Source organism: Barbus barbus, assembly GCF_936440315.1.
Source record: "Barbus barbus genome assembly, chromosome: 36".
NCBI classification, from domain to species: Eukaryota; Metazoa; Chordata; class Actinopteri; order Cypriniformes; family Cyprinidae; genus Barbus; species Barbus barbus.
In genome coordinates, this window is record NC_136714.1 from 11,266,719 (window position 1) to 11,410,897 (window position 144,179).

Genomic DNA, 144,179 nt, shown 5'->3' on the forward strand with positions numbered 1-144,179 from the left:
GACACATTCGTACATTTTTATAGCAAATATATGATTATAAGAAAGTAGATGTAGAAACTGTAGCATTAAACTCTTAGTGTCAAGACATTGCACAACTAAATGAGCTGCAAAACTGTCAACCCTTTTATTTTTAAAGGCCTATCTACCACAACATTATAATTACTAATTTAACTTGATATGGCACAATGCACCACTTCAACAGACATTTTTGTCTGATGGAATGTGTAAAATATATATTGACATTTCATATAGCTCTGAAATCACTTTTTGTTAGGCTATTTAGGTCCTGTCAGTTAGGCCATAAACACTATAGCTTGGTTTAATTATTTATTTATTTTCTAAAGAAAGCATTCAGCAATCTACAAATAAGCAGTGAAATCTCAGCAAGGGTCAGTTTATGAACTATCACCACTGTGCCTTGTGCAGGACCCTAACCCCAAGTTACTCCAAGTAAGGCACATTAGTCCTGGAGTACTGTTTTGTACTGTGTACTGTTCGTTCATTTACAGTTGAATAAATTAAAACGTCTGAGGGACTACAACTTGCGCTATTTATTACCCATGGTTCCCCACAGTCATCTTACAAGTTAGAAAGATGTTTGTGGCTTCCTCTGTGTGCGCACAGAACAGCAGATGTCGCCCTTAGTGAAGTTGTAGCTGCGCTCGTTTGCAGATCCACAGGTTTAGCCTTCGTTTAGTACAGGATTTAGGTTATTTTACGTATCGTTCCTAACCGGTTAAAGTCTAATATTGATATTTATCGTCTCCTTTTAAACATTTCGTGCGTGCCAAGTGTCTACAAATGCTTTACCATCTAATGCACATATTTTGCGTTTGATGCAGTCTTCTGCTACATTCGTGATGTTCCTTCATTTCATTTGTTAAAAATGTTCTCATTCATCCAGGCATCAGCAATGCAACGGATACCAGACGTAGCCTATATGGATTTGATTTAGTGTGATTTAGTGATTTAGTAATGGAATGAGACGCAAAACTCATTCAAAGCTCATTCATTCGCACTGTTAGCCATCGCGCTCAAAGCAGTACAAACCTCTGCGGTGCTCTAATGATTTACAGGGAGATTTGAGGCGGGCGCTACCCTTCACCATACATTTTGGTGGGTTTTTTTCTTTTTTTTTTTTTTTTTTTTTTTTAATTCGATGAGAATTGGCCATGGGAGAGATCATGGATTGACCATTTTTCTCGGGGAGTCGGAGACTAAAGACGCACACGCCGGCGCATGGGCGTTCGTTTCAGCACCCCAGCCTTGAATCTGCAGTTTGTGCGGGGAATCTTGCCCTGATAGATCGCGGTGGCGGATAGAGACGGGGCACGAGGGATACGGCAACAGCGTTTTGTCGCTACGAAAGTGGATTCTTACAACGTTTGTGCTGAGGGGATATCGAAAGTAGCCCTAATAGTTTACTGCAGCATTTCACATTCGACTACAGTGAAGATACACAGCAGCCAGTGGCGAGTGGGGCGCGCTCACCACGGCAATTTCGGGGCAAAGATTGACTGGCGGCGTCTTGCAGATACCTGCTCGTGTCTTCGGAGGAGGCAGCGTCCACGACTTTCCCTGCATTTTACGATGCGCTTCGGAAGAATGTAGTTGAGGGATCTGTATTAACCCAGCAACATTACGCCGTTTCCGGTTCCCAGCTGGTGTTTCCCGATTGCAAATCTATCGGAAAATAGCAGCGGATCCCGATGGCATGGACACTTACGCAAGGTCTTCCGCGCCACCGTGCTACTGGAGCCTATTCGCAGTCTCTTCAGCCTTCAACCCAGCTCCACCGCCATCGCCCCGCAGCTCTGCCGCAACGCGACCACCGACCATCGAGCCAAAGCAGGCGGCATGAGGAGGCTTGATTCGGTACACTTATCCATGCTGCTCATCGGGGTCTCCTTCGCCTGCTACTCCCCGAGTCTGAATTCCCTGCAGGACCAGGCTTACAGATCCGCCGTGGTGATTGAGGGCAAGGTGCAGTCCGCACCTCAGAACGTCTCAGCGGAGCCGTACAGTGTGAATGTCAAAGTCCTGGACGTGTGGCCGCGAAACAGCGGGGGTCTGGAGCGGGAGCAGCTCGTCACCGTGGGGGAATTTGGCTCGGAGGCTCCGTGCGCTAAAGTGAAGAAAAATCACAAGTATATTTTTTTCATGGACCCAACTGATGAACCCTTGGTTTTTAAAGCGTCGTTTGCGCCCTTAGATACAAGTGGGAAAAACCTGAAAAAAGATGTTGGGAGGATCTTGTGTGAAGACTGCGGTAAGTTTATGCCCACAAAATGCTTGTGCAGAGGCTTGCAAATTGACATTGGCCGTCGGCTTCGGTTGTATGCTTATGTGTGGTGCGGATGACATCCAAATGTTTGGTGTAAGTAACAGATGGGGGCTTGTGGGGGCGTCTCTGCAGCAATATTTGGGCAGGAATAAAACGCTTAAAGGTTTTTCGTGGTATCGTCAGACATATGCACAGACATGTGCTTAGGCACACGCGCGCTCGCTGCTCATTTGTTGGATACCAAATTCTTTCCTTCAAGACAATTGTAATAAACTAGCAGTGTTCATGGCGGAGCCATCAGACAGGGCCCACAGCTTGTATGTTCGGATATGAAAAGGTAAAGAAGGTCAGAATGACTCCGAATATCTTCTACTGTGGCCGTCAGGACCTAAAGCTCATTGCTCTCTTGGGAATTGAAAGTTGCTGGTCTGCGCTTGTGTCATGGGCCTTCAGAAAAACTGCACTGGGAGTGGAGCCTTTAAAACTCCACTCAGGACGCGGGGAATATCTTCCAGCCTACAGTTATGTGTCACCTGTTTGCAGGCAGCATTATTATGACCTTTGTATAATAAGAAACTCGATTGATCCCATCGTTTTGTTCATGACGGCATGTTCTTCGAAAGCACATTTGAACCTTCAGTTATTGGCTACTTTTGATTCAAAGCGGCAACTCAAATCCCACTCTCACAATTGCAAAGAAAAAATGACAATGCATCTTTTTCTTAGTGTTGTGATATAAATAGAAGTTGGTACCATTCTGTCAGTGAATGAGTTTCAGGTCACCGTGTTGTCCACAGGCCTACTGTCAGAGGGCTTCTACTTGTAACGCGTTTAGATTGTCGCTGTCCAGGGTGCTGTACCGTCCTCTGCTCCTCTGAAGAGTACGCGAGAAACACCTAGTCTAAAAAATGTGAACGTAAATATGCCATGTTTATGTAACTAGTGTATAAGTTTATATTTTTCCTTTCCAAGAGTAACTTTTATAGTAGATACTTTGCTACTTAGTATCCCAGTGCAAGTAGCCTATAGCTATTGTTAACAATTCGAAAATTGTTGTCTATGGTAACTAAAATACCAACTGTTCACTTCCAAATATGTATTCCAATTGTTGCTGATATCTATCTATCTATTATGATATCAGTTTTATTATGAATTTTTCATAGGTACTAATGCACCTACTAGTAGCTACTTATTATATACTAATGACTATTCCATTTTTTATTGGTGTTGGTAAGATTTTTAAATTATTTTTTTTTTAATAAGATTTCTATTTTGAATATGTACTTTATAGTTAAATGTAAAATATATAGACCTAAAATGAACTTTAACTAAGGTCTTTTTACACACCTTTTTAAGGCAGTGTCTGCTAAAAAATTTAGCGTAAAAGTGCAAAACTGCATGAAAGCCAGACTAAATTGTGCCTGCTCAGACCTGCGTCAGCTCTTAGTTTCAGAATATACAGTTGTTATTGCTGTGTAAAAACATTCATGCCACCTCTGAGCAGCATTAAACAGTCTGTGTTAAGACACTTAAATGTCACTTTAGAGGCACTTCTGTGCTGCCTATGCAGTGTAAATTTGGCACTAGAGAGCTAATGAATCTAACATCTCTCATTAATTGGCGCTAGTATATAATATGCACAAAAAAAGCACCTTTTAAGGCATCTGACCTACCTCAAGCCTAATGTCAAAGCATACAGTTGTATTTGCTGTGTAAATGCATTCATGCAACCTCTGAGCAGCATTAAACAGTCTGGGTTAAGACACCTAAATGCCACATCAGAAGCACTTCTGTGCCACCTTTGCAGTGTAAAATTGGTTTCTGAATGATTATGTTTGCTCAGACCCACCTCAACCCTTAATATCAAAATATACTGTTGTAATTGCTATGTAAATGCATTTATGCTATGCAGTATTAAACAGTCTGGGTAAAGACACCTAAATGCCACATCAGAAGTGCTTCTGTGCCACCTTTGCAGTGTAAATTTGGCACTAGAGTGCTAATGAGTCTAAATGAAAGATCATTTCATTTAGAAATCTAAAACGTAAAAAAAAAAAAAAAAAAAAAAAAATGATTCTAAAAAAAAAAAGCTTTTTAGGTATCTTTACACAGTTAAGGCTGCTCTGTGCCTCCTCAAAATTCTGTGTAAAGACTTAATGCTGCTTAAAGCTAGACTAAATTAAGCCTGTTCTAACCCACCTCAGGCCCTAGTGTCAAAGCATACATTTGTATTTGCTGTGTAAATTCATTCATGCCACCTCTGAGCAGCATTAAACAGTCTGTGTAAAGACACCTTAATGTCACTTCAGAAGCGCTTCTTTTGCAGTGTAAATTTGGTTATCGAATGGATGCTAGAATTTATTGCAATAGATTAGAATGAGTACTAGTAACAACTGAAATGATTTGAAAGTGTATAGCTGAAAAATTGAGTGCTATGAAGATAGCAAGGTGCAAGAAATAAAAGAGTTAAAGAGTCTAATAAAATGTTGACCGTAAAATATTACTTTACTTTGTAGTAATTTAATGTAATGTAAACACTAGTAAGTAGTTTTGAGGATTCGATGTTAAAATACTTGCTACAGTATGCTAGTACATGCAGCTTATGAAAACATAGTGTAGCAGACAAAGGCCTTGAATCAGAACTATCGTTTAAATTTTTCTAATCTCATCAATAAATTGGAAATCTTGTACCATGTCTTCTTTTCAAAGATCAACGAGTGCTCGCTAGATGACTTTGCAGTTTCTTCTCTCAAGTGAATCTAACCTCTGCATTGAACTAACTTGTGTGATGCAACAAAATTATTTGCACCATTTGCTTTGCGATGAGACTGCAGTCTACCATTCACTTACAGAAACTTTTTCTGTTCCACGTGATGCTTCAACATACATGTTTGATGTGAAAGAAGTCTGTTATGAATTCAGGTGGTCACTGCGAAAGATAACAGTCCCGATCGGACCTCCACTGGCATGACTGTATGTCTCTCTGGATAGAGTACGATTTAAACAGGAAGGCACAAGCTTTTCAAATATGTCAGGTCTGACGGGTTTTGAAGATAAAAATATGTTTCTTCTTCTGTCCCTAATGGCTCAACCTAGATTGAAATCCTTCTAAATGCAGGTATTTTGAAAAACAATTTCCCCACATTTTTTTGTAGAGGGAGAGCTACATATTACCCATGAGGAGTGACAGGTGAGTGTGCGGTCGTGTGTTTCTCCTCCAAAATGTGTTTTGCAGTAGATCTTTTGTTAATTATGATTTAGAAACGATCACAGGGAAGTTTGTAGTATTTGATGCTCCTCTTCATGTGTGATCCTGATTTTCCCTTCCCCCTGTGTGGAGGTCACAGCTGCATCGAGGTGGCAGTCCAGAATATGCCGTTGGCTCAATATCATTGATCCGAAAGAGCTCTCGGGCAAAACTGCATGACACGGGACAAAAATAACAGCTGTTGATTGACATGCACAGAGGGAAGGACTTATTTCGTAGATGCATATGTCATTTTTAATAACTATGTAAGGTCAAATCTAAAACGTGAAGGATTTTGGGCAAGACCAGACACAGAGATCCTGTCATAACAAAATCCCTGACTGTGGATGCCTGACTGCCATGGAAAATTTACCTCAGTAAAATAGTGCATGATTCAAAAGGCTGTAGCAAGAGAACTGCCTGAGGAGATTTAGTAATGATTGGCCACTTATCTCAGCTACAAACTGTATTCGGCCTTGAGAAGTAAATTGGTGACTGCCGTCTTACTGCTGGACACTCATGGTGGGTTGTCATCTGGGGTAATGGCCATGTTAAAACACTAGTTTTATAAACGTGGTCATATTTAGGATACTAAAGCGGGATTATGCACTCTCTCCAGCATGGCCCACTTTTCCATAGCTCCAAGAAAAGAAAATCTCTCTCTGCAGTTCGCCCACACATATTCCCTTCAGACAAACAGGCCTTAGCTCAGAATGTGTTTCAAGAGCTGGACACAAGCAATCGGTGAAAACCAGCCATTTGTGTTGCATTCGGATTGCAAAATTAACCAATATTGATATGGTTAAGTAGGAAATTGTTAGGAAACGGCTGAAATGCAATGCAGTATCATCTTGCCTTAAAGGGAAAGTTAATCTAAATAATGAAAAGTCTGTCATCATTTAATATTTTTGTGTTTTTTGATCCATACAGTGGAAGTCAGTGGGATCTGATTAGGTTTTGGTCCCCACAGACTTTCATTGTATGGGCAAAGACAATTGAAACACTCTTTAAATTATCTTCTTTCTTTAGTGTTCTTAAAGGGATAGTTCACCCAAAAATGAAAAGCCTGTTATTATTTAATATCTTGGTGTTTTGGTCCCCACTGATTTTCATTGTATGGACAAAGAGACATTATTTAAAATAGCATTGTTTGGTTTCTTAAAGGGATAGTTCACACAAAAATGAAACTTCTAAATATATTTTGAAGATAGTTGGTTGCCAAACAGTTTTGGTCACCACTGATTTTCATTTCTCAAATATATATTATATTGCATTATCCCCAGTGAAAAATAAACAAACTAAAATGTATTTGAAATACATTTATTTCATGCTAAGTATACTACAAATACATTTATGTACTTAATAAAAATACCCTGCAGGTGTACTTTTAGTATACTAAACTGGCATACTTAAAGTCTGCTAAACTGGAACAACTAATTTACATTTACATTTATTCATTTAGCTGACGCTTTTATCCAAAGCGACTTACAATTGCTATATATGTCAGAGGTCGCACGCCTCTGGAGCAACTAGGGGTTAAGTGTCTTGCTCAGGGACACATTGGTGTCTCACAGTGGATTCAAACCCGGGTCTCTCACACCAACGGCATGTGTCTTATCCACTGCGCCATCACCACCCGTAATTTTGTACTTAATGCACTTTAATTAATTGTGCGGAAGATAATTGTGCTAAAGATATACTGGAGTATATTTGGTTGTGGAAGTATATTAAAGCGGAACTATTGCAAGTATACTTCAGGTAAAATGTAAATATCTTGCTTTTAAAGTCAGATATTATTCAAACATCCTACAATTCTCTTCAGTAGTGACATTAAACACATTTTAGGCTTAATATTATGAAATGAGCATTGTGCACAAGTAAAAATAATAAATAAAGTTTAAATATAACTTATATATCAGCAAGTCTTGAGCAATACATCAGTAAGTATGTTAATAGATTTTAACTATACTTAGCATGAAATTATTTTAAATAAATTACATCCCACAGAAGAAAGAGTCATACAGTTTGGGGTTTCGTAAATGGTGTCAAAATTTTCAAAAATCTGTTTTTTCACATTAAGAATTTCTTCCTGGGTTTATGTCTTTTATTTAAAACATGTGCCATGATTTATATCACAAGACTTCATGTTACCATGTACAGTCTCTTTTTTAAAGCTAGTCTCTGCTGGATAGCTTGTCCCCTGAGAGTCAGGTTTTGTTTTCCTTCAAGCACAATTAGAACCATTTCAGGTCTGGGATCATGCAATATTAGCCGCAGTTGCATTTTTAATTTTTTTAGGCAAGCTGTTTATAAAGTAGGTTTACTTTCCTTGGTAGAATACATTTAATTCATAATAGCAGTTACGTTTTTTCAACATCAGTTTACAGCAGCTGAATAGCCTGTCCGTGTGCATGCCTGTACACCAGCTGTTGAATGACTGCTGTGAGTGACTCTCAGGTGAAAGCAGTGTGGATCGACTGAAGGTGGAATACCGAAGATGGGCTTCCCATCGATCCTGGTCATGCATGATGGTGAATGTTTGTGTAGGTTGCTCTGCATCCTCCCTCTTGAGATAGATTCATACACTGTGGCCCTCTTCATCGCAGTTGTGCGGAGCAAGGGGCTGACAGGAGACGTATGAAGCAGGCCTCCAGTGTGTCAGCTGTACTCTGGGATACGTGTTGTTACCTAGACTTAATTACTGCATGATAATCGCTTCAACTCTCAGTTCGGCTCTTTGTATCTGTGTATTTCAGCAGTTTGCTTAAATGTTGGCACCTTTAGCTGGTAGGAAACCAGATTATTCTTATGCAGGATATGTACCATTGCTTGATTTATATCGCAAAGAGTATCTCTCTGATTATATAATTTACAGAGTATCATTTTAAAAATGATACTCTGTATAATTTACAGAGTATCATTTTTAAAATTTATTTTATTTTTTATTTGACTCCTATCTGCTTGAAAACTCTTGTGGATAAGGGATCATTTTTTGCATAGTTTCATGGCCCTGGAAACCCCTGCTGGTAAATATTTTGCAATTGCACTTTTGAGGCAAACAGCATCATTCTCCATTGATGGGTGTTCAAAAGAAAACCTGTTCAGACTAAAGACATTTTAAAAATGTTATGGAATTTTTTTTAAAAATCACTATTTAAAAACATTCAAATTTTATTTTATTTTACCAAGACTCTAAAAGTCACCATGAAATCAAATTGACAATACTAATTTTGATTTTATTATATTTTTGGAGTGTTGCAGTGTTTATTATAAATTATCCATCTAAGCTCAATATCATAAAAAAAGCAAAAAACAACAAAACACAACAAATAAAGTCGCAATCTTTTTTTGTTGTTGCACCGAATCAAGTTATTTCTTTCTCTCTTTTTTGCCCTCAAGAAGCCATTTCACTCTGATATACGTCATAATATAAAAGAAAAATCGGATGGAATTTCAGTTTTATGCTGACTTTAAAAGTGAGAAAGTAATATATTTTTTTGCTGTCTGCTGCCTTTGACATTACAGCTTATGGAAAGTTGCTAAAGAAGAGATTGTGATGGTACACGTTCCTGCAGTATCACCAGCCAATCAGTATAATCATTATGTAATTTTCCTGCAGCTTCAGAGTCATTAGTCACATGGCGTTTTTGCTCAGATGATTGATTTAAAACAATCTGGCAGCAGAACGGAGCCTTCATGAGCAAAGATGGCAGTCATGTATTTCCGTGGAGTCCTGCACCAGCCAAGCAAGTGCCAATGAACAGGAATGCTAACAATTAGTTTTCCCCAGATATTACAGAGTCAGACTTCCTTGCTTGAGTGCTACTGAGACAACCAATTACCTAGAATGGACTCAGTGTATAGCGCAAGAGCAATCTTGACTGTTTGGCCCGTGTGCATTCTGTCTGTTTTCCTTTTCAACCTTTTGCCAGCTCCTGTCTCCTCATAAAGCCCCCATGAGCACTCTCATTCCTTCTCCCTCTGCTTCAGTAATAATCCACCTTCTGTCTTCTCAAGCTGTAAGTGTCTCACAATGTGATATCAACATCCACACCGAACAGTAGACAGATCAGAGCTTCCCTATTTAGTGAACAAACACACTAACTACAGAAGGCTTTAGTTCTCTGTGAATCAGTTATGTATTGCATGGTCTGAATGGAGTTTACATTTACATACAGTGGCTCCAAAAATTATTGCAGCAGTTAAGCATGCATAGTTCAAATGAAAATTCTGTCATTATTTACCCTCAAGTTGTTCCAAATCTGTGCGACTGTCTTTGTTGTGTGAAACACAAAAGAAGATATTTTGAAGAATGTTGGTGACCAAACAGCTACTTGTAGATATTATGGAAGTCAGTGGCTTGATTTGGTTACCACCATTTTTCAAAATATCTTGTTTAACAGATATACAACAATTTTCATTTTTGGGGGTGGACTATCCCTATTCAGACACTTAAAATGTCTGAATGCCATTACATTATATAACTGAATTACTCAGTTATTTGGTATTTGTTTACCTTTTCAGACTTTCAGAAGTTTCGGGTCATTAAGAAAATTGGGTAACACAAAAAAACACAAAATTATTTATTTTATTCATCACAAGTGTTAAAGACGTTTGCATTATAACAAAAAAAAAAATATATATATATATATAAAGGCTGCAGAAAAATCAGAATAATCAGCAAAGGAATAAATGACATGTTATGATATATTCAAAACAGTTATTTTAAATTGTAATAATATTTAATTGTTATATTCAATTGGATGTATAATATTTAATTACAATGATTGTTATAATATTAATGTTTTACTCTATAATAAATACATGCAGCCCTGTTCTTACAGACTCCAAACTTTTGTAGTGTATGTTATAGTGTAGTGTTTTAATAGTGTATATAAATTATTATTTAAAAATACTAGATTTTTTCTTTAAGTGTGGCTGTAGTGTTTAAATAGCTTTGAGGATACTTTAACTCTAAATGGATTATGTTTAAATATATTAGGATAGCAAAAGTGAAGAGGTAATTACTCCCTGAATGAATAATAATTACTGAATGCGAATTATTTCTACTGTAGACTTTAGTTCTTGTATTTGTGTTTGCTCTGGTTGTCAAATCCCTAAACATTAGTTTCAAACATTTTTTGTAAGTAGTTATGCATGCTGTGAAAGTTTGAATGTTTCCTTTTTAATCAATTCACATTCAGAGTGGATGCTCTAGATTTCTAAAATTGCAGTCATTTTTCTCCAGTAATGCAAGTAGCGCATCATTTTGCTGAAAATGCTGACTTGCACGAGGGATGACTCTCTGCGTTCCTTACACACGAAGGTGATCATTTCTGGCTTTTGTCACATTATCTGTGACAAAAGTGACCTTGCTGGGTTACAGTAGTGGTAGAGCTGTCCATCATGTGATAAATTTAAAGGGCTCTGAAAATAGGCCCAAAGGGATTGGATTGTCTGCAGAGTGTTACGAAGGGAAAGAGGCGGCAGAGACAAGCCTGCGTAATACCTTGTAATTGACAAGCTGTAAATCTGAGTAAGGGTGTTTTAGGCTCCAGCTGTAAAGGCAGTTGAGTGTGAGCTGTGTGTTTTTATTGGAACTCAATGTACTGGTGCACTGTGACCATTTGAGAGAGAAACTGTACACCATTTATGAGAACATGTTCTGCAAATTACTGTTAAGAACATAGTGCATGCTTCTTTACCCATATGGGTAATAAATACAGGCACGATCTCATTTGTGGGTACAGCAAAATATCGGGAATCAGGTGTTGGATGAGTGTGTTGAGCATTTTACATTCTCTAAGAAGTTGTTATGTGTAAAGGAATATTCAAACGAAAATAAATGATTTACTGGACCTTACAATATTCAAATCCTGCAAGGAAAAAAAATAAAACTTTCTTTCTATCTATCCTTGTTATTCTATATGTGACCCTGGACCATAAAACCAGTCATTAGTAGCACTTAAAAAATAAAATAAAAAAATAGACGCTGTCGTGGCCTAATAGTTAGAGAGTTGGACTTGTAACCTGAAGGTTGTGGGTTTGAGTCTCAGGGCCGGCAGGGATTGTAGGTGGGGGGAGTGAATAATCAACACTCTCTCCAACCTCAATACCACAACTGAGGTGAGACCCTTGAGCAAGGCACCGAACCCCCAACTGCTCCCTGGGTGCTGCAGCATTGGCTGCCCACTGCTCCGGGTGTGTGTTCACTAATGTGTGTACACTTGGATGGGTTAAATGCAGAGCACAAATTCAGAGTATGGGTCACCATACTTGGCCACACACCACTTCCCTTTCCCTTCCCCTATATTTGTAGCAATAGCCAGGTCAAAATTAGCAATTTTTTTTTTATGCCAAAAATCATTAGGGTATTAAATAAAGATCATGTTCCATGAAGATATTTTGTAAATTTCCTATCATAACTATATCAAAACTTAATTTTTGATTAGTAATATGCATTGCTAAGAACTTAATTTGGACAACGTTAAAGGCGATTTTCTCAATATTTAGATTTTTTTTGCACCCTCCGATTCCAGATCCTCAAATAGTTGAATCTCAGCCAAATATTGTCCTATCCTAATAAACCATGCATCAATGGAAAGCTTATTTATTCAGCTCAGGTGATGTATAAATCTCAATTTTGAAAAAAATTTACCCTTATGACTAGTTTTGTGGTCCTGGTTCACATAATTGAAGTAGTTATGTGAAGTAGAATAGATTTTTTCTCACTGTTTGTGTCTTTTTGGCTCTCTGGGATTTTTCCACAGAAGAAGGCATCACATTCACCACTTAGAGGCAGTATATGAACAGGATTCTGACAGCCCCAAAATATTACAAACAGGCCCAAGAGTTTGCACCCTGCAGACGCAGTGTGACTATGGTGTTACTCTTGTCAGGTTTGACATTAACACTCTGAGTAATCGTGGCTAATCACCAATGTTTAAACTGCTCTAATGCACAAATGAATCTTGCGCCTCATTGTCTTGCCACAGAGAATAACATTTAAACTCCTCTGAAATATTTGGCATGTGTCATATGTGAAAAGGCACGTCTGTAAGTCATTAGGGGTCCAAGTAGTGAAGCTGCTGGAACCCTGTACTGTTTGCTCTGAATCTCTTCTTCATTATTTCTTATAAACCGCAGAGACTCCTGCCCTGGGGTAAGATGGTCCCATTTCCCACCCAATACTAATCAATTGCATGTCAGGCAATTGTTCTGGCAATAGTTGATGCTATAATATACAAACAGCCTGCATTTACTGTTACAATATGAAGCGACTCTTTTCTGTTTTAGTATATTTTAAAATTTAACTTATTCCTGTAATGGCAAAGCTGTCTTCAGTGTCACATGATCCTTCAGAAAACATTACAGAAAACAGTTGCTTAGTATTATAAAAACAGTGATCATTTATTTTCAGGATTTTTTGATGAATAGAACATCTATTTGAAATAGCTTTTGATCAATTTAATGCATTCTTAATGCATGTAGTATGGATTTTCATATTTGGATTTTATTAAATTTTCTTGTTTTCATACTCCTACGATAGGTCAGTCATCAATTCTGTTAGAGACACACCTGACAAAAAATCTTCGTAACAATTTTCATTTATCAGATATGAGGTAATCTATTTTCAGGCGTGGCTTATAATGACTAATTGACCTATAAATTGTGAATCAAAGTGATGTTGAAATTTGCCACCAACACAACTGTATCCACAGGAACTATTCTTGTGAATTGTGGTTATTTAATCTAATTTTTCCATTTGTTCAGACTTGACTGTTGCTTGTGGTAATATTAGCGCTTGGCTTTATTATTGTAAATGCTTGTTTAGATTCATTTGGCTTAATCAGTTAAGCTAGCAGGTTGATGACGGAAAGAGACTGCAGTTAGCAGTTACTTATCCGCAGCTGGTATGAAAACTGATATCTCTATTAGAGGAAGCAGCGATCATCGGAGGTGATCTGGCAAATATTAGTTTTAACTGAACTTGTGGCCCCTTTTTTTCACGAGAGCTTCACAGGGAAAATAAACTGAGGGGCTACTTGAATGTTTAGCTGGGAGTATTTGGGTGGAGGGGTGTCAGGAGTAGACATTTTTGTGTTAGTCTTTGCTGTTTGCTATTAAAATGTTTTCTGTTGCCTTCTAAAAAATGCAAAATGGAATCAGTTCAAGAATGAAACTTTCTGCCTATAGAATTACATTGGCATTCACTTTTGGATAAAACTAATCCTCTTGGAAAGCATCTCTAGTATCACTGCACGCATAGCCAGCAGTGTGACATGAAAGCTGTCTATTCCTCAAAGCATTATTTAGTCATTTCCCACTGTGTTGCAATGTTTCTTTCCTTATTTTCTCTTATGGGAAATTCCCTCTTTTATCCCTTATATTGGATTGATTATTCTTTGGAAATGTAGACATGCTTGTTTATGCCTGTGATGATCGTTAGCATTATTCTAGAGGTGACATTTGTTCTTAAGTGTAGACTAAACCCAGCTGTCCATCTACTCTGCTGTTTATTGGACTAAATGCAAACTGGGCTCTCAGATCAGGGTCCCATATGTTCAAGTACTCATTCTCTCCATGTCATCTTCACTAAAAGTAATGTTTGCTTGATCCCTGCCTCAAGCGCATTTTCCTCTGTAGTAAAAAATTTATGTAGTGCACATGTAATGTAGGCGCACATGTGACAGGGGAAGGATGTCGTGACAGGTGAAGCAGTCACTCAGGTTTCATGCTGTGTGAGGACGGATCTTTTTTTTTTATCTAGTAATTTATATATATATTTTAAATGTTTACATAAACATATTTTATTTTCATAGACATTGTCAAAAATGTCAGGCTAATGCAACTCATTAAAGGAATCAAATTCTTGAAAAGAAAACCTTAAGTACTTTGGAATAATCTCCTACTATTATTATTATTTCTTTATAAAATATTTTACCAAAGCTGATTCACTGGTTAGTAATATTTGTCTGCAAAATCATGTGGTATGACTTTCATAAAGAAACATGAAGAAAAAACTGATATGTTAGACACAAGCAAACCCTTATGATTGTGTGTTATGGTCAATTGTATTATAAAATATCAGAAATATCATAGCTCAACGTTTTTATGAGAAGACAAGGTTAGTTTAATGTTGTAAAATGTAATGTGGTGCAACTCCCTCAAGAATATAATGATATTTATGAATTAATCAAAAATGTTTTTTTTTCCCATAAAATGTATATGAGAAAAAGAACTAAAAGTGTACGTGTATGGGTTTATGGAAAATTTGTTATTTTAGGATATACTATTATGCTTTTTAATATTTTGAATTAGCTTTTATTTTTGTATTTTCCATTTTCATTATATTTTTAGTTACAATTGTAGTAATTTATTTATTTTTTTATTAGTTATTGTTTTTTAAAATGTCCATATACTGTAGTTTTTATTCATATTCATTTCAGCTTTACTTTACGTTTAGTTATTTTAATACATCAAGTTAAACTAAATGAAAATGAGAAATGCTTTTGCAGTGACATAAGTTTTTGAAATATTTTATTTCATTTTAGTCAATGTGTATTTCATTTCAAGTAACTTTTTTTTTTAATGCTTTTAGTTAACTATAATAGTTAACCTTTTCTTTATCATGGTCACTCTTTAATGTCATTGACCCTGGCTCTCTTTTCTGATCTGAGGGAGAAGAACTTTCAGTATGGTTTTTCTCCTCTGTCATTATCCAAACAGAGCCTTACAATAAGGCCCAGTAGATTACAGCCTTGATGGCAAGGTGAAAAAGGAGTGGTGACATAGAAGGAGAGGAGTGTATGAGATGTAAATAAGAAAGAAAGAGAGAGGGAGAGATAGTTGAATGAAAAGATTTTCCCCTCTGCTTTCCGATGAAGCTGCTCGTCAACTATTCATCAGGAAGTTGCTGCGCTTTCCCACTGTGTACAATCCTGCCACTCAGTACTCACGCGTAGTGTGTGGCTAAAGGACACCCGGGAGGTGACCTCCTGCTACACCTGTGCCTCTTCCATCCCTGGACTACTCTGCACAAGTCTGCGGGACACTGCAGCATCTGTAGCCTGATCAGCAAATGTCTTAACTTGTCATTTCCAGAGGCCTATTAATACGATGCGTCGGTTGCTAAAGACACGGGCTGTGTTTCTGTAAACAATTCCTTTGAATAGCTGGTGATTGAAAAGCTCTTATTGTGTTGCATGCAAACTATTAGGAACATTTGTATGCTTTTGCATAATGTAGTGCGCATCTTCTTACATTCAACATTCAATAATCATAGCATCAGTCATAAAGTTGGACAGGAATATTTCACTGATATTTACATTACATATGTCCTGTTTTGTGGACACCATGGTGCAGTAGTTAACATGTGGGTTGTGTTGTTGTATCTTATTGCATTACGAGTGCCCACATTCTCCACCAGCAAAATTCAAAAAAATCCTATTACTTTTTATTTCCAAGTTTGATCTTTCAGGTCACCCTGAAGCAACCTAGGCCAAGTCCAGAGACAAATTTACTCATCAGCAGAACATAACTCTGTATTAGGGCTGGGTATCGAGTTCGATACTTTTTAGGCACCGACCGAATTGCCTCGATACCACAGAGTATCGAAAAACATCTTGTCGTTCGGTACCAAATTTCGATACCTAAGGGGTTAATCTCATCTCACCGTCAGTGAGCCAATAATCCTGCAGCACTAGGTGTGTTTGACTAGAAACGGCGACGTGCTGATTGATCAGTGTTTGACCTCCGCAAGAGCATTTCGAAAGCGCACGGAGCAGTCCGCTCTTTATATCGCGCGGTTTGTTAACTAACGTTACACACAGACTGAAGCGCGCGTGATGCTCGCGGTGATTTCAGCGTCTGCCGTCTCACTAAATGAGGACATAAACACATGAACAACATCTCCAGACCTGCTCTGAGAGTCACTTCATGAGCATTTTACCGTTTGATTCGAGGAAAACTAGCGTCATATCATATACACACAGAACTGTAAAGGTATTCCAGGCAACCCATCAAAATAAAAGTTCGGTTTAACTCGGAAGACACTGCGGCAGAAATAAATTAATATTGTTCAGCAGACAGTACATACTGCTACTACTAGGCTACTATTAAAATTATTAAAACTTTATTTTTTTTTTTTGTAATGATCACACAACAGTTATTCCATGTTTTCATTTTAATAGTAACCCCCCTCTGTTTGCTAAAATAAATAAACTTTGATTTTCAATAATTTAAAGATAAATTAAATTAATGTTTTATGTCTTCATTTGAAAACCAGATACAGAACACAGAATTTGGAAAAAAAAAAAAAAACATTTCATTAGGCTATTTTAAGAATAAATTTAAATAAACTTAGCTGTTTTTATGCATTCAAATAATTAGACATACTACACCAGAATTTAATAACAATAAAACATGTGGTGAAAGAAAATAAAACACCCACTTATGAAAGTGGATGAAGATTTTCAATTTCTTGAAGTCTTTAACAACCTAGAAATGATGATTCTGTCTGAGCTTTGTGTTTTAAAATGAACACGCACTAATGTAAAAGTCTACGCTACAAAATGTCACTACAACAAATTCCTTGTATGTGTAAACATACTTGGCCAATAAAGCTCATTCTGATGTAAACGTAGCCTAACAGATGGTTAAACTGAAAACAATTTGAACTTTATTAAAATTATTTATTTATTGTGTTGGATATATTTTGTTCCTTTGTGCAGTGGCTCAGGAGATGAGGCTTTGAGTCTGTATAAATATCAACAAGCTAAAAAAATATTTTTTTAAGATAATGTAATCTTATTAATGGTATCGAAAAAAGTATCGTTCAGTAACCGGTATCGAACTCAAGGTATCGGTATCGGTATCGATATCGAAAATTTTTGAACGATACCCAGCCCTACTCTGTATCATATGAAGGTTCAAATAATTATTAGACCCCCCACCCATTAGTTTTTATGCCCCTTTCATTGTTGTGTTGCTACTTTTTTCAGCACTGTCAGATAAGAATCAAAGTCAGTCTTCATCCTATGCTCCTCTTTCCATATTTCACATGTGACAGAGACGTGATTATTTTATCAACGCCTTATGATTTAGCTGAAACTAAGTTCGAAACCATAGTGTAGTCTCAGTTCATTCATTCATTGAAGTGGATGCTAGATTTGGTAATATTTATGATGAATATTTGTCACATATTTTCACAGAAATAAAAATATGTTATTTGGAAATAGTTGAGGCAACAGGTGACTGCAGCTTAAAATAAACTTTTTGTCTTATCACTCTGGAACAAAAGATGTCTATACTTCAAACATCTTAAGACAACGATATTTGGATCCACAGATTTCAAGATCCATGTTGAAAAAACGTCAGCAGCTTCCCTCATAGAAAGAGTCATCCCTGAGGTTTGTACCTGCAAACTTTGGGTTACCGGTTCAGTAATCATTTGCTCATAAAACTGAGCCTATGTAACCAATAGCTCCATAGCATGTTGTATTGTGTTTAAAGCAGAACACTGCATTCTATAAAGAAGACAGTGCCTGTGACAGGAACTTGACAAAATGAAAAGCTGGAAAATAAAAGAGCACGGGAAGGGCGTCTGTGTGTTTGTGTGCGGAGTCCCGATTGTTGAAAAGAGGGTCTGCCGACACTCCCGTTGCGAGCTTTGCGCTCCACTCGAGGGACGTGTCCGGCCATGTTGCTGCACACTCCATGCACATCGACTACCAGTGTTTGCCTCCTCAGGTATGTCGTAGGAGTGGATTGATGTGTGTCTTAACATGAAAGGGCTTAAAAAAAATGAATAGTTGGTTTTTGCTTGTGTTAAGAGGTGGACAGAGAAGGATTTTGCTGTGTGTGTTATGGGGCAGTTAGCTGTCCATAAGGAGAAAGTTTGATGAATGCAGGGACCTGTATGTGATTGAAACCAGATCAGAGCACCATTTATCCATTTATCAGGCCTCATTCATCTAAAGCCCAGCCCATGCAATGACACATTTCACATTACAGAAAAAGTAGAAGCTGTACAGTAAGATACAATGATCAGAAAGTTTGTTTGGAAAAGCTTTTATTTGAAATGATGATGAATTGTTGCCTTTGATATCATTATGCAGATGAAATGACTTTTGTAATGCATTGCATCTGATAAGTTTGCATCAACTTGCAGGAACACAGGCTTAAAATGAATTTAATTGTTTTGATGTTGTGTTCCCATCTGGCTTCCTCTTCCTTCCTTTTTTTTTTTTTTTTTGCTTTTGTAGACAGAGGCGGACAGTAGTGAATTATTTTTACTCTGCTTTAAAAGTACTTTTCAAGTGTCTTTACTTTATCAGAGTGTTTTTCTTTAGAAAACTTTTACTTCACAACATTCCAAAGCATAATATTGTACTTTTTACTGCACTACGTTTCAGATTAAATATAATTTAATACTTAATTACATTAGAAATCTAGTACCTTCTTACTATTACTCAAGTAACAGTAATTCAAAATTTACTTGAGTACAAGAAAGTACTACATTTTTATTGCTCTTAAGTATTAAAGGTAAATTTATGTATTTATGAAATGTAGTGCAGTAAAAAGTATGACATTATGCTTTGGAACGTAGTGAAGTAAGAATTTTCCAAAGAAAAACACTCTGATAAAGTACAGATACTTTTTAAATTTACTTGAGCAAAGTAAAATACTTCACTACTATCCACCTGTGTTTTTTTAGAGAGACTTTTCAGTATAGTTAAGGAATTTGTGAGGAGATCTTTGCATGGTAAACTCTATGACCTGACAGGGGGGAAAACCCAACAAAGTTGCTAACTTTCTACAATTATTTTTACTAATGTAATAAAAAAATCAAAATCAATTCTTATTTGAATCTGAATATTAATATTATTTGAATCTGAATATATATATATTTTTTTATCATTTTCATCACTTTAAGGATGTTTTTTCAATTTTTTTGACAATTTTTTTGTGCCAGACATTTAAAATAAATAAATAAATAAACTCGGGTATCAGCCTTTTGTTTTTGCTATATAAAGATCACTTTAAAACTTTCCCTCATGCATTTATAATTTGGTGCTACTGTTTAAAACGACTTCCAGTTTTAAACTATGAAAATCCATCATAATAATATAAATTAAAGGGATTATTTTATGTTTATGATGTATTTTTACAGTATATGCAGTTGGATATTTTTAGTAGACAAAAGTGAGTTTGAAAATTGTGCTCTAAGAGAATATAGAGCCAAACATGCCTATAGCTGACAGTATCATTGTAGAAACTTGAAGTAACAATAAGTATACTGTAGAAGGCTACCCTGGTAGTTTGGTGGAAACTATGGTTGCCATGGCAATTTTTCATAAGGGCCTGCCAGGTCACAGGGTTTGCCATGTGATAATCTCTTCAGCGACGTGTTTGTAGAATCTGTTGTTTATGTGGAATAATGAATCTAGTTATTATGAGAGCTTTGGGAGGAAATGTGACATGGATGCTTTTCCTTCCACACTAGTCACAGCATGTCAACAACACTCACATTCCCTAGTTGTTTTTATCATTTGTTGTTTTGGCTCTGTAGCTCTCATTTCAGCTCTTTCACTTTTTTTTTCATATTCTTAGTCTATTCTTTTGCACCCTTTTCTTCCACAAACTCAGGATTTCTGCGGTGAGAGTCACCTGTGTGCCACTGCGCGGAGCAAGAGGTGAACCCGATGCGGTTGGCTGGACCGGTTCCCAGAACAAGTTGTCATCGGATAGGTTGCCAGGAAGAAAGTAGATGCATGCAGGATGATTGCCTTCTCTCTTTGTTTCGAGATGCTCTCTGGTATTATTGATGTTTGGAAAGCGGTTTCTCTCTCTAACTCAATGCTAGATTTATCTGAAGTGAAAAAAAACATTCCAGTGATTGAAACAGACTTCGATTGAGATATTGCCTCTGTATTGATTTACCTCCAGTTGTAGATCTTGAGCACTGGCTTGAGTATCTGGTTGTACATGTTCAGAGTGTCAGCGGAGATACAGCTTACCGTAAGTCTTGCTTTCATTCCTGTCTTATATTAATCTCTGGCCATGCTGTTGATGTCATGTTGAGTGGCCCAGACTCTGGAGTTCAGGTCTATCTTCCCAGGAAAACACACTCTTTCCGTCTGGTCTCTCTCATTTTGTTGTTGAAAGATAGTTAGCACTGCAAAAATCATTTTCTTAATCAGTATTTTTGTCTCTTATTCCAGTACAAATATCTAAACATTCTTAAACAAGATACGTTTATTGACAGAACGTTGCATAAGAATTTTTAAGGAATTTATCCTTTTTCTTTTCTTAACTGATTGTAAAACATTTTGCTTCTGGGTTAAGCATAAATTAAATTTTACATTATTTATTTAAGTTAATGCATAAAAATAAGTAAAAACAAACAAACAAACAAACTCTGCTGTCAGAGTAAGAAAAATAAACTTTTCTCTATTTCTTGTAAAAAAAATTTATAGATTTTTTAGTGAATTTTCTCTGTTATTTCATAATTTTAATAATTTTATTTTATTTTTTTGCATTGAGTGGAGAGTGCGTAAACAAAAAAACTTGGTGTGCAAAATCATTTAAACACAGTAATGGCCCTGCAATTTGTACTTTGTGAATTCAACATGTATGTGTGTCCATATTTTGCTATTTTTTTTATTCTCTGGATGCTGTGGAATGCAAATCCTCTCCCCCGCATGGTCCAAGGTCAGGGACATGGTGCAAGGGAGCGTTAGGACTGAACGCTCCATATTCCGCAAACAAAACTGCTCTGCACACAACCTCTATTGGCCCAGCATTCCCAAACCTTCCCTCGCAGACTGTCATATTTCCATGAATTATGTTTTTTCATCTTTTCTAGGCCGCAGCTCAGTTTTGCCTGGGCATCAGCTTTTATCCAGAGCTTGGTATGTTGTACATCTTTTCAATGTTCAATTAAATTTTCTCTCGCATTTTTATTTATTTATTTATTTCCCATCACATAACTTATTCTGCCTAGACAGCAAAGAATAGCCAGTTCAAGATGGTGACAGAGTCTGAATGAGACTTTTGCTGTCGTTGGAACAGCAGGTTTCGTATCAGTGACCGGGCCGTCTGCCTGTCGCACTGAGACGGCCCAGTTGTGCTCCAGGTTTCCTGTAATCCCCCCTCCCCCCCAAATGAGCATGAAGGGGCCGTCCTGCCACTCGTAGCCGGGGGCCACACACTTGATCTCTTACCAGCTCTCCCCTCAAAATTATCTGAGGCCCCTCTGAAAGAAAAACTCATGCCGCTGGTTTTCGACCAGCAGAGTCATCGACCCCAGAGGACGCTCGCCACTAGCACAGCTCTGTGTTTTTCAGGAAGGCCCTGCTACACTGGAAGAGAAATTGAGAGATAAACCGGGCCCGTGATAAGACGCAGCTCTTCTCATAGAAGCGAAAACAGAAATGCAAATGACTGGTGTGTGTTGGGGGGATGCGTTTTTTTGGTGAGCATAGGGCCTTTTGGCTTCCTCACTGTGACATGTTTGTGCTCTGCTCCAAGTACATTCTCCAGATAAAGGACGAGCTGAGAGCGCGCAAGGAATTTGATTTGATTCGAAGAATGCGGAGCGGACATGTGTGGCTTTGTGTGTGGAGGGGTATTGATAAGAGCTGGGCCCTTTCCCATGAGCCTCCGTTTGTTCTCTCTTTCCTATCAAATGTCACTACACCAGTTGCCTATTTTACAAACTAGACCAGATGAGGCCAAAAAAGTGCATGCGTGAATGCGTGTTTACATTCTGCCAAAAGGGCATGTATATATTTGTGGCAATTGACTGGTGTTTGGCTGGTTGCGCGTTAGCCCGTTTCTGAATGCTGAACAGCATGCGTATGTGTTTGTGTTAACGCTGCAACGGCAATGTGGGCGCTTGTTTGCTAAACTGCGTGAGAGTGTGTGGGAGTGTGTTTGTCTGTTCTACTGAAACCGAGAGAGCGAAAGAGAGCAAAAACATGGATGGAGTAGATCTCTCTCTGACACTATCTCAAAAACAATCTGTCGCACATTCCGGTGAGACTTTAATGTATGATCCGGAGACTGCGGTATATCTGAGTGCCACTTGTTGAATAGCAGACTTCAATAACGGGGTGGAGACAAAAGCCTACCGCATAACACCGCTGTTTTATGGAGGCAGAGGTTTGTGTGTTTACCTTTCAGAATGTTGCCCTTTCATCCTTGTAGAGTAATTGCACTCGTCAGTCCTGTTTGATCGTCACTGAGAAAACAGGACATGATGATCTGCACAAAAGGTTGTTTGGTGGATTTCGTCAGGTTTAGTAAACTTCAGCTGAATTTGCCGTACTTATGACATCATAGGAAAGCAATGTATAGTCATTCTAGCTGGCTTATTGGTGATTAATGAGATTGCTGATATAATATGCGGCGGGAACGCTAGAAATAATAATAGGATATATAGAAGAAAGAGAAATATGTAGTACAGACCTAGAAAAGTTAATGTGTTAGCATACTGTAGATATAGCTCAGATAATTTAGTTTGAATGCACCCTGTCTTGGCAAATCCAAGCATGGTTTCAGATATTGTTCAAGGTATAGTTCAAATATGAAATGGAACTGTCAAAAATGACCCCCAAAAGACGATTGTGTCATAATTTACTGATCCACTTTTTACTGCCATGCCACTTTTTCTGTCATGCGCCTTATGCCACTTTATCGATCTAATTCTTATTTTTTTCTACAATATCCTCATTTGTATAATTGTATAGTTGTATGTACATATGTTTAAACTGTATTTATCTGTATCTGAATGTGTTTAATGTTAACTGTATGCACCAAGGGTCTGAGAGTAATGCAATTTCAATTCTCTGTATGTATGTACTGTACATGTGGAAGAATTGACAATAAAGCTGACTTGACTTGACTTGACTTGACTTACTGACCTGGAGAATTTTCTTGCTTTTGTGGAACTCAAAAGAATGTTTTAAATGATTTTGTACATACAGTACATGCATACTGTCACCTCTGGCTTGCTTAGTTGGGGACAATTCTTTTCCAGCGATATCGTCGACCTGATTGCAATATTTTCTTTTTTCATTTTACACTATTGACACACTATTTCCTTTTTTTTGGGATATTGTGCAGTTGCTTTGACACAATTTACATTGTTAAAAGCGCTATATAAATAAAGGTGACTTGACTTGACTACAGTGAAAGAATAAATAAAAACATTGAACATTTCCCTTGAACTCTTCATTAAAAACACTAGAGTAGAAGCATGTTAGATTACCAGGGTCTTTTCCGAAAAGCAGGAGACTTTTGGTCTCTACTTGATATAGTAATTATGTAGGAGACAGAAGATATTAAAGAGATTTATGTTTTTTCTTACTTACAGTTTGTCGTTAATGCACAAATGGAAACAAAGCACTGAGGGATAGGAATAAACCTTGAAGTTGATTAAGCAAACTCAACATTTCTTTTATTTAAAAATTCCAATGAACCAAAAAAAAATATCTCCCAACCGCAGTGTTGTTTTTCAGATGCATCGGATGAAATAAGAAACTACCCTGCTTAAGGTATACTGAGGACTATGATCTCGATCATCCCTGATAATATAAATGGGATGAGCCATGCTATTATGACATCCATCTGTGAGGATCTTGGATTAGGCAAGTAAACCTTAACACAAGATGTGCAACTGGTTGTCTTGTCTTTGACTTCATTCCATTTGGCTTTACCTGTGCTTGTTTGTTCTATCATAGCTCTTAGCAGACATGTGAATGCCTCTGTGATCCGATGCACCTCAGTTAGCGTAAGCTGCAAAAAGGCATCTCGCAGCACTTGCCAGGGCTAAATTGTACCCTATTGGCTGCCGTGTTGCTATGCGTGCTACTATATGTCCTGTCCTTTCCTGGTGAAATGAATCTTTGATACTTTGAGCACTCATCATGGATACGCTGTGATGCGGATGCATCTCAACCCGCGTTTCTGCCATCCTTTCATTCATAAATCATTCAAACAATGGCTGGATTGATTTGCCGTTGCAGTGTGTGGAAGGAAGGGTATACAGTAGGGGCAGGTCTGTGATTGACAGCTGCGTGATGGTACAACCTGACAGCTTGGAAAGTGAGTTTGCAGTTGGAACGTGACTCTGCCTGTGAAGCATGCTCTCTCTCACTGCTGCCTATTTCTCTCTGCAGTATTTCCCTGTGGATTGAGCAGAGGCTACCTCATGGACGTCTCTGTTTTCATGTGGTGCAACGTGTCTCTCTCTCTCTCTCTATCTCCTGCCTTGTTCTGAATGGTTTCCATGGTGATAGCTGTGCACAGCAGAAACTGTGCAGGGCTGAATTCACACCATCTCACCATTAACAACCTGAACGTACACGCATGCACACAGGGGGCAAGGTTCTTTACATGCTTGCACACTCATCCCGCTCGTAGTCAAGCATATGCTGGTTGCCTGTAAACTATTTCTTCCTCAGTCTCTGTAGCACGCAATGCTCACACTCACTCTGCCTTTTCATTCACACATCTTATTGTTTGTGGTCACAAACACAGATGGATGTTTACTACAACACACATGGAAGTGCGGTTAGAAGTTTAATGGCTCATCTGCCTGAGATTTGACCACTGCAGTGGTGCAACAGGGTCCTCCTGACTTTGATTGGTCAAGCTTTTGTGAGCGCCTCGAGACATCCCGTCTGATGGGGCGGATGTCTCGGACCCCACACTCTGCCTTTTCGCAGATGAGGGCACTTGGAACCACAGATCCTTCCTTTACCATTACGGATGTGTGTGATTTCTTTCAGAGATATACCTTCAAAGAGATTAAGATTCGACCCTTTTCCGACCCTTAAGGAGCTCTGCATTAGAAACATGCCCTGCTCCCAGGCACGGGACCTGGGCACCCTGATCGTTCACAGATGATCTACCTACAGACTGGTTCAAGCTGTCCTCAAAATTTAAGTTGGGGGACAGACATGGGCCTGATTGTTCACATCTGCATCCAATGATTTTGTACCCAGGTCTCATTTAGAATCAGCACGTCCCCATGGATAACGATCCCAACGGTTCTACCCATTGAGGCACGACCAAACGCAACTGTTGGCCATTTGAGCAGCTTGTGGAAATCAACAATGCATCTGTTTTCTTCACTTTATCCTTGCCTCTGCAGTGCCTCTCCACCTCACGGCTGACCTTGCTTCACCTCTCAGTCAAGTCAACAAGCGAGTGTTAAACGCAGGGATCTACATCCCCTTACCTCCCACTCAGATCCACCATCTCCCCACACACACACACCATGCCCTAGGAGAAACACGCAGATCTAAACAACCAGATGGGTGTTTAAAACCATTAGGTCTCCAAAGATAAACTCACCAAGCTCGTGAAATGTCAGCAGTGTCTCGAGGCGGTGCATATGTGTGATGGTGTGCAGGTACAGCGGGAGGCTGGTAGATGGGGAGGTGGGCTACACTTATCTGCTGTGATCTTTAAGGAAGTTAAGAGGGAGTGCAGCAAATTGCATAGATGGGGCCTGGTGAGGGTATGGGAGTGGGAGAGATCCAGTAGAGTCCAATCCAGGACTTTTAAGGGGGTGGCTTCACGTTCTCTTTATTTACTCTTAATGTCAGGCATCCCCACCCACCCAATCAGAGCAGCGAACGCCTGGGGGAAACTGATGTTGAGAAACAGCAGATGCAATTTAATGGATGAAAAGAGCAACACTTCAGAGCCAGGAGAGGGAAAAGGATGGGAAGAGACCTAAAGATAGGGTGGCCGTATGTGCTATTTATACGGGACACGTCCTGGTCAGGATTTTTTTATTGCCTAAAACATTCAAAGTAGTTTGACCAATAAGTGAAGTGAAGTGAAGTGACATTCAGCCAAGTATTGGGACCCATACTCGGAATTCGTGCTCTGCATTTAACCCATCCAAAGTGCACACACACAGTAGTGAACACACACACACCGTGAACACACACCCGGAGCAGTGGGCAGCCATTTTATGCAGCGGCGCCCGGGGAGCAGTTGGGGGTTCGGTGCCTTGCTCAAGGACACCTCAGTCGTGGTATTGAGGGTGGAGAGAGCGCTGGACATTCACTCCCCCCACCTACAATTCCTGCCGGCCGGAGACTCGAACCCGCAACCTTCAGATTACAAGTCCGACTCTCTAACCATTAGGCCACGACTTCCCCTGTATAACATCCAGGTATTGTATATAATCGACCAATCGTGGCACATGAGAAGGTGAAGAGAACGATCAAAGCAATGCAAATGTGCGCAAGCGTTTGTTCATTCTTCTGACTTGAAGCCGGTGCTGTGCACCGATCATTGTATGACACAAATGTACAACGAGATCGATTCAAAATCATAAGGAGCCACCTGCTCTGCTCTGCTCTCTATAGCTCTTGTGAATGTCATACAAAGATCGATCCGCAAAGTGCAAACAGCAAACATCTGGATAATTTAGGCAATACAGAAATCCTGGCAAGGATGCGTCCCGTAAAAATGGCCCGTATGGTCACCCTACCTACAGAGAGAATAGAAGTGAGAAAGCACGACAGTGCCCCATTTTTGAGTATTGTCTTCTAAATCTATTGTTTTTGTTTGAATGGCTGTCATTACGGCGAGCAACCCCTCCATGTCACACCACAGTCTATAATTTCACCTTGAGCTGGAGGGCTTCGTGCTTCTTGCCAGGTGGATGGTTCAAAGCAAAAATAAAGCAGAACAAGTAACTGATACACCCAATTTTTTTCTCTTTCTTCTCCTTTTGTTCCGCAACTCCTTGTAACAGCATATTGCAACATAGCACTGGTGGTATTGTATCCCATGATGTCAGCCCCGCCCACCAGAAATGCTCAATACCTGTGTAGTAAATGTAACGCATTCACTTCTGCAGTATGGTAGGGCAAATTTAACACAGGAGCCTTACTGCATTTCAAGGAGGAAATAATCTTTTAAGGGAGTTCCCCTCTGAATGAACAGCAACTGTATTCGGATACCTGTAGATCTTAGTTCTGCATGTGTATGTATAAGCATAGGTGCCAGAGAGCACAGGTCGGGTGACGAGTCCCATCACGTCTGGCAACGAGGGGATGGTGACCCCTTACCGTTGACAGATTCACTCACCACAAAGAGCTGTCATGAGGGAAACACTTCCACACACACACACACACTGTTTTTGCCTACAACATGGCGCTTTGATCTTCTCTAAATTGGAGGTTACACTGCATGTGTGTTGAGACATGCTAGTTCCCGCCTGGTCTCACACACACACACACACACACACTCACTCCCACCAGGTATAAATGATGACATGGCTCCAAGGAGGTTAGAGTCACTAGAGGCCCTGTGGCGAGGTCTCGATACCACAGCAAGTTTTGTGACTCACCTCGTATGGCACGTAATCGTCTTCTTCGTCCGTTATGCTTTCAATTTCGTCACCATCTTTCTAACGTTCTAGTTTCTTCCAATCCTGCATGGGTTCTGGCATAACCGCCAACCGTTTACCTTGTATTGATGAAATGTTACTCTGTGGTGGAGACGGAATTTAGAAATGCCTCTATTTTTGGGATCGAGGTGCTGGTTCCTTGATATATATATATATTTTTTTTAGATGACAGGATTACGTTGTTGCATTATTATGAGGAGAGGTTTGTTTACAGAACGACATCATGTCAGACAGATTTTGGTCTTGGTGTATCTTGCTCGATGAAAATGGTGATACAAAGTTGTTTGGAGGAAACCCTTATGAAGACACTTTTGATACTGTATCTCACGGCTCTTATCTGAGCTTTGGTGCCTTGCTTAGAGGCACAACAATACGACATTCAATTATACGGATTTGAACCCGTAACACTGTTGCCACCAGCATTAATGTTATCTGGGCTTAGTGCTCACCCTTTGATTGAAGTGAAACATGTGACAGTCTTCTAAAATATTAATTCTTTAAGTGTATCGTCATTGTTTGTTATTTCAAAATTGAATTCCATATGGGCCTTGACATGACATAACCTGTATGCTACAAAGCTCATAATTCAAAGGAAACTTATCAGCGTTAGTCATAAGGGATAAGAGACAGTGAAATGAATTGTGCTGTATGTGTAGCTTGTTTGCTGCATATTGTAGACTTCAGCCATATTCTTCTACCCTCTTTCATTCCAATGCTGATGTCATGTAAACGTCAGTTGAATTGTTTTTCCAGTTTAATTCCTATTCCTTCATAATCATATTTTTTTTTGGAGGGGGAAAGAAGATGGAAGTAGAGTGATGTTGACACTGTGTTTTATTTATGATGGCCTCTGATATTTTCAACTCAAGAATCATGTGACTGGATTCCAGCCAACCAGTGCCCCAAGCTTTTGGATGGACCCTTGTCTGTGTGGGGCTGCTAGATTTATTCCCATTGTAACATCTTGTGCTTTCTTTCTTTCTTTCTTTCTTTCTTTCTTTCTTTCTTTCTTTCTTTCTTTCTTTCTTTCTTTCTTTCTTTCTTTCTTTCTTTCTTTCTTTCTTTCTTTCATATTTCGTCTTTCTTTCTTTCTTTCTTTCTTTCTTTCTTTCTTTCTTTCTCTCTCATATCCTTCATATATCATGTCTTTCTTTCTTTCTTTCTTTCTTTCTTTCTTTCTTTCTTTCTTTCTTTCTTTCTCATATCTTTCATATTTCGTCTTTCTTTCTTTCTTTCTTTCTTTCTTATATCCTTCATATTTCATTTCTGGGATGGGAAAGCAGAGGGGGACATTGGGGAGTATAAAAGTAAAGGGAGAGAAAAGTAGGATTGTTTTGTGTCATGTTGCACATGCATAATTTTCTGATATCAAACGTTTTGGAATAATGGTATTTTGATATTTTTCTGGACGTGTCACTGAATTCTTTTGGCTGAGTGAATGGTTTTTGTCTCCAATGGTGTTAGAGCAGTGTGTGGGGGAGAGATCAGCCAGGGGTCAGCTTTACAGATCAGCTGAGGCTCCTGTTGCCCTGAGAATGCGGGAGAGAGGTGGAAAGGGACAAGGTGAGCCAGGAAGGCCTGAGCACTGCGTTGTCTCCAAGTACCAGCTCCAGGGACTGGAAGACACTGAACGATCTGAAAGATCCAGACAGGGAATGGTTAATTGCTTGACAGCAATGGGAAATGCCTCCCTTTGCTCCCTCCCTTTCTTCCCCTCCCCTCCCCTTCTCTCTCTCCCTATCTCTCTTTTCCACTGTCTTTGCTACTCTACTTTTTTTCTCTCTCTCACCATGCTGCAAGTAGGTGTTTCCTGTGTGATGTGAGAGAGTGAGTGTATATAGGTGCCCAAACGCTCTGAGAAGTTCAGAGTCTCAAGTGCGCCAGTCACACTCCCCATAGGACTACTTGTATTTTATTTCCATTGTGGATTTACATTTTTCTCTCTTGTTTTGGTACTGACACAATGTCAGAGGGTAAGAAGAGGGAACGGAATGGGAAAAAAAGAGGAGGAAAGAAAGGACGCAAGGAGAGCAAAGATCCCACAGAAGGTAAATAGAAAACGTACTTAAGGTGTGTGTGTGTCTGTGGCAGGAGGGGGTTCTGGGGTGTGAGACATGTGAAAGAATTTATTTTCCTGTCTTGTCAAAGCTTGCTGCATATGTTTGCCACACATGTGGACCTCCTAAAGCAGTCAACGTGTAGCAGCATATCTAGCCTTTGTAGCGTAGGTACACAATTGTTGCATTAATGTGTGTTTTGCGTGCAAGCCAGATCCCCATCCAGTTTGGTGTGCTACCTAAAGTCCTTGATAAACTCCTTCTCCAGTTTCTTATGTCACAAGCAGTAACGGCTTTTCCCAGCACTCTCACCTACGCCACTCACCTGATTTCTGCATATTGTCGCCTAATGACCTGCATTGTTGCTGAGATTCAGACAAATTGTGGGCTGCCTCCCATAGGCTCTCGTTCCTCAAGTGCTTTTAAAGGACTTGTTCATATTTCTGTGCCGGTGTTAGCTCTCTACTCTTCTGCAAGTGGCTGCCACACTGTTTCTCAATTGGATTGCACTTCAGGGAGATGGTTGTTGCTGTGAAACCTTTCAAACGTCATGGCTTAGATTTTCTTGAATGGGGGCTGAAGAGCTGAAGTTCATTCTCTTTCACTCTACACTGCTGCAAGTCATGGCTTGTCACTGCAGCTTGACCCTGAGGTCGAGGAGGGAGACACAGCGGGAAAGAGGCAAATCCCTTGTTGGCTGGTCACATACCCCACTACACTAGTTTATGATGGGATGATTCTCCATTCTCATAGAAGACTCCCATCTTTCCCCTATTCCCAGGAGCATAATACCCCTTCCAAATGACATGTGCCTCAAAGATTTTTTTGAGTAAAATGTCTTTAAGTTGCATGTTGTAAAAAAGTTTTTGTTTAAAACAAATTATATGAAATGTATTCAGTCCATGCAAATTTGCTCTAAACATCACATTTCTATAATTAGCCCATGCTCAAAACACTTACTATTTTCCAGCGCAACTACTAGAGGAGCTATTAGAAATAGTCAAAGCTGCTCTTTTGAATCCAACCAATGTGCATAAATATTAGTTTTGTCAGATCAGTTTAAAAAAAAATTAGATGGTATATTAGGTTGGGATTTGAACCTGAGTTTCCTTGCATGCTAAACAACAGTTATATACCACAACACTAGCACATCCTGACCTATGTGAGGGACTACTAAGCATTTGTTTTATTAATTTGAGGTAAAGAACTGCTACAGTCCAAATGCCTAGTCCATTCAGAGATACATCTCCTTGGTATGAAACTCTTCAATTACATTAGCGGGTGAAGACAAGGAGGTATATTATTGTGCTGTCTTTCTATCTCCCATACCTCCCCTCCCCCCACCTCTCATTCATTTACAGACATGTCTGAGTCTTTCAGCGTTCGATCTCTTGAGGGTGATGTTTTATACCCTGTGTGCCCCGAGGCTTGATTTGAGCTTTCAAGCTTTTATGTGGTCCTTGTTTCCGTCATTTAACATGCTTGACCTCCCAATACTAACACAGGTGTAATTTAACACAGTGTGCTTATAATTGTTTAAGACATAACATTGTATAGACTGTGGTTTTGTTACCTGTCTGCGGTCACAGATATACGTCAAAGTGTGTGATGTGGTACAGAAGAACAGTTTCTTATAGCGATACTAATCACCTGTGCTGTGTCTACGGAAACAAAGCGCAGCTGTGAATAAAAAAAAGTGCCTCATGAGAGAGAAGACATTTGTGTTAACCCTTTGTGTAGTTGTGCTACTCAGGTTTAGTTTACACTACACCTTCTTGCTAAATTTAACCGGGGTCCTGATTTATCTCAGTTCTGATTTTGAAATGCCATGAAAGAAAAGCGGGAATCATGAGTGACTTAACAAAGTGCTTACTGAATCTCAGAATACGCAGTAGGCAATTCTGAGAAATGGCATGCTTTACACTGTGATCTATATAAAAACAACCAAAAGGATTTCAAACTATATACACATTTATGAAGTGACTGATTGTGTTAACATGCGGCTATATTTGGCATACGTGCAACGGAACCGATTGCCAAGACCACACATGCATATGGCTTTCTGTCATTGTGTCTGAGTGATAAACCACATTTTTAGTTTATACACAAGAATATCTGGAAATTGTTCAATGTTTCTGCATATGTCGACACAGATATCCTGCTCAGTTTTGTGATTGTGAGCTTTACATAACAGTTGGTTTTATTTAGTCTTCTGAAAAACTGTGGCTAGATAGGTACTGTTGAGACCTGAACATGTTCCACATTTTCTCTTCAGGTCTCTTCGGATTTTCTGTTATAATTTTGAAGTTGGACTTATCTTGTTTATAGGAGGAAGCGGAAACTATAAAAGGGGTTTTATGTGATGAATCATATATTTACATATGGTACTTATTTTGGATATTATAACTGTGGTGAATCGTATCTGATCAGCAACATACGGGTGACATGTTGGCCGTGGCTGTTCATGATGGTTGAATCACACATCTTGTCAAGCCTCAAGAGAGAGCACAGCATCTCCTCAGGCTACGGATATTTACTGTTCCTCAAAAACAGGCTTTGCTATCCATAACAATGCATCCGTGTGAATCTTGTGTGTGGGTGAGAGTACAACATGCTACTTGTACAAAAGGTATATCCACATGTGAGGAAATATACTGGACATCTTAGGCATTCCCATGACAGACAGTTTTGCATTGTTTATTTTTGTACCACTTTTAGCATTCAGAACTGTTTCTGTTTCTATAATGGATGAGGATGTTAAAGTGTTTTAGGATCATGTGTGGCACAAAAGAAGGAGCACCTTCTTTAACCAAGTTGTAAAGTAAGCATGCTGTCAACATTTTTTTTAGATTTGAGGGACATAGTCAGTCTATCTTGTCACTTTTTTTTTTTTGTGCGGTATTTCAGTGCATATACAATTTTGTTCAATAACCTTTTAAATGCATTGTATTAATATCAACTAACTGCATTGACATTTCAGTAGAAACAGTATTTTTTATGTAAATTTGGTTTAGTATAGATTACTCCTTATCAGTTTTGGGGGTAACACATTACAAGTAACTTGAATTTTGTAATCAGATTACTTTTTTCAAGTAGCTATTTAAGTAACATTACTTTTTAATTTACAAGAAAAATATCGGAGTCACTTTTTCAAATAAGCAACACCAGTTACTTTGTTTTCCTATTTATTGACTGACATTTCTCCTGTCCCGATATTGAGAGAAATCGGGAGTGAGTGCGGAGGCGTTTTAATGCACTGTGTAAACATGATGGTTACTGTAGCTCTAGATTAAATGTGAACATGCATTTACTCATCTCACTTGCACCAAAACATATTCTCTAATTCTCAAAACTAATAAAAAACAGTGAAATGCAAACTCAGAAAACGACGCAAACGTGCAATGATTAAATATTAAATAACACAAATACCTTTTAAAGTACTTAATCGCAATTTATTAACCAATGTTTTTGCTGCTGACCTTCGATGATCCAATTCAACAATACGAATAAGTAAAAATTACCTTAGTTAAACATAGCTTTTGTTGAATTCACATCACATGCGTTTGATTGCTGAAGTAAGAGTGTTAAACTGCAGCATTTAAAAAAGGGCTTTTTTATGTCCTTCACTCATTTCACTTTTGGTGTGAAAGCACTTTTTACATTTGCCAAAAATATAACTTTTTTATATTAAAACAAAAAAGTAAGCCCAGCCCAGGTGAGAAAAAGTAATGCAAAAGTAATGTAACACATCACTTTCCATAAAAAGTAACTAAGTAATGCAATTAGTTACTTTTTAGGGTGTAACAGAACATTGTAATGCATTACTTTTAAAAGTAACTTTCCCTAGCACTGATCCTTATACACCAAACTCTATGTATTTAGTACAGGAATGCTCTAAACTATTTGTTTAGTGTAATAAATGTAAAACTATTACTGCCCACAGAAAGCAAATGGGAAATACAATTTTATTACTATGTACTTTGATGATTTTGGCAGCAGAATATTAAATGTTGATCAAATGATGGAGAACAGATATGATTGTGCTGTCTGCATTTCAAAGCACATATTCATATATGTGGATCAGTTGTGCAGGAATGCAGTACAGTATCGGTAAAGTATGCCAAATTGTGGTGGTTTGCTGCATCCTCCACAGCGGAAAAGACCTTGTGCCATGCATTATATGCTCACCAATGAATTTTTGCATAACATATTTGCATAATTCCTTGAGTGAAGCAGGTGCTTAAACAACAGACAATGCTTGCAGTTCCTTCTTAGTGAATTCTCTCAGAATATTTATTCAGTATTTATCCAGCGATTAATTTTGCATTGTCATATAAAAGGAAAAATAAGCAGCCAAATTCCATTGCACTAGCATATTTCTCATTTGTGAAATATGTCTTGATGTATCAGGTTCTATGGGGCTGTTTTATTCCAAGAACATGCTTACTCAATTGCAGTTGAGGTTGCAACTCTAATTCAAAAGCGGTTTCATAATGTTATGCAAACCTGTTTTGATATTATTTAATGAACTCACTTTGCCAAACAAAATTGATTTTTAATTTTAAGCTTATGCATAATTAGGTATAAGTATGAATGTTATTTTGAAACTGAAATCAACTGCAATAAAAAGACTTGTTAAACTTAGTATTATTGTTAAAATTAATAACAATAATGATAATAATTATAATAGCAACAACAAAATTCACTATCAAATTATCCAGTATAACACAAGTTATATTTGTTGTGCTGATTTTCTTAATGTTTAATCAGGTTTTTATCAGGAACTCTTTTTTGTAAAACATAGCTGGAAAATCAATATTCTGCTAAAATAAAGCTAAAAACTGTCCAAAAAAATCCAGTGAATTGTTTTTTGAATCAAGAACACACACATGCCACACACCCGTGTGTAAAACATAAACCTTCAGCACAATGTTGCACCTTACTCTGACAGCTATTGCGTGAGGAATTTTCTTGGAATACTGAAACTATGTATCCAAACAAGATATATGTCATAACACGAAAGTGAAAATAAACGCTTGGTTAGTTAGAAACAGCGGGAAGGTGAAAGAACTGCGATTTGTGCCATGGCTTGATAGCAAAGATTGTGCGATTTATACCTTTTTCCATAATCCTTCCCTTTCTCCTAACCACAGAATGATTTCGGCAGCTTAAACTGAGCTTTGGCACTGTCCCTCAGGTTATGCATTTCCAAGCCATTTCTGAATTACAGGCAGGGCCACCGAGACAGTGTCATGCGTCTTGTAAAAGTGTGACAGTTGTGTTAAAGCTCTGATGAAACACGCTACCTGAGGGGTGGTATAGAGAAATAATCTACATGCTCAGGAAGCGCAAACAAACATTCCCGCCAGAGTAGCAGAAGCATTGCTGTTAAATAAGCCATAAACTCTAAGACTAATGGTTTTCAATCTCTGCTGGTTATTATTCAGGCTGTGTAGTGCTTTATTCTTTCTCAAATTGAGACATGATAATGCTTGATGTATCACACACATGTGGCTTTAGTTATGACTTAGTTATTTAAGTGTGATTTGACAGTTTTCAGCACCTAGTTTAATTAACCCCATACTTCTGTTTGAACTTCTTTATGAGTCTGAATAGTCTAGAATGACTCTGTCATGAAGTATGACTGTATAAAGCTCAGAGTATTACTCTGGAGTCGGGAAAACATGAAGCGTGCAAATCAGACACCCCACCCTTCTTATCTTAACACGGGCAAGTATCACCCTGCATGTACAAAAGCAGCTCGGAACAAGATGCCTCATGTCAGTCATTCTCCACAGAACCATCACATACATGTGCTTAATTGCGAACTTCTCGACCCCCGATTCGGCCCCAATGCACCCAACTTAGGCGTTATGCACAAGTATGCATCTGTCACTTGCTCTTTCTTCAATAAAGTCGCAGTAACGGACATTGAGCAGCGTGTAATGCGAAACACACACTTACTCGGCAAAACACAGTCAATCCAAAGGCATGCTGAGAAATGATGCAGGTGCCCTCAGTTTAGGGTGAGAAAAAGTTACATTGTGGACTGAAAAAAGGCCTTTACTTACTCATCCAGATTCTAGACAGATAATAAAATTGGTTTAGTTCTCATAGAGGCTCAGACAACAAAGTTTTCAGTTAGTTTTTTCTTGTGACTTTCTGTTGAGTATCATGAAATCAAATTCCAATTACTTTTTATTTTTTTATCAGTCAGTGTTGATGTTTGTTTTTTTATTAAACATCTTTAACTTTTCTGTTTAATTAAAAGAAAACGGTGCTTATTGAATTCAAGAGGTTTTCGGGCAATTAATGTGTACGGTTTCATTCAGCACAAATATACAGGGAGATTACAGTGTCTTTAAATATTTGTACAAAGAATCGCGTTGCTGGCGCACTGTATCCCATCAGTCTAATGGCCTCTGAGGGGTAACGACAGCAGTGAGCATTAAATAGTATGGAGCAGAACCACATCGGACACTTGGCGGTTTTCTGAGAGAATGCGCATCACTAGAGGCTGTCATGGGAAACCTGAGACGTTATTCGACTGACAGTACAATCCAAACATTGTGCCAGAGACTGTCATGTTACTTCGAGCTACGCAACATCAGAACAGACTGCATCATTCAGCCATGAAAGCAAACGTTCAGATAAAACAGCTGCCTTTACTGGGACGGGGAAGTGGGACAGTAGTTCCAAAATTAGGATGACTGTTGATTATTTTAGCAACCTCTGTCAAGAATCTAATTGATGTTAATGCTTGTGTATTCTCATCTGTTTATTTTTTTATGCTTGCCATCTTTTGCAATAATAGCTTAAGGCTTTATTTGGGTATTGATCATGTGCGTTGTCAAGTAATGAAGAGGTAGCCACTGTAAAAGTGTAAGTGCCTCCATGGATTCGCTTTGGGAAGGCCCAAAGAGTTACACGACTCCTGCCCCAGCCTTGGGACAGCATGCGCCCTTCTCTCATCCAGGACAGTAGGGTACTGCCAAACAGCATCGCCCAGTTCTGCCCTTCGGATGTGGAACCGCAACTCTTTGAAGCCTTGTGATTGCTGTCTGAGTCTGTATTAATCTCATAATGCATTTCCTGAGTGACTATGCATGGCAGCGTCTGGGCATGTGGCGGCCCACATGTAGTAACTTCACCTCCTTTCAGCGCTCTTGTCCTCCATTTTGTTGGTGTTTTGGCTGTTGTCTGAGATTGACTGTCTCTTTAGGATTTATGAAGTCATCAATTGCCGTTCTTGCATAATTTGAAAATATGTGTTAAAGACAAGCTAAGTCTCTCTGCTTTCTTCTTGAACATTCGTGTTTTGACGACATGCTTTTTCAAAACGTATTTAGTTAAGGCCATTATCTCATTCTAGAAGATTGATTGAAGAAGATTAAAGTCTCTGAATGGATTTTGTAGTAATAATTCTTTATAGTAAGTTTAGCTAATTAATCAATTATAAGAAGAAGTCACCAAATCATGATTAATAACAATCCTAATTTCTAGGCTTTCCTTGAATAGTGAGACAAATACTGTTGATTTGAAACAAAGTAGTTAAAGTAGTTACTAAAGAGGTCAGTATATTTTTATATTTATAACTAATTGTTTTTTAATTAGAGCAGTAGCCTATTTTGGCACAAAACAATGCTTGAACAATCAAATAAACAACTACAAACTAGAATATACACTATAAAAATGAGTTGAAAACAACATCAGCTAAATATTCTGCTTTTTGTGTGAATCATTTTTAAAACCGAACTGAACAAACCAATTGAGAATAATGAATCAGACATTCAAATACTGTACATGCATGGGAGAGAAAGCCGTTTAGCACAAACTGATTCAGTAGAAGGAATCCAGCATACCAACACTTCATATCAGAGGGATAACCGTTTTTGCACGAGGTAATTCCCTTGAATGAATCATACATTTTACAGAAAGGACCGCTTAGTATAAACCGGACCGAACAGAGCCGTTAAGCCTGAACCGATTCATTTGAATCAGATTTGAATCAGACATATTAACACTTTGACACAGAGAACCACTTATTATGAACCAATTCGCTAAAATGAATCAGACATTCTAATGCTTCATGGCAGTGAGAGAGACGTTTAGCGCAAACTGATACACTTGATTGAATCAGACATATAAACCCGCCGACTGCTTAGTATAAGCCGATTCACTGAAAATGAATCTGACTTTCGAACGCTAAACATGAGAAAGGACCATTTAGAGGAGTGCATTTGATTATTTCCTCAGCTTGTGCGCAATACAACATGACATTTAAAAAATATATGTGTAGCGGCTTGTCTAGTACCACTGACACTTTAATGGAAAAAGCTAACTCGTTACTCGCAACTTGAAAACCTTGAAAACAATGTAAGTTAAAGAGAGAGTTCACCTCAAAATTTAAATTCTGAAAAGAGTTTTGAAGAATTTTGATAACCAAACAGGTTACTGTAGCCATTGAGTATTTAAAAAAAAAAGAATTCTCGATACTATGGAAGTCAATGGCTACCGTCTTCTGTTTGGGTAACAACATTCTCCTCAAGTTAGTATTGTCGCTAGTTAGTTACACCTAACACTGCCTGGGAATCCTGGTGCTATTTTAGCATGATTACATTCATTGTCAAGTCCATGAAAGTGAAGATAAAATGTATTAAAAAAAAAGTATAAAATGCAGGTTTTTAAGTGTTGTAAATGTGCTGCATTGATCCCTGAGAGCAGAAAAAGCTCAGCGCTGGATTGAAAGAAAGAGAGAACTGCCTCACACTGCCAGTGTCTCTGCTGACATCATCTGGCCAGCTAAGAGACTTTTCTGGATTTTTCTCTCTCTGCGTCCCTCCCTTATTTTCTGCTCCATCACTGCATCAACCCTACTACATGTTGATGATAAAAAAGAAGTACTATAACACAATATTCTTTCTTTCTTTCTGTTGTTCAGCTGCTCCTCCCTCACTGAAGCGCATGAAAAATCCTGTGTTGGTGGACGAAGGAAGCAGGCTGATTGTGAGGTGTGAGGCCTCCGGCAACCCCACCCCGCAGTACAAGTGGTACAAAGATGGCGCTGAACTGAAGAAGAGCAAAGAGATCAAAATTTCCAGGAACGGCAAGTGAGTCAGCACGTCCACTAGCACACACCAGCAGAACACAACCTCCAGTTCTAGACATTTATCAGACGTTCTAAGTGTAGATCGTGACCTTCACATAAGTCAAGCGCTTTATCCTTATGGGCAGCCTGCTAAAGACTGCCTGTGCCCTTGTAATTAAAGGGAAGTGTTTCAGCATGCTTGTCTATTATATTGTTAATAACACGATTAACGAAATAGGTCACCAAAAATGAAAACTCTGTTGAAAACAGTGTTATTAGTTTAAAATGATCTCAGCCGGTTTAAGTTGGTCTCCCTCATCTGATGGGAAAGCTGGTTTACCAACCTGTGGTTCCAAAGATTCTCTAAAATCTAATTACTTAAAGGAATAGTTCACCCAAAAATGAAAGTTTTATCATCATTTACTCACACTCATGTCATTCCAAACCTGTATGAGTTTCTTTCTTATGTTGAACATTAAAGAAGGTATTTTGAAGAATGCTGGTAATCAAACAAGCGATGGTCCCCATTGACTTCCATAGTATTTATTTTTCTACTATGGAAGTCAATGGGGACCAACAACTGTTTGGCTCTTCAAAATATCTTCTTTTGCGTTCAACATAAGAAAGACATTTATACTGGTTTGGAACAACATGAGGGTGAGTAAATGATGATAGAATTTTCATTTTTGGGTGAAATTATTCCTTTAAGCTTATGTTGTTACAATAGCATATTATATAGTTTTCCACACGTCTTCATACAGCTCTTTGAAAGTCAGTTCTAAGTAACACATGCATCAAAGATTGAATCAAGCCTGCATTCGGGAACCCAAAGATTTGTAATAAATAGTGAATAAAATGGTGGTCTGTTCCTCACACAAAGCTTTCATATGACTTCAAAAGAATGAAACATATCAACAAATTCATATGGAGTATACTTTTAATGATTCTTTATGGTACGTTTCTGTCTTTTTGTGGAGTTTGACAGGCATGGTCACTATAAGCTGTCATATAGAAAGAGCTGTGTGAAGATTCTTCAAAAAATATCTACTTTTTGAGTTCCATAAAAATTATATAGGTATGGAACAATATTGAAGTGAGTAAATTGCCTTTAAAATTATCTTCTACAGTAAAGATGATATTAAGAAAGGAGGTAAAGGGGGTAAAGGAGCTTTTTGTCTAATTTCACTGATTCATTGGTAAATGTTATTCACCAAAAAGAACCATTTTTGGAAGCAATGTGAAGCTCACTGGGATTCTCAGAGTGTCATATGTCTCTGTTTTATCTCTGTTTAAAGACTTGTACTGAGCTCTAATTTATACAGAGGGTTTCTCTGGAGAGTTTCTCCTTCTTACATTTTTATAGTGGAATCCTTAACTCTTTCTCCTGTTTCTGTCTGTCTTCTTCTTGAAGGAAAACTTCCAAAGTTCAGATCAGCAGTGCAAAGATGGAGGATTCTGGGAATTATACATGTGTGGCAGAGAATATTCTGGGGAAGGACAATGGCACCAGTACAGTGCACATACAAAGCAGTGAGTGAAAACTTTTCTTTAAAGTCATTGATCAGCAGCAAGGAAGACACGATGGGCTGCCAAATATATACATTCTTTTTTTGCTGACAAATGTATTGTGGTGCGAGATGAAGACGTGAACAAGATCACAACATGGACAAAATACTCAAAAACAAGTGTGTGTTTGTCAGACATTTCTGTAAGTGCATAGACGGGTGCTCTTCCAAGTTGAGATTACTCCAGGTATTTCACCACTGATAGAAAATCTAAGCTGGGATCTGGGTTTTAGAACATGGAAACTAGTTTCTAGCTGGTCTAAAATGGTTATTAGCTGGTTTGTAGCTGTATCATGTTCTCAAAACCAGCTTGACCACCTTAAACTGGAGTAAACAGCTGGTATCTGATTTGTGGCTGATGGAAGATGGTCTACTAGCTTAAGACTAGCTCAGGTTTAAAATTTATTAGATAAAAACCAACTACTATGGTCAAGAATGTGTTCCGAAACTCAATTAAGATGGATTTACTTCCTTTTTTTTTACGTTGTGCATTTTTGTAGTTGCGTGTGGAGGTTTAGAGCAGCAGGAAGTTTGGGAGAGGTGCGTGCATATGTGTGTTTGTGTATGTTTCACTCTGATTGTTTGTCGGCATGTCAGGCGCCCCAGAACAAGTTCTCACAGTGTCACGGCAGCCAGCTTGCATGCACACACACACACACAGGTACGAGGAAGGTGGAGGCAAGGCCAAGCCAATCGGAGGTGGTGTGGCCCCAGGCTCGGGGAGGGGCCTGCCCCCAATACAGTCCTCATAAAGTGAAAAAAAAGAGCGTGCAACATAGATCAACAACCTGAATGAGGCCACCACCAATGAAGCGCTCAAGTGCTCAGGGGAGAAACATAAATCTAACAGCTTAGGAAATACATTCAACTGATTGTATGATACGCTGTTTTCTCTGCCTCCTACCTTCTGACGGCGCAAAAAAGGGCGATTCTAGGATTTCACTCTCAGGGGGGATCGGGCCCCACCTGAGCAGGACCTGATGTGACTCAGAGGAATATTTTTTGCTTAAGTCTGAGAGGTCACAAGTTCAACTCTTGCTGTGGAACCCTTTTTCTGTCTCAGAGTACAGTGATAATTGTGAGATAAAGTTAAAAATAATATATATAAAGTCTCATAAGTTGCAGTTATGAGAAATAAAATCTTAACTGTGATATAATGCTGAATCACGAGACATAAAACCACGTTGTGAGATATAAATTCACAATTACGAGAAGCAAAGTTCCAATTGTGAAATATAAAGGCACAATAATGAGAGATATTGTTATGAGATTTGTTATGGGTAACACTTTACAATAAGATCCCATTAGTAAGTTAAAGCATAAACTAAAAATGATACAGTATTTATAAATGTTTGTTAACGTTAATTAATAAAAATACTGTTCATTGTTAGTTCATGTAAGCTCAATTCCATTCCATAATAACAGATACAGAGTTTGATAATGTATTAGTACATATTGAAATTGTCATTAAGATTAATAAATACATTAGAAGTATTTTTCCTTAGTTCATGTTAACTATGTATATTATGAGATTAAGTCACATTGGTATAAAGTTGACATTATGAGAAACGGTGTTGCAAATGCGAGATAAAATGCCAGAAGTTGAGATAAAACGTTGAATAGCAATTATGATATTTAAGGTCACATTGTGAGATATAAAATGTTAGTTATAAGAAACAAGTGTTGCAATTGTTGAATGGTGAGATATAAAGCTGGATTGCAAAACATAAAGCCATTTTGTGAGAAATAAAGTCGCAATTACGAGTAACAAAGTTAAAATTGCGAGATGTAATGTTACATTGTTACTTTTCATGTCACAATTAACAGTCATAGTCGACTCACATTGTGACTTTTTAAGTATCTACTGTGAGGTGACTCACATTTTTTAATCAGTATTTTTGGTCATTTCATTGGAATCCAGAATGTTTGGAAAAGATATTCGGCTCTAGTAATTTCTATGGTGCAAATTATGGGAAGTGCTTGTACTGTTTGCATGATGCTCGTGTTGAGGAGAACACAGGCTTTTAATTTATGCCAGTCGCTGACGAGATTGATTTCTTCCCGAGGTCCTTAGTTGGGGGCCTGCGGCAGCTGTACGCACCAGTGCTATCTGTGAATCTGCCTGAGAAGAACGAGAGATGGAGAGGTCGATAAGGAAAAGAAGCATTGGGTCGGGGAGGCGTTGTAAGAGAAGGAAACAGAGGGAAATGGAGGGACGGATGGAGGGAGAGCAGAAGACAGAGCGATAAAGAGGAGGAGAGCCAGATGCTTTGCAGAGGCAGCTTTATCAAACCCATTTCGTAATGCAGTTGTAGATCGTCGGCTCTGTCCAGGCACTCGGCCAATCGCGTGCTACCTCTCACCCCGCCGGCCAATCAGATCGCTGGCTGATTTTTGTCACTGCTGCACTGGAGGTATGACACAGGAAATTAATCTTTCTCTTCATAAAGGCTGTTTTTCATCACACACCTCCCTTTTAAACAACTCCAGTAAACACACACATGCATATTTTGGCTCTTCCAGCAGAACGTTTAACAAGATAAGTGAACTGAGTAATTGGACTCATTAATTATAGCTGATCAGGGCTGAAGTTATGGCTGTTCAGGGGAGGTGAGCCGAGGGTGTCCAGAGACCCAGTGACCTTGGGACTACAATTAATGAAGACAAACAACAGACGATTTCTGAGCCCACCCCCTTCCCCGGGGGGCCTGCTTCGTCTGTCTGCGCAGCAGGCCCATGATAGCCGTCTCTCAGATCAACACTACAGCCCTGTCACCCTTCACTGCCTGCTGCTCCCGTGTGTTTGTGTACGTGTCCGTGTTGAAGGTGACTCTGGTTTATCAAAGCATTGGGGTGTCACAGGTCACCAGTCAGGTGAAGCGAGACATGAAAAGGTTAGAAGGTTATGTTGTGGACGAATACTTAGTGGAAAAACAATCAGCCTGTGCAGACAGCAGCATTAGTGTTACAAATGTGCTGTCGCACCAAAACATCCTCAGGCCCTGCGCTATTATCTTATCCCATATTAAACAATAGCATGTAGATTAATGTTCATAAGCTAAGCATGCAAACCTCTTCATTTTCGTAACAATTTGACCATCAAATGGCTTTCACAACTCATTTTATTTGCATAATCTATTTTAGAAATGAAACAGGATATCAAATAAGCAAAATGTAGGGTGGGATTTGTAGGTAAATGATGTATTATTAATAATAATCATTATGGATTAATAATAAAATAATTTAGATAATAATTAATATGTATATTATATTATTGTTATGTTACTCTTTGGTATTAATAATAATAATATTAAATATTATTATAATAATTACTGATACTGGTTTTAAAATATGTAAACGTGCAAAGTATTACAACAACAAAAACAACAACAACATTAATAATAATAATAATAATAATAATTGTATATACTTTTATTGTTATATAAATATTATGTAACTTAAAAATATAATATAATGTAATTTAATTTCTACTAATAATGAGATGATAATTTATTTATAAATTATAATTAATAAATAATTTTGGTACTGTTTGTAAAATATGTAACATTGCAACAAGTGATACAACAACAATGACAACAATAGCAACAAAAACAACAAAAATAATAATAATAACAGTTATGAAATGATAATGTTAATGAAAACATTATTAATATCCATTATGCATATTATGTTTTTATTGTTGTAGTCTAAGGATCATGTAGTCATTATTGTGCCAAAAAGCAAAAAAAAAAAAAAAAAATCAGTTTTCCCACAACTAAGCTTACTGTATGCATTAACAAATTATCAGTATCATATTGTTTATAAAATACTGCTAAATTAATAAATCTAAATGTAAAATATAATAGAGTCCAGTTTCACTTTATATAAAATTTTCTATGTTAGGGAAGTTTTAAGATCATAATCTTTTGGGTCATCATGTATTTATAACAGGTTTAAAATGCTGCTCTTGCAGAACCAACAAACCGTAAACATACTGTAAGTGCTTTAGGATTTCAGAATCACATATTTTGAAATGGGATTCTCTGTTATTCCAGAACTCCAAGCCAGAGACGAGTCGAGGTGATACCTCTCTTAGATCTCCTCTGTACTGACTGCCAGATCGTGAATTCTCGGGCTGCAGCCCATTTGAAGAGGGTTTGATGTGGTCTTCGTGCTTCAGCACACACACACAGTGCTTGTTTCTCGGGCTGTGCGTGTGTCACATCTGTAGAAAAGTTCACAACTGGGACTACATTTGCATAATACCTCGGGCAGTTGCACACATGGATCATATTTTCAATGTTGACCCCTTGGTCCTGATTGGATCAAATGAAAACAGAGCGATATTCAATTGCACACAATCAGATCATATTCAGTCTTGTCAGAACCAAAGATATCTTTTTCAGTGGAAAAATAGGATGATGTGAAATCCAGCCTGTGGTCGTACAGATACAGGGATATTCCTGCCACAGATGGCTCAAGTATTTCTGTCCATCACATAAAAATCACATCCCTAGGGGGCGCTGCTTACAGCCGCAGAGTGAACGAGTGGGACATAGGGAAAGCGTGAGGTGAGAGGAATGTGTTTGATGGAAAACGCAGCTGGGCGGCCGTTTGTTCCAAACTCATCAGTCATGCTGAGGCCCACCAGCAGCAATCTCTCTCTCCCCTTTTCTCTCAGCCGCTTTCCCGCTCTCACAAACCACTGTGAAGCTCCTCACAAAACTTTACACACACAACACCTGCCTCTGTGATGAAAGCCAATCCATTTCTGCTTAACTTGACTAATATAAACCATCGCTTATCTTTAATGTCGGATTTTAACTGGGGATAACCACGTAGACCCCTCTGATTCAGGTCCACCATTTCTTTCCCTCCTTCTTGTCTCTTTCTATATCTGTTGCAAAAAACAGGCTCTTCGTTTTTCTCCGACAGCCCAAACACCAAGATTAACTGAGTTTAAAGGATGCTAGAAATCTTTTTGGGACATTGGCAGTGATTGTGCTAGAATGTCAAGTGCCTGTAAGGGAACTGAAGACATTGATCGGTGCGGGTGAGCTGGTACGATCGGTGTCGGCACTCAATCAGGGAGATTCATGGCAAGAGAACTGTATTTACAGTCCAACAGGAACAACTGGTGACAGCAGCCCTAATTCAGCACAAATAGGGAGGCTTTACATAACACATCAACAAACAAAAGACTGCCAAGAGGCCAAATAGCTCTGTTGTTTTGATTTCCACAATATATCTTTATGGAGACTGCTGAGTTCAGGTGGGTGGGTGGGTGGGCGCCTGGGCGGCTGTCTGTGTGTGTGTGTGTGTGTGTGTGAGCGAATCTCACGAAACCTGTCTAGGAATATGTCCTGGTCATATTTTAATACGAAATGTGAAATAAATAGGAAATTATATTTTTGCTTAGGGATTTACTGTTGAATAATTCTGGGAAGTAACAGTAAGCTGATCATTAGTTTCATTTCTGATTTATGACTTTAAGCCATAATATAAAACACATGTAGAATTGAATTTAGGCATCACAACATTATTTCAAGATGTGTGTGTTATCTATACATACATATATATTAAAAAATCTGTTAATAAAATGACTTCATAATATTGAGGATTCCTGATTTTGCCTGTAAAAAATGTAGCAAATTTTTATATTTATTTTTGCATTTTGAAATTATTTTATGATATTTCTGCGTATACCCCATTTAGTATTTCTACCGTATTATAATTTTTGGAACACTTTTTTCTTGTGGTGTCCTTGTTACACGTTACATCTACTCACAATAGTAATAACAATAGATTGTGCATAATTACAATCAATTTACCCTAACCCAAACCCTAATCCTGACTCTAACCCTGTAGTTAATACTACAATATTGTTAATTAATATTGCTCAGTACTTTATTGTATAATTGCACTGTAACAAGGGCACCTTCAAATAAAGTGTACCAAAATTGTTTTTTTTTACTTTTTTTGAACTGAATCATTTTACTGCATGACAAGCATTTTGGAGAAATCTATTTTGAATAATTATTGTCTTAATTATTAAAATAATAGAGAGAAGCTTCATTTAGTGTAATTTTATTAATGTACTCTAAAATAATTTAATTCAATAAGTTATTTTTGGGTAAAATGTGAGATTTATTAATTCATCTGCAAGAATATTATCAAATATCCAAGATTGGGGGCTACGTTTATAACCTTTAATTTAATTAGTAGGACTTATGTATCCCCCTTTAATTCCATGTGTGTACTGTAGGTGAGGTTTGTATGTGCCAGGGAGCATGTATCGGATTATGAAGCATTGACCATTAGGAGCCGTGTGTGACCTTTGTCTCGGGGGTCAGATTCTTCAGGCCCATGCGCTGTTTGATGCACTTTCTCTGGTCACATAAGGAATACATATATTTCCCATTCCTGCTTGCTTCTTGTAAAGGTGCTGCCCTTTGTAGTCGTCTACCACAGCTGTCCCTCCCTCTCCCCCCATGCCACATGTTGCTGGTGGTCTTGCCCACAGTATTCATTACTTCATTAAGTGTGTTTGGGTGGGGAGAGTCCCTCTGTTTTCCCCATCAGACCGGATGCTGGTATATATGTGGGTGTGTGAATGTGTGCTCCAGCGGGGCAGATTTGCTGCAGCTGGCTGTGACCATCAGAGCTGTGGGCTGTAGGCTGGTGCTGCTGTTTCTGGGTGGGGTCATCCCGGATCTGAAACCTCACATCTAGCGATTTGCTTTCTTGTCTGCCAGCTCGCCGCAAGGACCGTAATGCTGCAATTTCACACCCGGTAGTGTGCGAGGGCGGCCTTGTGTTAGTCCTGACAACTGGCCTTGAGGTATGTGTGTGTGCAGGGCAGTTTGAGATTTCGTACCGGACACTTTAGCCCTATGAGTGCTTGCAGAGGAAGTGCGAGCCGGGAGATATCGAGCAGGATTGGGACGAGCCTCCGATGGACCCAGATGTCTATCCGCTGCCTGTTCTTCTGGTGTCCCTTTGTCAGGGGCAGAGTGTTGGGCTCGTGTCGGAGACCGGAGTGGAGCGTTTCCCTCCACCGCAGCCGACACCACGTCGCCCTCCGAGGCCCTGCTGTAGGGGTGCGTGTGGAGGAAGAGCCCTGCTCCTCGTTCCCGCTTTGTTGCTCCTGCTTCTGGGACTCGGAACCTGTTTGCTGCTGCTCCGCCGGGCTCTGGTTCAAGGAGCCGGCCGCAGCAGGGAACCGGACTGGCTGGATCTCCTCAGGGGAGAGGATGAGGAGGAGGGGCTTGGCTCGAATGATGCTTTGTGGATGCACAGCACCCCTGTGTCATCCTTCCAATGGTTCCCTGAGTCTCTACCCACACTTGCCCCAGGCACGACCTCTTCAGAGCCTACCTCCAGCCCAACGAGCACCCTTGCCCTCACGTCGCCCAGCAGCGCCCCAGCCCCTCTGGGTAAGTGCCCCGAGTCTTGCTTGTTTACACACGCGTCCTGTTGTGCAATCGCGAGCAATAGCACTCTTTGATTCCTCAGAGTCATCTGTGAAATGATTGAGGAGGACAAGACCAGGCACATCAGCTATGCGGCAGGAAGCAGGCAATAAAGGAGAAAAATAAAGACGTGCTAATGAAAAGGAAAAAATACAGGACAGAGTTCACTCTAGGCTTCTTTTATTTTTGCTATTATTCTTTCTTCTTGCTGTTATGCTGGACTGAGGTTAAAGAGTACCCTCAATGATGTTTTCTGAACCTTCGTGACTCTTTCATTGGTTTTTTTTTAGCATTATGATAAGAATCGTAGAGTTTCTTTGAATGAAACACATTTTAGATTTGGCCTTCTGCCTAAACAGTGAATGGAAAGACTTCGACACATGATTCATGTTTTCCCGTAAGCTTCCTTTGAACTTACAAGTATGTAATATGCAAATTGTGTATTTAATTGTCTTACCTGCTTACAGAAGAGTCTGTTGCTTTGATTTTATTCTATGAACTGGATTTTTTTCCCCCACCGACTGGTCCAATGTTACTTTTTACAAGGGTTTAAATAAACAAATACCGGATCACTATAGCAATCATGCTTCAGGGAAAGCTCTGTTTCCTAACAGGCTTGCCTTTTGTTGCTGGTGTGCATCGTCGTTAATGCAAACATGAAGAGTCTCAAGTCTGCACTGAAGGTCTTAGAGAGATAATAGATTATACAGGGCCCTTAAAGCACTGAATAATGCACCCACACCACAGCTGTATTCTACATTCACTGCACATATGTATTTGTTTTACTACACATTTCTACAAGAACACACTTGAAAGGGAATTATATAAAATAGCACATAGGATTATATGTTACCTATAGGGATTATATGTTAGTTTGTGTGGACCTTAATATAAAATAGCTGCACTCTTGCTAAACATACATTCTATTTTTATTTATTTATTTATTTATTTATTTATCTTTTGAAAATAAGGGGAATTCTCTAACTTGTCTTTGGCATTTAATTTTACTTTTTGAAAATTTTTGTGAATTTGTGCTGTTGCTCTTGAGCACGCAAACATGCATACTTGCCTACAGATAAAACAACATCAGCTCCACAGTTTTCACAGCCAGTCCGCGACACAATCAAAACACCACTGATATCTGAACTCTGGTGCCCTTCAGTGCACCAAAGCTGTTGCTACAAAACTGATAGTGCGATCACAGTTTTTTCTTTGCTTGCTCAGGGCCATACGATTTTGTTTAGAGGCTTTTAATAAATGCAGCGGCGAACATATAAATGTGAAATTGAGAAGACCTCTCTGAAAGGCTTTGGCAAACCCTTTAAACAAAAGGGATGCACATAATGGTTTCGCATAATGGAAAGCATTCAAAAGCTGTAAGATTGCATGCTGTATAAATTGACCTCTTGTGCAGTGATGGGATTCTGCTCCCAGCTGTAACAAGAGACATCTCCATCTTGAGGGGGGTGAGACAGTGTGCTGGCACAGGGGGTTGACCATGGCTTCACTATCATGATCTCTCAAGCATCATTTGTCAGCTGCTGGAGCATTTTGAACTCTTTCTTTGGCTCTCAAGCTACCACAGGGCGTACCAGAAATGTGGATGTAATTTGAACTAGCGGATATTATTTGTTTTCACCCCTCAAATGGCCCAAATGTTCTATTGAGTTGTTTTTGTTTGGGGTCTCAGAAACCCGAGTGATTAATGTGTAAAATAAGAGTAATTTTGTAATTCATTTTGTAAACTATTATTTATTTTCTCTTTAAATTATTTTAATATGATCAAGACCCATTTTACATATTTTTTGTGTTGCTTTATTGCACATATAGCAGATTTTATAGCACATGCACTTCTCAGGAATGCAATTTATCCATTTGAAAAAATAGACAGAATCTCGGAGACCTCCAGAATACTGTAGATATAGTTACATTTGATGCATGATATCATGTTGAATTATGTTTATATTCAGATCAACAAAATTTGGAAATTTGGTCATAAACCTGATATTCCACTGTTACATTTTTCCAGCTATTAAGAGACCATAAACAGAGAATGAGGGTTAAGCCTCCAATTAATAGAAAGGCAACAAGATGCCGCAACCACATGTCAGACGTCCCTGCACTTATGAAATTACTAATTTGGACTTCACGAATGTGTCTCCAGAAGAAAAAAATAAAAGACACTCAGCACAGGGACCTCTTTTTTCATTTTTTATGACTTTCCTAGAACCCTTTGGAGAGTGCAGAAAGATAGACATGTTTATGAAGCCTTCCAGATGGCCCCGTTTTGCCCCCACCCAGGCCGTCTTTTCAGTTCCTTGGCCATGAAGGAGTAATCAAACTCAGGGCTAAGCTCGCAGGTCAAACCCTTGGGTTTTCAGGCAGGAGAAAGTGACCTCTCATGAGAGCTGTAGTGAAAGTTGCTTAGTGCGTGCCATTAAGAACTCAAAGAACTTGGCCTTTAGCATGTCAGGATAGAAATGCAACCTGGCTAGTGAGCATGAGGCTTGGAAAGTGACCTGGCACTGTAGCTGAATGTAAAAAAATGGTGAGTGTGAAGCTGGATAAACAGCAATTGTCAAGGACTGATCATTTAGCGTGAACTAGATCATGGCTAGCCTAAGTCTGGTTTAGTTTAGCAACAACACTCCAAAGAAACCGACTTTATATTTAGTAGCTCTTTTCTACTTATTTTCGCAGGATTTATTACCATGCTGAAAAATGCTGGTTGGCTGGTCTTAGGGTGCTTTCACATCTGTAGTTCGGTTTATTTGGTCCGGACCAAAGGCAAAAAGTTATACATTGTAGCTATTTTTAGCCGTTTTGGTTCCTTTTCACACCACACTGTTTGCTTTGGTCCGAACCAGCTGAAACGAACCAAAATGCAGTCATGTGACAACATCCGCTTCACTTGTTGGCTAGATGTGTCTTTGAACGCATTCCCTAAACTGCTTTTCGATTGGTCAGAAAGAGCGTGCGGGAAAATTCCAAGGCAGGAGTAAAACGCAGCAGACAGCACACTGCTATTTTGAGGCTCCGCACCTCCTCACAACCCCAAGTTTGTCAGCGACCTGCCATGCTAAACTGCAAACTGTCAACGAATACTTCCTCATCCTATAATGCACAGCGCAGCTGACTACGGCAGCTGGTTTAGTCCAAAATGCGCAGTTCTTTTTGCGGTTGGGTCTGTTTAAGGTCGGATTGCTTTCTCACCACAAATGAACCGCTCCAGGGTTCGTTTGAAAGCGTACTGAGACCACCTCTTCAAGGAGGTCTCGGTACACTTGTTTGGTCCGCCTTTGGTGCGCACCCGAGTGCGATTGCTGCACTCTCACCTGCCCAAACGAACCGCATCAAGAGGGAAAACGAACTCTAGTGCGATTCAACCGAACTAAATGAGGCAGGTGAGAAAACACCCTTAGTTGGTTTAAGCTTGTAAAGCTAATCTCCTATTCTGACTAAGCTGGCTTTAGCTGGTTATTTAGCTGATCTCCCAGTCTAACCAGCTAAGACCAGCTAAACCACCAAAAGAACATCCAAACCCCTCTAAAATCAGCCTGCTAAACCAGCTATGACCAGGCTTGAAGACTAGCCAAGTCTTAAACTATTGTTAGTGTGTTTTTTTGCTTTTATTTGTAGTAAAACCATGGTTAATTTTTAATAAAGGATTGTGTGCATTTGGTTTATACAAAGCAGTCAAGGTTTTGCTAGTTAGCATTTGCATTTAGCAGCATTATTAGCTAGTTATTAGCTAAATTCATTTTTTGCATTCACATCCATTTAGAAGTTTTATTTTATTTACATTTATGCAATTGACAGAAGCTTGTATCCACAGCATGTTTATGTATATATTGTATTTAATATTATTATTATTTATTTAATTTTTTTATTACATGAAATGTTTTTTTTTTGTAGTCAGTAGTTATGACTGTTTGCGTTTGTGTGATGCCAGTTTTCCTGTAGCTCCATCGTGATTGGTCACATGAAATTTGCAGCTCAAGTGATTGGCTCTGCTTCACACTTTCCCCACTCCACCTCATCTTCCTGGCACATGCTGCCTCAGCAGGTATTTGTTGAGTTTTCCCAGATCTCCAGCTGATGGGAGCCTCATAAACATGAGGGAATATTGTAGAGGCGTGTAGCTGTCAGAGCTCAATTACTGAAGGAGGGAGATTTTTGAAGTGTATCACTAGACCAGAGGCATAAACATGACGGACATCGGCAGAATTACCCCACAGGCTGCTGACACGCAAGTCTTCCTGCAGCTTTGGAAGAAAAGCTCTTTTTAATCTGACTGTCAGAGAGCTCTTGGAAACTTTCCATTCGGAAAAGTCCAAATTTATGTAATGCATAAAACCAGGAAGAAATTTAAATGAATAGCATACAGCTGTCCAATTTCAGCAAGTTTTGCATGCGCCGGAACGCTTGCTTGCTTTTGCATCATGCACGTCGAAATTCATGAAGTGAATATCATCTTAATATAACCCGCTTGTGCACCTGGAGCTCTAGGGGAGTGTGCACATATTTTAAAGGCCGAGCTGGATGTTCGAGCCTCTGGATGTGGTCTTTATGAGGCTCTGAAGGCAGCTCTCACAGGAAAGCTGATTTAATGTCTACGGGCTCCATCTTTCCATCCAAGGTAGCTGAGTCTTGTTTAGCGCGCTGTGTCATTAGTGCTCTAGTGGGGTAAACAGGCGCTGAGACGTGCTAAAATTCTCAGCGGAGGTGCGGAACGGTGGTGGCATGGAACGTGCGCCTCCCAGCAACTGACTGGATCCTGGCCAGCCTGTATCCATGTTGTTGAAAGGAGTGTTATTATAGTTGTATATTACTGTTGTTTCCTCTCTTCCACTTGAATGGCACACAACTGAGTGAGTTTCGAAACATAAACATTTGAAAATGTTGCAGGACGGCTGATTTATTATTTTATTTTTTTTTAATTTGGTATTCAGATCTGTGTTATCTAAACCGAAAAAAAAAAATCCTTGTGTTTGGGGGCCGGACTGTCTGTTTTTTTCGGCCAGTGGTAGACTTGTTCAGGACACCTGTCTGAAAACAGTCAATATTGTTACAGTTCTGTTGAGCAGAAATGATACATTTTGAATGGCAAAACTTAAAAATCATAAATAAATAAAATTAACTTAAAAAAGCATGAATTTTATAACAAAGATGTCAGCATTTGAGGACACTTACTGTGAGAAACATCTATAATTAAAAACTAGTAGATAAACTTAGCTGAGTAAACATAGGCAATAATCAAATGTGACCCTGGACCACAAAACGAGTCATAAGAGTCAATTTTGGGAAATTTAGTTTTTTTTTCTTAATTTTGTGAAATTGAGATATGGTTTGTTTGGATAGGACAATATTTGGCCGAGATACAACTAATCAGGAAAAATCAGGAATCTGAGAGTGCAAAAAAAAAATCTAAATATTGAGAAAATTGTCTTTAAAGTTGTCCAAATTAAGTCCTTAGCAATACATATTACTTAATTATATAAGTAATATGTAATAATTAAAAAGCAAGTTTTGATATATTTACGTAGGAAATGTACAAAATATCTTCATGGAACATATTGAAAACAGTCAATATTGTTACATTTCTGTCTATTAATGGTAGTAGTGTAGAAATTGCACATTTTGAAAGTCAAAACTTAAAAATAATAAATATATAAAATTAAGCGAAAAAAGCATGCATTTTATAACAAAGATGTCAGCGTTCGAGGACAGGTCTTCAAAAAAAAAAAAAAAACTTTTATTAGATAAACTTGTTGGCTGAGTAAAGAGAGCCCACAACCAGATGTTACTGATTTTCCACACCTCTGCTATATTCACTTCAGCAAACTTGCATGAGATGTTCAGTAAAATCACTTGACCAATGGCATGTGTTTGGGGGTGGGATTGACTGGGGGCAGCAGACATGTTCTGGAAACCTGTTTGAAAACAGTCAATTTTCTTACAATTCTGTTTAATGAAGCTAGTGGTAAGAAAACAAAAAAAGTAAATATAAATATATAAAATAAATGAATGAATGCAAAGAAGTAATGGGAGAGTTAAAAAAAATTGTATAACAAAGACGTCAACATTTGAGGACAAACTGTAAATAAAAACAAGTGAATAAACTTAGCTCAGTAAACAACTGACGTACACTTATGTTAAGCAAGACCACCACAAGCAAATGTTACTGATTTTCCACACTGCCTGCTGTATTCACTTCAACAAACTCTCACGGGATGTTCTGTAAGCTGTCTAGGGTTCCAGAGCCACACAATATGATTATTACTTATACATAAATACACAACCTGACTAGACATGCACTTTCATGAACATGAAATCAACAAGAAAATTCAGAAACTCTCTGCCCCTGAAATCCAAACCTTAACGGTGCTCTGATTTCACTCCTGTGATTTGATGTGGTAACATTAGTACCTCTAGATCAGGGCTATTCAATTGGCGGCCCGAGGGCCCAATCCGGCCCACCAATCATCTTCATCCGCTCGAGGAAAAGTACGCAGGTTGTACATTCGCCTTGAATTGTTCTTGCACTAATTAGTTTGTCCACAAGGTGGCAACACTGGCCCGGGCCAGCCAAAAAGAAAAGGGAGAGACACATTAACAACAATCTACCGTAGACCACAACGTCAATAGATGGCAGCGTTCACAAGCGCTTATGTGAGGGAATTATGAGATATCCACAATTCTAACGTTAGTTTAAACAAGTTTAAAGACAGTGTTATCGGTCATAACTTCTGGCGAGAAAAGGCGCCAACACTGGACGAAGATTTTTATCAAAGCAGGAAGTATAGTTTGAAAATCCGCGTGTTTGGCTGTACTCATAAACTGAGCCGCTTCAGACAAGCGCGCTAGCGCTTCAATGGACAAAGCCACACACAATGATGTAAAAATACGTGGTTTTTAACGCGAGTTACCTTATAAACACAGTCTTAAATTAGTTATAAAATCCTAAATGACCATAAAGAGTTGGGAGAAAGTTGGATGTCACATCTTCGTCATGTGCATCATTGTAGCTCGAATAAAGAACAATCAATATTGCTTATGCATACAATTTATAGTTCATGTGAAGATTGTTATAAGTTCACTTATAAAAAAAAAATATTTTTCAAAGACTATTAAATGTTAAAAATAGTATCATAACATTTCAATTATACTGTAATATTAAATAGCTATAATTAATGGCTAAAATTAAAGGGAACAAATGGCTTTAATAGAGAATTTTTTTTTACAAATTAATTACAGAAACAAATATAAAATGTTAAAAGTAAAAATTAATTCAATGACAGACAGCACTAATGTTAACCTTTTATAGATGTTACTGTTGGTAATATTAGTTCATTTTACTGCTGAATATGCATTTAAAATTAATTTCCAAATTTATAGGCCCCCCCAGAAAAAGATTGGGACGGCCCTCCTTGGCCCCCTTCAAATGTTCAATTCTATAATCCGGCCCTCAAATGAAGTTAATTGAATAGCCCTGTTTGATATCAGGGAGGGCCATGATACGCATAGAGTGCACTTCCACATCTGCTAACGTTTCTCTTTTCTTGGACTGACTACAGCTGGGTGTTCAACACGTATATGTGTGGGGTTGCCGGTGTCCTTCGATGAGCTGTCTTGGTTGCAAATCTGCAGCTCTGGACTGCGAGATTTTTTTCATTTGCAGAGAGAAAGACAAGAAGAACAAGATGGCAGATTTTGTTCTCAGCTGAATTTCTAGCCTATGTTGTTTGAGGCCTGAGGCTACGCTTAAGAATGTTGCCTTCAAAGTTTCATTTTCACACTTTTATTTCCATTCAAAATCAGACACTCTTCAATCATGTCTGAATGCAAAGATGTGGGTGGGGGGAATTTATCCATTTATCCATTACATTTGTGTTCTTTAAGATACTGATTCTTTAAGATCTTGCAATAGTCCCTTTTTTTAATGAAATGCTTATTTTTATTTTGCAAGGATGCTATAAATTGATCAAAAGTAACAGTACAAACTTTTACATTGTTAGAAAAAAATATCAAATTTTCGAAAAAAAAGAAAAAAGAAAAAAATAGTTGTTCTTTTGAACTTTCAATTCATCAAAGAATTCTGGAAAAATGTACCATGATTTCCACAAAAACACAGCTATTTTCAACTGTGATAATAATAGTAAACATTTCCCGAGCACCAAATCAGCATAATTAGTCTGATTTCTGAAGGATCATGTGACACTGAAGACTGTTGTAAAGACGCTGAAAATTCTGCTTTGCCATAACAGGAATAAATTAAAAACAGAAAACCATTTCTGTTATTTCAAATTGTAATAATATCTCACAATATTATTTCTTACTGTATTTGTTTGTACTCTATCATTCTGAATTTTGCCTCATGTATTCATGAATACTATATAAGAAGCATTATTTCTCATGGAATAAAAGAGAAGTCTGACACTGAATTGAAGTTCTGCCATTCACAATCTAATTTCAACCTAAAAAAGGAAGTTTTGGGATTATGTGAAATTTGCACAAAGAAATGCTATGTTTAGCCAACTGATTCAACACACATAACTGACATGTTCATGTAATCTCTCAGAAGAATAAACGTCTGGTTGGTGGTCTGCAGTGGAGGGTTTCAAACATGAATCCAGACTCGAGTAAAACAAATATTCCTGGATGTTTTCAACCTTAGATTGATGTACCATATGTGTGGCATGCTGTCAGTTACCTCAGACCATAATTTCAACTTGTCCCTCAGTGTGTATAAATGAATACGAAATGCAGTTACATTAAATATAACTGTAAAGGGAATAGTCAGTGGGATCAGAATGGCACATAGGAGATCTATAGTCTGTAGAGAAATATCTCTTTTTTAAAAGAAGTCTCTTATTCTCACCAAGGCCGCATATATTTGATCAAAAATACAGTTAAAAAACATTCATATTGTGAAATATTATTACAATTTAAGATAACTTTTTTCTATTTTAAAATATTTTAAAATATAAGTTATACCTGTAATATCAAAGCTGAGTTTTCAGCATCAATACTCAGTCTTCATTGTCTAATGATCCTTCAGAAAACGTAATATGCTGATTTTCTGCTCAAGAAACTGTAAAATTGTAAACAGTTGCGCTGCTTAATATTTTTTGTGATACCTTTTTTGATGAATAGAAAAAAAAATGTATGTGAAAAATCTTTTGTGTCTTTACTATCACTTTTGATCAATTTATTGCACCCTGGCTGATTGGGGCATAAATTGACCCTTTATATATACAGTAATATGTTTCTTGAGGAAAAAGCTACTTTTGAATGGCTCTCAGTGGAGCAAGATGGGGTTTTTTGTTTTGTTTTTTGCTCCCTAATGGTGTAGTAACAGCATCTGCCAGCAGGGGCGAATTGAGTCACGCTAACCAGCAAATCTAACAACATTAGTTTGGATATCACAATATTTCTTTAATTACATAAATAACGGTTGGCTTGATGTGGTGAAGCGATGCCGTAAAAATTGCTGGAGGAGACACATGTGTCTTTTTCGTTGTGATTAGCGAGATTAAATAAGCATGTTCCTTCTAAACATTTGCTTTGAACGCCATTTCAGCATGACAAAGATGATCCACTGTGCGGTGTTAAACAGAAACCATTGCATGTTTGAAAAAGTATCAATTGGATGGTGATGACATGAGTGTTTGTAGACATGTTGAGTTTAACAGCAGTGAGAAACAGCATAGGTATGTGCATAATGTGTCTGCGGGAAGCAATTTGCCCTGTCAATCTTCACGTTTCTGCTTTTGATTACAAATTCAATAAACACATTCATACGCCCCATTCTACACCCCTTGAACTGGTACCAAAGGTAAACAAACTGTAATGTGATTTCGCCATTTTCTCCAGGCCTCTCATTTTTTCCCAAAACATGTTGAATGTTGCTCCGATAATGCGGCAGGATTACAGATCCATTCCAGACCTGTGACTAAGAGGGAGCAGGTGGTGTGTGTGTGTGGGGGGGGGGGGAATATTTATCTTTGCCTATCGAACATCTCGAACCTCATCTGAGCAGCAAAGATGTACGGAGAGATTTGCGATGAAAACCAAGGAGTCGTTGTTCTAGTGAATGACTGTTATTGTAGGGAATGGGACATGAGCTGAAATGTGATAAATTATCAGTAACATGTAATGAATGTTATCTGAGAAGCTGGCATCTGTGTTTTCGGTTTTTGCGCAACCACGTGGCTCTTCTCTTTATTGTTTACTAAGCACTCACTGAAAGCTCTTTTGTATTTTGGGTGGCTTGCTGATGTCTTAAGATGTTTTTGTCTTTGTTTCCTGCAGTAACCACAACGTTAGCTCCGGGTTCAGGCCACGCCAGAAGATGCAACGAGTCAGAGAAGGCATACTGCGTGAATGGCGGCGACTGTTACTACATACATGGTATAAATCGGCTATCCTGCAAGTGAGTTTCTCTCCTGAGCCTTTTCTCTCATGTCAATCTGTTTATACTCCTGGTGGATCACATTGTTCTTTGCCTTTTCTCTCTCTTTCTCAGTCACAGACTCTTGTTGATTACACCAATCACAACTTTATTTAAATCAAAGGGATTCTTCATATCGCTCTTTCTTAAACTATGGACATTTTTAGGTCCTGTGCACATGGGGGGGGGGGGGGGGGGGGGGGGGGGTAAATGAAAAATAATAATAAAAAAGCTGTTCAACAGTGTATATATATATTAATCAAGGATTTTTTAAAAATTTTATTTTATTTTTGAACCAATAAATTAATAATACAACTTTGGAATAAAAAAGGCTGGCTTCTTCATCTAGCTAATTTCAGAGTCAGCATTTTACAGACTCTAAATAAACTCGATAATAATTTCATACTTGCATATTTTAACAAAATTACAGCTTGGAGATTATATACTATAAAAAAAAAATCAGTTTGTAAGCAAAATTGTTGGTTGTGGTAGAAATTATAGCACCAAAAATGGCTGTATATCATTTATTTGCTTGTAATTATTATTATTATTTTTTTTTTTTTCAAAATAAGTGTTGTGGAGTGTTTTTTTTTTCTTAGTTTATAAGATTTAAGATTTAATTTTTGTATGTATGTGTACGTATATAATATGTAAAAGATGGAAAGTCAAGGGTAAAACAATTGGAATTACACATTAAAATGAATGAAATTATATAATATATATAAAATTAAATATTGAAATTATTACAAAAGGCAGTACAAATAAAAGATGAATGCATAGTTTTTTATATGACCATCATATATAAAAAAAAAAAAAAAAAATTTCAAATCTGTTCATTTTAATAAAAATCAACCCACTGGGACATAATTATGCTCATAATTAAAGAAACAGCAGTATATTCAATGATGTTCTTCTACAATTTGCCTTCTTTCTGTTCTTCATAATGTTTCTAACTGAGAGATTAAGAACTGCACGCTAAGTGAAGTAAGAATCCCTAGTTCTTGGAGTTCCTTGTCTCTTTCCAGCAACGACCAAATGGTATCCATGAAGTCACCCATCCTTTTCTACTTAAACTCTCTCTCTCTTTCTCTCCATCTTTCACTCTATCTTCGGGCGAGTCCCTCTTGTGTCAGGGCACAGCGGCTTGACTCACTGGTGCAGATGTTGATGAGTGTGATATGACTGTGATGTGCTTGGGGAATTGAGAAAAACAGGCCTCTCGTCCTGCTCCGGTGGCCCACGTTTAGCGTGCTGGAGCGATGTGCATCAAACCATTGTGAAATGCCATGTCATGCTGGTTTAGTGCTGGAACAAATATTTACGAGAGTCAGAGGCCTCCCACAAGGTAAATAAGTCCGTTTGCTTACATTTCAATCACAGGGGAAAAGGATACCGATTTACACAGAGGCTTTTAAATCAGGGATGCTCAGGACGTCTTGTTATGGGCCGAAAAAAACATTTTCGCCCGCATTATCAAAACAAGACCAAGCTGATTAAGTAGCTGCGAAGGGCGAGATAACAAACAAGGATGCACATGGAAACAAGTTTGTGTTTGTGCGTTATATGGAGCTATTTATGCGACGGGGTCTTATAGCAATGAACTGTAAGGTACTGGTTTCCTCTTCTTTTAAAAAAAAAAAACTATTTCAAACCGCATGTTGTGCCATGTTATGAGTGATATTTCCAGTGCAGCTGCACGGTCTGTTCGTCTGCGCATCCGCGTCCCTGGAATCTTGCACAGTAAGCAAACGGGCAGGACACAACTGCAACAGTCATTCAATAAGTTGTGTACAAATTGGAAGGAGCAATAACTCAATTTCTGCAGCTAATTCACTCATGGGTGAGGCACAGGTCCAGAAAAGTTGGATAATGCAGTCAAGGCCCTCTGGGAATTGTTGCCCCAAAGCTATCTCATTCAGTATAGGCCAGACTTCCATAGGAATTACTCACCAGCTGAACAAGTCCAGCCATACAAGCTACCGCATATTTATGCCTGCCTCATTTTCTTTTAAAATACAAAGTTCCACACACACATATGGAGTGAGGAAAGAGGTAATGAATGACCCAGGCCATAATTATTTTCTTGCTGGGATGATGATGGTGGGGCCGGTTATTTTACGGCCTGCCAAGTTACAGCAGCTCCACATCGACACCCCTGTCATGTTTACATAAGACCGCGACAGATGACAAAACTGAGGAGGAGAGAGAAATGCCAGAGGAGATTCATGGCCCGCCGCTGAGGGGGCCCCTGACTGGTATCTGGCGCTGCTTTTTCACGGCCCCCGACACCTTCTTGTGCTGAACATCAAGGACAAGTTCTGATCTCAAGACTGTAGGTTATTGAGTTTAGTGGTTCATTTACTATAATAACCTCTTCTCTTGAACAGTACATATTTGTAATTAACTACTATTATTAATCTACTATTAACCTAGAACATTAGCTAAAATTAAACAAATCATTTTTTTTTTTTTTTTGGCCTGTCCTGCCTCGGAGGTCAACTTTTCACTTAGCAATTAAAATCATACAACAGTCTTTTAATTTTAATATAATATGTTGAACTGATGTTCAGTTTATTGTGGAAAAAGCTGTTTTAATTATTAACCAATTTTATTGAACAGATACATTTACCTGTGGAATATAAAAAAATACATTCTTTAAAATATTTAAAGGGGTCGTCGGATACCATTTTCCACAAGTTGATATGATTCTTTAGGGTCTTGTTAAAATTTGTCAATGGTGGTGTAAAACAACACCCTTTTTACCTCGTCAAAATCAGCTCTGTTTTCAGCAAGCCATTTTAGTCCATGTTCCTTTAAATGCTAATGAACTCTGCTCACCCCACCCCTCTTTTCCGTGGCATAATGCACAGTTCTCATGATACTGTTTACTTTAGCCGCATTTAGCAGCGGAACTTACTAACGTTATTATTCCTATGTTATTAGGAAAGGCAATTTGCAAAGATTCATAAAAGAACCTTATACTCACTTCTTCTGTTGGTGAGGCTGGATCACGAATGATTCGCGCGAACATAAATGCATTTAGGTAGATCTGGGGGCGCATTTCCTTCAAAAACAAAAGTAATCCACTGCATCTTCAGCAGCTCAGATGTCGGGAGTAAATGACGACTGCTATGTTCATTATTACACCCAACAACAAAACACCTCAATCGCTTAGGAGCCATTCTTGTCTACATCAGATCCGGCGTCGAAACAATGGCGGACTGATGACAGCTCACTCAGGGCGGGTCTAAGTTAAAACGCTAGTGTCAAAATACAATCGTGGGAGGGCCTGGGTCTGTGTGACGTCACACAGACAGGCATCTGAGATCAGCTTGATTTGAGAAAGGGGAAATGATTTAACGAGTTTTAAAAAAAAAACACTGGGTGAATCTTTATCATTATAGGGTGGTTGTGTACACACACTGCCAACACACATTTAAGTTCAAACAACTTGTCAAAAAGTTCATGTCGCATCAGATGACCCCTTTAATAATTTGAATAATGTTTTAGTCTATTTCTACTGCACAACAATAAAGCAAGTAAATCATCTGTTTATATTTTACATTTTAACAAAACAAAAAACAATTGTTGACTGCATTCATCAAGCTCCAACTTTAATCCTACCAGTTTTTGTAAGAAAAAAACAGCAACAGCTATTTTTCTTTAATTAAATTAAAGTATAAGTTTATCACTAATCACAATTAGCTAGTTCTGTTCTGAATTTGTAACCTTGTTCCCCATTCTAGCATAGCTTTTACAACAATATTTATTTGATTAAATGTTATTAATTGTGCATTTAATGTATATTACTAGAAAACTACAAAATCTGGGTTTAAAACTGTATTTTACATGTCAGAGGGCTGCAAAAATGCCAAACCTCATATAAAACGGACAGAAAATAAAACTGCTGATAAAATATTTAGCTTGACCTCCTGAGGTTGACGATCAACAACCTAAGTGCCTCCTTTCACTGACCATTTGTTGAAAAAACGAAAACTTCCATTTCTAAGCGCTTCAGGCACTTTTGTGTACTCCGTTCGTGGAAAGCGCCATTAAACTTACCAAATATTAGTGCATGAAAACAGCTGGTTCGAAAGTGTTTTTTTTTTTTTTTTTCATAGCAGCAGAACTTTTTCTTCAGACCAGATGCATCCTTCATTATGCAACACAATGAAGATCAAGAGAATGCACTTTATTTCCATGAGAATGTCATTTAGGTATGACGTGTGTGTGCTGGATAAATTCTACATTCTTTGATTGATTCGGACAGATTCACAAGCTGCATAGAAGTGATGCAAAGCCTTCTGGGTCAGAATGGACTCTTCAGCCTCTCAGTTTACAGAGTTACAGTGACCTGATCAAGGGCACAGGACTTCACATGACTTATGGCAGCTTTACACTACAGCCTCACAGTAAAGCATTAAATAATTGACTAAATGGTTATATAAAGAGAATAGATTAGCAGAATGACAAACCATGAAGGTTCAGCAAATATAGTACAAATGCATTTCAGCCTTTTGAGGATCTGGGTTAATATTCGTGTGTGATTTGCCAGTGGTGCTGGTTAGAGACTGATGTGTGTTTTAAACAGGATTAGATGTTATAATAGCAGACTGAGAGAGCTATTTTTAGAGGGGGGGGGGGGGGGGGGGGGTGTTGTGTGTGTTTGCAGTGCTTTCTATTACACAGTGTATTGCATTGTAATGCGAATGGCTGTTGTTGACCTTTCTGTCTGTCTCTTAAAAATTGCATCTATTGGTTTAATAGAACATTTTTGACTGAACATTTACTGTATATAATGTGCGAAACATTGTTTAAAAAAGTTTTTTCTAGTGAAAATGTTCCTTAAAACAAGATTAATGTACTTGAGAAGCTAAATTGTAACAGTATGTGTATTCAAATAATATATTGTTATAATATTTTGAATGAAGTGTATTTTTTCCTCAACCCATTAGCAAATTGTTCTTTATACTTAAACCAAGAACTGTATACCAGTGGTGTTAAACATGATTCAAGATATATTATGTTATTATTAGCGCTGGGGAAAAATTAATCGCAATTAATTGCATCCAAAATAGTTTTTATTTGCATAGTGTGTGTGTGTGTGTGCGTGTGTGTGTGCTGTGTATATTTATTATGTATATATAAATAGACACACATTCATGCATATATTTAAGAAAATTATGTTTATATTTTAAATATATTTATATATAATATAAATTATATTTTCTAAATATATACTGTATGTGTTTGTATTTTTATATATATATATATATATATATATATATACATAATAAATATACACAGTATACACATATATTATGTAAACAAAAACTTTCATTTTGGATGTGATTAATCGCAATTAATCATTTGACAGCACTAATATAAATATATTTAATATATAAATATAACATATTATTCTTAAATATATACATGCATGTGTTATTTATATATACAGTACACACACATATATTTCGTGCAGAAAAACTTTTATTTTGGATACGATTAATCGCGATTAATCATTGCCCAGCACTACTTATTATTTTACGTAATTTTGCTTCTCGAGTAACTTCATCTTGTATCATGGAATTAAAAATATATACATATGCTTGTCTGCAAAGATAGTCATATATTTTCTGGTTGTTTCTGCACTGGCTCGTTGCCATGTTGAATCTACCCAGTGTGGTAATGGTTCAGCTTCAGTGCATGTGCTGTGTTGTGCGATATACGGTTTGGCCACCTGGAGCTGGATTCTTGGAAGTGGTATCTGTGTTCCTGATGTCTAGGCTTGTTTGGAATATCATAATGTTTATCTTCTTCAGGTTTACTTCTACAGCCCAGTTCTGGCAAAAATTTGCTCTTTCTGTTTCTCTCTCACCGCCTTTGTAGATTTTCATTAAAATCTATCGGCTCCTGTTGCCAGTGAGAGAGAGAGACAGGGAAAGAGAGGGAATGAAAAATGCATGTCCAGAGCTGAGGAGGATGCATTCGGGGGTTGGGAAGGGGGAAAGACTGGAGGAAACAGACAGCGTATGAAGAAAAGAGAATAATGTAAAGATGAAATAAGAAATAAAGCAACTGGAAGAATGGAGTAGGTGTCTATGACTGTAAATATTAATAGATAATTAATAGACCAGTCAAAAGATTGGATACATCACATTTTTATTATACACTTTTTATTTATGATTAATTATGACTTTATTGCTTGAAGAATACAAAATTGGGTATAGTGGTTTATAGTGGTGTTACTTTCAAGTTTCACATTTTGAAAAATGGAAAATCTCTTTATGAAATGAATAGAAAATAAAACCCATCATATTATATTTAGTTTGACCTCCTGAGGTTGATGATCATGAAATTTGGATACACCTACTTTATTATTATTATTATTAGTAGTAGTAGTAGTAGTAGTAATGGCTTTATTATTGTTCTAAAATGTGTAAAATAACAAAAAATAAATTAACCATTATAAAGCCATTATTAATCATGAATACATATAAATATATTAATAACAAGTATCCATAAGTAATAAAGTCAGTGCATCCTGTGATGCTTTTTAATCTTTGAAAATTAATATAATAATATATTATTAATAATAAATAATTTTAATAATAAAGCCAGTTCATGCTGGGATGATTTTTAAAATGTTATATATATATATAGTTTTTGTGAGAAAGTTTAGCTATTTGTCTTTCATGATTTATTTATTTATTATTGATATTAAAGAAAATAATTATATTTTAATTATAAGCAAAATAATAATAAAGTCAATGCATTTTGTGATGCTTTTTAAACGTTTGAAAATTAATATAATAATATGTTATTAATATTATTCATATAAATAGTAAAGTCAGTTAATCCTGGAATGTGTTTTAGATGTTTGACAATTAATATAATAATGTACAGTATCATTAATAATAATTCATATAAATAGTAAAGCCAGTTCATCCTGAGAACCATTTCATTTATTTATTTATTTATTTTGTTAATAAATATAAAATCACAGTTTATTTAAGGTGTTTTGAAGATTAAAAAAAAGTCACACTTTTTGATTGATACATTAACTCATCGACAAACCTGAAAATATCACAATATTACCACATTTCTTCAAGGTAAAGACACAAGGACAAGTCTGAAACCGTACGCTTTAGGCAAACAATGAACATAGACAGACATAACAGGATCTGTTCTTCATTTGGAGAAAGGAATGAATGAAGTTGAGGAGTTGAAACCCCAGAGGTCCTCTCCTGAGAGAGACACGTGTGTGCACACGTCGCTTCGTCCCTGTGGCGCTCTCCAGCAGGAGAACATTGTTTCCATGACCTCTGACCCCCTCAGCAGCATACATGTTACTCAAAGCATGTCTGCGCTCCGGTGCACCCCAGCTTGCGTTCCCCTAAAGACTACAACAGCTTGCAGTCTCCCATCATCCCTATGTAGTTAACATTGGCGTGTATTATGTTAACAGGCTGTGACACGGCTCTGTAGCAGCACAGTGAAGAGGTTACGGCCTGAACCTTGGCTCATTTTACACTGCATAAACTCACCAGTGCTTCGTGTGTGTGCTGCATGTATTGTGTCATGTATAATGCCTCACATCCTACTTCAAAAGCCAAGCATAAGAGCTTTTTTTTTTACTTTTACATGGGCCTTGCATGTGCTGCTTTAAACATAAATCTCACTAAATGTAGTTAGATTTAGGCTTAAAGCAAGAATGAAGCTAGACATGTTGTCTGAAAACAAATTTATATATATATTACACAATTTTGCTTCTTAAGTATAATGCTCTTTTTACTGGAAAACGAAATAAATGTGAGCCACGATTCACTCGTGCCTCTGGCGGTCCAACTTGGGAAGCGCAGGGATACGGCGTTCAGCAGAGAAGCTGGTAACAGAAGATAACGCTCGCTCTCGCTTTCTGTTTGTCCTCGAAATTGAAGGTGGCCATTCATCAGTGATAGCTGACTAGAGCAGTTACCGAGTTAGAGGAATTAATGCTGTGAAAACATTACCCCCATATCGCTCATTACGCACTGATGAGCCGTAATTTGTTTACTGGAATAACATGAATAAGCATAATAGGCCAATCAAATCCATGAATGAGAGCCATGTCATAATCAGGCGACCGTATCAGAGATGTGCTGCTTATAGGCTGAGTTACAGCTTCAGCTGTTTGTGTTTGCAGAAAGTGTAGTTGCGTCATGCCAGCCTGTATACTGGACCGACTGCTAAATAATTTTCGATCAGTTTTATTTCTTGTTTTCCAGTAAAAATATATAACACTCTGACAACAAGATCAATTTATTTGAGAAGCAAAGATTTGTAAGATATGTTTTAATTGTGTAATAATTTAAGAAATTAATTTAATTTAATCACCTAAAAATGATAATTTTATAAGATATGTTTTTAGTACTTGACTATTGCTTGTTCTTCTTAGTGTTTTATTGTTGTTGTTATTATTATTATTATTGCTTAAAACAAGAAAACGCTTGTTTTTTGAGAATATATTGGCAAATATGTTTTCCCCCATGCTTTAAGCATAACAGTTTGGAAGATTAGCAGTGTGAAAAATAAATAGATACACTTCCATTCAAAAGCTTGGGGTCAGTTCGCTTTATATATTTTTAAAGAAATTACTGCAGTTATTGAGCAATTTAGGACACATTCCTTAGACAAAAAGTAGCAGTAAAGACTTTTTATTTTTTTTATTTTTTTTTACATTATTAAAAACAATTCCTTTTAAAATAAATGGCTGTTCATCAAAGAATCCTAAAAAATATCAAGGAACTGCTTTGATAAGAATTATAAAAGTGTCACCAAATCAGCATATTAGAATGATTTCTGAAGGATCATTCAATTTTAAAATATATTTAAATAAAAAAGAAAAACAGTTATTTTAAATTGTAATAATATTTCACAATATTACTGTTTCTATTGCATTTTGATCAAATAAATGCAGTCTTGTTGAGACCTCTTTAGAAAATAAAAAATAAACCTCAAAAATTAAACATTAAACCTCAAGCTATGGTAGTGTAAACTGAAGATAAATGAAAAAGAAAAAAAAAACTTTAAATATTAGACAGTAAAATCTTGGTTGATAGATTTTCAGAAAACAAAAATGCTTAAGAAAATGAATTAATGAACAAACGTTGGCTGAAGAATACCAGGTTGCCATTGGAATGATTGTGCGGCTGTGTTTCTGACCTCGCTGTGCATAAAACCCTCAGTGTGTGATGTGTGTGAGTGTGTTTGGTGTATATCTCTGTGTCATCTTTTCCACCTCTCCTTCCCCCAGATGTCCGGATGGATACTTCGGCCAGCGGTGCTTGCAGAGAGAGCCCCTGAAGTTATACATGCCCAAACCTAATAAAAGTATGTTGACTTGAGATGCACAGCCGCAAACAGAGGACCAGCTGTCACTGGGTTACCACTGTTGTCCCTCCCTTACCTCCTTCCACCTCCCAAGGCTTGCTGGCTTAAGTCTGTCCTGAAATAGACATAGCGGTGCCTCCAGTGGGATCCTCTGCTTCTGCTGTACATTATTGTGCTGTTGTCCTAATGTTCTCTTTGCTTTCTTTTTCCCCTCTCTCTCTCTTGCTTTCACCCTCTCTTCTTTCTCTTGCATCTTTTCTCTCTGCTCGACACTCTCTCCCTCTCTCTTTCTTTCTATGGTTTTGTCTCCTTCCATCAGGTGTCCAAATGACTTTACTGGTGATCGCTGTCAAACCTACGTTATGGCCAGTTTCTACCGTATGTCCATTTCTTCTTCTGTCTGTCTGTCTGTTTTGTTTGCATGCTGAAACTGAAGATGTGGAATGTGGTTCTGTAATGGTTAATAATCTACTTGTTGTTCTAACAAAATCAGTTTTTAACAATTAATCAGTTTTATTTGGTTCAGTGTGCCATTCACTCATTGCATCATTGGTTAATTGATTCTACATTATCTCGTAATGCATGTTTTCAAGTATGAATGCATGTTCTTTAATAAATTAAACTGTAACTTAGTTATAATCATAATGGCAGTAAAGCAACCCTAATTAAATGCTGCATCGTACTTTAACATATACAACAGAAATACATTTACTGTCAATTTACTAACAATAAACACGTGCTATAGATTGTCCAACTCAAACATACTGTGACAAAGAAGTGAATGGTCAGCTATAATTAATTAAATATAAAAAATGTGCCGTAGTGATTACAAAATGGGAACTAATATTTAATTGAGAAAATAAAATGTCCTACTGAGTTCTGCAATTTCATAATTTTAACAGATATGATTATAACAACCTCGGCTTTCTGCACATTAGCTCTCAGGAAAGTAAAAAAAAAAAAAAATGAAGATACATTTTGCAAAGAAGCTGTCATTTTCGCCTTGGTTCTTATATCAGTTGTAGTCATTTGCATACAATACACCATTTTTTAGTTTCACAAGTGAGTGCGGTGTAAAACAAGCCATTGTTTCTCTCGTCACAAATCCCCTACACACCCCACAGTTCAAAAATCCACCTCTTAATTATACTGTGAAATTAAACAGCTCCACTTCCTCGAGGTGACACATTTTAACCATATAAGGCTACAGATCGGTGTCTCCACCACACATGTCCATCAACTGCAGAATAACACCTAGATTAGAGGGAGGCACAGGGATCACTACACCTGACAGCTCATGCCTGTGAGCTATTGGCTCCCGCTTGTGTCCGCATAGTGTGTATAATCAGGCCTTTGTGCTCTCGACAGCGTTGCTATGCTGCCGCTGTTTACATTTTACTATGAGCTTAATCTCAACATATATTTATTAGTTAATAAAAAGACAGGAGGTAGAACATGAAAGATTGATGTTAACAAAACTATCCGTGGACGGAAAGCACATACAGTTAATAGATTTCCTCGCCGTATAAAAGGAATAATTTAAGTTATTAAAAACTATAATAAGTGTTATTAAAAACGCTCAAAAAGTGGTGCAAAACAAGAAAAATGATAATATGACACTTGTGCTATAGCCTGTCATGTTATGTCATGTCTTGATTTATCGACCTGAGTTGTTACCTATATCAGGACCAGTGTTGGGGAAAGTTACTTTTAAAAGTAATGCATTACAATATTGTGTTACTCCCTAAAAAAGTAACTAATTACGTTACTTAGCTACTTTTTAATGGAAAGTAATGCGTTACGTTACTTTTGCGTTACTTTTTAAAAACGAGCAGGGCTTGATTGTTTTTAATACAAGAAGTTCTAATTATAGCAAATGTAAAAGCCCTTTCACACCAAAAAAGTGTCATGAATAAACCTCAGGCTGAAGGAAAAGTAAATTCACATCTGTGAAGTAGAACTCAGGATAAGAAGGTTTAACACTCTTCAGCAATAAAAAAACAATGAAGCACAATTGTTAGTTTATCTAAAGTCATTTTTGCTTATTAGTATGGTTGAACTGGATCATCAAAGGTTAGCAGCAAAGACATTGGTTAATAAAATGGAATTAGATACATTTGTGTTGTTTAACATTTAATTATTGCAGGTTTGCGTCATATTCTGAGTTTGCATTTCACTGTTTTAATTAATTTTGATGAATACTAAATCAGTTTTTTGCGAGTGGGATGAATTAATGCACATTCACATTTAGTCTAGAACTACAGTAACAGCATGACACAGCGCACTGTCAGTCAATAAATGAGAAAAAAGTAACGTGTTACTTTTTTGAAAAAGTAACTTAGATATTTTCTTGTAAATTAAAAGGTAATGCGTTACTTTACTAGTTACTTGAAAAAAGTAATATTATTACATAACTCGCATTACTTGTAATGCGTTAATCCCAACACTGATCAGGACAGTGGATCAAGTCTTTGCATGTGTGGATTGTTAGCTTTTCCACTGTCAACACCCAGGCTTCCTTTCCGTATATTGTAGCGCTGTTCATTTTGGGAGGTCTGGAAATGAGTGTCTGTCAACGTAGGATGTTGAAACAGTGCAGGTACTGAGGCTTTAAGACCTGAGGAAATGTAAATAGTATAAATGTAGCACAATAGGTGCATGTAGATACAAGCAGCTTGAGGAAAAAATGGCTTTGGCACCATGGGTGAAAGAGAGAAATGAAGGCGTCCCCCATCTTAGTGCATGGTAGGAATATTACAACGCAGAGAAGAACGTCTGACAAGATGTCATGCAAAGCCCGGCTGTAAATCCCAGTGTGCAGGTTGTGCATGAGGACAGATGTGTCCTCAGAGCTGTCGTCTCCAAGAGAAAGTGATTTTCTGTCACTTTCTGTTCATCTGCTGTTAAGAGAATTGTAATCACTTGACCAATTAAAGTCATAGTAGAGAGCTAAAATGGTAGCTGACGGTAGTGTGTGTGTATGTATACATACAAACACACACACCTTTGTTTATGTGTTTGTGTGTGTGTATATATTTATATGTGTATATATATATATATATATGTGTATATATGTATATGTATTTCTCACAGTATAAATCATTCTTTATACATGAAAACTTATAGCTGGCTTTATATACAAGCAATCCCGGGCGAAGGAACCATTATATTTGTTTTCTGGGAACACTTTACAATAAGGTTTCAACTGTAAACACGAACTAAACTAACAATAACCAGTATGTTTTTGCTGCATTTATTAACCTTTCTTGATGTTTATGATGTTCATATTCATGTTAGTTCACAGTGCATTAATGAACATTCAAAGATACAACTTTTGATCTTAAAAATATTAACATTAACTAAGATTAATAAATGCTGTAGAAGTTTCATTCATTGTTATCTCATGTTAACTAATGTAGTTAACTAACGTTAGCAAATGAAACCTTATTGTAAAGTGTTACATTGTTTTTTTGTTTTGTTTTTTGCATTATAAAGTTAAAATAAAAAGTATTTTAAAATCTCTATCTGAGGTTTGCTAATCTGGTCCACCTCTATCAGTCCTGCAAAATTCCGTTGTCATAAAAACAGTCAGAATTTCCTGCAGCTATTATTAGGCACGTGGCCTGCCCAGAAAAGTGCTCGTCGCTCATTCATTAATTCAAATAATCGAATCATCCTGATCCCAGGGCCCTTTGTGTAAGAATGTATTTTGATAGCATTATCAGCTACAGCATACCACCAGTTATAACACTCACAGCTCCGCATTTAAAGCCGCTACAACTGCGTTCTCTACCCAGTCTTGTGTTCTATCCGAAAGGACACTCAAACCAGACTGAAGATAGACGCAAAAATTGTGTATAATAATACCTGAATTACTTTGTCTAATCATAATATTTGTTGCATAGAGCATGTTTTACTAATATAGAGTGTAAATAGCATCTTGTCATTAACAATTAACATAAAAATGCAACAAAATGTTTTATGAATAATATCAGCTGTCTGTGTGCCCCACAGGTAAGACACATCAGAGATATTTTAATTGTGTAGTTTAATGACCACTGGAATGTATATCAGTTCACTTGCATTCTTGCTGTTTTGTTTGTAGCCTAACAATAATTATAATATTATTGAAATAACCGCTGTAGAATAACATGAATTAAAGTGTCTAACAGTGACAGTGAATCGAAACTACTAACCTAGTTGCTTGTTTTAAAATCTCAGATCCTAATCCATTAAATATATACCGAAATAAACTACTAGTTTGGTGATATAGATGCTAGTTTGATGATTTCTATTTTATTACGTGCAATTATAATCATTTCTTAACCATTAATCCAGGTTTAGTCGTATTTCAGTCGTGCTCTAAACTGCATGATCTAACCACTTACTCTCTTTAGTATCTGCATGATGTGTCCACAATGTGACTTTCATAATGACTTTCATATGTGTTCCTGTGTATGGTGGGATATCTCTCTCTTAAATCTTGTTTTTCCTCTCTCTCTCTCTCTGTTTTTGTTTTGCTCTTCATTATCAACTCTTTGCGCTGGCAGAGTCTCTTGGGATTGAATTTATGGGTATGGACCAATCCTTCATTCTGATTTCCAGATTGAACTATGTAGCTCTCATTCCATTTCACACAACTATCTAAAGCAAATGAACAAATTGATTAACAAATAAATCTGTCAATCAGCCTTTGCTCTGTATAGTAGCCCCTCTTTCCAAGAGTCAGCATGGGAATCATTACCTGCAGCCCTCGTCCCGTCACAGTGGGATTTTAATGCTTTGTTCAGACAGGCAGAAAGAATCGGATCCGACTTAAATCTGTTTCGGGAAAAAAAAACAGCATGAAATCCGATGTTTATAAACATCCATATGTGGTCTAAATATCTGATTAAAATCATTTTTTTTTTGGAATGTGTTTTAGTCTGAATGATCATATCAGATTTCAAATGTTTTATTTGAGTTTAATTTTTATCTGTCATTCAGTAACATGACTCATATGTAGCATCATACAAATTGCACAATATTCACTGGAGCTTCAAAATCTAAATATTATATATTAAAAATGTATATGGACATTTCTGACTTTATTAAAGGTAAAATCAAAATTATTTTAATTCAGAAATTAAAAAGATGCGTAGTATAGAAAATTATTTATTATAAGAATTGCGTTATATTTTTTAAATAAATTAATTAATTCCAAACAAAAAGAATGTCATATTATATTGCCCCTTAAAGTGTCCCTATTATGGGTAATGAAAAGTTCATATTTTGGTTTTGGGAGTCCCCAACAAGAGGTTGACATGCATGCAAGGTCAAAAAACACTTTCATTGTCTTTATAATATGCATTTATTTTACCTTACTTGCTCAAAGGCTCCAAAACGATTCGCTCAATGATTAATTTTTCCAAACTCCTCCTTTGCGTGACGCTAATCTGCGGTAATTGGTCAGATTGGTCTCATTTTCATTTAATCATGCCTGTAATGCCTGATAAAGTAGAGTTTGTGAGCACAGCGTTACCGGGGAAACCACTATTTTTACCTCTCTAAACGTGGCACCTAGTGGCAAAGAATAAATTTGAATTTTCATTCAGACCAAAAGACCAACAAGTGTGTGTGTGGGGTGGGGGGGGGGGGGCAATATGCTAATGTTTCAGGTTGACGTCAACATGAAACGGCTTGGGATTGTTTTAAAAATGACTAGTTTTAATGATTCAGAGTCGACTCTTTCTAGTGAGAGACAATACACTGTAAAAAAATGATCGTGATTTTAACGGTAAAAAACTGTGAAAATGCTACGGTAAAAACCTGTTACATGGTTAACGGAAAGTTCCTGTAAAATTTACAGGGAAAAACCGTAAACTGACGTTCCCAGAATTCTCTGCATTCCATTTCAAATTCTGTTTGAATTTGACGTTTTTTTCTTTGAAATAACTATGTTTCTTCTTATTTTTTTCTTATCGGTTATGTTTATTAGGGTTGTATGTTACATCTAATGTTGTTAAATTAATGTTTATAGCATATTTCAGTTTAATGAGTCTCACCATGATGGTGTTTAGTGCTTGTGGGAATGACACTGTGCACCTTCTGTATATTCTATTGTTTAAAAGTTGCTTGTGATTGTCTTTGGCTCATCATGGGACTTTCTCATCATCACCTGCATTTGGTGGATATCAGTGTATTTCAAAGGAACAAAACAGATTTCAGTACTTTAATAGGTTGGTATATTAAGATTATATCAGTTAAAGAAATTACGGTATTTAATTGTAAATTTAAGTTAAAACTGTAAAAACCTAAAACATATTTTTTACAGTAGAATTCTGGTAACCACAGCTGCCATTTTTTTTACAGTGTAAATTTATATACGGTGCACTTTCAGATTTTAAAATTTGCAGGATGTTTTATTCACTTAGAGCTGTGTTACACACTGCATCAAAGGTCATTTTCAAAAATCCATAACAGGGGCACTTTAAAAACCTGTATAAAAACAAATCTTCCTTTTGTAGCCATTTAACAATCCCACAAGCAATCTTTTACCCAAAATTCCATACAGTAGTCTGTATATACATCATATATTCACATCATATATTCAAAATGTCCAAAAGATTAGTTTTGACAACTAAATTGGATTTGCCTGCAGTGTTAACACGTTTCAGTCAGCTCACTGTGTTTGACCCATTTAAAATTAGCCATAAACTTTCTTGAAGCCCCAAAAACATTGCCAGAAACAGTTTTACTGTGAGCATTTAACAACTTGCGTAGTTAGTTCAAGTTTTACGTAAGACTTTTGACAACCATATATTTTGTTGAATTGGTTGGAACGACATAAAGAGTCGGCAAATGGGTCAGTTTTTTGTCATCAACATGAAGATGTACACAGATTTCTTCAAGTGTATGCAGCTATTCGCAGGCTCTTAAGGAGTTAGCATTATGGGGGGGTTATTTGTGTAAACCTCCGTCAGTTTTACACACCAACCTGGTGTTTAAAGTCGTGTTTACTGAACGGTAAACATAACAAATGTGTGGCTTCAAGTGAATTTATGTGCACTGGAGTTGTACTAACATTCAATCTAATTATGTTTTACCTGGAAAGCCTTGGATCAGGTTGATAAAGCCTGTTCATTTTTCCTTACACATGCATTTTCAAGATTTAGCCCGTTTTTTGTAATTGGACATTTAAATAATGTAATATAACTTCGTTTATTTTTTCTACCACATTTTAAGTTGTTCTAAATTTTTATTTTTTTGTCATTTTAGATAAAGGTGAATACAGTAGGTAAATAAAAAAACAAAAACAATTTCTAATTCTGTATGTAGTTTATAATTAATACAAGTTAATATGTTTTGATTTGTAGATATTTTTACTAGAAAACAATACAAATACTGAATAAATCATTTTCAGTTTTTGGCATCAGGTATTGTACAGCTGTATTACATAAAATCTGATCATGACCAGCTGTAACTTCTCCAGAAGGTCTTTTATTGTACAGTTGATCATGGTGCTTTGCTTTCAATGCAATGTGGATGAGTGCTGCAGATAAAAGTTCCCTTTTCTTTCCTCAAACTTTCATTTTCTCAAGTTCTTCTCCCTGTTCCATCTGCCCGCTTTCCTGTTGTCTTTGCTGAATTGTTTTTCATCTCTATCCTTGCACGCTACTTTCCATTCTTCTGCTTCACCAATGTAAATTGAGCTGAATTGCGATGCCCCCCAGTGGAGGAAAGCATCCATGGACTCACAAAAATCATCAGCGCCCATCGGGAGATTGTTCAGACAGACCGATTCCCTCACGCCCACGATAATGATACACATTATTCCTCACGCAAGCAGTTTCCACTGCTGAGCTGGTCCATTAGAGCCCTTGTTGAGGCCCGAGCCTTGTTCCCATCTCACGATTAATCCTCATATCCATGCTGTTAATGAGAGTGTGTGGGATCTGAGTCATGCTGAATGCCCGATAGGAAGAACATGTTCATCTGAGCCATACGTGATATCTCTCAGATTTCATCATGAGATGACATGGAGGATCAGTACAGCAGTGGGAACTGTTTGAGAGAGTTTAGAAGCAGTTTTAGTTGCAGATGAGGCTGATAATTTGTGTGTGTGTGTGCTGATGTGCAGAGGCAGAGGAGCTCTATCAGAAGAGAGTCCTGACAATCACCGGCATCTGTGTGGCTCTTTTGGTGGTGGGCATAGTCTGTGTGGTGGCCTACTGCAAAACCAAGTAAGTATAAGGCACAACGGTAGTGATATTACTTATAATAATAACATATTACTATATCAGTAATACTTATTTGTGCCTTAGGTTATTTTTTGACTGGCCTCAACTGTATAACTAATTTCTATCAAACTTGAAATCACATAATATGAATATTAATTATAAATGAACTTTTAAAAGTACACTTACTACTGTTCAAAATTATTATTTTTTTGTTTGTTTTTTTGTTTTTTACTTATTTTTGAGGGTTTTCTCTTGTTTTCCAAGGCTGCATTTATAAAGTAATATTGTGAAATATTATTATGATTCAAAAAATTATTCAAAACTATTTTCTATTTGAATATATATTAAAATGTAATTAATTCTGTCAGGGTTGTGGGGAGAAGGGTTGAGGCGAGGACTCAGTACTGCAGAGAATGGGCTTTATTAATAATAAAAATAAACAAAACCAACCAAAACTACCCCGTAGGGGAAAAACAGGACAGGGCAGGGCAAGGCAAGGCAGGATCAGCACACGACAGGGGAACATACGACGACGAACTGGCACAGGACTGCAAACACAAGGAGATTATAAAGGGAGCAAATGAGGAGGGTAATGAGGTAGCAGGAGGGGCAAATTAACCAATAATCAAGAAACAAGGTGGGTGGGGTCAAGACAATTGACGAGAGCACATGGCTGGTCTTGTTTAGTTCTATGTGCCATGTGCTCTCGTCAATTGTCTTGACCCCACCCACCTGGTTTCCGGATTATTGGTTAATTTCTCAAACAAAACAAAAACACAAGCACATGGCCAGCAAAACAAATCACTAGCCATGTGCAAAACAGGACACAAACACGCAGCTAATGAGAAGACTCATAAGCCGCGTGTTCACAAAAACAACCATGAAAGCAAGCAGCCAGTGAAAAAGCACCAACTGCATGCAAAACAAAACGAGAAAAAACACACACACACACACACACTCACAGAGAGAGGAGCGCACGGCCCGAGCGAACTCGAAATCGCACGCTCCCAAGCAAGAACAAACCTGGAGCGTGAGTGTCCGAACCCCGACACGAAACCAGAACAGAGTCTGAACAAGACAGGAGTGCCGGCATCCGAACACCACGCCCCAACATGAAACCGAGCACGCAGACAAGAGAGCGCGCAGCTCGAGCACACTCGAAGCCGTGTCAGGGCTCCGTCACAAAACCATGAATATACTAGACCGAAGTGACAGAACCATGACAAATTCCTGTAATGGAAATGCTGAAATACTCCAGTCTTCAATGTCACATACTTCTAATGCTTGCTGATTTGATTTCGTATTATTATCAATTATTATTATTTTTGTGGAAACCACAATTACGTTTTCAGGATTCCTTGCTAAATAGAAATTTCAGTAACATTTTAACGTACAGACCAACTCTCACTAATAACTAGGCCTATAGTTGCATATTATCATGCCTATTATTAATATTGGCTGTTTATTAGTACTTATAAAGCACATATTCTGCATGACCATATTCTTCATCCCTAATCCTATGCAATACCTAAATTTAACAACTACCTTACTAACTATTAATAAGCAGCAAATTAGTCATTTATTGAGGCAAGAGTTGTAGTTAATGGTTAATGATAACCGGACCTTAAAATAAAGTGTGACCAAAAGTGCTGTCTTTTTTTTTTTTTTTTTTAATTGATGTTTCTTCAAAATAAAATGTTAATAATAGGCATGCTAATAAGCGACTGATAGTGAGAACTAGTCCCAATAGTAAAGTGTTACCACACTTTTTAAATGAAGAGCAACAATCTAGCATAATGGGGTTAATATTTTATTATCTAATGAAATAGCAGTTTTAAGTGTGACTTAAGTGTCTGAATACTTTTGGGGTCATTATACAGTAAATAACCAAACTGAATGAAAACATTTTAGATTTAATTTAGTGCCAGCATTGAGTGGTAGAAATACTTTTTGAATTTTGACATGATGATTGTGACTCTGGGCCGGTGTCTGAGAGAGTGACACTGCCTCACTGTAGCCTCCCCCCCAGGAAACAGAGGAAGAAGATACACAATCATCTGAGGCAGAACGTTTATGTGGATCATCCCAACCGCAACCTGGCCAACGGACCCAATCACCCAGGACCTGGTCCAGAGGAGATACCCATGGTAGATGTACGTCACTCTTCTTAATAAATGGAATTTGCTGTGATGTAATGTCTTCTGTCAGTAACTGAATGGCTCTTTTCTTCTTTCCCAATTGCAGTATATCTCCAAAAATGTACCGGCGACTGAGAGAGTCATTAGACACGGAGCAGAGGCACCTTTTCCTGGCAGTCGGCAGTCTTCCAGATCCCACAACTCCTCCACCCGGGCTCATTCCTCCACTCATAGGTACATTCCTGACAGCATGGCATGTTTGACCACAAATGAGCAGAGGATTTGTGTGTGTAGATTCTTCAAGAACCAGGGGTCATGCTTTAGTTGCCCCCTCCCAGAGTCATACGTCTGTTTTCATCTCATTCATCATTCTTTCCCCTTCACTGTCCCGCTGGAATCTGAGTCAGCAGCCATTATTCATTCCTTTTAGAATCAAGCCACAGGTGTGAGTGAGTGAATGAGTGCAGAGAAACTCAGAGGTTATACACCATGATCACCCCGCAGGCCTCCGGCTTCACGCTTTTCACTCAAACAGATTCTTACACACATATGGGTTAAACCAGTGGTTCTCGGTTTGTTCTGTCATGACTCCTTTGTAACAGGAGCAAACGTTGTACACCCTTAACACTTCAACCAACCGCATTGTTGGCAAATTTTGTTAGCACGTGTAGTATTTGTTGAATAATGCGGAAGTGTTTGACAGATTGTGATTTGTCATACAGCAAATTAGCAGTGAAGTTATGGAGATGCGTAGATCTACACTTTTAACTCTTTTCATGACTTAGCCCAGACTTTTTTACTATACGAGTGCCTTGCAGTTTGATATTTACCTCCAAATATCCAAAGAGCACCAGTGATTACGTCAAGACACCAGTGCAGCATTCTTGGCCCCTTTTGTTTTGTCAAGTTATGGTTTTATTGAAAAAAATAAGCAATACTACATTTTGATAGTTTTCACAGTTGTGAATAATGAAAAAAATAATTTATAGTCAGTGGACCTACATTATAATTAAGTGTATATATATAAAATATAAAAAGATGCATATAAATAATTCAATTAAAATATAAATTTAATGAATAGTTCATCCAGAATTTATTTACATTTTTATCGCTTCCAAGAACTAAAACTGTTTAAAAAATTACTTTTGTTAATTGAAATAAAGCTGAAATTAAATATAAATATTAGAAGAAAAAATTTAACCAATCAAAAATGAGAAATTAAAGTTACTAAAAAAAAAGTACTAAAAGTGCTTACTGAAAAAACAAAAATGAAATAAAAATGAACAAATAAAAATAAAAAATGTATACTTTTTATTTAAAAAACAATGACACAAGCACAAAACAATAATTAAAAATGTAATAAAAAAAATACAAATATTTATAAAAATTACAAATATTATAGTTTATAAATGTATAGTTTATAAACACTGGCCTCATCGTGATACAATTATCTGTGGAACACAAATTGAGATGGATGAGACATGAGAGGACTGTCCAGTTTCACAAATCACATAAAAGTACCATAAAAGTAGTCCATATGATTCATCAAAATCATAGTTTTTTGAAGCCAAAGGAAATGAAAGAAATCTAAGAATCTGGGAAGCCTCCCGTCCCCCTACACTTTGAGAACCACTGGGTTAAGCATTTTGTGCACTTTTTCTATCCTGCTTTCGTTCCTTCCCTTTTCTTTCATTCTCTTTCTTTCTTTCTTTCTTTCTTTCTTTCTTTCTTTCTTTCTTTCTTTCTTTCTGTCTTTCTCAGACATGAAGGGAGAACGTGGAGTCTGGAGCGAACAGACAGCGTCCTCTCCGACTGTCCTTCCGGCATGATGTCGTCCTCAGTGGGGACCAGTAAATGCAACAGTCCTGCGTGCATGGAGGCGCGGGCCAGGCGTGCCGCACACTGTGGCTTTACTGAGCCCCACCGGCCGGCCCTGCAGTATGGCGACTCTTTCGACTCGCTTGGGGACTCTCCGCACAGCGACAGGTGCGCAGGAGCGCCCCCTCTCTGCAGCTATGGCACTGAGAACCATTTTAGTGTGTGCAGTAAGACTCCTCTGCGTTTTACTGCACAGTCTCCTTTACCCCTGGGGACTGGCATGGGTGGCATGAAAGATTCAATAGCAAATATTCACCGCACGTACCATTACGGGGAGGGTTGGGGGTGTTCCGACCCTTCTAATTAAAAGCTGAACCCCACAGAGAGTTTAACAGCCCATGCAACGTAATAAAATTAGTTTACAGTATTATAATAATATAATTGATAAAACGTATAAATAAATGAAAAGGTGAGCAAACTACAATGAAAAAATCTAAATAAGTAACTAAATATACTATATATATATATATATATATATATATATATATATATATATATATGTATATATATATATATATACAGACACACGCACACAGTGCTGGGTAGTAACTGATAACATGTAATCAGGATTACATAATAATTACATAATTATTATTATTACATAATTTGATTTGGCCTAGTTAATTTTTTCTCTCCCTGGCATAATGTAAGGTGTGATCTGGATAACAAAAAAATGTATATATTTTAGGTCAAAAGTAATCAAAAAAGTAGTCAGAATGTATAATCCAATAGATTATTCTACAAAAAATATTTGTAATCAGTGATGCACCACAATTTGTAAGTACTTCCCTTCACTGAGTGTATACACACAAAATGTAGCATTATAAAAATGATTATATTTATAATTATTTAATTAAATATAATATTATTTATAATTATATTAAATATTAAAATATTATATTTAAAATATATAACAAACTTATGTATATTACATATTATATATATTATATTAGATATTACATTATATATACACATTTCTTTAATTTTTTTTTTACATGTGCTATGTCAGCATAAGAAATAAGAAAGCTGACCCCTCAAAAGTCATTGTATAAATTACACACTGCATACCATGAAGAATATAACAGTAAAACTCATTGCGCAAATTGTGCAGATGCTCTGGTCCAACTGAGAGTGTCAGAGAGGGAGTCGGGGTCAAGCAAAGCTTCGCTGCTCCAGTTACGCCATATTTGTATCAAGGCAGAGAGATTCTAGCCCACGGCCAGCTGTATTTACAGTTATCTCTTGCCTGCGAAACGCCCACGCCACCATGCAAGGGCCAAAACAGGAGAATGTATACCGTGAGGGGTTCATTAAGTCAACAAGAGCCGAACAACACGTTATCTCAGGGGTGAAACAGGTCTCTGGTGTTCTGTCCTGCACTATTTCCCTCTCTACCTTCTCTCCTGCTCTGCAGCTGACTGAGCTGTTGTGTATACGGCTATCTGCCCTCAGGCTCTGCAAATCTGTGACAGAGCAGCCAGTGTTAATTTATCTGCTCCAGTTTGACTGTGGCCTCCTCTCTCAGGGCACGCTCACTTGAACTCACACAGCACAGGCCAAAGGAACAAGCACAGATAGGGAGGGTTTTCTTTTTTCTGTCAAAGGCATCAAGGAAAATTACCTGCGTACATGATTAAGTGTAGCATGATGCGCGCTAATGGAAGGGAACTCGTAAGGCAAGCGTTGTCATCCATCTGGTGGCATGCTGCAGTAACAATGCTAAGCCAAGACTGGGAGGTTTGACGTGACCTCATTTGTTCCTGTAGTGTGTACGTCTGCTGTCATTTGCTATTGAGCTTTCAGCCGCCATGTCTTAGTGCGCATACTATCCTTTTTCTAGTGCCATCGCAAGGTGGGCGCAAATTGACACAGTACTGCAAAAGTACAAGGCAGGAACACTGCATATGGGCAGCAGACACAGAACAGGGATCCTACACCTTTAGACCAGTGGATGAATATTCATGAATTATCCATGATGCAGTAAGGATTTTAACATCATTTTAGAGAGGTTGCACTCATAGAGCAAGTTGAGTACAACTAGGAAAAAACTTTTTAAAAGTCTGAATGATTTTCTTCACTTTTCCAGGCCTAAAAATTAAAATTTTAAAATTTCAGGTTCTCCATGAATGGGGGAACTTTAGGAAGAGGTTCTCAACTTTGAAGTCACCCATGTGTGGTCAGAAGCACAAGATATACTGTATTGTACTGTATTGCTTTTTTTTTTTTTTCGCAAGTTTAATAGTCGTCAGTTATAAAAACACTTCGAGCTTAATATATGAAATATTACTTTTTATTTTTTATCTTTTTTAAAATGTATAATATATTCAGTATATTACCATTACTATAAAAAAATAATATTTTTATTCAACAAAGATGCAATATATTGGACAAAAGTGTCGGTACAGACTTTTACATTGTTTTAAAAAAAATGGTTTCTTTCAAAAAATTAAAAAATCCTATAAGTATCATGGTTTTTCACAACCCCCCCCCCCAAAAAAAAAACACATCAGAACTGATGAGCAGAACTTGAGCAGCAAATCGGCATATTTAAATGATTTCTGAAGGATCGTGTGAAACTTAAGAATGAGAATGAAAAAATCTGCTTTTGGCATCACAGGAATAAATTACATTTTAAAATATATTCAAATAGCAAATAGTAATATTAAATTGTAATTATACAATGTTAATGGTTTACTCAATTTTTTTATCAAGTAAATGCTGACTTGGTGAGCATGAGAGACTTTCATATAAAATGTTTAAAAAAAAATCGTACAAATGGTAGTGTATTATTATTATTATTATTGTTATTGTTATTAATTACATTTCGGAACAAAGACCATTTTTCGACCAACCTGGATGGACAGAGATCTCCATGCATGTCTCCATGATTTGCCACTTGTGAGACCCTAAAGTGAATGGTTTCATTCTGTTATGTGGGTGACCTGAAAAGTTTGAGAACCCCTGAATGCAACTTCTTTTTCGGTGGTGGGTCCCTTCATTTTTCAGTACGTGTACTTGAGACGTTTGACTGATGTGCGTATCTGTTCCACACAACCTTCTTCTCTCCCGCTCTTGCTTGCTCTTCTTCCTCTCTCTCCTGTCTCTCTCTCTCCCTGCCCTTTCTCTCGGCACAGGTATGTGTCGGCGCTGACCACTCCGGCTCGCCTGTCTCCCATGGACTTCCATTACTCACTGCCTCCGCAGATGCCTACCTTCCAGATCACGTCTCCCAACGCCAACCACGCCATGTCTCTGCCCCCCGCCGCCCACGCTCCCTACCCGCCGGAGGAGGACCAGCCGCTACTGCGGCGCTACCAGGTGCCCTTGCATGAGGCGCGGGGCCACGAGCCCTACCGGCAGCAGCAGCGTGGCAGCTACCTGCGAGACAGCACCGGCAGCCTTCCCTCCAGCCCCTACCGGCTGGCTCAAGAGGAAGAGTACGAGAGCACCCAGGAGTACCTCTCCTCAATGGAGCAACCAAAGAGAAGCAGTCGGCACTGGCATAGGTCCAGACTCAACGGCCATGTGGCGCCACGCGGCTACCAGCCCTCCCGGGACTTAGGCTCGCGCAGCTGCCTGTCGGACAGTGACTCGGAGGGGGAGGAAGGTGAGAGCACGCCCTTCCTCAGTATGCAGAACATGAACGCCGCCGAGCCCGTCACCCTCTACAGGCCCGTGCCTGACACGCAGACTTCTCACGCCCAGAGCGGGCGGCACGGGCCACGCACCAACAAACAGACCAGACTGATGCACTCGCGCTCCAAACTGGACAATGCACCCCACTAGAGAGACTGCCACCTATCCACAAAAACCGATCTACTATAGACATGCACCTATAAGAAATATTTTTATTTTATATAACTGACAGATATTGTAAACAAATGAAATATTTATTTTCATTTTAGCAGAAGTTGTCTACTAGTTAACAGCAAAGACTTTTTTATAGGGAAAACTCTATTTATATGTACACTTTGATTTACAGCATAAAAAAGATGTGCCAATTTTTTCACAACTTAAAAAAAAATATTGTGGTGCCTTTTGCTGTATGCTGAGGGCCAGAGGGCCAGTGGAGTTTTTTGTAGCCTTTCTTATACGGACGCCTCATTTTTTATACTCGTTTACTCTTTTGTTGTCTCTTTTTGGTCTTTTTTTCCTTACTTTGCTTTCCAGGTTGTGTTCTTTTGGGAGCTGACCCCCATTTGAACTGTGGCATCCCCCCCCCCCCCACTTTCCCACCGTCATGCAATATAAATCACTCTAACATAAGGTGTATGTTTACATGAATTTGATCCACAGAGATGTTTTATGATCATGTTGCTTTGCCAACAGGAAAACGATGACAAATGCAATCGGGGGTTCGGGGAAAAAAAAGTACGAGTGTGCGTGTGTGAGTGTGAACGACCAAATGCGAGAGGCCTCGAAATGACTGTGGCTCTGAGAAATATGCTGCAGGTGTGTAGACTTACGCATGTGGGCACTTGATGTCGTCTTACGGATGCACCGCATTGACTTGCTTTGCATCCCTACAGGGTAAAGGTGCGGTCACATTTACCATTGTTCTGTGAATTTTCGTGGGCGAAATCCAGTCATTTCAACCGGAATTCAATGTGAATTTCAGGTGAGGTTTCTTGGCTGCACTGACCGACAGAAAACTGTTTGGTTTGAAAGTGACTTCTGTGTGAGCGGTGAGTTTTTTTGCCCTCAAATTTTCGCTAATGTGACTGCACCTTAAGGTTTGTCACATGGAAGCCTTCTCTTTCCAAAGGGGATTGTGGGTTAAATTTTGAGGGGGCCGTGGGCCGGGCTGTCAGTCCTAATAGCTTTTGACAGATAACAAAGAAATAAAGAACATATAGTCTCTCCCACTCAACCCACTTTCCCGTCATTTAGTCAAATCGCCCTCATTATCTGCACATCCATCCGGTTAGAGCAGCCAGTGGAGAGATAGATGGGAGGGATGGAAGGCCTCACAGCGTCTCAGGACCTCACTCCACTGCACATCTTCCTCTAGCGCAGGACTGAAGAGAGACTGACATCAGGCTGATGGATGTGTCCGCTTCACCATGTGATGTGTCCTGGTACTTTGGGACAGTGATAGTAAGAGGACCGTTCACACAGGACACTTTCTTGTGTAGTTTTTCAACTGCTGCTTTGTTTGATGCATTCCATTCGGAAGTGGGATATTCCTGTTTGATACGTCCGACTTGTGATCATAAAGACCCAACCCTTGGAATATGGTGTATAAAGAGACAAATTGCATTTTTCACATACGTACAGTACACACACACACACACATATATATATATATGTAGTAATATTATTTATTCTATTATTTACGATACATTTAAAATATATTATTGCAGCATAAGTGCACTTTTTTTTTCTTTTGAAAACATTACATGAATGTCACATTTTCAGACACCATGTCAAGTTCAACTCTGGCATGCAGAAGAGTGGATGAGTATCAGCGAAAAATCGAAAAACAACAGACCGATCAAATGAATATGAGGGTGTGACGAGCATGTTTATATTTAACAACAATTCATGGGTTGGGTTATGATACTCTTTTCAATTCTGTACAGGATTTAGCTGATTTTAATGTTCGAATGTGTCCAGTGTGAACAGCCCTGAAAAGTTCCTGTGCCGAACACGCAATCATAAACACAGTCTCAAATGACTAGACAAATAGCTGTGAAAATTATTAGGGGTCATTAAAATACCAAAATATGCAAACTTGATATTCTACTTTTGTTCCAATGCATTTAATTTTTGTGTGTGTGTGTGTAATGTGGAGACTACTTGTTTCCTGTTGTTTTTTAACTTTGTCAATGTTTTTCATTAGGTCCACATATTTCATAATTATTTAATATATTCGCAGTTAATCTAAGACACCAAATAGTGCAGGTCATTATTATTATTATTATTATTATTATTATTTTATATTGAATGCTATACCATCATTCTTTTTCATATGTGACTCCATGTCCATTTTTAAACACTCACTGGGCCCAAACCAAACCAGAAACCGCTGCACTGACTGACTCTGTTTGGATAAAAATACGCCTACATTAAGAACCAGTCAGAATGGATAAGTCTGAGATGAAGTGTACTAAAATCAGCTATTTTAACTCTTCACCTTCTACAAAGAGTGTCCACAGTCAGCATCAGCTTGCCTCCTTGTTGTAAAGATGTAAAGAATAATATGTTGAGGGAGGTGAAGTCAATTGGTTTTGGCAAAGAAAATTAACATCAAATAACGGAGGAAGATTAGAACTAGACAGATACGTGATAAATATGTTTTCATGCACTTCTCTATATATATATATATATATATAAAGAGATGAGTTGTGATTATTTTGGTTAAAAACCAATGTACAAGTTCTGATAAAAGGGGTGTAATGCTGTATGACAGCACAATGGAATATCGTTTTTTTATTTTAAATGAAGAGATGTTTTGCTTGAAGTTTGAGCAGAAATTATTTTGATCCCCTACCTTTCTTCCTTACATTTTGGGTCTTATTTGTATGTTTGAGAAATGCCAAAAAGACAGTGCTCTAGTTAGTTTAAATGTGATATCGCTACTCAACGGTTATGCCCTGCCAGTTCATTTCTATTTCGTTTCCCCCCGCTTGAAACGTCTAAACACCTCACCTCTGCATGTCCTTGTGGTCAAGGTTAGATGGGTGCATGGTACAAGCAGCAGATGATTTTTTTTCCCCCTGAAGTCAGTGGAAGTGTATTGTTTATTTTAATTTTTTTTTTTACATCTAGCAATAAAAAAAGGAATATTTCCCCCCCACCATGTCCATTCTTGGAAAATGCTAGAGGATTTAAAAAAGTGAGATAAACACACACGACTGTCATAGATTGTAAAAATAAAATGATAACACCTGTTCATATGAGAAAATAAATCTTTCTTGGTATCATTTTGACACATGCCCATATCTGACCTGTTGTCTGTCTCGTCTGTGTGGCTTACAGCTCAGAACAAACCCATGGTAAAAGGCCTTTTCCAACTGACACAGAACCATAATTGCTGGGAAGAGACTAATTCTTTGTGAGTTTATATGTTCACCCATTTTTTTTTTATGAAGAATTTTTTGGCTTTTTTTTTTTTTAATAGGCCTAGGTAAAATACATCATGTTGCTCATTTTGACAAATACTATTTACAGCAACATTTTATTTTAGGGCCTCTTAACTAGTTGCTTATTAGAATGCAATATTGGCCAATTATTAGTCGTAATTAAGCACATATTAATGCCTTATTACATGACCTTATTCTACATCCCTAATCCTAATACATAAACTTAACAACTACCTTACTAACTATTAAAAAGCAGCAAAATTAGGAATTTATTGAGGGAAAAGTCATAGTTAATAGTGAATAAGTGTTCCCTATTCTAAAGTATTACCCTATTTACCATGTATGGACTATCTACTAAATATTATTTAGACTATCAATTAACGGAATTTGTGAAAGCTTTATTAATATACAGTTTACATACTTTATTAATGTACAATTTACATAATAGAATGTTTCAGGACGTGTAGACGTTTAGTGATCGCACAAAAGTGTAATTTCGGAGGCTATGTAAATTTCTTAAATTGTTACACATGGCTTATTCACCTTATTTTTAAAGTTAAGCAGGCATGGCTATTTTAACTTGAATGTGTGAGGCTTCCGGTGTCAGTCAGCTTCTTTCAGGTGGCCTATGTTATCTTTATAAAACAGTGAGTTATGCTGCTTAAAGTTGCACACTGATGTTTGGTGTATTATTTTATTAACTTAGTAATTGTAGACCAGTTTGTTGACCAAATACTTTAATCGTTTATTGCACTTTGTTATTCTTGTTGTTTACATGTGCAGCTGATGAATCGGAAGTCTCGCATATTCACAGAAAAGTGAAGTTGAAAAAATAAGGTCGATAAAGCCATGCACCCACTTTTAACATTTATGAGTAAAGTTATAGCTTTGTGGGCTTTTTGAATATGGGCTAGATGAAGCAACGTCCACTTGAGGATACATTTTATGTACTGTATGTTCACTTCAGTTAATGATTGTCCATGTCTGTGGATCACTTTTCGGGGGGAAACAACATGTGCTTTACGGATTATTATAACCTTGTGTGTGTGACATTACCGCACGGACAGACGGAGGAGGCTGAGGAACAAGGTCAGAATGGTTCTCTCACAACAGCTCGTACTTCCAGCTGCACACATCTGAGTTTCACTGTCGAAGAGGCGAATCTTTGTGTCTTGTGAGACATTTCCAAGACAATCATCTGGGGCCCATCATCGCCAACACTTTACTTTCCACTCGATGACCCTGATCAGCTCTCAGTTTTATGTGTTTCTGCACTCTTTGGTCAATCCTGACATGCCTAAACATGAAACATATGCCTCACTGTGTTGTTGAGGAGCTGCCAAGTAAACTCGAACACACCATTCCATGATAACTTAATTGTAGGTGGACTGCAGCCTACCTGTTTTAAGTTTCACGCTAACAACTTTAAGAGGTAATTACTTGCCTGATTCTACAGGGCAAATGCAGTAAAACAGGCTGAGTATGTTATCTCTATAACCGTCATATATGTGGAGATCCCTTGCTATAGTATTGAGTAGCCTTAAATATCTGAAAGACCTTATTTTTCTAAACTCAGTTACTTCAATTATTCATAAAAGTGCTAATGTCTTGAGATTATAGTGTAAAAAACTGATTTAGAGTTCACCTAGTTTTTTCTAATGCGAAAAGCTGAATTTAAAAGCTCACTGCATCCAGTAGTTGGCAGGTATCAAGAAAGTGATGTGTTACAGATAACTTGCAAGGGACTTTTGCGCAATTCAGATTAACTTGGCATCTGACGTTTGTAGTTTCTGAGCATTTGTGGTGACCCTGCTTCAAAAAATAAAAGTAAAAACAGCATAAAGGCCTAAATACACAGGAACATTTTGTATGATCATTTTCATTTCTATCAGTGCATCTAATTTGAACGTTTGCATGACGTTAATGCAACATCTATTTTTTATGGTGAAGGGTTAAAACTCTTTTTTTCTTTTTCCTGCTTTTAGCAACATGCCCAGAGCTGGTGCTGTTACATAAAACATCAAATTGTTAAAACTTCAATATTCTGCCACTTTTTTAGGATTGATCTGATCATGCAAGGATAAAAGTATTTCTTTTGAAAACATTTGTTTTGGTGTGAACAGGTCTTTTAAGGTAGTTCCTGGTCTCCTAAGTCTGGCTAAAGTGCTCAGGCCGCCGTTTTAGCTGATGTAGAACCTGATATCAGAAGAATTCATAAGTATATCAGATGGTGATTTCATATAAATTCATATGGTCTGAATGAAAATTTATTTGTTTGCAAACCCAAATCTTCAGCAGAGTGTGAGCAGATCATACAAATACGTACTCTTATTGCCACCAGTATAGCAAATCTTATATGAATTGTCATGAGAGTCTTTGGTTTTAGTTCATTCTGGGTAGGTGAACATTGGAAAAACAGAATGATGTATATTGACTGGAGGAAATATATCACCTTGTTTCTAGAGCCAAAGGCAGTTATCAAATTTTATACATATCTGTCTTTCCTCCATCATGGAAGCAGCAACACTGAAAATCTGGTTATGTGCCCTTGGGAACGTCTCTCACCACCGGAATGGACAGTGAATAATTGAAATAGACTGTTGTTGGCATGAGCTCCATTCTTTATTCGTTCACGTCAAGGAAAAGAGTATAAATCATAGTGATAAACAGATACAGAGTTTTATTAAAGGGAGAGATGTGGTTCCTCCTCTACAAGGGAAGTTTGATGTGATTTGTAATCATTCAAAAGAGTGGAAGAACAGCCTGTGCATGTTTGGAACGGCACCATTGTGGTTTTCTTCTCTCTAGTGAGCTCTGATTTTAAGATTAAGGTGTGGAAAAGGGAATATTAGTCTCCAGATGATAACCTGATATGAAAGGCGTTTGGGTCTCAAACTTTCCAAATGTTGCTTCACCTTCAAAATGTGATAATAATTTCCCAGATGATTTGGCATCATTGTCTGTTCCCATCTACTTATTGCCAAATGCCGGATAGCCAAAGCATGATCTCATTAATTTCAGACACAGCACCAAAACTTTTCAGACACATTAATTGGCAAATTTACTTCACAATACGCCTGGCGATGTAGAGTCAAGGAATATGTTTAGATTTCATTTATGACTTTATAACAAGAACAAACTGAATCAACACTACAATGTCATTGTAGTTTAGTAGAATATATGTCAGGTTGCAAGTGACTGTGAAATCAAATTAAATCTAAAATTAAATCAAACAACATAATCAAAATAGCTTTTCCGTCATTTTGAGCTAAAGTGCTTTGTTAAATGTGCATATACAAACATTCATGATCAATCTGCTTGTTACATAAATAACAGCTTAACCCAGTTTAAGGTGGTTTGCTGGTCTAGCTGCCTTTATGAAAAAGAAGTGCACTTCATTTTTTGAATGTACATTTGAAGTTTACTTCAAATCTTAAAAGCGTATTTAAATGTCATCATTTACTCACCCTAATGTTGTTCCAAATTTTCTTCTGTTGAACCAAACAGTTTATGGTAGCCATTGACTTCCATTGTATTTATTCCATACTATGGAAGTCACTGGCTTACCGTCAACCCTCTCTCTTCAAAGTTTTTACTTAAAAGTACATTTTGAATCATTGTTTTAATAAGCTTTTGTCATGCTTTAAACAAATAGAACACATACTTAAAAGTGTACTCCACTGGTCTCCTAGTCTCAGCCTCAGACATCACGCCCATGGAACATTGGCTAAACGTCTAATGTATATTAGTATAATGTATACCAGATAAGACACGCTCTCTATAGATCTATACATGCATGTCATTTGCATTGCTACTATGTAGATGTGTAAATATTTCAATGAGTTAGACAAGGCTTTCACAACCTGCCCTGACAACTTGATACTATCGATCCAGAACTGGAAATGCAAAGTTAACGTGACTAGTCTTGACATGGAAAAAGACATGAAGATAACATCCAATTACAAAATGAGGACATAGTCTACAAGAAAATAAATATTCCATCATCTGACAAGGTATCTAAACATGTTAATGTTGTAACATGCACAGACATGATGCCTTCAAAACAGACTGAGGTCAACAAAATCTGTGAACCAGACTTGCCAACTTCTTGCCAAAAACAAGACACATCTCAGTGCATGTGAAGCGTTAGGCATCTCTCGCTAAATTTAAAGAAAGACCACATACATTCTCTCCTCTTGTCCACTCCTGCTGGCTGACACTGAGATGGTTGGTTCTCTTGGGGTCACTAGGACGCTCATTTTTTTTGTCTGGATGTATTACAAAAATATATTGTGTAAAATATTGCAAAACATATATATATATAAAAAGCCTCAAATTAAAACTATTATAGAATTTTTTTGTTTTTTTTAGATTGTATGCAAAATATACTAGATATTTTGACTTTTATGACAAGGCCAGGTTGTAAAATGTCATGTGGTTCATATAAAGAAAACTTTTATTTATTTATTTATTTTAAATAATGATTGGGATGTTTACACAATATTCACCACAAATTGTTTTTAGTCATTAAGTTGAAACTTTATTAGAAAATGTGTTTTCAAAACACTAAAGCCAACATGAATACAATGAGTACATTTCTAAGAACATGTAGAAATGTTTTAAAAGCTTTTCCCTTTCTTTATTATGGACACTCTTATTAGTCATTAAATTGTCTTCTAAGACCATCCGATCCTGAGAAGCAGGTGTGTCTCTGAGATCAATCTTCTACTCAGACAGCTGGAAACTTCCAGCGGTTTAAAAACACCTTTTTCCCACAAGATGTGCGTGTTAATTACACACTGTACACTTTCCCACGTGAACTGTCATAATCACGCTCTCTGAAGGCAAAGAAAACATGACAGGATGATGCATGTTTCCTCTCAAAAATCCCTAATGGTCATTAGTGAACAACGACACGTGAGGGGTGCTTTATCTCTACATGTTTAATTGCCTGTGCTGCTCTTCATCATGACACAAAGGCTGAATGGAGTCTACACTCCAAACGCAACACAGATGCTGCATGTGAAAGTACTTTTTTCTGTGTAGTTGTGTGAGGTATGATCTCTGCTCCTGATCTTCAGGATCTTCAGGATCTGCTTCAACAACATTTGCTTCAACTTTGTGGCGGAGGGTGCATGTGAAAATGTGATGTGCAGCATCTGATGGTTCACATGTGTCTCTGTGATGAAGCAATGCACACATCAATCACTCAATGAACACATGAGAATAAAGCCTGGCGGCCAAGCCAAATGCGACAACTGTTATCTGGATCATCCCGCATACTGAATATGGGTTATTTGCAGGTGAAGTGTGTCAATTTTGCACCATTAGTGGCACCAACCTCAAATATCAGGTGATTCCCTGAAAACTCCCTATATGTCCCATTGGTTAGAAAACCAAAACCTCCCCAAACTCATTAGAATTTTTGTAGAGGACACCAGGAAGGGACATGGAAGTGACAGGAAGTGAACTCTTTTTACCTGCTGGTTGATGCCATAACTACATTTTGTGGTGCACATTTTTTCACTGGCAGCCATTTAAATAGTAGTCCTATATATAGTTAAAATAATTTTTGACAACAGCATATACGTAAATGGCGAAAAATTATTTAAATGAATTAATGAATAAATAAAAATCACTTTAGTAATCAATAATTACAAATTAATTCTAAAAATAATGTTAATAATTAAAATTAAATACAAAGTTCTGTCATGAAACTCTAGATCAGTGGTCTGCAAAAGTGGCCTGCCAGCAATAATATCAGGCCCACGCCCATAGCCAGATTATTTTGGTTCTGAAATAGATCTTTCATGACAACAACAGTTACTCACAATCAGAGTATGTGAGCAGAGTGGAGCGGTGTGATTTTGAATGGAGTGAGGAGCGGACTTTTTAAAAGTTTGAGCGTCATGGTTTTCACTCGCTCCAAGAGCTCCACCGCCGCTCCATCATAAGTACAATTCATGCCAACAACCCGTAATATAACTGCATATTTAGCAACAATTCACGTTAAACATATTTAGCTAGATAGATAGAAAAGGATAACTCAAATCAGAAAGAATGTGAATACTATGACTGCAGTGGACATGAGCAGGAAGTTATATTTCTCAAGGAATTTATTTGTTCCTTCTGAATATTTTCAGCTGACAGCTGACTTTTTTTCTCAGAATTGCGTGATATAAACTCGCACTTGCGAGTTAAAAAGTTATAGGCTAAATCTGAGATATAAACTCGTAATTCTGAGAACATAGTCTTTTTCCCCCCTCAAAACTGGACTTTAACTTTAACTAGCAATTCTGACTTTCTAACTCGCAATAACAATTCTGACTTTTTTTTCCACAACAGTGGCAATAACCTATTTTTATTTTTTATTAAGTGGTGGAAACGGCTTCCATAGAACTGTGATATTTCAAACATACTGAAATACTTTAGACGCGGAGCGGTGTTTCTGATATCAGTGAGTGTGGAGTGGAGAGGAAGCGGAGTGATTATTAAATGCTCGAGCATGGAGGGGAAATTGTTGACGCTCCACTCCGCTCACATACTCTGATCGGACACCGCCACACAAATGTGGTTTTTTGTTAATGTCTATCACAGGATTTTACACAGAGTAACAGCTCACTACCAGTTTCAAAAACACTGTATCCTTTGACTATGTTCTGGCCCGCCGTCTAGTGGTGAAATTTCTTTTTGGCCCGATGCCAAACTTACTTGCCAACCCCTGCTCTAGATGGTACAGGCCAAAAGGTTCTAACTCAGTCATTATTCGCATGGCGCAGCTGATTGGTTACTTTCGCATTAGCAGCCAATGATCTTGTTGTTCAACATTGAAATACTTGGCTAGTGCTTGCTGTAGCAGTTTCAGCATGCTTCAGAAATCCTCCACCTTCCCCAACTCCACCTGTATAGATCTGCTACAAGGTGATTCATGTATGCTATATGTGCAGTAGCAGTATTTCTTACATGCTTACACAAGAATGTCTGTGGATGTATTGGCAGTAGCAAGTCTCTGTACTTGCTCTGCATAGCAGATCTATTCCACCAAGACCAGACATGTTAACATTGCCATGTATATTACCATGCTAAAACTCTCAGAGAGTTGTCATGACAGAGTTACAATTGAGAAGAATGCAGACAGCTTCATCCAGGTAATACAGACCTCTTTGCCATTTACTTGGAGCTGAGTTTTGCACATCCCATGCACTGGAATTAAGGTCGTCCTCCTTGTAAAAGAGTCCCACCTCAAAAGAACCATTTAGACAGTTTTACTGCCATTTTACATTTCAAGTGCCGCTCCTGTCAGCTAAGAACAGGAAACGGAGGCTACAATTCGCACAGGCTCTCCAAAATTGGACAATAGAAGATTGAAAAAACGTTGCCTGGTCTGATGAGTCTCGATTTCTGCTGCGGCATTCAGATGGTAGGGTCAGAATTTGGCGTAAAGAACATGAAAGCATGGATCCATCCTGCCTTGTCTTAACGGATCAGGTTGGTGGTGGTGGTGTAATGGTGTGGGGGATATTTTCTTGGCACACTTTGGGCCCCTTGGTACCAATTGAGCATCGTTTAAAAGCCACAGCCAACCTGAGTATTGTTGCTGACCATGTCATCCCTTTATGACTACAGTGTACCCATCTTCTTATGGCTACTTCCAGCAGGATAATGCACCATGTCACAAAGCTCAAATCATCTCAGACTGGTTTCTTGAACATGACAATGAGTTCACTTTACTCAAATGGCCTCCACAGTCACCAGATCTCCATCCAATAGAGCACCTTTGGGATGTAGTGGAACGGGAGATTCGCATCATGGATGTGCTGCCAACAAATCTGCAGCAACTGCGTGATGCTATCGTGTCAATATGGACCTATGGACCAATATTAAATCTATGCCACGAAGAATTAAGGCAGTTCTGAATGCAAAAGGGGGTCCAACCCGATACTAGCAAGGTGTACCTAATAAAGTGGCCAGTGAGTGTATTTTGAAGAATTTTCGTAACCAAACAGTTTTGAGCATTGACCATATGACCATTGACTTATAAAAAGGGCATTTCTCAGTCATATAATCTTTTACGTTCCACAAAATAAAGAAAGTCATGCTGGAATTTTCAGTTTTGGATTAACTAACCCTGTAATAATAGGCTTTACAGGGATAATTCACTGATTTGCTGATAATTCAAGGTGGGGTTTTAAACAAAATTGGCTATCCATGCAGTAGAAACACATTTGTTTTCTTTTGAAATCGGTGCTACATGACTAGAGAAAACAGAAAAAGGGCAGTGACAAGGAAAAGGTAGGAAAACTTCACCACCCATAATGCACTGGGCGCTCAATTACACTATCCATGAGCAGGGAGACAAAAACGCAAAAGTAATATCTGTAGTTTTCACAAAAGTTTGGAGCTGTCATAAGTCTGCCAGATGACTTGTTTTATGTCGTTAGGCAGACTTTTATTGGCTAAAAAACATAGTCTTGGTGCAGGTAACAAAGAAAAAAATTATATGCATTGTTCATTTATTTATATACAGACAAAGAAACAATACAAAGGTTGACAACTGGTTGAAAATTGGTGAACTTACCCCTTTAAAAAAACAAACAAAAAAACCTTGAAAACCTTTTTAATCAAAATCTTTTAGAACAATACAAGATGACTCCTTAGTGGACCTCTGCCAATGATCTCACTCACTAGTGAGTGCACTGAGAGGTCAATAGCGTTTATTGCAACTTCAAAGGTCCACGATAATAAAATGGTATGTGAAATAAAATATGTGGGATTTATCTGACCTAAATCACCAAAACCCTGAATATAATGCTTTGATCCTGCCAAGAATTCAGATAAACTGTAATTACAGGTCATTTAATGCAAAAGATTGAATGAAAGAAAATATCACACTTACATTAAGTTCAATTTACTATGTGTTTATTCTAAAACCCAGCAATAAGTAACGTCTACAGCTTCTGTGATCAAAGAAGCCACATTGAATGTCATATGAGTTGCACTGATCTCCTGACAGATGAACTGTGTTTGTCGTACTTTGAAAGTAAAGAAGTAATCAAAACAGTAATCCAGACTGTATAAATCTGTATGTCAAAGGGAAAGGTGTGTGCATGAGAACACGAGAACTCTACAAATGAAGCACTTAACCCTTAAGTGTTTTCTTTGATGTGGCCTTGTGCAGTCGCTAAAATGTGTTCAACATGCTGAGGCTTGATTCACCCTTACTTAAACTTCAGATGGACAGCAGTCAGAATGTTATTTACATTGGCAGTGGAATGGCACAGGTATTTAAGTTGCATTAAGATGTAAGAAGTGTTGCTTTTTTTGTTTTCTTTGCTATTTTAATTTTCTTGGTACAGCAGTGAATTTGAGAAAATATCAAATGGCTGGTTTCTGTGATTGACCAATCAGAATCAAGTCTTTCAGAAAGCCATATAATAAGAGCTGTTAACACAGGTTTCCTGCTGAAAAAAAAAAGATTTAAAAAAATTATAAGATGATTTGCTGATCATAGCTGTGTTTGGGTTTCCCCAAAACCAATCCAAAACCAGCAAACCAGCAGCTTGCACCAGACCAGCAAATCTGCTTAGGAGAATTTAGGATGTCTTTTTAGCAGGTATATCGTTTTTGGAAAGTTGTAATCATCAAATTGTGTCAGTTTTTGCCAAGTGCAACAACAATTTATTTTAGTGTTTAATATCATCACATGATCTTGTTTTTCTCAGTAAATTATTATATGACTAGCACCTACACTTGAACATTGACCTGTGGCAAGCAAATCTGAGATCATAATATGCTGAGTCTTCATCATGTGACTAAGGTGAGTTGTACTCCAGTTCAGGTTTTATCTGTCACCCATCATCTCCAGAGACACCTGACAGTATTTCCTATTATTGTAACAATAATTTTAATTTAATAAATATTAAATTTTCATTCTATTTTAGGTATTTCTATTTCAAATTAGGATTAATATTCCAAGTATTGCATACAGTTAAGTTGTTTTATCACATTTAAAACTCCTATTGAACTGAAGCACTGGCCAGATACCCAGAAGGCCCAGTGTGGGTGAGACAGAAAACATGGAGTGACGATCCAGAACTGACAACATAAGAAGGGCTGAACTTGGAAACTGCTGCTAGTCGCTTTGGCTCCTGTTTGCCAGCACTCCACAATAACGATGACGATCCTGTTTCTGATCCCAGTGTGCCTGAGCTTGATTCTCAGCAGCTGTGCACAGAAGCCTGAACCCCGCAGTAAGACCTCCTGACCTGTTGTCTTTTGCCTGCACATTATAGTAAACTTTATAGAGCTTTAGCAGTTGAAAGAAGGAAAAATGAATTCATGCTTGTTTTTGGTTCTTTGAGAAGTATAAATAAACCTTTTCACTCTCTCTTGACTTACAGAGTCTCCACCTTTGCTTGAGGGGGCACTGACTGCAGTAAGTGGGCCGTCTTGATGATAATATTAAGCTGTTTTGTCCAAAAAAGAGAAGGTTCATCAGAGAAACTTGTCAATTTTGGCTTGTATGTACCAATATAAAGTTTGCTCTCTAACTTCCTTTAGTTGGCTTATCTCTACAGAAAACTACCTCATGCAAATATTAACTGTGAGTTATGTGAAAGTGTTCTCTTGCTTTGTCTCAAACACAGTTCATACCTGGGCACCACTTGCATGTTTTTGAGAAATTCTCCTATGATGCCTTTCGGACAGAATGTCCGAATTCTAGCAGCTGGAAGGCAACCAGACCTTCTTTGTTGACAGGCTTCTGCTCTTTAGAGAGGTAAAGTACCACAGTTTAGAGATAAATTGCAAAACATAAATTCTGTAAAGTTCATCAATGGGCATTGTGTTGCTGACTCTTGCTAATGTGACTCCGAGTTTGCTCTCCTCTCAACAGGGAGTCAGCTATGAGATCCACTACCACAACCAAACTTGCATTAAGACAGCATTAAAGGAACCATTCAGACATATTGTTACGGGGCTGACGAGACGTGAGACGTGCGGATCCATATGCAAGGCTTTATTATAGAACATGGTCAGAAACAGGCAGGGTCAGACAGTGGCAAACAGGTATGGTGGAGGCAAGACAGAGCAATCCGTGGAGCAAGCGTGGGTCAACGATCAGCGAACAGTATCCAAAGGGGCAAGGCAGAGAGATAATCCAGAGTCGAGAGCAATAATCCAAACGGGGAGCAAAGAGAGTCCAGACGGCAGAGGCGAAGGGTAAATCCAGGAAACACGGGCAGGGTCAGACACGGCAGGAAAGCAAGGCAAGACTAAGGCTAAGACTATAACAATGGCTCTGTAAAGTAGCTATCGCTGGGTGAGTGATAAACGCTAAACAATACTCGGCCCTGAGCAAGAGCAAGTCCCAGGCTTATATGGTGTGTGGTGGTGATTGGAAAATGGTGATCAGGTGTGTGTGATGTGTGAATGGTGACAGCTGTGATCTGTGCAATGGATTGTGGGAAATGGAGTCCAATGTGCTGTGAGTGTAAAAGTCACTGGTGAACGGGTGACCTCTAGTGGTGGTTGACAGGGAGAGCATGGACCAGATTCGTGACACATATTGGGGTTCCCCATGACGCCCATTTCTTGAATCAAATTGTCTTGGGTAGTAGCTCTTTACCTGGACAAGGACTGCTGGTCAATAACTGGAATGGAACAGTGGAGGAAACACAAGGTAATGTGCGCCATTGTGCTGCATGATGATTCTTAATAAACTCCTAATTTGCTGCTTATTAGTGGATAGTAAGGTATTTATTACATTTTAATTTTAGGTATGCGGTAGAATTAAGGGCTCTAAAATATGGTCATGCAGAATAAGGCATTAATATGTGCTCTGTAAGTCGATATATTGGTAATACGCATAATGCTAATAAGCAACTGTAGTTAATAGTGAGAACTGGTCCCTAAAGTAAAGTTACACACACACACACACACTTATACAGTGTATATATATATACAGTATATATGTGTGTGTGTGTGTGTGTGTGTATGGATAAGTTGCTCACCATTTTAGATTGAGTAAACCAATATAAAATTTCCTTTGGTCCCAAGCTATGGAACTCTCTTCCTGACAACCTACGAGCCATCGACTCACTGTGCTCTTTTAAAAAGTATCTCAAAACACATTTGTTCACTAGAGCTTTTCCTTGGCCCATTTTTGTAATTATGTTATTTATATTATGTGATTGAATTGCTTATTATGTTTGTTTTTGTGTATATATTGTCTATCCTGTAAAGCACTTTGTAAACACTGTTTTAAAAGGTGCTATATAAATAAAGTTTTACTTCCCTTGCTAGTTGGTTTATGTTCTTGGTATTTTTCTTTGCAGAATACTACCTGCTGACCTTCACTGCGCTTGGCTGTGTGCCTCTCTACACCCTTGATTTCACACAGAAAGGGGAATTAACCATCATGACAAGGTTAGTCAAGTAGGCTGAACAAAGTAAGGCTGGCCTGTCCCATACAGAGACCGTAACCATGTTTAACTCTGCTTTTCATTAAAACCCAAAGACCATGGATAATACTTCTGTAATCAAGTCTGAAATCTTGTCCTTAACCTAACCACATTTGTAGTAGACTGATGAAGAAAAACAGGAGATTATGAAACAGTGATTCTCTTAACCAATTACATGTGTTTACATTGTCTTTCCTCTTCCTCTGATCAAAGCCATCTTCATGCAAGAATAACATGCACATAAATAAAACAAAATGTGTTTCATGAATGCTGTACAAGATGTCCTCAAGTATGAGAAAAAAACCCTGATATGTTAAATGACAATAAAAAATGTAGGATGCTGAAAGGCTCTTGGATGCAGACATAACCTTAATAGTCTCAGAGTATACATTTTAAACATTGATATTTAAATATAGGGCATCTGTACATACAGTCAGGTCCATAAATATTGGGACATCGACACAATTCTAACATTTTTGGCTCTATACACCACCACAATGGATTTCAAATGAAACTAAGATGTGCTTTAACTGCAGACTGTCAGCTTTTATTTGAGGGTATTTACATCAAAATCAGGTGAACGGTGTAGGAATTCCAACAGTTTGCATATGTGCCTCCCACTTGTTAAGGGACCAAAAGTAATGGGACAATTGGCTTCTCAGCTGTTCCATGGCCAGGTGTGTGTTATTCCCTCATTCTCCCAATTACAATGAGCAGATAAAAGGTCCAGAGTTCATTTCAAGTGTGCTATTTGCATTTGGAATCTGTTGCTGTCATCTGTCAAGATGAGATCCAAAGAGCTGTCACTATCAGTGAAGCAAGCCATCATTAGGCTGAAAAAACAAAACAAACCCATCAGAGAGATAGCAAAAACATTAGGCGTGGCAAAAACAACGGTTTGGAACTTTGATTCTTAACAAGGAACGCACCGGTGAGCTCAGCAACACCAAAAGACCCGGAAGACCACGGAAAACAACTGTGGTGGATGACCGAAGAATTCTTTCCCTGGCGAAGAAAACACCCTTCACAACAGTTGGCCAGATCAAGAACACTCTCCAGGAGGTAAGTGTATGTGTGTCAAAGTCAACAATCAAGAGAAGACTTCACCAGAGTGAATACAGAGGGTTCACCACAAGATGTAAACCATTGATGAGCCTCAAAAACAGGAAGGCCAGATTAGAGTTTGCCAAACGACATCTAAAAAAGCCTTCACAGTTCTGGGACAACATCCTATGGACAGATGAGACCAAGATCAACTTGTACCAGAGTGATGGGAAGAGAAGAGTATGGAGAAGGAAAGGAACTGCTCATGATCCTAAGCATACCACCTCCTAAGTGGACTGTTATGCAATGGCCAAGTCAATCACCTGACCTGAATCCGATTGAGCATGCATTTCACTTGCTGAAGACAAAACTGAAGGGAAAATGCCCCAAGAACAAGCAGGAACTGAAGACGGTTGCAGTAGAGGCCTGGCAGAGCATCACCAGGGATGAAACCCAGCGTTTGGTGATGTCTATGCGTTCCAGACTTCAGGCTGTAATTTATGATTATTATTCTGTCCCATTACTTTTGGTCCCTTAACAAGTGGGAGGCACATATGCAAACTGTTGTAATTCCTACACCGTTCACCTGATTTGGATGTAAATACCCTCAAATTAAAGCCGACAGTCTGCAGTTAAAGCACATCTTGTTCGTTTCATTTGAAATCCTTTGTGGTGGTGTATAGAGCCAAAAATGTTAGAATTGTGTCGATGTCCCAATATTTATGGACCTGACTGTATGTGTGTGTGAGACGCAAACACACTGCTGTTCAAAAGTTTGGAATCAGTACGATTCTTAATGTTTTAAAAGAGGTTTATATATATATATACACACACACACACACACACAGTATCTCACAGAAGTGAGAACACCCCTCACATTTTTGTAAATATTTTATTATATATTTTCATGTGACAACACTGAAGAAATGACAGCCCCACAGATGCTCAATAGGGTTTAGGTCTGGAGACATGCTTGGCCAGTCCATCACCTTTACCCTCAGCTTCTTTAGCAAGGCAGTGGTCGTCTTGGAGGTGTGTTTGGGGTCGTTATCATGTTGGAATACTGCCCTGCGGCCCAGTCTCTGCTTCAGCATGTCACAGTGCATGTTGGCTTTCATGGTTCCCTCAATGAACTGTAGCTCCCCAGTGCCGGCAGCACTCATGCAGCCCCAGACCATGACACTCCCACCACCATGCTTGACTGTAGGCAAAACACACTTGTCTTTGTACTCCTCACCTGGTTGCCGCCACACACGCTTGACACTATCTGAACCAAATAAGTTTATCTTGGTTTCATCAGACCACAGGACATGGTTCCAGTAATCCATGTCCTTAGTCTGCTTGTCTTCAGCAAACTGTTTGCGGGCTTTCTAGTGCATCATCTTTAGAAGAGGCTTCCTTCTGGGACGACAGCCATGCAGACCAATTTGATGCAATGTGCAGCATATGGTCTGAGCACTGACAGGCTGACCCGCCACCCCTTCAACTTCTGCAGCAATGCTGGCAGCACTCATACGCCTATTTCCCAAACACAACCTATGGATATGACACTGAGCACGTGCTCTCAACTTCTTTGGTCGACCATGGCGAGGCCTGTTCTGAGTGGAACCTGTCCTTTTAAACCGCTGTATGTTTTTGGCCACCGTGCTGCAGCTCAGTTTTAGGGTCTTGGCAATCTTCATATAGCCTACACCATCTTTATGTAGAGCAACAATTCTTTTTATTCAGATCCTCAGAGGGTTCTTTGCCATGACTCATGAGGTACCGTGTTGAACTTCCAGTGACCAGTGTGAGAGAGTGAGAGCGATAACACCAAATCCCCTGCTCCCCATTCACACCTGAGACCATGTAACAATAACGAGTCACATGACACCGGGGAGAGAAAATGGCTAATTGGGCCCATTTTGTACATTTTCACTTAGGGGTGTACTCACTTTTGTGGCCAGAGGTTTAGACATTAATGGCTGTGTGTTGAGTTATTTTGAGGGGACAGCAAATTTACACTGTTATACAAGCTGTACACTCACTACTTTACATTGTAGCAAAGTGTCATTTCTTCAGTGTTGTCACATGAAAAGATATAAAATATTTACAAAAATGTGAGGGGTGTACTCACTTCTGTGAGATACTGTGTATATATATATATATATATATATATATATATATATATATACAGTGAGTATTATGTATATATATATATATATATATATATATATATATATATATATCATGTGTATATATATATACAGGTCCTTTTCAAAAAATTAGCATATTGTGATAAAGTTCATTATTTTCTGTAATGTACTGATAAACATTAGACTTTCATATATTTTAGATTCATTACAACACAACTGAAGTAGTTCAAGCCTTTTATTGTTTTAATATTGATGATTTTGGCATACAGCTCATGAAAACCCAAAATTCCTATCTCAAAAAATTAGCATATCATGAAAAGGTTCTCTAAACGAGCTATTAACCTAATCATCTGAATCAACTAATTAACTCTAAACACCTGCAAAAGATTCCTGAGGCTTTTAAAAACTCCCAGCCTGGTTCATTACTCAAAACCGCAATCATGGGTAAGACTGCCGACCTGACTGCTGTCCAGAAGGCCATCATTGACACCCTCAAGCAAGAGGGTAAGACACAGAAAGAAATTTCTGAACGAATAGGCTGTTCCCAGAGTGCTGTATCAAGGCACCTCAGTGGGAAGTCTGTGGGAAGGAAAAAGTGTGGCAGAAAACGCAGCACAACGAGAAGAGGTGACCGGACCCTGAGGAAGATTGTGGAGAAGGACCGATTCCAGACCTTGGGGGACCTGCGGAAGCAGTGGACTGAGTCTGGAGTAGAAACATCCAGAGCCACCGTGTACAGGCGTGTGCAGGAAATGGGCTACAGGTGCCGCATTCCCCAGGTCAAGCCTACAGAGAAGCAGCACTGGACTGTTGCTCAGTGGTCCAAAGTACTTTTTTCGGATGAAAGCAAATTTTGCATGTCATTCGGAAATCAAGGTGCCAGAGTCTGGAGGAAGACTGGGGAGAGGGAAATGCCAAAATGCCTGAAGTCCAGTGTCAAGTACCCACAGTCAGTGATGGTCTGGGGTGCCATGTCAGCTGCTGGTGTTGGTCCACTGTGTTTTATCAAGGGCAGGGTCAATGCAGCTAGCTATCAGGAGATTTTGGAGCACTTCATGCTTCCATCTGCTGAAAAGCTTTATGGAGATGAAGATTTCATTTTTCAGCACGACCTGGCACCTGCTCACAGTGCCAAAACCACTGGTAAATGGTTTACTGACCATGGTATTACTGTGCTCAATTGGCCTGCCAACTCTCCTGACCTGAACCCCATAGAGAATCTGTGGGATATTGTGAAGAGAAAGTTGAGAGACGCAAGACCCAACACTCTGGATGAGCTTAAGGCCGCTATCGAAGCATCCTGGGCCTCCATAACACCTCAGCAGTGCCACAGGCTGATTGCCTCCATGCCACGCCGCATTGAAGCAGTCATTTCTGCAAAAGGATTCCCGACCAAGTATTGAGTGCATAACTGAACATAATTATTTGAAGGTTGACTTTTTTTGTATTAAAAACACTTTTCTTTTATTGGTCGGATGAAATATGCTAATTTTTTGAGATAGGAATTTTGGGTTTTCATGAGCTGTATGCCAAAATCATCAATATTAAAACAATAAAAGGCTTGAACTACTTCAGTTGTGTTGTAATGAATCTAAAATATATGAAAGTCTAATGTTTATCAGTACATTACAGAAAATAATGAACTTTATCACAATATGCTAATTTTTTGAAAAGGACCTGTGTATATATATATATATATTCTGTATACATGTCAAATTCAGCATTGCATCACAGGAATAAATAATGTTTTAAACTAAGGTATATTAAAATAGTAAACCATTATTTTAAATTGCAATAATATTTTATAATATTACTATATTTTTTCTGTATTTTTGATCAAATAAATTTAGCTTTGATGAGCATAAGAGACTTCTTTAAATTACAAATCTTTGTTCCCAAACTTTTAGTATGGTAGTATAAACCCCATTGGAACACTCTTTCTTGTTTATCTCACCATTTTGGATTGTGTTTCTTCTTATTACTAATTATTTCATACTACCACCCATTTGTTTTTGTCCATGCATTTTATGTTTGACACCTTGATCTCCCCCATGGATCAATAAAGTCTTAGAAACAAATTAAAAGTCACCAAGTTCAAATGCATGTAAAGACCAACATGTAAGACAAGATTTGTTAACCCATTTCTTCCATAGCTTCTTTGACCTAGTGGAGGGAATCGAGGACCCAAACGTCTTCATCCCTCCTTCGTTCTGTGAAAGTGCTGTCGGCCAAAAAAGGGGGCAAGATCCTTCATCAGTCTTCTGTGAGAGGAACCATGTCGGGTTTTGTCATTGCATGTCCATCTCAAATTGCAGTATGGATACACCATTTTTGATTTAAATAAAAACCATTTCGGATTTTTTTTTAAACTACACACATTAAATAATAATATGGCTACCCAAACTATGACTACTGCAAGCTGTTTTTATTCTCATGAAAGTCAAATACAGTCAAACATGGTAAAGGAATCCCATTCCTATCACAAATGACAGGCAGTTTTCAACTACAAGAAACAAAAAAAAAACAAAAAAAAAAAACACTAAATGAAATAACCATATACTGTATATACAACTGAAAAAAAGAAAAAGATGCAGGTTATTCAAAGAAAACTGTACAATGTCCAGTGCCTGTTATAACAGATTCTCCAAGAGTCTTTAGGGGGTTTTTGACAGGAAATTGCAAAGTTGAGTGCTCGGCTCTCATGTTCACATTTCACAGGTTTAGAGTCAAACCACAGCACAGAAACAGACGAGGCCTTAGCAGCAATAGGTGCAGATCTGTTATTTGTACAGGACATCGTAGTGGCCCGGTCGGTATAGGAGGAAAATCTTGGGCTCTCCGTCTTCAGGGAAGATGTGGTGATTGACTGTTCCTCCCTCTCCTCGATCCATGTACTCCACCTGGATGCACACGTTTAAAGCCTGAGCCAGAGCTATAATGTGAATGTGGTCACTCTCTTTGGACATGGGCTCCACCTCCTGGCCAAAACAGAACGACATGTTGGTTTAAAATGATGCAAAGTCATTGAAGAACAGGTTCCTCTACAAGAACTGGATGAAAATGAATCACATCTTCAAAATTACAATACAAATCAGTCAGAAATCACGCGTTGTTCAGTGTCACCTGTTGGCAAAACTCTCTAACGGTGCGGCCGCCCTCTATGAAGTGCTGGAAGAAGTCTTCCTCTCTCTGCAGGTAACCAGAGGTCACCAGCCGCAGATAGACCACAAGATAATCTGACACGCTCTGCTCATTAAAGGAGCTGAGCAGCTCACCTAAAGACGGTTGCTTATCACAAGCCTCAATAAGGTCCATGAACTGTAGTGAACAAGACGAAATTCATTATACGTCAAACAAACTCATTTAAGATTATTACTGACTGGAAAGAAAAAAAAAAAAAAAGATTAAATTGGCAAACAGGGCTGATTTGACATTTCCAGTGTAGTTATTTTAACTAAAACTATTAAAATCGTTTTAGTTAATTGAAATAATACTGAGATAAAATTAAAAAATTATATGGAAAGGTTAAACAAAACTTAAGCCATGGTCACACTAGACTTTGAGCACACAACAGTCACTACAACAGTCATGATATGATGTTAATAATATATATATTCAAATATGTGACGATTCACATTGGTTGAGATGCTAAACAAATACAGTTAGGGCTAGGAGTTTATATAAATGTATCTCTGTAAATGTATTATATAAATGCATATTTAAGTGTAGTGCTGCTTTGTTTACAGCAGTAACCAAGGAAACACCATTTTGCCTGTTCCATAAGTGCACCTGCTGGCAGAGAGTGAATTTGCGTGTCATTCAGCTCGTCTGCTGTTTCGGTTTCATGCAGATATTTTTTTTTATGTAGTTTCACAAAACTGAAGTCAGACCATTCTATTTTTGCTTCAAATTTTGAAATAATACAATCTAATTTAGATTAAAAACTGCTCATGTTGCATGTATGCAGTATCTTTGTTTGGATCATAATTAAAATGCAGTGGTTGCCTCTAATTTTAAATGGAAAAAGCACAGACAAAGCCTTAGTTTGTTTATATGAAGAGATTTCTTTTATTTGTGTTACTTCTTTGATTTCGGGTTTGTTTTATATTTTCAATTGAGTTTTGTTATATTTCAATTTCACAAAGAAACGAGCAGCATTGTGTCCAAGCAATAATAAAAGGACACATTTTCATTTACTGTATAATGCGTCTTAAATCTCATTTTGTTAGAAAAAAAATTGTGAGAAAAATTTAATCGTGAATCGAATGAAATCGTGAGTTGAGCGAATCGTTACATCCCTAATCTAATTTATAGAGGTCACGGCATGACATATCAGTCTTCTGATGGTCACACGTCTTCAAGTAATACAAATTTCACAGGTCAAAGTTTACTAAATTTGAACTTTATAAAAGCAGCAAACGCTCGCACTAAACTTTTCGTTCCAGTGATTTTAATTTATTCGTATGTGAATACTGGATTTTTTTTTTTAGATATTTAGTCCCTTTAGATATGTTGCCTTAGCAACTAACTGATGTAAGTGCTAAACTTAATAAAACTGAAACTGAATTAAAGAAAAATATTTAAACAAGCAACAAAAAAAACCTACTAAAAACGACAAAAGCACATGAACAAACTAAAATTAAAATAAATAAAAATACTCAAATAAAAGCTCATTCAAAATATTAATAAATACTTTGATAGTACATAAACAATAAAATAAATAACACTGGACATAAATGTAAAAAAATAATTTAAATAAAAATTAAATGTTTTAGTTCATAGTCATCCAAAGACTTACAGTGTTGTGAAAATCTTCAATGGTGAATTCTGTGAAACCTTGGCTCACCAGATCCTGTTTACTTTTGGCAGCAATAGCCTTGAACCTGCCAAGTGAACACAATCACACAGAGTCTTAAAGGAATGTACTCAAGGTTACAGAAGCTACTTAAGACCATTATCTTCTCCACATACTTTCATGTAAATGATCATAACAGGCTTGACAACAAATAGTTTGTCTGTCCACACTGAAAGTGAAAACTGTGCGTGATGTGAAACAATCAGTGTTGTTAAGAACATATTTAATATCCAGTTCTGTCGAGTGGGAATCGTTTATTCAACCAAATGAATAAACAATGTTCATTCAGCTGAATGTAGGCTGGCAGGTGGTTACCTATGTAATTCTTTGCTGTCTTCAAGTAAAGACTCCAGATGTGAGAAACCAAAGGCTCTGTAGAAACAGTTCCCATCTGGCCTAGTTTTGCGTATAGATGAGTACTTCTTCTGCAAGTCCTGTTGATAAAACAGTTTGATTTGTAAAAAAAAAAAAAAAAGACAGATCAGGGTTTCTCTGCTTGAATATATTTGTGCATAAATAAACATTATATGCTCTCTAAGCTCTAGGGTATGTGACTTGATAATTGAGATAAAAGATAAGTGCATAATTAATGCATAAAATTCCTTAAACATTCATTCACTATTGAAATGGTTCACTTACTCTTATCTTCTGCTGGTAAATGGTGTCATCGTCAGCATACTCTCGCTTAAGTACAGATAGCTCCCGTCTTTCTGACACCAGAGGAATACTGGTCGCTATCTACAATGACATTCAGGATGGGTTAAAGAAACTTGTGCACCATGTGCATATATAAATGCATGTATATGAGGCTTAAATGCCAGAAATAACCACAGTTCCCGCACCTTTTGAAAAATGAATTCCTGTAACTTATTACATTTTAGTATGATAATACTAATGCAGTTTTATTAATATTTTGATTTGTTTTTCTTATTTAAAGTTTTAGGGTTTCGTCATTTTATTTTTAAAATATGTCTATATAGTTTTTATTCATTTTATTTTAGTTTTAGTTAATGCATCTAATTTTTTACAAAATACACCAGAAATGTTTCCTTGGCAACTAGCTAAGAAAAATCGAAATATGTTTTAGTTTTACTGAATTATAACAGCCCTGATTATAATACATTTCTTTGAATTGTTCCAAAGCAAAATCTTCACCTGTTGAGTGCATTGTTGAAATACTTTTTACTAGAAAACCAACGTGTGTACAAAGCATCACAGAACACTATAAAAATACAAATTATTAAAATAATGACACGATTACCTCTTGTTGAATCTTATCTTGCTGTGCAATAATGGCTTCATCATATACGAGACAATTCAGCCCTGTCAAACAACAAACACAATTAAGTGAAAATATCGTCAGTTTAGCCTATTAACGTTAACGTTAACTTACTTGACAACGGGCAAAAACCATAATTGTACATGGTCAGTCATAAACATTATTATTGCTGTTACTAAGAGTGTAATTGTACTTTTACATTTGTTTCACAGTGCAGTCTGGTCGTAACGCTATATAGCATATTATAAAGATCAGGACACTGAAACTGAAGTGCTTTAAAACATAAACAACTAACTTTAGGCTATTGTTGTTAGCAGGTTAGCAAAGCGCTAGCTGCTCATCCCAGCAGCGCATGCGCTTCACTCAGCTCAAAACAACATCCGCATGTGCAAACCGATACAAACAGGACTTAGTTCTGGCCAAATTGCGGTAAAGTAATTCTCACCATCAGCCTCTTTTTGAGAGATCTCTTGCTGTTGCTCCTCCGCCATGTTCCTTCCTGCTGAACAGTCATTTCCGGTCACCTGATTGATTGGAACCGCTGGAGATGAACCCGCTTCCGGTTGAGATTCTTTACCTGAATACCTTTATGATTTTGCGTTTGTTTTACATGTTAAAAATGGTAGCCTTTGTTAATGTGCATGTTTTGAACGGAGTTAAGTTTTCTCCCATAAAAGCTGGTGGTATCTGGTAAGTATACGTTTTGAGAATTATTAATAATTATGAATAACCTTTTTTTTTCCCACGAACCATGCAGTGACAAACTCTCAAAGCTAATTAATTTTCTAAAGTGTCATCTTAAAAACAAACTAATATATCGAACTAAAATAAATTAAATAATTGTAAATATTTCTGAAATAACACGTTATATTTGTATGTGTATAATATACAAAATGCTAATTATATAATGATGCCATGTGACATTGTTCAGTTAATGAGATTCTTTCAAAATGAGCTGATGATCTGAATCAGGTGTATTAAGAGGCAATTAAACAATTTTGGGTTTTTTTATTATATAAAATCTTTTTTATGACTAAAAGCTCAAGTGACGCATGTTTGTCACCGTATTTTGGAGAACTATCCGTATGCAGCATTTTGTCAGACCAAATAAATGATTAAGTGCAAGATTTTGTCAATCTTATATTTGATCTAAGCCTTTCTGAGTTGCTATGTAAAGTTAATTCATTGAATTGCTAGTATACAAGATTTAAAATGCCAAACCTATTATTTCACACTCACATATAACTATTTAGCCTTTATTTTAAATTTTTTTTTAATGGTATGATGTATTTTTGTACTTGATATGTTTCAAGATGACACTTATAAAATAAATCTCATAGTAGAGTTGGTCACTGGTGCCTTGCTTCATATAACAAGCTACTGAAAAGCAATGCATCTTTTTCCAGTATTGTCAAAAAAGTAATGGAAAACAGAGACAAAGCATTTAAGGTTTAAATAATGATTTATTTCAACTGTAACAGCTCCAGGTAAGGAGAAGTGAATCACCCATGATTACGTTATCACACAGTTGGTAAGAGGGAGCAAACAGCTCAGTGTAACAAAGACCGGGGGAAAGTAAACGGTCGCATGGAGAGGTAGCAGGGTGGCTCAAAGGAGACAAGTTGTTCCACTGATTAGATAAGCTGGAGGTCTGTGAGATGGTGGTCCCAACATGTTAAAAGCAATAAAACCAGACAAACTGCGTTCAGTCCATGACCGGTGGGTCACTCAGACTCGGCAGTGCCCTTCTTTTTGTAGTTTTCCAGGTTTGACAGAATCCACCCAGATGGTCCCAGGATGGTAAAAGAAAATACAGTCAGACCAATTACTGTCTCCTATGAAAATAAACAAGAACCAAAGAGCTGTTAGAGCAGAAGATGCTAAAAACCGGTTTAACTGTTCATGGCAACATACAGGTGCTTTAATATTTCTGCTATGACTCCAGTCTCTTTTGATATATATACAAGCTAATCGATGCCATATATACAACTCAAAACGGCTACTGAGACTACAAACTATAATGAAATAAAAACGCCTTTCTTCGTTAATAATGTTGAGATGTTGAGCATAAACAGCTGCAGTTAGGATACACAACTGTTGTTGCAGCATTATCTTACTGACAGAGCAGCTGTAAAAAATGGACACTTTCTTAGCGGAAGCTTATATGTGATGCCCGGACTCGAAGCCTGTTTCATAAAACAAGTTCACCAAATAAGCCAGGTTTATTTCAGTTAGCCTGACTTAGTCAATTGATTTGGTTCAAAATGAGTCCGACTAACTGAAATAAGCCTGACTTGTTTTATGAAACAGACCCCGGTTTCCTAAATCGCTCAAAACAAACACAATGACCGTTAAAACTAGTATTAAATTAATGTTTACTTACTCTTTATAGTAAAATTGTAAATTACTTAAAAATTGAGATTCAGTTCACCCTCTATCGCCTGTCAACACCACGACCTTCGGCCGAGAAGGTTTTAGCTGCGTTACCGTTTCAGTCCAAAACGAATGCGAAAATACAAAAAATAGAAATTCCCAATCAACACCTGGATTAGAGCTATACTCAAACTAAACTGACTTTTATGTCTGTATGTAACGTTACTGTTTCCGATCATCACAGGGAGTCTAAAGGTGAATGCTAAGGCGATCATGGCCTGCCCTTCACGAGCTGCAGAGGAAACAAGCAGCGCTCTACAGATACTCACAACGGGCCCAATCTTATCCTTGGCAGGGCGCGTGGTGATGTTGGCTTGCTGGGTGATGGTTGATCCCCGCAGAACCCGAGCGGTGCGGACACGAGCGATTCCCCGCAGAAGTCCAGACATCTTGATCCACTAAAATCGAGTGTGTGTAATGAACAGGAAGACGTAAAAGACGCCGGAATGTGCGGCAAGACGACAGCAAGGGCTCATGGGTAACATCCGCATGCTTGTGGGAGTTGTAGTTTTTTGCGCGTAAACAATTTTTAGTTAGTCTGTTAAAAATAAACAATCTTGCACCGACACCAGTTATACGTTATTAAGATGATTCATTCCATTCGTGTTGTTATGTAACAGTGACACTGTTTTTCGTCATGATATAGTTAAATGGTCACTGAACAATCTTCTTTTACCGCTTTCATAACAGTCTGGCTTCATAAAACCTGATGGGCCTAGCTAGTAGAACATGTGCCAGCTGACGCAAAAAAGCTAGTAATTCATTCAGATCCTTGTCTAGATACTATGAGAAGATAGTTATTGTTAAACTACAAAGGAGTAAGGGCAACGCCATCACCCAAAATTTTTAGGGTTGAACCATGGCAATTGTTTTCTTAATTCTTTCAGTTGCTTCATGCATACTTGAGCCAAAAGACAAATTAACACCTTTTAATGTTGTAATTGTTCTAGTTTTCACAATTTTCAGGTCAGGTTATCAAGTTTTCTGTTTCTGTATAAGCATATACCTTGACATAGTCTATCTTAGAATTTTTTTATTTATTATACATTTCCATCATTAGGGGAAAAACAAGTTTGTTTTACACACATTGACCCTTTGTGAACCAGCATATGCTTGTTAGGTATGTTTTGAAGCATGGCTGCTGGTTTGAGCTAGTTTAGTTTAGTTTAAGCTGGTCCTTAGCTAGTCATCATGAGCGGGTTTAAGCTGGTGCTTAGCTGGTCGTGAGCTGGTTTAAGATGGTTCTTAGCTGGTCATGTGCTGGTCCTAAGCAGCTCCTGCTCAGGACCAGCTAACCAGCTCATGACCAGGGGCCTGTTTCATAAAACAAGTTTACCAAATAAGACAGGTTTATTTCAGTTAGTCTGATTTATTGTCAGTTTATTTGGTTCAAAATATGTCAGATTGACTGAAATAAGCCTGGTTTATTTGGTAAACTTGTTTTACGAAATGGGCCCCAGCTCATGGTGAGCTAAGGACCAGCTCAAACCAAAAAGTCATGCTTCAAAACATACCTAACCAGCATATGCTGGATTTTTCAACAGGGTATTCATCACAGTTTGTTGTAAGTTGCCACATTAGGAGTCTATAACTAAATGTTGTAGTTCATTTAATGGATTTTCAAATACATTGAAAAAGTATTTAAGTTATGAAGCACAAAACAATGAAACAGTGAAAAAAGTAAAATATATCAAACTACTGTTTTTGCCAAAAGGTTGTATTTTTATGCTTGGGTTAGATATGACAGTGCAGATTTGACAGAAAAGTGAAGGAAGATTTACAAACCATATTTTTAATCATGAAAAACTGATTCTGAGGACTCCGATTCAGTTGTTGAAAATCATTATTGTTGACGCTTGTATCCCAGTATTATTGTGTCCCCTTATTTACTCAAGACAAAAGCTTTTCTAAATCTGTGGCAGAAGGTCTTTTTTCACATTTCTGGAGTTCTCAGAAGCTGCAGTCATCATAGATGGGTGGATTTTTATAGAATGGGAGACTACAGAAAATAGGATTTTTGCATCCCGTTTGCAAAAATATCCACAGTAGTGTTTCAACGACTTTTTAAAAAGTCAAATTAGATAACAAATTTATTATCTCTTCCTCAGCCGTTGTATTAGAAATACACTCTTGCACCATTGTTTACTAATTTAATCCCATGGTAATTAACACAAAGTATACCATTATAAATGTTTATTTATTAATTTTTTTAATGAAAACTTTGGTAGATTTATGATGGTAATAACCATGGAAATGTCATCACAGTCTGTGACAAGGTTCTATGTTGGAGTATTTGTTTGAAGGATAGAATTTATGTAAAAAAATAAATAAAAATCAAACGAAATCTAATGAAAATTTAATGAAATTAGTCCTAATTTAAATGTTTCATCTACTGAAACCATAATGCAACCACTACTTGGGGGAAAAAAAACAAAAAAACATTTTTGTATTACTGAGACATAGCCCTTTTTTCAAACTTTGGTTTCACTCATTTATATACTGACTTTCTTAATACTTAAATACAAAATAACAATTTAATCTGCCTGTGAGTTTATGTAATCAACCACTGTACCACGTGTCAAATGACACGTGACATGTACTGTAATTGTTTTACAAAATAATATATTTATTCATACTTTGGATGCATTTTACAGACTACATATGAAAGAGCTTATAGGTATTAAAATAACAAACACAATCCTTTACAATTTGTGTTCTCTGTTGCTTTATTTCTTTACATCATTCATGTAATAAAAAAAAAAAAAAACACACAAAAACACACACACACACATATGTGTGCGTGTATATAAACATATACAGGTCCTTCTCAAAAAATTAGCATATTGTGATAGTTCATTATTTTCTGTAATGTACTGATAAACATTAGACTTTCATATATTTTAGATTCATTACAACACAACTGAAGTAGTTCAAGCCTTTTATTGTTTTAATATTGATGATTTTGGCATACAGCTCATGAAAACCCAAAATTCAAAAAAATCTCAAAAAATTAGCATATTTCATCCGACCAATAAAAGAAAAGTGTTTTTAATACAAAAAAAAAAGTCAACCTTCAAATAATTATGTTCAGTTATGCACTCAATAGTTGGTCGGGAATCCTTTTGCAGAAATGACTGCTTCAATGCGGCGTGGCATGGAGGCAATCAGCCTGTGGCACTGCTGAGGTGTTATGGAGGCCCAGGATGCTTCGATAGCGGCCTTAAGCTCATCCAGAGTGTTGGGTCTTGCGTCTCTCAACTTTCTCTTCACAATATCCCACAGATTCTCTATGGGGTTCAGGTCAGGAGAGTTGGCAGGCCAATTGAGCACAGTAATACCATGGTCAGTAAACCATTTACCAGTGGTTTTGGCACTGTGAGCAGGTGCCAGGTCGTGCTGAAAAATGAAATCTTCATCTCCATAAAGCTTTTCAGCAGATGGAAGCATGAAGTGCTCCAAAATCTCCTGATAGCTAGCTGCATTGACTCTGCCCTTGATAAAACACAGTGGACCAACACCAGCATCACTGACTGTGGGTACTTGACACTGGACTTCAGGCATTTTGGCATTTCCCTCTCCCCAGTCTTCCTCCAGACTCTGGCACCTTGATTTCCGAATGACATGCAAAATTTGCTTTCATCCGAAAAAAGTACTTTGGACCACTGAGCAACAGTCCAGTGCTGCTTCTCTGTAGCCCAGGTCAGGCACTTCTGCCGCTGTTTCTGGTTCAAAAGTGGCTTGACCTGGGGACTGCGGCACCTGTAGCCCATTTCCTGCACACGCCTGTACACGGTAGCTCTGGATGTTTCTACTCCAGACTCAGTCCACTGCTTCCGCAGGTCCCCCAAGGTCTGGAATTGGTCCTTCTCCACAATCATCCTCAGGGTCCGGTCACCTCTTCTCGTTGTGCTGCGTTTTCTGCCACACTTTTTCCTTCCCACAGACTTCCCACTGAGGTGCCTTGATACAGCACTCTGGGAACAGCCTATTCGTTCAGAAATTTCTTTCTGTGTCTTATCCTCTTGCTTGAGGGTGTCAATGATGGCCTTCTGGACAGCAGTCAGGTCGGCAGTCTTACCCATGATTGCGGTTTTGAGTAATGAACAAGGCTGGGAGTTTTTAAAAGCCTCAGGAATCTTTTGCAGGTGTTTAGAGTTAATTAGTTGATTCAGATGATTAGGTTAATAGCTCGTTTAGAGAACCTTTTCATGATATGCTAATTTTTTGAGATAGGAATTTTGGGTTTTCATGAGCTGTATGCCAAAATCATCAATATTAAAACAATAAAAGACTTGAACTACTTCAGTTGTGTTGTAATGAATCTAAAATATATGAAAGTCTAATGTGTATCAGTACATTACAGAAAATAATGAACTTTATCACAATATGCTAATTTTTTGAGAAGGACCTGTATAAAACCGTAAAAGATTTCTAAAGAGCAAAAAGCTCCATTCAAGGCACTATTTCTCTCACTCTGTACACGTGAATAATATTTTTAACATATTAATTACAGTCAGAAAAATAAGAAGATGCTCCACACCATTTACCATTCCAATTCAAGGAAACTCTTTCATAACCTTTGGTTGTTTTCATCATATTAACTCTAAAGTTATCTTCTGTATGGCAATAATCATCTCTATTTTTGTGTTCCAATACTGTGTACAGATGCTGTAAAGTGACCATCTCAAACAGACTCTTTCAGGATGACACAGCTGGGATCCTTCTTGGCCAAATCCTCTTTTTCAAGTAATGTTTTGTCTTTTTTCCATGCAAAACCTCTGTAATAAGTGAAAGATTAAAAAAACATGTTATGGTTACCCATTTACACATGACACTTCGCTCATGCCACTTACACTTTAACTTCTGACGCAACACATAAGTTGCATCATGTCTTGTGGATCAGATCAAACTAGCACAAAACTGTAATGTGAATCTGGCCACCACCAGCTTACCTGTCATCCACATCCTGGATAGTATCAGGCAAAGGTTGTGCAAGAGTTTCTGGAAGAAAGAAGGCGAAGATCCCACTGAGAATTGGAGCTCCTCCGTATATAAGAGCAGGCAGCCATGGGAAATCCTCCCCAAGAAGAAGCACCATGGGGGCCACCATCGCTCCAAATCGAGCCATCATAGACACCCATCCCATTCCGTTTTGACTGAGAAGACACAGAAGAAAATTACGTAAGTTGGCATCATTATTCTGAAAAATAGTATGTGATTCTGTGGATCTTGTCAAAAAGAAACAAAGTGATGGACAATGCAGGGCCATAACCATAGATATGGAAGGGGATAAGCCACTCTCACTAATTAAAAATGAACAAATTATCTCTCCCAATATTTGCTATTCTTGATAATGCTTTGTTTACTGTTAGGATGACAAAAGGTTTAAAAAGATATATTATTAGGCTGATCTGCCTCAGCGGCACTTTTATTGCAGTAGTTCAAATTGATTACATGACAAAAAAGTAATACATTTGATTACTCTTCTTTTTCTTTATCCTCTTAAATCTATTTAAATTCTTATGTAATTTATTTAAATAAACCAATATAACTAATAATTAATATCATCTAAGATTATAAGACTATTATAAGATTATTACTACCCCCACCCCCAATGTCCGTCCAACACATGGTTTCAACCTTGTGGACAAATGCAATTAAACAGAATAGTAGGTAATTTTTATGGTTGTTGTTTTAGGATGATGCTGACACTAGTTAATTACCGGATGACTGTGGGATACAGCTCTCCAGAGTACAGGTAACAGCAGCTGAAAGACGCAGCCAGGCAGCCCTTCCCTATCACTGCCAGACTGGTGCGTAACAATTGCAGGTCTGCACATGCACAAAAACATGAGTCACGTATATTTAGGTACCCCATCAGCCATGTGAATGTCAAACTTGAAATGCCAGGGTCTCGATTTCTGTGATATTGAAGGACAGACAAACCTCCAGATCTCACTGGAATAACAGCTATTGAAAACTAATAGCCCCATGTGACAATGAGAGTGCAGCTTTATTATTACTGTGCTCTACTGCCAACCAGGCTCAAATTCTCACCATAAGGCACCAGAAGATTAATGAGTATCATTACGCCAGCCAGTACAAGAGCTCCGCACTGAGATGGTCTTCGTCCTAACATGCTCATGGATATTGTAACCAAGATTTTGGCTGGTATATCCACCGCTCCAAAGATGATCTGGATAAGATAAATGCTGACCCCAAATTTCTGCAGATCCATGGAGAGGCCGTAGTAGGCGAAGCTGGTTGAGAACCTGAGATGTTACAGTTCAAAGGTCAAAAATGTGGTCGTTTTCAAATGCTGGTTGGTACTGAATGAAATGCTAGGATTGAGTGACTGACCAGACTGCGCTGAGGCACACAGTGATGGTTCTCATTGAGGATGTGCGCAGGAGGTCTAGAGCGCTGTAAGACCCCTTTGAACAGGCCATCTCCTTCTTCATGGACTCTTGCAACATCTGCATGCACAACAACAACAGAATAAGCATTCGGAATGACCCAGGTGATTCTGAAATTGATGCGTCATAGGACAGTACATAATGTCATACCTCAAGGTTGATTTTGTCAGCTTCTGCATGCCGTCCATTTATGCGAGCCACCGTTTTGAGGTTTTTTACTGCCTGCTCTGATCTCTTGGTCAAGACCAGCCACCGAGCAGACTCTAAGAACCACCTGCAGAAGATAATAATGTGACTAGAATCCACTACATCAGATCCAATACTGCTTCATATGTGACCACAAAACCAGTCATAAGGGTCCATTTTTTATACAAAAAAGCTGAATAAATAAGCTTTCCTTTGATGTATGGTTTGTTAGGATAGGACAATATATGGCTGAGATACAACTATTTGAAAATCTGGAACCTGAGGGTGCAAAAAATCTAAATATTGAGAAAATCGCATTTAAAGTTGTCCAAATGAAGTCCTTAGCAATGCATACTACTAATCAAAAAATAAGTTTTTATATATTTACGGTAGGAAATTTATGAAATATCTTCATGGAACATAATCCTTACTTGATATCCAAATGATTTTAGTCAAAGGTCTCGGGATCGGCAGGGATTGTTGGTGGGGGGAGTGAATAACCATTGCTCTCTCCACCCTCAATTCCACGACTGAGGTGCCCTTGAGCAAGGCACCGAACCCCCAACTGCTCCCCGGGCGCCGCAGCATAAATGGCTGCCCACTGCTCCGGGTGTGTGTTCACTGCTGTGTGTGTGCACTTTGGATGGGATAAATGCAGAGCACTAATTCCGAGTATGGGTTACCATACATGGCCACATGTCACGTCACTTCACTTTCAATGTATTTTTGGCTATTGCTAATATAGCCATGCTACTTATGACTGGTTTTGCGGTCCAGGGTCACATATATGCCAAATATACAAAGACTTTCAAGTGGATGACTTCTTACAAGGAGTTTTTAATAGCCTATATATATATATATATATATATATAGGCATAATATATATATATATAGGCATAATGTGTTGAGGATTGCTTTGTGCAGATTGTCATTTGGTTAACAAAAATTATAAATAATGAATAAGCATATGCATTTATTTATTATTTTAGTAATAAAAATACATTCATAGGCTATTATATTATATACTAAAATAACAATAAATAAATGTTATTTAATTATTATTTAAATTATTTACAACCTAATATTATTAATTTATTTAAAAGATTAATATACATTACCGTTCAAATGTTTGGGGTTAATATGAATTAAAAAAAAATATTAATATTTTATTCAGAAATTGATCAAACGTGTCAGTAAAGACTTACACATTGTTACAAATTATTTCTATTTTTTTTTTAATTCTGAAAGAAAAAGTATCTCAGTTTCCGCAAACATATTAAGCAACACAAATTTTTAAAAATGTTTCTTGAGCACAAAATATGCATATTCAAATGATTTCTGAAGCGTCTTGTGACGACTGAAATAGTGGCTGCTAAAAAATTCTGCTTTGCCATTACAGGAAAAAATTATTAAAATTTAAAATATATATTTAAAAAAAATCTGTTGTTATAGCCTAATACTACTCAACCTGAGGTGGAAAGTAATGAATTACATTTACCTGCATCACTGTAATTGAGTAGCTTTTTTGTGTACTTCCACTTTTTAAAGTAATTTTTAAAATCTGTAATTTTATTTTTACTTAAGTATATTTAGATTGAAGTATTGTACTTCGCTACATTTTAAAACACATTAATTACGGAGTAAAAAAAAAAAATCGCTCCCTGGAGAAACTACTGCAGTAAATAATGGCCAGGAGCAGGGGCGTGTTTAGTGTTTTGGGGGCCCTCAGTAAGTGTTCCCGGAGGGGCCCCCCTCTGTGGATTTTGCGATCGATTCTGGGGTAGGGATGGGTATAGTTTACATTTTATCAATACTGATACGATACTTATCAATACAGTTATCCATACTACTCTCTATAATTTGGTGCAAAAATAAATGATGTAAAAAGATGTTGAAAATTTCAAGTTATTTTATTACTGCAGTTTACAAATGCCTCAAAGCAAACAGAAAAAGGTCCATAAAGCACATTTTTAAAATAAAAAGGCCCTTCAGAGAGAGAGAGAGAGATTTCCTCAGCATACCATAGCACAACATATTTGAACATGTAATAGAGAATTCTGGCGTCTCTAGCTTTTATTAAAGAAAATTAAAATATTGACTTTCTCAGGGAGCGGGCGTGATCTATGTTTTAAATGGCCTTTTTTATCTCTATTTTTATCTACATGATAAAAAAGGCTTCTTTTTAACATGTAGACTTATTTATACTGATTCTCCAATCAGGATTTTTACAGACATTCATTCAGGTCCTGAGTTTCATTTTTGAAAATGGGGTGAATTCCCCTCTTAGATGACTCTTGTGGGAGGGAGGATTTTTTTTTTTTTTTTTTTTTTTTTTTTTTACTACAGTTCAATAAGCAAGAAATTAATTAACCCTTTAAAACCTAAGGGTAAAATAGGTCATTTTTACATATTTTGTTTATTTGACTGTAAAATTCTAACAGAATGTGCTATTTTCAAGTGCAAGGTGTCATTTTATTCAGAAAACAGACGGCTTTCAAAAAAGTACAGTTTTTGACCATTAATGTCGTGTGTTGAGTTTGTAAACAGAATTTAAATAGACAAAAATAAAAAACAACAGTAAAACATTTTCTGTTTTTTATTTATAAAAAAGAGAAAAATCGTGATCGAAATAATCCAACACTTCTTACTTCAAAATTCAACTATATTACATATATACAAGTAGTTTTGGGACACTGGGTTGCACAGTTTTCATTCAGGAGGCTTTTTTGTTCATACACGCATACATTTATACATGCATGCACATTTACACGCACGGACTCATTATAGCGATGCACACACTACATGTGAAAAAGTCTCACTCAGACTGCTCCCAAAGTCTCATCAAAAATCATCCCAATCGACTCCTGTGCTGTTTACTCCACCTTCACCATGTTTTTGTTTGTTTCGTTTATTATTTTATGCCATCCAAAACTCCGCGCTCCCTATCTCTCCATTCAAATTCTCCCTCCCCGCTCTCCCGGAAATCAGCCGTCATTTGTCGACGGAGCGCAAGAAATTACCGTAATAAGCAATATATTGCCGAAAAGCGCATATTGTTTACTGTCAGGAGCAATTTGAATTATTGTGATGGTGCAAACGGTTGAAGAGTTACGGTAACATGAAAACAGCTTGGTTTCGTGTGTCGGCGACGAGACAGCCGGTTTTAAAGGGTTAAGAGACGCGTTTTAGACACCATATTGCCTGTTTTTGCTCTATTTCGACAACAACAAAAAATCCCAAACACAGCCACAACAGTTTTGCGTCTCTGTGACTCACTTATTAACAGTGACTTGGTGACACCTACTGGCGGTTTTAATTTCACATTTAAAGTATATTTTGATTTAAAAAAAATATATATAATTTCAAATGAGTATGCAACATTTTATGTCTTGTATATACATTATTTCTGCATTTGTAACTGCAGGTTAAATGCATTCATGTCCTGCATTAAACAGTATGTAAATGCATCTAAATGCCACTTCAGATGAAGCTTCTGTGTTTCCTCTGCATTGCAAAGATGAATTTTGTTGATACTGATTTAATTTGCCTGGTAACAGCCCTAATGTCTTATTATTCTAAATAACGGATTATTTTAATTAAAAACAACTAGTTAGAGATTTATAGACTTATCCCAGGGGTGTCGAGCTCAGTTCCTGGAGAGCTGCAGCCCTGCTGAGTTTAGTTCCAACCCTGCTCCAACACACATACCATGTAGCTTTCAAATAAGACTAAATGATTAGATTAGTATAGATATAACCCTAATTTAACACATCCGATCCAGCTATAGCTGGATAAGATGTTTAATTAGGGTTATATCTATACTATATATATATCTATATTTTGTTATATCCATACTGTATATGAGTTTGACACCCTTGGCTTATCCCACTGTTAAAAAGTAACTAAGTAAATTTTAAATGAGCTACTTTTTACTTTTACTTGAGTAGATTTTTAGACTGGTACTTTTACTTGAGTAAAATATTGTAGTACTCTTTCCACAACATTAGGCCTACTGTTTTTACTATATCTTAGGTAAGGGAGGTAAATTATTCAATACCTACCCAAAGTTTTAAATTGTAGTGTATTTGTTATGTAACCCAAAAAGAAGTGGCAAATACTGACAGCACTTGTAATGTACTTGACACATTTTAAAAGTGGAAACCGTCGTGAGCAGGAGACTCACCATGAGTAGAGGAAGGACACATAGAAAGGCAGAGAGACAGCCAGTGTGAGCCAGCGCCAGTCTCCGATGCAGTAAGCGAGGGCTGCCAGGATCAGCTGGCCTGTGGTGTAGCAGTAACCCGTTCCTGTGCCCACCACTGTCCGCACACGTGTGGGGATCCATTCCACAACTGAGGAGAAGCAACAATGACACTTCATGCCACAAGATGTCGCCAAATACAATGTCAGTACTTGGTCAAATGCGATGTTTTTTTCTCTACACATTGAATAGGCGTCAACCTCTAATTTACAGCTGTTTTTCACTTTACTCACTTAGAGAGAAGGAATTAAGCACCAAACCAGACAGGGCCATGCCGCAGCAAACACGGAAAATGCAAAACATGGTGAAGGAGGTGGAGAAGGCAGCACATGTTCCTCCAACCGCCATCATCAGGTTAGAGATCAACAATAAAACACGCCGGCCAAACCTGCATCAGAAGATGGAAATTATACCACATTTCTAGGTCAGAAGGTGTAATATAATAGAATTTATGGTGATAATATTGTTGTTGCTGTCATATTTAATAGTAAAAACCTGTAACAACCTGTCAGAAAGTCCCCCAAAAATTACTGCTCCAACAAGGACGCCTCCCATATAGGTAGTTTGACTCATTTGCTTTAGGGCACGATGGTCACAAACCAAATCCCACTAAAAGAGAGAAAAAAACAAAACACACATGATAATCATTATGACTGCATTTTGTTTGCATATAGCATTGTGGACGGGCAGAGGTATGGAGTCAATTTAATGCCACATATATATGCAAAAGAATAAAGTTTTGCAAAAGAAAAGAAAGTTTTGCAAACAGAAATAATTGCAAAAATTAAGATATAGTTCATGCAAAAATCTCGACAGTTGTAAAAGAAGCTTATGAATCTCTGCAACTCCTATTTTCCATGCTCACACCTACTAATTCATTTGCAACGCTCCATTTATTTTGCGTTTCAGTCAAGAGTGAGCTCGCGATACTGTTTTCCCTTTGTGCTTCTCTTTTCTGTGCGTTTCACTTCATGGCACTGTTTTGACGTGGGGGGCGGAGTCAAGAAACTGGGGCGTTTTCAGCGGGCCTGGGCACGGCCCCCTGCGGAGCCACTTCATTAGCTGGAGAAGCAGATCGCAACAGGTTGGAAAATCAGCATGGCAGAGCGGAGGCCTGCAGGTGGATTCCAGGTAAAGTTGATTGTTTCCTTTTATTTCACTAACATTAAAATGTGTGTTGTTTTGTTAACTAAATGCGATTACTATTATGTTACTTATTACTATGTCGTTTGCCAAAGTTTAAGAAGTTAGAGATCAGTTTAAGCGGTGGTTTTATTAGGTATAGGCATACTATTGCGTACAACATAATGTAGACAAAATCAGCCTGTCCTTCACTGGATAATCATTGATGGGGTACATTAGCTTGTTACTAGGGTGACCAAATGGTAAGTTGATAATGTTGTTATCGTAGTTTTTCATAAATTGAAAGTGGATTTATGCAAAACTACAATGACAACATTATCAACTTACCGTGCAATACACGATACCTAGAAGGGTGGCAAGAATATTTCAAGGCCGAAAATGGCAAAACCGCTAAAACCGGGAAATGATTGCACCCTGGCCCGCTGAACACACCCCAGTTTCTTGACTCTGGCCCCCACGTCAAAACAGTGCCATGAAGTGAAACGCACAGAAAAGTGTAGCGCAAAGGGAAAACGGTATCGCAAGCTCACGCTTGACTGAAATGCAAAATAAATGGAGCATTGCAAAATGAAAATGTTGCAGAGATAAAATAGAATCAAAGTTCTTAAGCTTCTTTTACAACTGTCATTGATTTTTGCAATGATTTATATCTTAATTTTTGCAGTTCTTTATTTCTGTTTCTTTACTTTGTGTTTTAATTTTTTCTCTCAATACTTTATTTTTATTTTGCAATCTTTATTTTTGTTTGCAAAACAATTTTTTTGCTCAATACTTTATTTTTATTTTGCAAAACTTTATTATTTTGCATATATATATATGTGGCATTAAATTGACTCCATACAGACATCATACACACTCTTAAAAGTGAAAGTTGGCATCATTGGCATTGATGATTCCATGAAGAACATCCATAGAACCTTTCCATTGGACAAAAAGTTCTTTATAGTGGAAAAACGTTCTTTTAGATTGTTAAAATGCTCCTCACACGAAGAAATGTTAATTGAAAAGTTCTTTGAGGAACCAAAAATTGTTGCATCCTTGCAAATCTCTTTTGAAACCTTTATTTTTAAGAGTGCATTGCATAAAACTTTCTGAAAAGGTTCTTTAGATTGTTAAAATGTTCCTGCTGAAAAAAAGAAAGCTAAAATCAGTCTATGGTTTTAGTGGGTTTAAGCAGACCTGTAACATGCCTAGAGAAATGGTTAAAAACACTCTAGAAGCAGCCTGACAAATCATCTGTGACCAGACTGGAAGACCATCTAAAAACAGCCAACCACCACCGCTGGTTTCTTCAGCATGGACAGAATGAAAAAATGGTTCTTTGAAGAACATATCAGTGAAAGGTTCTTTTGGGAACCCAACTTGGTACTTCAATGCCACTGTTGCAAAACCCCTTTTGGGAACCTTTATTTTAAAGAGTGCTGTGACCCCAAGTATTTGCACTCAGAAGTTGCAGCTAAAAAAATTATTCATTAAATTATTGCATTAATGATGCTAGGCCTTTTACCATTTACCTCAGTAATGATAGTTGAACTCATTTCTGTCATGTTGTAGTACCAACCATCCTCACAACTCTGCATCTCTATCTCTTCCACACCCTCTTCCCATAGGCTCTCTGAACTGTTGCTGCTCAGAAGCTGCCATTGAGGATATGCGTAGCGTCTGCAGCATTCCGGTTTACCGTTTGTGCCCAAGGGCACAGTGGCCTGCAGCACATCCCCAGCACTCATGGAGGACATTGAAATGTTGGCTTGGGGGGCGCAGTGGTGCGGCGGCACAGCAGCCACAAAATTCTGCATCAGGTTATGGCTGGCCATCATCAGTATGGGCATACTCAAAAGGGTGACATGCAGGACCTGGAAGCGTCCTGTGCTGCCAACCTGCTCCAGCAGGTCAGAAAAAGCCATAGCTCAGAAGTCAACAGCAACAGGAAATACCACAGTTATCACAATTCACGTGATGAATAGAGTTTATAACCCAATGTTCTGCCTTGAGGAGTAAGTCGGTTGTAAAATTTATCTGTGGGGAAAAAAAGATAGGGTATGTTAGTCAAAAACCCTGATAAAAAAAATTCAGTTATAGACTCTGAGATAGGTCATGCTATGCATTAATCAAAATAGAATTACATTGCAATCACTAAACAATTGTATTCCAACAAAACAGATTTAAATCGAATCATTTAAGAGATGTGCTTATCCAAATGATTAAAAGCACTAGTATATCAGATATTATACAGATGCAAATATATTTTGCTTTGATAAAAAAAAATCTCGAGGTTGTAAATAAAACTAAGAATATTGTTTTAAAATAAAGTACTATTTCAGTCTTTCTACTTCAAAATTTCATAATGCAATACATTACTGTCTGTTTCTTTGTAATTAATTAGTAATCTAAATAAAAATTGTTTATGCATCAAATCTTTAGTGTCTATGCATAAGCATATATTACCTTAAATACAATTAAAATAAAATGTAAAAAATAAACTAAAAAGAAAAGATTCAAATATGAGCATAAAAAAAACATACATGCGCACCTGTTGTGGCTTGAAGGATGTCCTAAATCAAATGGAAATACAAAGCGATTCTCAATAGAATTAAATAGAGAAACTGTTATGCCTTGTTGTATAATCAGCTCTGAAATTCCTCAGGCTTTCGGCTGGAAACGCACTGGATTAGAAGGTCCAGTTTTAAACCGCTTGAAGCACAAAATTTTCCATGGAGCCCAGGAAGAGATGCCTCAGCTCGACAAGTTGCTGTGCTCCCTCTGGAATCCCTTGGCTAACCTCTGTGCTTGTACCTGCTGTGTCTTGAAGCTGGTCCAGTGTCCGGGCCGGTGGGGTGTTACTGTGAGGAACAGAGCTCAACTCAGGGTAGATTATTTTGTGGGAGTTTGTCTCCTTATGGATGTGAAAGGGGAGGGGATTCTGGGTAAAGTAATAAATTTTAAGGCATTATTACGGACTCTCTGCTTAACTGTTCAGTGGGACAAAGGCAGAAAGTTTTGTTTACTCTAGCAATTATGAGTGGGACAGAACAGATAACACAAAGTAGAAGAGTAACCAAAGATGTTTAGCCCAGACACGTATGTATTCTGACTCTCAAAGTTCAACCTTTTACCTCATAAACACAAGTATAATAGGTTATACTTGTTCAATCTACTCTAAGGCCATAAATCTGACTGACTTCAAAGAGTAAATCACACATCTAAAAAAAAATAATAAAAACTTGTATCAATATAAGTTTTATCGTGATGCCATTGTGTGTGATTGGGATTTTTCAGCATTTTAATACTTTAAATGATGTGCTTTTTATGACCCCCTTGTGACCCTCCTTTCTAAATTTACAGACCCATTTAATGTATTCAGACCCTTTTTGATAAGACAACATCATCTATGCAAAATAAAATAATTAGCTTTTATTTGTCATCATACTAAAGCTAATTAATGCTAAATAAGTTTTTGAAATATTATCTGGGAAAAAACAAATTAATGGAAAAAAATTCCCCCAAAAAAAGAAAAGTTGTTTAAATGTAAATGTTTAGATATTTTTATATTTATATCATTAATTATATCATTTAAAAAATATATATATATATTATTTTACACATTGCTGTTCAAATTTTTTAAATTTTTTTTCAGCAAGGGTGTATTAAATTGATATAAATGACAGTTAAGACATTTATGTTTCAAATGATTAAAATAAATTGGTATAATTAAAATAAACACTGTTCTTATGAATTTTCTATTCATCAAAAAATGTATCACCGTTCCCACAAAAATATTAAGCAGCACAGCTGTTTTCAATATTGATAATTATAAGAAATGTTACTTGCGCTTCAAATCAACCTATTATAATGATTTATAAGGGATCATGTGACGCTTGCATTTAAAGATATTAAAATGGAAAACATTTTTAATTGCAATAATTTCACAATGTTACTGTATTATTTATTAAATAAATGCAGACTTGCTGGGCATACGAATCCTTCAAAACCATAAACTCTTACTGACCCCAAATGTTTGAGCAGTAATAACATTAATGTCTAATAAGTATTTGGAATAATTATATAATATTTATTGACATTTCTTATTGTATTTCTTTAAAAAATATATATATATTTTTTAAAACTGTTTATACTTGTGTGTGTGTGTGTGTGTGTGTGTGTGTATAAATCAGTGTATATTTTTCATTCCAATATTATTGTTGTAACTCTTGAGAAAACTAAAGGTGGCAATAGAGAACATAATAATCTTGAACATATGTATAATTTTTTTTTTCTTAATTATCCCTATAGTCCTATACCATTGCAGCCACTGGGGGGGGGGGGGGGGGGGGGGCACAGTTTTAAAAAAACCTTATGTAAAAGAATGTGTTCCATAATGGGAGCTGCCCCAAAGATTATTGATGTGTATGAATGTATTATAAAACCATCGATAGTTCAAAATTAAGAAAACAAAAAATCTCTTTGTGGTTGCATAGATTTAAAGTTTCTTACTCTATCATCCTGTATCATCAGTTTGTGCTGAATAAGGCTGACAGAGAAGCTACCGGTTGAACATTGAGTTAGTTGACGTTATTCACTGTTAATATGATGAACTCCACCTGTGCTAACTTGAGGGGAACTGACATTACACAATCATCCTAGCCACATTCATTTGGCACAGAATGATGTTACACTCTTAAAAATAAAGGTGCTTCAAAAGGTTCTTCAAGCGATGCCACAGAAGAACCATTTTTGGTTCCACAAAGAAACATTAAGTCAAAGGTTCTTTAAAGAACCATCTCTTTCTTACCTTTTTATAATCTGAAGAACCTTCTTTTGCCACAAAGAACCTTTTGTCAAACAGAAAGTTTCTTCAGATGTTAAAGGTTCTTTATGGAACCATTTAGACAAAAAGGTTCTTCTATGGGATCGTGAAGCACCTTTATTTTTAAGAGTGTAGAGTGAAGCTACAGACGTCTGTGATAATCGAATGCCTCCCATTCTGCAGTGTGAATGGAAAGTCAGGACCTGTTTATCTCCAAATCGCTCCAGTGAAGAGCAACGCCAGCTGCCAGAGCAAATAACTGAGCGTAGACCGTCTCATGAAACACATTGTGACAGATGGAGCCAGTTTCTTGCGTCCCCTGCCAGTTTGAGAGATGACCTCAAGTTTGAAAGTGCAAGTTGGGATTTAGCATTTCTCACGCAATTGAGGCAGAGTGACCAAGCTCTAGACACTGCTGGTTAGCCATTATAATATTGCACGTCATATTTATTATTTATTGGCAGCGTAAAGCACAACTGACCCCTGATTTAAAACATTGTTTGTGTGCATGTGAGAGTGTCTCACACGTGGGTAAATACTGAAGTGCTCAAGTGTCAAGCATGAATGGGTCAACGAGTGTGTTTACATAACACTTATTCTCATTCTTAGCAAACTGGTGACAAATAAGACAACGAAGTGGATTATTAGCAGTTTATTACATAATTCCGTTGTTCTTCAACAAAAAACATTGGAAAAGGCCTTGTATTTGTGATTGGTGATTATGATGATTAATAACAGCTGATGAGACCTTTTTGATTTTTGTGACTTTTACTCATTACACAGTCCAAAAACCTGTTAAAAGTACAAGCACAACCACAAATTCACACGTATGTATGAGCAATGCTTTAATGTCTCGCTTTAAAAGCAACCGTGACCCCCTACACCAACCAATTTGCACACATTACTGACAATCTTGTCATTTTAAGCGTGTTCCTAATCCTTTAACAACTAGCAGCCAAATGCAACAGTGTTTAAGATTGGATTTAATTGGATTTTTTTCCAAATACGCAGTACTTGGAACGGTTCAGACAGGGGAAAACACTCCACTGAATGTCAAAACCCAAATATAACTTCAAGAACCTTCTGGGATGTGATGTTTCCTCATCTTATTCTGAATATGTGATTGAGAACATTACCCAAAAGCATAGTTAAGCCTATGTAGATTGTAGAGAGTTTCTATGATCTACTTAGGCTTACAATGCTTTTGGGAAATGCAGCCTTGATTTTTGCTGAATAATGCTGGTATAGATGCTACCTGTTGAACGTTTGAAGTTAGTGATTGTTTGTGAAGTGAAGGAGGCAGAACGTTTAAGATTGAAGACTGACAGATTGCGTTCGGGTTGCCATAGTTAGAGCAAGACTGGTTTCTTGATGAGGGAGCATCTAGTGTTGTTCGATCCTACTGGTTGCTCTTGGTTCGAGATGGACAGGTGGAGGTTTATTTCAGGTCATCAGGTGCAGGAAGCTTCTCCAGAGTGGGCTCTACACCCCAGATCTCACGGGCATACTGGGAGATGGTGCGGTCGCTGGAGAACTTGCCTGAACCGGCAATGTTGTGGATCACCTTCTTGGTCCATTCTTTAGGTTTCTGTCAACGCAAAGAGAATTATAAATAATCAATAAACAAAGTTATTAATTTTAGTTTTTTTGCCAGTGTAGCAAAAACAGTTTGCACTCACCTTATATAAAGCACTGACTTTCTCTTGGCATTTGATGTAGTCTTCATAGTCAGCAAACACCTTGAACCTGTGCAGCAAGAAACACATAATTTATATACTCTACGAATGTGATAAATATTTTCTAGTGTAGCATATTATTTATATTAATTTAAAAGTCACAGATAGAAGATTTTTTATTTAGAGTAATTGGACTGAATACATTAAACCCATACAATCAGACTTTTATTGAACAGCAAATGGTCAGTAAACCTCCTTTAAGAGTTTTAAGTTATAATTATCTCCCTATTAAATAGTTGTTGTTAAAATACAAAATATATATTTTTTTAAAATAAAGAATTTGGTTTGCAGGGTTGATGCATATCTGGTAACAATTTTTTAAGAATATGAATATTAATGTAATTGTTTTACTGTTAAATTCTTATTGTGGCAATGTGTTTCTTGTTCTTGTTTCTCTACCTATCGTGGTGCATCATCATGTTGACGATATCCTTGAAGAGGTCTGGCTGTTTTGGGCTGAAGAAGCCTCCTGCGATCTGGTCGATGGCCTGCTTCAGCTCTGGAATACGATTGTAGTACTCGGATGCATTGTATCTGCCAGTTGGAAGGAGGTTGTGTCATATACTGTACAATAATTTAAAAGGTACATTTAAAACGTATCAAAATGAGTATTTTTCCCAACCCTTTAGCATCCATAGCATCTACATCCTCCACTCTCATGCCGAAGATGAAGAGGTTGCCATCTCCTGCTTCCTCTGCCATCTCCACATTGGCTCCATCCATGGTGCCGATGGTCAGAGCTCCATTCAGCATGAACTTCATGTTCCCTGTTCCAGAAGCTTCTGTGCCGGCTGTGGAGATCTGCTCGGACAGGTCAGCCGCAGGCACCGCTGATAGAAAGAAAAACATTAATAGGCATAATATTTATGGTCACTTGACTCACTTTTCAGGTGAAAATAAGGCAGTATATGTGGAAGCGGTTTTAAAGTGGGGAACTGAACATGGATGGTGGTTATGTCACTATACAGAGAAAATTGGGCTAATGAATATTAATTAGCTCATTAATATGCATTAACCACATTTAATTTTTTATTAATTTTAATATCAGTTAGTTTGGAGATTGTGTCTGTAGTAGATAAGGTTATTACCGTTAATAACTAAAAAAACAAATTATATATATATATATATTTGTTTTTTTTTCATTACTTGAAATAAACTAAAAATATTAAACTTAATTTATTTTCAACTAGTCGCAAAGGCAACATTTCTCATTTTAATTTAGTTTAACTGACATTCTAAAATAACTACAAGAACAAAAACTTATAAAAGTTCAAGTAAAAAAAAAAAAAGAAAAAGATATATATATATATATATATATATATATATATATATATATATATATATATATATATATATATATATATATATATATATATAATTAATTTTTTTAATTTAGTCATTTAGCAGACGCTTTTATCCAAAGCGACTTACAAATGAGGACATAAGAAGCAATCAAAACCAACAAAAGAGCGACAACGTGCAAGTGCTATTACAAGTCTCAGTTAGCCTAACGCAGTACAGAAAAATATTATTATTATAATTTTTTTTTTTTTTTAATATTTAATTTTTTTTTATTTTTATAAAAAGACAGATAAAATAAAATTAGAATAGAGAGTGCTAGAGTTAGAGGGTCAAGTAAAGATGGAACAGATGAGTTTTTAGCCGTTTCTTGAAGATGGGTAAGGATTCGGCTATACGGATTGAATTGGGCAGGTCATTCCACCAGATGGGAACAGTTAATGAAAAAGTCAGTGAAAGTGTTTTTGTGTGTCTTTGGGATGGTACAATAATGCGTCGTTCACTTGAAGAACGCAAGCTTCTAGAGGGCATAGTCTGAAGTAATGAATTTAGGTAAAGGGGTGCAGAGACAGTGGTGGTTCTGTAGGCAAACATTAATGCCTTGAATTTAATGCGAGCAGCTATTGGTAGCCAGTGCAAATTGATGAACAGAGGCGTGACGTGCATTCTTTTCGGCTCATTAAAGATTAATCTTGCAGCGGCATTTTGGATTAATTGTAGAGGTTTAATGGAATTGGCTGGAAGACCTGCCAAGAGAGCATTGCAATAGTCAAGTCTGGACAGAACAAGAGCCTGAACAAGGAGTTGTGTTGCATGTTCCGAGAGAAAAGGCCTGTGAATATATATCTTCAAGTATCAAAACTTAAATTATGATTAAAATATTTAAATGATTAAAAATAAAACAAATAAAATTACTTTAGCATTTAAACATAGTTGCATATGTTGTAATTCGGCACCTTTTTCAGCAAGGGTGACTCTGTAGTTCTCCAGGAAAATGACTTTGAGGCGGTCGCCCACTACAGGGTCATTGTTGACCACCTCACCAATAGCTGTGATGAGACGAATGATCATTTTAGCAGTGTGATAGCCTGGAGCAGCCTGGGAAGAATTGAGAAGAACATAATCATCAGATAAATCAACAGAATTAAATAAACATCTGGCTGCATTTAAATCATATAAGATCACCTTTCCTCCAATCATAATTGTTCTTGGGGTCCAATGCTTGTTAGGCTCTTTCTTGATGCCTGCAAAGTAGAAGTAACACCCCAAAAATGTCATAATACCTTTCTCTAGACCTTCTATAGCTTTATCTGATGATGTGTGTGTTAGACAGTGTTACATTTTATTTTTGCAAAATATTTTTATTTTTGTGTTATGGTTATTTGTTCATATATTTTACTTTAACACTTTTATAAATCAATAAATCAGTCATTAATTTATTATTTTTTCCTTTTCTAAAAAAGTTAAAAAATTTCTCCTCCATGGCTAATAGCAATAAGGAGAAGGGGGCAAATATTGTTATTTTATGGTATATAATATCAATTATTTATTAATGCTTACTTTCTCTTCCAAAAAAAAAAGTAAAATTCTCATGAGCGAAAATACCCTTGACTGATAGCAATGGTAAGAAGAAAAAAAAATGGTAAAAGTGATGGGGAAATCCAAAAATGATTAAAATGCTCCTCAGAGAAAACATCCCTGATTAATAGTGATAGTGAGAATGCACACAAATCAATGAAAGTGCAGGAGTCACTCACGGTTGTAGAAAGTGATAATGTGCAGACAATTGAGCAGCTGCCTCTTATACTCATGGATTCTCTTCACCTGAATGTCAAACATTGAGTTGGGGTTGATCTTCACTTTGTAGTGCTCTTCCAGGAGCACAGCGAACTTCATCTTGTTCTCCTAGAAGAGGTGAGAACTTAAATCAGTTTTAAATTCCAAACCTACTGGGCCATTGATATGTGCCACACATCCTTTCTTTCTAACCTGTTTAACTTTGGCGATATCTCGAATAAAAGCCTCGTCATTGACAAAATCACGAAGCTTTTTCAGTTGATCCAGGTCGCGGATGAAGTCCTCTCCGATTTTCTAACATGTGAGCAAAGAATTTAGAGCAGAAATAAGGCTATCACACCATGATATTATTCATTATATAAAACTACAATTAGCGCACGCAAACGTCTGCTGACACTCAGAGATCCTGTCACAGTCAGTTATGGTAACAAGCAACATATGAAGTTATGAATGACTGCATCAACCTCTGCAATGACTTCAGCCAGACCAGGGTTGCACATCACCAACCAACGGCGAGGGGTGATACCATTGGTTTTATTCTGGAACTTGTGTGGGTCCATCTCATAGAAGTCTTTGAATCTATTTAGTAAATGAATAGTAATCATTATTTACTCATGTCATTCAGAACCAGTAGAAGTCAATTATTCACTGAGAATGACTGACTGGAGATTGAGTCAGTAAGAACAATTCAGCAGCAAATCGTTCAGTCCGTTTTGTGTAAACAGAACAATTTGTTCACTGATTCAGTTCAGTTCATTAACTTAATGATCCGAATCTGATGACTTGAATTTCAATCTGAGGAATTAATTGTGAAATGGCATGTACCATGTGAATGTATGTAAAGATATGACTAACATGGTGTGTTTGAATACATACACGGTAGCTTTGAGGATGTCCGAGTGGATTCGTGCAACACCATTGACTGCATGAGAGCCGACGATGCACATATGAGCCATGTTGACTCTCTTCTGTCCGCCCTCCTCAACGAGAGACATGCGGCGCAAGCGGTCCATATCACCGGGGTAAAGAGAGGACACACGCTACAACAACAAACAGAATGGGTTCTGTATACAACACACTCACAAAACACACTTTTTGCAATTATGGCATCTTTTAGGATTGATAATGATTTATTCGCTACCATTTTAACTTTTTGGTTGGTAAATTTTTGTTTTTGATGGGAAAAAAATATTGTTAAATATTATTACAATTTGAAATAACTGTTTTCTATTCTACTGCCCTTAGCTCTTTGTGTCACATGATCCTTCAGAAGCCATTCTAATATTCTGATTTGGTGCTCAAGAAAAAGGTTTAAAATGCTGTGCTGCTTAAAATTTTTGTGGAAACTGTGATCCATTTTTTGCAGGATTCTTTCATTAATTGAAAGTTCAAAAGAACAGTGTTTATTTGAAGTTCCTTTTTTTAACATTGTAAACGTCTTTACTGTCACTTTTCATAAATTAAATACATCCTCATTAAATCAAAGTATTCATTTTTTTTTTTTTTAATCGTACTGACCTGAAACTTTTTAATAATAGTTTGTGTTAAAAATAATATATTATATACATTTTGGATGGCTGTTAATAAAGAAACAAGATTTGGCTGATTTGATGAAGGCAAAAGCATGACCACAATGCTCAGTGTAAAAATGTGTTTAGTTTTGTGCTCTGTTGAAGTCGGACCTCCAGGTGGCGGCGATTGATTTCATAGATGATCTCGAGGTGCCGTGGCAGCAGGGTCTGGAAGAGGTCGATAGGCCAGCGTTCCAGAGCCTCAGGCAGCACAGTGTGATTGGTGTAGGCGCAGGTCTTGATACAGATGTCCCATGCCTGCAGAGAGTGAGGAAATCAACATAGTTTGGCTTACAACTTATCCAGTAGACTTCATTTGTATTGAAGGAATAGTTCACCCCGAAATGAAAATTTTGTCCTCATTTACTTACCCTCGCCTCATGTCGTTCCAAACCTGTATGAGTTTCTTTGTTGAACGTAAAAGAATATATTTTGAAGAATGTAGTCAATGTGCCCTCATTGACAACAAAACTTTTTTTTGTTCTACAAAATACCTACTTTTGTGTTCAACATAAAAAGAAACTTATACAGGTTTGGATCGATATGAGCGTGAGTAAATGATAGGAAAATTTTCATTTTGGGGTGAACTATTCCTTTAAGAGAAACTTCAGATTTTTAACACTTTTACAAATAATGTAAGGCATAACAAACAGTGAATGTAATGATGTTCAGAATGATTTTTGAGACTTAGCTTCTTTGTACTCTGTTGCCCTCTGGTGTTATGAGTCATTCAGTGTTGTATGAAACTAAATAAAAGATTGATTCAATTATAATGTTTACAGTAAAAATGTCTGACCTTGTCCCATGGTAGTTTCTCTTCGTCAACCAGCACTCTCATCAGCTCCGGGATGGCTAAGGCAGGGTGAGTGTCGTTCAGCTGAATGGCCACCTGAAAGCAGCCAAACAAAAAGAGAGAGTAATGTCAAAGAGCAGAGCTGTGACACCTACATCCTTCAACTTCAAGACAAACATCTTTCAGTGAGACTTTAGAAGATATTTAGATATGCCAACCTTGTCAGGCAGAGTGCTGAAGTCCGTGCGCACGATATCCCTGGAGCCGAACTTGGAGGCCTTGAAGCGGCGGATGATGTCTTGGAGAGTCGCAGCCACTACAAAGTACTCCTGCTTCAATCTGAGCTCCTTACCCTCAAAAAACTACAAGACAGGGACCGAAAGCTTCAGGCAGGTATGTAAAGTTGACCGAGATATTTTTTGATGTGTCCTTTTTAACAGCTTGAAAGCCTAGATTTTCGTACACTGTATGAGCAGCCAACAACAGATTTCTACTGTGTGGGTTGCTAGAGAGTTCTGTTTGATAGAACGATGATAGATGGTTTCTAGGGTGTTCTGAGTGATTGCTAGAGTGATGATAGCTGGTTGATAAGTGGTTGCTTAAGTTTTATGTTTGATGGAGTGATGTTGTTCTGATGTTTCTAGGGTGTTCTGTGTTGTTTCTATGCAAATTTAGGTGTTTGCTAAGGTTTTCCTCAAGATTTCTCATTTTGGGATTGAAATGACTTGAGGGTAAATATAGACCAAATATGCTTTTCCGAATGAACTAGGCCTATTCATTTAAGTTGAGGATCAGTTGTGTGTTTACTGACGTTGTCATTTGGGTAGAGCACACGAGAGATGTTCTCCGCCAGGTTCCTATCCAGCACGGCCTGAATGTAGCCACCGACATTAACTGAGGAAGGGAGGAAAACATGCGAGTCAAACACCATCTTGAATGTTTAAGGTGGACAAGGTTTGGTCACATTGCAAAATTTTGCAGGCAAAAAGGTGCCTTCGCGCCCGGATTCTTATGATAGCTTGTTTCCACCACTGAATAAAAATGAAAAATATAATTGTCAATTTTTCTCACATTTCTGACTTTGTTCTTGCAAGTGCGAGTTTACATATCACTATTTCATTTTCAGATAAAAAGGCACAATTACTTTTTTTTATTATTCCATGGCAGAAGTAAGCTTCTCTAGATTCCTATTGGAATGACTGGATTTCACCCCAAAAAATTTACAAAATAACATGTCCGATACAGGACTGTATGGTAACTGTTGCTGGTACTCACAGTCTTTCAGGTTGAAATCGCAAGGGGCCTTGGCAGACCACAGCCTCATGGTGTTTACAATGTTGTTTCTGTATCCGGGTACAGGAGTGTCATAGGGCAAAGCTAAGACAACCTGTGGAAACAAAATGTAATGGGTTTATGACTATAGTATTAACACACACAAACACAGCTTTATGAATGGGGATGATGCTATACCTGAGTATCCACCCATTTCACTCCATCTGGGTGATGCTCTGTCCTACCATAAAAGTGCACGGGGCGCATATATTCTGGACGTGCTTTCTCCCACGGGTTACCATAGCGGAGCCAGTCATCTGCCTCTTCCACCTGTCAATCATCAATATTATCAGAAATTCTAAATGTGTGCAGAGTAATTTTAGGTAATATTTCTGGATAAAGTTGTAATATGCTGTGTGGCGTGGTGAATAAAGTGGTATGGGTGGTTGCTAAAATGAAAATTCTGAAATTAATCACTCATATCATATCTTTCAAAACCTGTAAGACCATTCGTCTTCAGAACACAAATTAAGATATTTTGATGAAATTCAAGAGCTTTCTGACCCTGCATAGACCGCAACGCAACTGATGCGTTCAAGGCCCAAAAAGAAAGGAGGGACATAGTCCATGTGACATCAGTGGTTCAACCATAATATTATAAAAATACGAGAATATTTTATATGTCCAAAGAAAACAAAAATAATGATTTTATTTAACAATATCGTCTCTTCCGTGTCAGACCTCAATGTGCATTCATGACAGTAACGTGAAGCATGCGTGTGCATTCCTCTGCTTGAAAACAAGGCACAGCGCATCCGGGTTCTACGTCAGAACGCCGGCTCCTGCATTAGCGGCACCACATGCATGCATGTTACTCTCCTGAACTGAGAAGAAATTGTTGAATAAAGTCATTATTTAGTTTTCTTTGTGCACAAAAAATATTCTCGTAGCGTCGTAGAATTACGGTTGAACCACTAATGTCACATGGACTATTTTAACAATGTCCTTACTACCTTTCTGGGCCTTGAACGTGTCAGTTGTGTTGCTGTCTATGGAGAGTCAGAAAGCACTCGGATTTCATCAAAAATATCTTAATTTGTGTTCCGAAGATGAACAAAGCCCTTACGGGTTTGGAACGATATGACTGAGTACTTAATGGCATAATTTTCATTTTTGGGTGAACTATCCCTTTAAATTAAGTGTTTTTTTTTTTTATCAAGTAATTTTTAATTAAAGGTAACTTAAACTACCTGCCAGCCATTGGAGATTTTCTGGTTGAAGATACCAAACTCATAGCGGATGCCGTAACCGTAGGCAGCTAGGCCAAGAGAAGCCATAGAGTCCAGGAAGCAAGCTAACCAACAAAAACAGAGAGAGACCAAGGGTGAGTGTGTCTTTTCAGAAACAGATTTATCGTGCCTTTGAAAAGTTCTATAGCTTTGAAATTTTCAGAAACAGGCTGTTCCAATATTTTCAGACTTTCTTTTGCAGAGTTCAAAAAATTTATACCGAAGATGATGGTTCCTCTTTCAAACCTGAGGTCAGATTACTAACCGGCAAGACGGCCAAGGCCTCCATTTCCCAGTCCAGCATCTTCCTCCATCTCCTGCAGCTCCTCCATATCCAGACCCAGCTGAAGAACAATGTATGTAATGAATCAGTGGTTTCAAACAATCACCGAAAGCATTACACTGGCTTCATTGTGTATTCTTACCTGATACATGGCTTCATCACAAGCGTTCTCCAGTGCCAGGTTCACCATAGTGTTCTGCAAGGTACGGCCCATGTAGAACTCCAGGGAGAGGTAGTAAACACGCTAATAGACACAAGAAGGATAATACAGAATAAGTCTTTCTTTATTCGTTATTTTTTAACATATATTAAAAAATACAGGAACATTGTTTACATAATAGTTATGTACTACGAAATATTGATTTATGGTTACCAAGTCAAGCTCTCCAAGGACCACTCTCAGCCTAGGAAATATTTTTAGACTTTATTAAAAACTACTTCCTGGCAGAGGGATCATTTACACATGGCAATCTGACACCATCCCTGCTGTAGCCTTTGACATTTTAGGCCTTCCTTTGGTGTTGGGTTTGAAAAGCAAGAGAGAGAAAGAGACAGTGGAGGTGAGGGTGGGCGTGTGGCTGCACGATGGGCTGAAACAGGCTAGTCAGAGATAGGGGAAGGTCACTGGTGTTATGTAACACTGGCATTTTGACTCCAGCAAAAATAACCAGCAGTGAGGTCACCAGCAAAGGTTACAGAGTGTGTAATGTTATTCTGTAAAGCAGCTAATGAAGAAGGTCTGAGTGCAGACCAATGTGTCGTACAAGATGTTGAAAACAGTTTAAACTATGAAAAAGATGGCGGTGTCTAGGTAAACCACACACTTCTGCCCACACCAGCCATTTCATAGCATCCAAAAGATTTGAACTCATGGAACCGGTTTCTCATATCACTTCTGCAGTCACATTGGAGCTTTTAATGATCAAGTCAAAGTTTATTGCTGATGTCCACCTACAGAAAAAAAGAGCCGAATTGAACTCTCCGCAGAAGTCCAGGTCATTTTTGGTTATGATATTTCCTGTAAAGGGGATGGAATAGTCTTTATGTAACTCTGATTTATTATAAGGCTGAAATATGTCACTTCTTCCTCCCATATATGTTTCTACAGTGACCTTTCTTTTAGGGAGCAACTTTTGACCTTTATATCCTAGACACCTCTTCCATCCAGGGATTTCAGGCTGGACTGGAGAGGAAAAGGTCAGGGATGCTGAGCTGTGGTTTCATCTCCCATCTTCAGACTCAGATTTTGATTCCCTGAATACTGACACATTTTTTTAAAGCAGTTTCTGCTGCTTGGTCCTTTTAATAGTGATAAAAGATATATAACACATGTTACATTTACTAGTTACATTTCAATGAAATATGCTTTGAAATGGATCATAAAATAGATGTTAAAATGATAATATTGTGTCATTAGTTCCTTTTTTTATTTAAAGATGAAAAATCACCAGCATAATCATCAAAATTCAAGATGCTTTATGCATGCACATGACAGAGCGCAATCATCTTAAATACTCATTCATGTTCCCCAAGTTGAGATCTGTATGTTCATGCTATTTGAAATCATTGCAAAAATTATATTACACCACCAAAGATGTGCTAAAGTTGAATCCTGATTATTTATATTTTGCATAGGGTGCTGATCCCAGTGAAGAAGGGTCACAAAAGGTCAACAATGCTGTGGTCAAGCAGGGCATCTCTTCGAGTGCACAAATGGCATGCAATGATTTTATTGGAGCTTCACTGACTCATGTAGTTATTAATTACATACAAAAATCTATTTGTTTTGGTGCAGTCGTGTCATGCATGGACTTTTATTTTAGTGCAACCTCAACATGCACGAACTTACTTTGGGGTCTTTCTCGTAATAACTCTGCTGTGTTCTGATCCATCTGCCTACCAAGTGGTCTCTGACTGTGTGCGCGAGCGCAAAGTAATAATCCCGTCTCGTGGATACGTTCCTGTCCTTCACCAGCGTGAAATGCAAATGGCGATTAAAGTTTGTCTTTAGGTCTGCCACATTCTCCACACCGGCGAGCCCCTTCACAGAAATCTGCTTTTTCCTGTCGTGGTCTGACAGTGGTTTAGACATGGTGACAACAGTCTCGTCTTGGGTTCAGGTAAGAGAGTCAACACCAGACCGCACGCGACAGCACCCGTAGAACACTGACAGCTCTCCTTATTTAAAGTTACAATCATGAATATTAATTAGTGGGCGGGGTCGGCGCGCAGCCATCCTCCAATTAAGTTTTCAATAAGCTAACTGCTTTTTGAAAATGAGGATATTGTTGTTGTTTTTTTGTTAGAGTAAAAGTGAAAATTAGTTATAAATACACGTATTTTAAGTTGAACTACAACTCCAACAATCCAGAAGTCTCTCCAGCCAGAGACATTAATAGCTGCAATGACCCAGCTAAAAGGCCATGATATTTGAACGGCATGCGGCTCGCATAGTTCTTATAACAGCTGAGCACCACACATGAATCCTCAGTCTTGTTCAGATTAATATGCATTTCAATTATGCAATGTTTTGCAAACTTAATAAACAGTTTATTTCATAGAGAATTGCAGACCCAGATTCTAAGATAACCCATGGGACCAACAAATCACATTTTGTACACGTTAAAACCAAATGCATTAACATTATTACATTATATAGGCTCATGCATGTCAGGCCATTTAATATTCCTTCATTCTTCTAAAAATATAGTGCTTTTCTTTTTTTTTAAGAAAATGTTTTTTCTTTTCTAAGGCAGACCCCCTGCAGTACCTTCACAAATCCTTTAGAGCAGAACTGGATAAGATGTGCCTTTTTTTGTAAAGATCATAAAGATTCATTAACCCCCTACACTGCAAAATAATAAATAATTAATTTGTTCTTATTAGATATCTTTGCCTTAGTTTCTAGAGTTTTGCTAAAAAAAGGTTAAATCCATCCAAGATCTGCTTTAATGGTAAAGATCTTTCTTAATTTGCTATATTTACACTAAATATAGTGTAAATGTACACTTACATTCGAGATAAATATGAGACATGAACATAATATTGATAATAGGAAATTATTAAAGTATTTTTCAGTCTGGATATTTTCATACCCTAATCACAATCATATATACATTTGATTTCAAATTAAATAACACTAGTTTCTTTATTCCATTAAGTTCAGGATTTTAACTTTGCTTTCAAAATGTATTAAATGAAAGATGTTTTAATTATTTTCGATAAAACTGATTATTTGACATTTCAGTTTTAATATAAATTCAAGCTTCAGTAACAACCAGTGAGACATTAAAGTATGTGACACTATGTGGCCACTGAGGGGAGCCAACACGACTGTTCAATTTCACACTGATCACACCCTCAGCAATTGTGGAATGTGGACACTTTTGTGTCCATACTTTATAAGCACAGTTCTGTGATGCTCTGGTTTACCATTAAAGCAAACAAAGTCACATGCTGAGTTATCCTTAAATGAAGCAAAATTTCATAAGCAAGAATGTTTAATTTTAATTAATTATTAAATAAATTTATATTATGTATACAGTGCCCTCCATAAGTATTGGTACATTAAAGACAAAATTGCACTGTTGGCTGTGGAGTCAAGACATTTGCAAATATGATTAAAAGATGAATATGAGACCAAACTACAGAATGTCACATTTTATTATTAGCCGTTTCAACACACATGTTTTACCAAATAAAAAGAACAGCACTTTTAGAGTTCATCCCACTCATTGATGTGAGCATAAGTATTGGGACAGTTGAACATAAGGCAGATATAAAAGATTAAAAGCTATTATTTAGTTGCAGATCCCTTGCACACAATCACAGCAGTGAGTCTGTGACCCATAGACATCACCAGACTCTTGGTCTCATCCTTTGAAATACTTTTCCCAGCCTTTAATGCAGCCAATTCCAATTGTTGCTTGTTTTGGGGAGTTTCTGCCTTTATTCTCCTCTCCAGCTGGTGAAATTCATGTTCAATCGGATTTAAATCTGGAGATTGACTTGGGAAATCTAAGACTTTCCATTTCATTGCCCTTATAAATTCCTTGACTGAACTGGCAGGGTGTTTTGGGTCATTGTCCTGATGCAATATGAAACACTTCCCAATGAATCTGGTGGCATTTTCTTGAATATTGGTAGGCAAGATGGTTTTGTACCCTTCCAAATTCATTCTGCTACTGTCATCATACATTAAGTCATCAGTAAAGTTGAGAGGGCCTGTTCCAGAGGCAGCCATGCATGCCCATGCCATGACACCACCTCCACCATGCTTTACAGATGAGGATGTATGCCTGGGATCTTTTGCAGTTCCCTTTTTTTCTCCACATTTTTGCTTTCCCATCACTTAGATAAAGGTTCATCTTTGTCTCATCGGTCCATAAACACAGTTCCAAAACTCTTCTCGCTCACCTTTGTGCTTTTTTGCAATCTTTCCTTTCTATTTTTGGTGCTGGTCAGAGGTTTGCATCTTGCTGTGTAGCATCTGTAATTCTGTGTCAAAGTCTCCTGAGGACAGTAGATTGTCAGAGCATCACCCCAGATTTCTGGAAGTTGTTGGTGATTTTACAGACATGTCTTTTAGGACTCATTTTCATATCTTTTATGATTTGTCTGTCATCAACTCAGGGGTGTAGAATTAGGGGGGGCGCTAGGGACGTGTATATCGTGCCACTACCAAACTGTCCTAGCAATAATTTTGATCAAACAATTGAATATATGTATATGTTTTTGGTCATTTCAGACGCATCTGAAACGTCATATCATTGATAATACCTAACAATTTAAAGTAGATATAAAGAAAACTGCGCGCTTTCAAGGACGCACATTTAATAGCCTACATTTGCGGAATGTAGTCACATAAAGGAGGAGAAGCGCAGCCGTGTTTAGAACAACTCACAGGTATTGCACCCAATTCAAGACAGCAGTCCAAAACAGTTCATATAAAAGCCCACTTCAGGAATGAGCAAAGTTGCATCGATGAGTTTGAAGTGGTGTTTGTTTGACAAAACAGAGCAAACGGAAAGAGAAAGCGCGATCTATGCCAATTAGCTCCCTATATAAAGCATACGGACAGAAAGACAAATATTGTGCGGAAAGATACACAATCTTTCAGCCTAGGATAAAGTCATGAACATCAACAATAATTTGGGACAAATATAATGTGATAATGTGATAAGTGGCACTCTGGTGCAACAGGATTTCATGCATCCTGTGTCGCCGCGGACAGTCTTTAACGTTATATTAATGTTGTTCAACTGAATGTACAAATCAATCTGTTAGCTGAAATATTCACAAAATAAAAAACACATATAAGACTGTGCAGTTTAATCTGTCAATCAGATGTGCACGGGTTTCGTTACTACAGCAACAGCAGTGTATTTTTCAGAATCATCCTGGGTCCAATTCGATTAATATTAAAATAAAGTGATGCGTGATTAAGACACCCAGCGCTCTGATGCTGATGTTTTTGGGTCCCAGAATCATAATTGTGTAATTATTGTCTGTTAAACATGTAGGCTACTATTAATGTCCCCACCAATGTTGAAAGCAAAGGTACGCCCAACTACTGTTGTTCTCTCAGCCGATCAGGTCGTTGTTGGTTACTGGTGTCGCTGGTGGTTTCCAAACTCTTGATTTCTCCATGCCCTTTGTTTTTGCTAGAGCTCTAACTGACTTCTTTTCTTTTAGCATCCAAATTGTTTGCTTTTCTCTCAAAGTCAGCTCCCTCGTCTTCATCCTGGTTTGTGTGTGTCATCATCGAATGCAAGATTAAGAATACAGAAGTAATGGATATAACTCATACGACACATTTCC

The 144,179-nt window shown here is 37.6% G+C and overlaps 5 protein-coding genes and 1 pseudogene across 7 annotated transcripts; 2 read left to right on the forward strand and 4 right to left on the reverse strand.

Moving 5' to 3' along the window:
- The first annotated feature begins 29,759 nt into the window (after positions 1-29,759).
- On the forward strand, positions 29,760-86,379 carry LOC306855535 (pro-neuregulin-2, membrane-bound isoform-like). Of its 2 annotated transcripts, none has more exons than XM_079394290.1 (9): positions 29,760-30,020; positions 38,971-39,139; positions 40,529-40,647; positions 58,469-58,589; positions 67,903-67,979; positions 76,099-76,201; positions 78,228-78,351; positions 78,443-78,570; positions 83,349-86,379. In XM_079394290.1, the coding sequence occupies exons 1-9, from the start codon at positions 29,936-29,938 to the stop codon at positions 83,998-84,000; spliced, it is 1,578 nt and encodes a 525-aa protein (XP_079250416.1). In that variant the 5' UTR covers positions 29,760-29,935; the 3' UTR covers positions 84,001-86,379. The 2 variants fall into 2 exon arrangements, with proteins under 2 accessions (XP_079250416.1, XP_079250415.1); XM_079394289.1 differs by having other exon boundaries at positions 29,844-30,020; positions 78,216-78,351; positions 83,349-85,120.
- Positions 86,380-97,473: 11,094 nt separating this feature from the next.
- LOC306855614 (ependymin-like) lies at positions 97,474-105,663 on the forward strand (annotated as a pseudogene). Its single transcript has 8 exons — positions 97,474-97,549; positions 97,700-97,734; positions 97,946-98,076; positions 98,194-98,287; positions 98,842-98,979; positions 99,635-99,725; positions 105,093-105,216; positions 105,658-105,663. The product of its transcript is annotated as an ependymin-like (transcript).
- LOC306855776 (ubiquitin thioesterase OTUB1-like) lies at positions 105,345-109,597 on the reverse strand. Its single transcript, XM_079394649.1, has 7 exons — positions 109,519-109,597; positions 109,056-109,117; positions 108,434-108,532; positions 108,110-108,228; positions 107,738-107,822; positions 106,063-106,257; positions 105,345-105,917 (listed from the first exon to the last, which is right to left on the reverse strand). The coding sequence occupies exons 1-7, from the start codon at positions 109,562-109,564 to the stop codon at positions 105,720-105,722; spliced, it is 804 nt and encodes a 267-aa protein (XP_079250775.1). The 5' UTR covers positions 109,565-109,597; the 3' UTR covers positions 105,345-105,719.
- Positions 109,598-110,660: 1,063 nt separating this feature from the next.
- LOC306855680 (cytochrome c oxidase subunit 8B, mitochondrial-like) lies at positions 110,661-111,949 on the reverse strand. The gene is made up of 2 exons (XM_079394485.1): positions 111,776-111,949; positions 110,661-110,908 (listed from the first exon to the last, which is right to left on the reverse strand). Exons 1-2 carry the CDS (start codon positions 111,893-111,895, stop codon positions 110,798-110,800), a joined length of 231 nt encoding a protein of 76 aa, XP_079250611.1. The 5' UTR covers positions 111,896-111,949; the 3' UTR covers positions 110,661-110,797.
- Positions 111,950-116,190: 4,241 nt separating this feature from the next.
- Positions 116,191-125,419, reverse strand: LOC306855945 (solute carrier family 22 member 6-like; the record flags this gene model as incomplete). The annotated part of the gene is made up of 10 exons (XM_079394918.1): positions 116,191-116,284; positions 116,459-116,662; positions 117,230-117,338; positions 117,564-117,778; positions 117,867-117,982; positions 118,073-118,196; positions 122,292-122,460; positions 122,603-122,757; positions 122,875-122,978; positions 125,027-125,419. The coding sequence occupies 10 exons, from the start codon at positions 125,417-125,419 to the stop codon at positions 116,191-116,193; spliced, it is 1,683 nt and encodes a 560-aa protein (XP_079251044.1).
- A 3,537-nt stretch (positions 125,420-128,956) lies between these two features.
- On the reverse strand, positions 128,957-140,527 carry LOC306855794 (glycogen phosphorylase, muscle form-like). The gene is made up of 20 exons (XM_079394673.1): positions 140,209-140,527; positions 138,502-138,603; positions 138,342-138,420; positions 138,038-138,141; positions 136,986-137,117; positions 136,791-136,902; positions 136,327-136,409; positions 135,734-135,877; positions 135,519-135,611; positions 134,834-134,980; positions 134,028-134,191; positions 133,616-133,730; positions 133,344-133,445; positions 133,112-133,259; positions 132,540-132,598; positions 132,311-132,452; positions 130,678-130,885; positions 130,455-130,589; positions 129,999-130,065; positions 128,957-129,907 (listed from the first exon to the last, which is right to left on the reverse strand). The coding sequence occupies exons 1-20, from the start codon at positions 140,449-140,451 to the stop codon at positions 129,758-129,760; spliced, it is 2,529 nt and encodes an 842-aa protein (XP_079250799.1). The 5' UTR covers positions 140,452-140,527; the 3' UTR covers positions 128,957-129,757.
- Positions 140,528-144,179: the final 3,652 nt, after the last annotated feature.

Bases quoted from the DNA above. Each gene is read 5' to 3' on its own strand.
- LOC306855535 (XM_079394289.1), top strand. From the start codon at position 29,936: ATGTCAGAGGGTAAGAAGAGGGAACGGAATGGGAAAAAAAGAGGAGGA. The intron at 30,021-38,970 runs GTAAATAGAAAA...TCTGTTGTTCAG, and splicing joins GAGCAAAGATCCCACAGAAG to CTGCTCCTCCCTCACTGAAG. The intron at 40,648-58,468 runs GTGAGTGAAAAC...TGTTTCCTGCAG, and splicing joins TACAGTGCACATACAAAGCA to TAACCACAACGTTAGCTCCG.
- LOC306855776 (XM_079394649.1), bottom strand. From the start codon at position 109,564: ATGGCGGAGGAGCAACAGCAAGAGATCTCTCAAAAAGAGGCTGATG. The intron at 107,823-108,109 runs GTAACCACCTGC...TTCACTTGGCAG, and splicing joins GACAGCAAAGAATTACATAG to GTTCAAGGCTATTGCTGCCA. The intron at 105,918-106,062 runs GTGACACTGAAC...TGTTTTGGCCAG, and splicing joins TTAGAGAGTTTTGCCAACAG to GAGGTGGAGCCCATGTCCAA.
- LOC306855680 (XM_079394485.1), bottom strand. From the start codon at position 111,895: ATGTCTGGACTTCTGCGGGGAATCGCTCGTGTCCGCACCGCTCGGGTT. The intron at 110,909-111,775 runs GTGAGTATCTGT...TTATTTTCATAG, and splicing joins AGGATAAGATTGGGCCCGTT to GAGACAGTAATTGGTCTGAC.
- LOC306855794 (XM_079394673.1), bottom strand. From the start codon at position 140,451: ATGTCTAAACCACTGTCAGACCACGACAGGAAAAAGCAGATTTCTGTG. The intron at 137,118-138,037 runs GTAGTTTAAGTT...GATGATTGACAG, and splicing joins AAATCTCCAATGGCTGGCAG to GTGGAAGAGGCAGATGACTG. The intron at 130,066-130,454 runs GTAGAGAAACAA...CTTGCTGCACAG, and splicing joins ATGATGATGCACCACGATAG to GTTCAAGGTGTTTGCTGACT.